General features: G+C 38.1%; 4 protein-coding genes across 20 annotated transcripts; 1 reads left to right on the top strand and 3 right to left on the bottom strand.

The window, feature by feature from the left end:
• Nucleotides 1–18183: 18183 nt before the first annotated feature.
• On the top strand, nt 18184–28322 carry trim47 (tripartite motif containing 47). Its single transcript, XM_046860463.1, has 8 exons — nt 18184–18419; nt 20114–20331; nt 22776–22821; nt 22985–23080; nt 24486–24710; nt 24799–24821; nt 24955–25070; nt 27216–28322. The coding sequence occupies exons 1-8, from the start codon at nt 18234–18236 to the stop codon at nt 27743–27745; spliced, it is 1440 nt and encodes a 479-aa protein (XP_046716419.1). The 5' UTR covers nt 18184–18233; the 3' UTR covers nt 27746–28322.
• A 1230-nt stretch (nt 28323–29552) lies between these two features.
• Nucleotides 29553–73210, bottom strand: trim3b (tripartite motif containing 3b). 6 transcript variants are annotated; one of them, XM_046860461.1, is made up of 14 exons: nt 73077–73210; nt 71481–71548; nt 53688–53869; nt 51576–51816; nt 43302–43453; nt 42877–43057; nt 41066–41798; nt 40787–40887; nt 40169–40336; nt 38633–38801; nt 36819–36878; nt 36456–36526; nt 36200–36340; nt 29553–32090 (listed from the first exon to the last, which is right to left on the bottom strand). In XM_046860461.1, the coding sequence occupies exons 3-14, from the start codon at nt 53831–53833 to the stop codon at nt 31938–31940; spliced, it is 2316 nt and encodes a 771-aa protein (XP_046716417.1). In that variant the 5' UTR covers nt 53834–53869; nt 71481–71548; nt 73077–73210; the 3' UTR covers nt 29553–31937. The 6 variants fall into 6 exon arrangements, with proteins under 6 accessions (XP_046716417.1, XP_046716416.1, XP_046716414.1 ...); XM_046860460.1 differs by lacking the exons at nt 71481–71548; nt 73077–73210 and adding exons at nt 54216–54282; nt 65249–65506; XM_046860458.1 differs by lacking the exons at nt 71481–71548; nt 73077–73210 and adding exons at nt 54216–54282; nt 57268–58007.
• Nucleotides 73211–75940: 2730 nt separating this feature from the next.
• fhdc3 (FH2 domain containing 3) lies at nt 75941–88791 on the bottom strand. 2 transcript variants are annotated; one of them, XM_046860548.1, is made up of 12 exons: nt 88717–88791; nt 87559–88000; nt 83628–83689; nt 82958–83057; nt 80609–80694; nt 80399–80499; nt 80165–80235; nt 78491–78598; nt 78320–78390; nt 78116–78233; nt 77865–78029; nt 75941–77242 (listed from the first exon to the last, which is right to left on the bottom strand). In XM_046860548.1, the coding sequence occupies exons 2-12, from the start codon at nt 87919–87921 to the stop codon at nt 75995–75997; spliced, it is 2493 nt and encodes an 830-aa protein (XP_046716504.1). In that variant the 5' UTR covers nt 87922–88000; nt 88717–88791; the 3' UTR covers nt 75941–75994. The 2 variants fall into 2 exon arrangements, with proteins under 2 accessions (XP_046716504.1, XP_046716505.1); XM_046860549.1 differs by having other exon boundaries at nt 87562–88000.
• Nucleotides 88792–91401: 2610 nt separating this feature from the next.
• arfip2b (ADP-ribosylation factor interacting protein 2b) lies at nt 91402–113532 on the bottom strand. 11 transcript variants are annotated; one of them, XM_046860942.1, is made up of 12 exons: nt 113267–113532; nt 112290–112479; nt 111173–111283; nt 108213–108269; nt 104775–104883; nt 102470–102532; nt 100923–101018; nt 100499–100611; nt 94562–94783; nt 94158–94315; nt 93478–93652; nt 91402–93190 (listed from the first exon to the last, which is right to left on the bottom strand). In XM_046860942.1, exons 3-12 carry the CDS (start codon nt 111269–111271, stop codon nt 93035–93037), a joined length of 1248 nt encoding a protein of 415 aa, XP_046716898.1. In that variant the 5' UTR covers nt 111272–111283; nt 112290–112479; nt 113267–113532; the 3' UTR covers nt 91402–93034. The 11 variants fall into 11 exon arrangements, with proteins under 11 accessions (XP_046716898.1, XP_046716897.1, XP_046716899.1 ...); XM_046860941.1 differs by lacking the exon at nt 112290–112479 and having other exon boundaries at nt 113267–113531; XM_046860943.1 differs by lacking the exon at nt 112290–112479 and having other exon boundaries at nt 108237–108269; nt 113267–113529.
• Between the last annotated feature and the right edge of the window lie 20399 nt (nt 113533–133931).

Genomic DNA, 133931 nt, shown 5'->3' with positions numbered 1-133931 from the left:
ATGCCACAAACTTGTGTTAGTATGCATAACAATGCACCAACTGTTTTAGTGAATTATAATGCACACTAACACAACAAGTTTTCAGCAATTATGTTGCCTGAGCATAAACCACTTTGTGCTTGGCTCTCGACTGCCAAGTAGAGATTAGTGAATCCGGATTCATCCGGGTTAAATAACCCGATCGTTTATATGAGGAGGGATTCATGAAACTCTCTCTTCATTCACTTGGATCACTTGAGTCCTTGGTGACCTTGATAGCTCATAGCGAATGAGCCAGATCCAAGTGCGTGTGTGAGAGAGTGAGATTCATGAGTCCAAGGATTCGGTGGATTCTAAGGATTTAGAAAGCCCCTCTAGTAGAAGGACTCTGGCAAAAGCAGGCAGAAACCCTATCACTCACATTTTTGACTGTTATGTTGTGTCTCATCAGATATTAAATAACATTAATGCAGTTGACTCTTTGCGAGTCTATTTCAGTAATGCATGCTCTTGTGATGGAGTCTTTGTAGAATATCTGTTATGTTGATTGTTGAAAGTTATCAAGTCAAGTCAAGTTAATTTTATTTCTATAGCACTTTTCACAACAGACATTGTCTCAAAGTAGCTTTACAGAATTTAACAGTTAAGGTGAACAATGGTTATTTATCAGGCTATATAACAGTAGTAATGTTATGGTGTGCATTTTTTTATTAATCTGCAGTTCCTGTGATTGCATATGTAAATAATAGACTTTTAATATTCATTTGCACCTTGTATTAGCCAACTCTCCTCATACCATCCTGAAGTGCTGGTGTAACCCCTTTTGGTTCTCATGTCAGATTCTCCCAAAAAAGACCACCTTCACAACATTTTTCGAGTTAATCCATGCGTTGTGTTTACTGAGGGTAAAAATAAAGACACACAGGTTGCGTAAATACAGCTCATCCTGTCACAAAACATTCACTTTAACAGTTCAGCTGGAACTGACTGGTCATAACCAATAAATTGTCACATTTATGAACTCCTAATAATTTTCTGTTTTTATAAACATAATAATAATAATAGTAATAATAATAATAATAATAATAATAATACAGTGGAACCCACTTATCTCGACCTCGGTTAACTTGACAACCCTATTAAGTCGACGTTTTCAATTTGGAACCGCCAAATTCTCGCTTTGTCTGACGTCTACAGAGACGGCAGGAAAAGGAGCAGTGTAGGAGAGTAGAGGTTCAGGTTGGTACTTTAAATGTTGGTGCTATGACGGGTAAAGGGAGAGAGATAGCTGATATGATGGAGAGGAGAAAGGTAGATATGCTGTGTGTTCAGGAGACCAAGTGGAAAGGGAGTAAGGCCAGGAACATTGGAGGTGGATTTAAACTGTTCTATCATGGTGTGGATGGGAAGAGAAATGGTGTAGGGGTGATTCTGAAGGAAGAGTACAGTAAGAGTGTAGTGGAGGTGAAGAAAGTTTCTGATAGTGTGATGATCATGAAGGTGGAAGTTGAAGGGATGATGATAAATGTCATCAGTGCCTATGCTCCACAAGTTGGCTGTGAGATGGAGGAAAAGGAAAGATTCTGGAGTGAATTAGATGACGTGGTAGATGGTGTACCTAGGAAAGAACGATTGGTGATTGGGGCAGACTTTAATGGGCATGTAGGTGAAGGGAACAGAGGTGATGAGGAGGTGATGGGTAGGTATGGTTTTAAGGAGAGGAATGTGGAAGGGCAGATGGTGGTAGATTTTGCTAAAAGGATGGAAATGGCAGTGGTGAACACGTATTTTAAGAAGAAGGAGGATCATAGGGTGACGTATAGGAGTGGAGGAAGGTGCACACAGGTGGACTATGTGCTATGCAGGAGATGCAACCTGAAGGAGATTGGAGACTGTAAGGTGTTGGCGGGGACAGTGTAGCTAGACAGCATCGGATGGTGGTCTGTAGGATGGTTTTGGAGGCGAAGAAGAAGAGGAGGAATGTAAGGATTGAAAGAAGAATAAGATGGTGGAAACTGAAGGAGGAAGAGTGTAGTGTGAGGTTCAGGAAGAGGTCAGACAGGGGCTCGGTGGTGGTGAAGAGGTGCCGGATGATTGGGGAACTACTGCAGGAGTGATGAGGAGGCAGCTAGAAAAGTACTTGGTGTGACATCTGGAAATAGAAAGCAAGACAAGGAGACGTGGTGGTGGAATGAGGAAGTGCAGGAGAGCATTAGGGGAAAGAGGTTGGCAAAACAGAAGTGGGATCGACAGAGTGATGAGAAAAGTAGGCAGGAGTACAAGGAGATGCGGCAGCAGGTAAAAGGGATGTGGCGAAAGCCAAGGAAAAGGCATATGAGGAGCTGTATAAGAGGTTGGACACTAAGGAAGGAGAAAAGGAGTTATACCGATTGGCCAGGCAGAGGGACCGAGCTGGGAAGGATGTACTGCAAGTTAGAGCAATAAAGGATGGAGAGGAAATGTGTTGACTAGTGAGGAGAGTGTGTTGAGAAGGTGGAGGGAGTATTTTGAGCAGCTGATGAATGAGGAAAATCACAGAGAGAGAAGGTTGGAGGATGTGGAGTTGGTGAAGCAGGATGTAGATAGGATTAGTAAGGAGGAAGTGAGAGCAGCGATTAAGAGGATGAAGAATGGAAAGTCGGTTGGACCAGATGACATACCGGTAGAGGCATGGAGATGTTTAGGAGAGATGGCAGTGGAGTTTTTAACCAGATTGTTTAACAGGATTCTGGAAGGGGAGAGGATGCCTGAGGAATGGAGAAGGAGTGTGGTGGTACTGATCTTTAAGCATAAGGGAGATGTGCAGACCTGCAGTAACTACAGAATTAAGTTGATCAGTCACACCATGAAGTTATGGGAAAGAGTAGTGGAAGCCAGGCTGAGAGAAGAGGTGACCATCTGTGAGCAACAGTATGGTTTCATGCCGAGGAAGAGCACCACAGATGCCTTATTTGCTTTGAGGATGTTAATGGAGAAGTATAGAGAAGGACAGAAGGAATTGCATTGTGTATTTGTGGATTTAGAGAAAGCGTACGACAGGGTGCCAAGAGAGGAGTTGTGGTATTGTATGAGGAAGTCAGGTGTGTCAGAGAAGTATGTAAGGGTGGTGCAGGACATGTATGAGGACAGTGTGACGGCAGTAAAGTGTGCAGTAGGTACGACAGACTGGTTCAGAGTGAAGGTTGGACTGCATCAAGGATCCGCCCTGAGCCCTTTCCTGTTTGCAGTGGTGATGGACAGGTTGACGGACGAGGTCAGACAGGAGTCTCCTGGACTATGATGTTTGCAGATGATATTGTGATTTGTGGTGAGAGTAGAGAGCAGGTTGAGAAGAGCCTGGAGAGGTGGAGATATGCGCTGGAGAGAAGGGGAATGAAAGTCAGTAGGAGTAAGACAGAGTACATGTGTGTGAATGAGAGGGAGGGCAGTGGAGTGATGCGGTTGCAGGGAGAAGAGGTGGAGAAGGTGGAGGAGTTCAGGTACCTGGGGTCAACAGTGCAAAGTAATGGAGAGTGTGTTAGAGAAGTAAAGAAAAGAGTGCAGGCAGGGTGGAGTGGGTGGAGAAGAGTGACAGGAGTGATTTGTGATAGTAGGGTATCTGCAAGAATGAAAGGGAAAGTTTATAGGACTGTGGTGAGACCTGTGATGTTGTATGGATTAGAGACAGTGGCATTGAGTAAAAGGCAGGAGGCAGAGCTGGAGGTAGCAGAGCTGAAGATGTTGAGGTTTTCGTTGGGAGTGACGAGGATGGACAAGATTAGAAATGAGTTTATTAGAGGGACAGCACATGTAGGATGTTTTGGTGACAAGGTGAGGGAGGCGAGATTGAGATGGTTTGGACATGTGCAGAGAAGGGACATGAATTATATTGGTAGAAGAATGCTGAAGATGGAGCCACCAGGTAGGAGGAAAAGAGGAAGGCCAAGGAGGAGGTTCATGGATGTGGTGAGGGAAGACATGCAGGTAGTTGGTGTGAAAGAGGCAGATGTAGAGGACAGGGTGGTATGGAGACGGATGATCCGCTGTGGCGACCCCTAATGGGAGCAGCCGAAAGAAGAAGAAGAAGAAATTCTCGCTTTGTCTAAGCATTTTTTAATGGTTATGTCGAATGTTGCCGAACCCTAATATCTCGAGCACAAGGGGGGAAAAATTTGCCATTTAACGTCAGTTATCTCAATCGGCACTGTGCAGCCGCAGAAGAACTCGCGAAAGTGGCGGAAAAATCAAGCCTTACAGATGCTATAGGTGTTGTATTGTATACTGGTGAATCTCTGCTGTTAGTTAGTGCACATATGCCTTTTGTTGTTAAATGTTACGCGATGAACGGGAGGCGAAAGCCGCGCTTGGTAGGAGCGCAGCACGGAACGTGGGATGAGCAGCAAAAGCATAGAATTAACAACGGCAGGATCGGGGGAATCCGCGATGCGCTTTGGGAAGAAAAGCGCAGCCGTTGAGAAAGTGCCGGTGGGAAGGCACGTACCGGGATACGCATGAGCGATAACAACGACTGCCGTGAACCAACATATACCAACAATAACAGACAGTGAGAGTGTGGAAGTTTAAATAGGAGCTGGTAATGATGCTAAACGAGCACTATATGTGCGCGATTGAAGCCGGGCGCTTCAGAGAAAGCGGCCGAGACAGTTAACAAACATGTACTGTATGTACATTTTTATAGCATGCCTTCATCAAACAAATCGCGGCAACGCTGTTGTGTAAAAAAAAACTCCACGTGCATGCACATTCTCATTTATTAACGCACATCATGTACATAAAGGAATTTCAAGCATGTTAATATATTGCCGCCATATTGATTTTCGGTTATCTCTATGCTTTTTGGCAACCCCCTAGGACAGGGGTGTCAAACTCAAATTCACAGTGGGCCAAAATTTAAAACTGGGACGAAATCACGGGCCAAACTCAATATTTATTGAAAAGTTGACTGCAATTGTGCATGTTTTCCTTCTCTCCAGATCTGTAATGTTTAACCTTTTCATATGGAAACAAACTTTAGTTTTGCATAAACATTGAATCTGGAACAACCAAAGTTTAATATTATAAACACATGAGAAATTAGATTTGAAATAAACACACACATCAGTGGTATTCGTTTCTTATTATGTCTCTCTCTCTCTCTCTCTCTCTCTCTCTCTCTCTCTCTCTCTCTCTCTTTCTCTAGACTTTCTAATTCCTTTTTAATGTAAACCTTTTTTCACAGGGGCAACAACAAAACAACCAATAATAATAATAATTTCCTTCAAAAAAAGCAATCATTCAACCATTACCAGTTCATGCCTTAGAGTAGAAAAAGTGCATAAAGACAACATTCATTCGAGCTCAGTTTGCTACACTCTGATTTACTCTGATTGGTTGAAGTCAGATTCCTGCATCTCTTCTTAGATGCAAGTGCATCATGTCTGGGTTTAGGCTCTGAGCTGAGTAAATCCTCAGGATTGAGTGAAGATGTTCATCAGTGAGACTCCAGAGTGGGGTTTTGTTCATCTTCATTAAAGAGAACAGTTACACACAGATATGTGCTGGTGAACACAGAGAGTGTTTGAGCAGCTTGGACACAGAATTGGAGCAGTGTGTCGGGGAAGAAACATGGAAACTGTGCAGCACACACAGAGTCGTACTTTGACTTGAGCGTGTCTCTACACTGGAGTTCAATCAGCTCTATTTGGAGGTTGGTTAGTGCGCTTTCCACGTCAACCACAAACGGATTACTGTGCAGTTCAAATCTGCATCTCTGGGATTCAAAATCGGTAAATCACCGGGTAAATTTAGCGCTGAGTACGCAGAGTTTTTCAGCGCGGAGTTTTCAGCGGTCTCGACTGACGCGCTAACGCGCCAACAAAGCATTCTGGGATTTGTAGTATTAGCTGTGTATGCGCTATACACTGGCGGGCAGCTCTAATACACACTTGATATGATCTCGCGGACCAAAACTAATTACTCCGCGGGTCAGATTTGGGTTCCACTGTAATAATAATGACAACCAAAAAAAATCACAATACACTATACCTGAGGGTAAAAATAAAGACACGCGGTTGCGTAAATACAGCTCATCCGGTCAGAAAACTGTTAAAAATCATACAAAGTAAAGGAAACAAAATAAGCGGTTTGTTCATGATCGTATGTGTTGGTTCATGTCGGTCTGTGTAATCGCGTATACGTATTCCGCTACGTACCCTTCTTCTCGGACTCCGCAATCTCTCAACGGCACCCCGGATTACCCCGATCCTGCTGTTTTCCATGTTCACGCTGTCTGCACCACGTTTATCTGTTGCTGCCCAGCGCTGCGCTTTCCATACCGCGGATCCGTGGATTCTCTACACGAACTGTCTCTGCTTTCACAGACCTTCTTGGACCGCGCTCCCAGAGCGCACCACTGGATATTACTGCTTTGCTACAAGTATTGGTGGATTATCTCCTGAGTCTTCTTCTTCTTCTTCTTTTGGCTGCTCCCATTAGGGGTCGCCACAGCGGATCATCCGTCTCCATACCACCCTGTCCTCTACATTTGCCTCTTTCACACCAACTACCTGCATGTCTTCCCTCACCACATCCATGAACCTCCTCCTTGGCCTTCCTCTTTTCCTCCTACCTGGTGGCTCCATCCTCAGCATTCTTCTACCAATATAATTCATGTCCCTCCTCTGCACATGTCCAAACCATCTCAGTCTCGCCTCCCTCACCTTGGTACCAAAACATCCTACATGTGCTGTCCCTCTAATAAACTCATTTCTAATCTTGTCCATCCTCGTCACTCCCAATGAAAACCTTAACATCTTCAGGTCTGCCACCTCCAGCTCTGCCTCCTGTCTTTTACTCAATGCCACCGTCTCTAATCCATACAATATCGCAGGTCTCACCACAGTCCTATAAACTTTCCCTTTCATTCTTGCAGATACCCTACTATCACAAATCACTCCTGTCACTCTTCTCCACCCACTCCACCCTGCCTGCACTCTTTTCTTTACTTCTCTAACACACTCTCCATTACTTTGCACTGTTGACCCCAGGTACCTGAACTCCTCCACCTTTTCCAGCTCTTCTCCCTGCAACTGCATCACTTCACTGCCCTCCCTCTCATTCACACACATGTACTTGGTCTTACTCCTACTGACTCTCATTCCCCTTCTCTCCAGCGCATATCTCCACCTCTCCAGGCTCCTCTCAACCTGCTCCCTACTCTCACCACAAATCACAATATCATCCGCAAACATCATAGTCCAGGGAGACTCCTGTCTGACCTCGTCCGTCAACCTGTCCATCACCACTGCAAACAGGACTCAGGCTCACTGCAAACAGGACTCAGGGCTCAGGGCCGATCCTTGATGCAGTCCAACCTTCACCCTGAACCAGTCTGTCGTACCTACTGCACACTTCACTGCTGTCACACTGTCCTCATACATGTCCTGCACCACCCTCACATACTTCTCTGACACACCCGACTTCCTTATACAATAAATAATAATAAATACACAAATACACAATGCAATTCCTTCTGTCCTTCTCTATACTTCTCCATCAACATCCTCAAAGCAAATAAGGCATCTGTGGTGCTCTTCCTCGGCATGAAACCATACTGTTACTCACAGATGGTCACCTCTTCTCTCAGCCTGGCTTCCACTACTCTTTCCCATAACTTGTGACTGATCAACTTAATTTCCCTGTAGTTACTGCAAGACTGCACATCTCCTTTATGCTTAAAGATCTGTACCAGCACACTTCTTCTCTATTCCTCAGGCATCTTCTCACCTTCCAAAATCCTGTTAAACATTCTGGTCAAAAACTTCACTGCCATCTCTCCTAAACATCTCCAAGCTTCTACCGGTATGTCATCTGGTCCAACCGACTTTCCACTCTTCATCCTCTTAATCGCTGCTCTCACTTCCTCCTTACTAATCCTATCTACATCCTGCTTCACCAACTCCACATCGTCCAACCTTCTCTCTCTCTGATCCGCATATTTGGCATTGGAGTGGAAGATGCAGTCATCTTCCTCCTAGATCGGGCTATTTTACACCTGGAAAAGGCTGGGAGCACTGTGAGAGTCATGTTTTTTGACTTCTCTAGTGCTTTCAACACCATCCAACCTGCGCTCCTGAGGGATAAGATGGTGTACATGGGAGTAGACCATCATCTGTCTGCCTGGACACTGGACTATCTCACAGACCGACCACAGTATGTGAGGACTCGTGACTGTGAGTCTGACATGATTGTCTGCAATACTGGAGCCCCGCAGGGAACGGTTCTTGCCCCGTTTCTCTTCACCATCTACACTGCAGACTTCATGTTCAGCTCAGAAACCTGTCACCTACAGAAGTTCTCTGATGACTCTGCCATCGTCGGTCTGATCACGAATGATGATGACAGAGAGTACAGAGGACTTATAAAGAACTTTGTGGACTGGTGCCAACGGAGCTGCCTCCAGATAAATGCGGGGAAAACGAAAGAACTGGTGGTGGATTTCCGTAGGAACAAACAAATTCTATCACCAGTGAACATTCAGGAAAGGACATTGTGAGAGTGGACTCTTACAAATACCTGGGTGTTCACCTAAACAACAAACTGGACTGGACAGACAACACTGAGGCAATCTACAAGAAAGGGCAGAGCAGACTCTTTCTGCTGAGGAGACTAAGGTCTTTTGGAGTACAGGGAGAGCTACTGAAGACCTTTTTTGACTCTGTGGTGGCCTCAGCCATATTCTATGGAGTGGTCTGCTGGGGCAGCAGCATATCTACTGCAGACAGGAAGAGACTAGACAAGCTGATCAGGAAGGCCAGCTCTGTCCTGGGGATTCCCCTGGACACTGTACAGGAGGTGGGAGAAAGGAGGATGGTAACAAAACTATCATCATTGCTGGAGAACGCCTCCCACCCCCTGTATGAAACCGTTACATCGCTGAGCAGCTCTTTTAGTAACAGACTAATACATCCCAAGTGTCTGAAGGAGCGATACAGAAGGTCTTTTCTCCCTGCTGCTATTAGACTATACAACCAAAGCTGTTCCCAGTAAAACCAGTCACCAACATACAACACTGCTATTACTTTTTAAGATGTGCAATAACTTTATCTGTGTGAAATATTATTAAACAAATCAGGTACAATATTATGTGCAATATTACCCGCAATTTACATGCAATACTAGCTCAAAACATGACTTAAAAAGCGTACTTTTTTTTTTTTTTTTTCCTATTTGTATTATTACATTGTACTGTATATATACTGGTATTGTAGTATATGTATATTATTTTTTAGATATTTGCATTTATTTTTATTTCTTTGTTGTTATTATTATTGTTATTATTATTTATTTTTATTTCTGTTTTTATTTTTTGTATATTCTTCTTTTTTTATATATATTTGCATCTATTTTTATTTCTTTGTCTTGCTGCTGTAACATAGAAATTTCCCCACTGTGGGACGAATAAAGGTTTATCTTATCTTATCTTATCTTATCTTATTTGATTTGGCACATGTTTTTACGCTGGATGCCCTTCCTAACGCAACCCTCCCCATTTACCCGGGCTTGGGACCGGCACTAAGAGTGCACTAGCTTGTACATCCATAATGGCTGGGTTGATTATCCCCTGAGTATTCTCAATAAACTTTGTTTGCGTTTACTTCGGCTTTCGCTTCCTTATCCGCATTACAGGTTATCTCGATCCGCATGACCAATCGCACAAATCGTGGCAACGCTGTTGTGTAAAAAACCTCCAAAAACACGTGCATGCACATTCTCATTTAAAAACGCACATCATGTACATAAAGAAATTTTAAGCACGTTAATATATTGCCGCCATATTGGTTTTCTTTTGTCTCGATCAACGGTTATCTCAACGCTTTTTGGCGTCCCCTAGGCCGGTGACATAACCAGATTCACTGTAATTAACTATTTCACAGCCAGAAAATTGTTTTGGCACTATTCAAAATAAATCATTTTTCTTTGTTACGTTCTCCCCCACTGAATGTGCCAAAGCCTAACAACCATGAAATCAACAAAGAAACATAACTCCCACAGAGACAAAATCCCAGAATTGCCATTCTTAGCACAATGCAGTTGATCAGAAAAAACTGTTCATCCAAAGAACTGATAAGAAAAAAGTCTGCGCATATCACTTCTCCTTAATGACGACCCAAATAAAGTGCCTTCTACACTTCATCCCGGCAACTCATACCTATATGCACTCCAAAATTGACATAACAACCTAAACTGTGCACTCTAATGTTTTAATCCAAGAACAGAAAAAGACCATTTGCCATGGTTCTGTTGTCCAGTGTTGAGCAGGGTCTGCCGGTTCATAGAAGAAATAAGGCGATTCACCGGTTTCAAGAATCTGCCAAACCTTGATCTATGACCTGACAACTCAGCACCATCCACCGTGCCACTAACAGCACAATTAGGATTGCAGACATTGACCTGACCAGGACATTCCTGATGAACTGAATGGTCCAAAAGAGTATTTCCAGGAATCACACTAGGTGGTGGCTTATTTGCCACTATCACTACCACTATCATCCACAGACCCAGAAACTTCAGGGCTTTCACTCATTGACACCGAATTGTCAAAAGCCAACGAGCCGTCATTGGAAACATCATCACCCACAGAAAACACAGTCTCATTATCAGTAGCCTTTACATCATCACATAAAGAGAGAAAATTCACACAAAGAAGTAGATTTCTGTGCACTACCTTGAGCTGACCTGATACAGGGTGTTTTATCTTGTAAATGTGAGTCCTGGGGTTACAGTCGACCACAGTATATACCAAACCCTCCCACTTATCAGAAAGTTTGCGTTTGCCACGCTCGCTCATATTGGCTAACAGAACCCTGTCATCGACTTCAGTGTTCACGCCCTTATGTCTGCGGTTGTACATCCTGGCCTGGCAAAACTGTTCTCTGCCAGTATTAACCTCAGCAACAGCAAGAGCCTCCTTCAAGTCTCTGTCCAGAGATACTACATACTTGGGAAAAGAGTCACTTAAATCGTCCCTCAATACACTCTTGAAAATTACATCAACTGGCAGTCTTGGCGTACAACCAAACATTAAATAAAATGGAGGAAACCCTGTCGTCTCATGCAGTACAATTGTACAGAAAGGTCAGTGTGTAAAGCATCTGGGGCCAATCATGCTTTGGTCTTGGCTCTAGGGCCCTGATCATATTACTCAGTGTCCGATTAAACCTTTTAACAGAGCCATTACCCATTGGGTGGTATGAGGTCGTCTGTGACTTTTTTATCACACAAAAGTCGAACAAGTGTCTGACGAGCTTGCTAAAAAAATTTGCGCCCTGGTCAGAGTGGATACGTTCTAGGAAGAACAGAAATAGTTATCCCAAAGCTTCTTCGCCACCGATTTAGCAGACTGTTCTGAACAACGAAAAGCGTGTGCAAGCTTCGTAAAATGGTCAGTAACCACCAAAAAGTCAGACCTATTCTGAGAGTCCTCGGCTAACCAAAAATCAATACAAACTAACTCAAGTGGAGCAGAAGTCTTAATATTTTCCAGTAAAGCCCGACCTTCTGTCACTGGTGCCTTTGCAAGCACGCAACGACCACCAACTTTCACATACGGACATCTTGTTCGATCCCAATCCAGTAAAAACGCTGACGAGACAGGTGAAGGGTGCCTTACTTACCTTGGTGCCCAGCCTCATCATGACAACTCCTCAAATATACCACATATTGGAATCTTTTGTGACGTGTTAAAGGGTACGATACAACGACACCATTGGTCAAAGACAGCCTATCCCACTGCTTTAAGAGTTTTAATGTAGCACTGGGTTCACCTGCACGCTCATGTCTCGAGGGCCTGCGTTTAAGGTCAACATAGTGTATCACCCTCTTTAAATGCTCATCATCAAGCTGTCTGTCTCTCAGCTCTTGGTGAGAGTATAAAGGAAGTGTATTAAACCCAACATCAATGAACTGTTGGACAAATCCAGACAGGGGAGTAGCCCACACTTTTGCTCCCTTATCCCAATGAAGATGGTTAGAAAAGACAGCAGCCACTTCTGCACTTAAAAAACTACCACACACATCCACACCCAAATCCTTCTGATCACAGGCACCCGCCGAAACCTTAGCACTGTCAGCTACTCGCTGACTGGCATTTGACAACCGGAAAGCATCTTGCACAGAAGCACAGGTATGGTTCTCCAACTCCGCCATTAACTCGACATAGGGTTCCCTAACTAAGCGATAGCTAACACGACCATCAACAAAAGGTTGCCCACTCAAAGTGTCTGCTATTGTGTTCTTTGGCCCAGAAACATATTTAATGTCGAATTCAAAGGCAGCGAGTTTAGCCACCCACCTTTGTTCACAGGCACCAAGCCTCGGTTTGGTCAAGATGTGCGTCAAGGGGTTATTATCTGTCCAAGCTGTGAATTGGTGCCCTTTAAGCAAATGGCTTAATTTATCACATACAGCCCACTTAAGCGCAAGGAACTCAAGACGATGTGCTGGGTACCTGGTTTGTGCTCTGGAAAGTGATTTACTCGGAAATACAATGGGTCGAGCTTTGCGTTCTCCTGGACGTAGTTGTGAAAGTACAGCACCCAACCCTTCCAATGAAGCATCAGTAGCTAGGATAAAGAGCCTGGAAAAGTCAGGGTGTGCGAGGACTACATTAGAAAGCAGAGCTGTCTTCAAAGCAGACAAAGCCGCCTCACAGGCTGGAGTCCAATCATCAGGAGTAAGTTTCCTGAATGATGTAGCACCTTTGCGACCCCTACCTCTACCTTTCTTCACATCACTAGTTAAAGCGTAGAGTGGTTGTGCAAGGGATAAACAATTCTCAATGAAACATTGGTACCACACAACAAGACCAAGAAAAGACTGAATTTCTTAACTGATGGGGTAACACCATCAGGGCACATCAAATCTGCAGAAGTAATCTTAGCAATCGCTTCAAACTTCCCAGGATCGGTGGCGACACCATCCTCCGAAATCAAATGACCAAGAAACTTCACAGACCGCCTTAAGAAATTACATTTCTTTGGTGACAATTTCAAATTGTGTTTTTTCAACATTCCAAAAACTATTTTAAGCCTTTGCAATGCAATGTTTTCGTCAGGTGCAAAGACCATTATGTTATCCAGGTAGCACAACAATGACAAGAAATTCTGGGCACCAAATATCCTAGTCATCATTCGCATGAACTAGCAGGTGAGTTACAAAGGCCTTGCGGAAGACTATTATATTTGTGCAAACCTATTGGTGTAGTGAAAGCAGTGTACTTTTTGTCGTCTTCATGTAATGGGATATTGTTAAATCCAGAAGTCAAATCCATTGTAGTAAACAATGAATTGCCACCAAGTGCTGCAAGACAGTCTTCTTGATGAGGAAGGGGGTGCACATCTATTACAGTACGTGCGTTAAGCCAACAGAAGTCTGTACATATCCGCAAATCGCCATTCTTTTTCCAACACAGTACCAAAGGAGATGCATATGCGCTAACCGTCTATGAATTATACCTCTCTCCTCCATCTCATTCAGAGCAACACGCAACTACTGGTACTGTGAAGGGGGAACTCATCTAAAGGGTAAACGAAACAAACTGACGTCAAACAAACAGACGTCATCAAACAGACGTATTTTATGTACAAAACCGCTGACTTCACCACAATCAAGAAAAAAAAACTGACTCATATTCAAGAACTAGATCACAGAGCTTCTTCTTCCAGGATCCAGAAACTTCACAGGGCTCGAGATTAATGGTCTCTGAGCCACATTGCCTAAACCCGCTACGTAAATCTTTAGACACATCCGTCTCAACCACTGACATTCGACCGAAGCGAAAACCCACTCTCTGTTTTACCCACATCCTCTAACGCAATGCAAGGATAAGCGTCGGCCACTTTAGAGTTCCGCCTAAGCGTCACTGGTTTGTCGCTAGGATTGATCAGCTTAAGTGGTATACTGCCATCACCCCAAAGCTGAGTGACAACACAACCCACCAGAACTTTCATAGTGGCAGAATGAAGTCTAGTAGGTTCCACCAAAACAGTACTGCCTAGTTGGCTACGGGATTTCACAGGAAGTTTACCCCAAACTAGGTGTTCTTGTCCAGGCAAAAGTGTTACTGCATGGTTAAGCTTTACTGTACCGACAACATCAGGAACTGTCCTACCCTTGTACGCCAGCCAGCATCGACAAGAATTCGTCACACTCTCGATTATGTTCGCTGGGTGCAGAAATCAGTTCCCAATATCTGTCCGAACTTTTAAGTCTATGGACAATATGTTTAATGACATTCGTCCCTTTTCATTCTGTTTCACTGGCGAGGTGATGTATATAAAATAAACATTTGGCATTGATTATTCTTGATTCTCAGTCATTTACACTGTTTAATCAAATTTTTACCACAGGAACACCTGTTCTTTCACTCATGCGACAAGGCAAAGCAATGCCCTGTTAGTCAACTAACCCAAGGAATAAATACAAACTATCAATTATACAACTGAGTTGTTCAAAGTTGTTGTTAGCAAGTAACTGAAGCAACTATTAGTAGCTGACTGAGTTTTTCAGGAAATTTTTCTGCATGGTTAAAAAAACAAAAGACTTAGTTTCACGGGTCCTATACGTGTCCTGGCTGATCTACCTGAACTGTGGGATTCAGCAGACCCGTCAGATTTATAGGATGTAGCGGAAAAGCTGGATCCGAGGGACTTGTGAGCAGGATTTATGAGGCCACAGATTGGGTGAATTCTAAGAATTTGATGAGTGACCTCTAGTGGAATTCCATGGCAAAACATACAGAATCCCCACTTACTCAAGTGGCTCAAGGGGCTCATGAGACTCGGATCCGTTTAGTGAGTGATTCAGAAGGATTTGAATCCATAAATAGATTTGGATTTCTTATCTCTACTGCCAAGTAGCAGACTTTTCCAGAAGCTGATTAAAGGGCTCTAGTGTGGAGAGAAGAGAGTGTTTGAGAGAAACAAGCTGTAAAAGTTTCAAGAATGCCCGGAGTTTAGTTTTATTCCACAGGGGCAAAGATTTTTTGTATAGCTTCCACCTTTTCACGGGTTAGCTTGATGCCATCCACTAAATCCACTCAAAAGCCCAATAAACTCAATACTTTTGTATATTTTTGCAGCCTAGCTTCTGCAAAACATTTTGTTTGGGCCTGTAAACATACAATGTGTTATTCCAATGTTTTGCATTAAATCAGAATGCCATCCAGGCATTGCTGAACTTGTGGAGTTCCAATGAGCAGGGTTTCCATCACTAAGAAGGCAGTTCACACAATAGACTTTATCTGACAAACACAAAAGAGACCTTGATAAGTGTTGATTGTCAGCAAGCCTGATGCTTTTTCATACAATTAGAGTTGCATTTGGAGGTGAAACTCCCCATCTAGATCTAAAAAAGTCCAGATGCTGTGAGTACACTTGCGGTTTAATGCCTGTATTTACAGTTCAGTGGTAATCACCACAAATTCTTAGGCCCCTATCTTTTTTTTACTATGGACACTATGGGTGTTGCCCAATTTGGATGCTGAATAGGTTTAAGGAATCTTTGCATATTCAGTCAAAATCTCCCCCAAAGATTGCAGCATTACATTTTGTATACCTTCCACTGATATCCCAAGGAGATTAAACCCATCTGGTCACAGCAGACTCACACAATGACCCTGGACAACAAAGTGTGTTCCTTTGTACATTACTTGAATGCAAATTTTTCCTCTTACCTCCAAGGTGTGTGTGATAACTGCTAACTGCTATATAACTCCATTGTCTTGATGCATTTCAGGGGGTTGGTAAGACGTGTGATAATTGTGCTCACTAATCAAGGAGCTTCCTGTTATCCACATCCATTGTCTGTGCCTATTTTGTTCAGTGTAACAGTCGCAAGATATTGCAAACTTTGCTTAGGTATATAATGGTAAACAGAACAAACTATCTTTACATAGATCCATACCAAGCACAATCAAAACTTATAAAGAACATATTTACTTTTAATCACCACATTATCTGTGTAAAGCTGCTTTAAGACAATGTTCATTGTTAAAAGCGCTATACAAATAAAAATGAATTGAATTGAATTGATTTGAATCAAACTTCCCTGGCAATCAAATCTATCAATCAATTATTAACCCTGCTTTTCTCTCTCTTTCAGGTGCCTCACCACTGCAACAGTCAATACATTACAAATGATATGTGGTTAAACAAACAGTCTATCGCTTAACTAGCAGTTATTTATTTGCACATTAAACTGAATGTATATATTCCTGATAAAAAACAATGAAACCGTTACAGAAATTCCTAAGGCAAAGGGGGTGATTGTAAGAAGAAAATGACAGACAGAGTAAGATTTAATTGTTGGTCCGTTGTTTATTTTTCATTCCTCTTGTCCTAGCAACTCTGCTCTCACCTACCACCTAGTTTTTAGAAAAATGTGATGTTAAGTATTCAATGCACATTCATTATAACATATTAAAGTGATTAGATAGTATATACATATGTATAAATAGTTCAATCTAACAAGATTTGGATAAGATAAAAAAACAACAATAAAAATAAGTGGACAATGATGTGTAAAATTACAGGATTTCAAAGTTTTATCACTAATAAGAAAATATAATATTGCTGTATTTAGCTATGAATTTTAAAGATGAGTTAATCTCTGTTTGCCTACCCTTGTATTTTATACAACACCAATTCCCAAAAAGTTAAGGATAGCATGTAAAATGTAAATAAAAACAAAAAGCAATGATTTGCAAATCTCATAAACCCAGATTTTATTCATAGTAGAACATAGAAAACATTTTATAAGTTTAAACTGATATGTGTCATTTTAATGGAAAAATAAGTTTCATGACTGCAACATATCTCGAAAAAGATGGGACAGGGCATATTTACCACTGTATAGCCTTTTATCCTTTTTTTTTTTTTTTTACCAACAGTTCATATACAGTACGTCTGGGAAGGAAGGAGACCGGTTGCTAGAGTTTGGGGAAAGAAACAGGATAATAGATGCTCAACTGTCCTGGGCCTTCTTTGTTGTATTTTTGTTCTGGAATGTTGTGGCAAATGTTTTCAAATGATAAAAGGCCTGAACTGCAGGTAGGTCACTTCAGCACCCAGCCTCTTCTACTATGAAGCCATAATGTTGCAATAGATACAATATGAATTTTAGCATTGTCTAGCTGAAATATTCAAGGCCCTCTTTTAACATCTAGATGGAAGCATATGTTGCTCTACAACATATATATATATATATATATATATATATATATATATATATATATATATATATATATATATATATATATAGTACAGACCAAAAGTTTGGACACACCTTCAAAGAGTTTTCTTTATTTTCATGACTATGAAAATTGTAGATTCACACTTTTTTATTACAGAATCATACCTGTTTTTAATGCAGTGCCATCTGAGAGCCTGAAGATTACAAGCATCTTATATTGATGTTCAATATATCCAATATTGATTTTTGCCTTTGTCCCTTTTAATATGTCTTCAGGTTATGTACTGTAGATAGTGAGCTATTCAAAGTCTGCAAATATTTTGAGGAACATCATTCAGAAATTGTTTAGATAAAGTATTTTTTTGCAGATTGGTGAAATTCTGCCCATCTTCAGAGAGACTCTAAAATAAACTTTCTTTTTTTTATACACAATCACGTTACTGACCTCTTGTTTCTTTTGAGTAACATTTACTTTTCCAGCCTTTTATTGTACCTGTATTAACATTTTCAGACTGTTGCAGCCATCAAATTCAAAATGACCTTGTTTTTCTCACATTTGATATGTTTATATGTTCAACTGTGAATAATCGATGAGCTTATGACATTTGAAGATCATTGCACCATATTTTTTTTTTTACACAGCGTCCCAACATTTTACAATTAGGGTTGTAGATTTAGTAACAAAATATGATAATAATAATAATAATAATAATAATAATAATAATAATAATAATAATAATAATAATCATCATCATCATCATCATCATTATCATCATCATCATCATCATCCAGTTACTACTATCATTAACATAGTTAACAGAGTAAACATAATAGAATTTTACTTAATATTAACAAAATTATTATTTATCTTTTATCAATATAAATTCTATAAAAATTTTACTATACTGTGTTCGTTCAACGACTTTCCTGTGTACTACGTCATCAGTTCCTGTGCACTGCCCTCTCGCGTGCGTGCTTGTTCTGTTTGCCAGTCGCACTCTACAGGAAGCTGCTGGAATTGGGACATGGCTGCCGCTGGAGACACAAAGGGGGAATTGCAAAAAGAATTGGTTTGTGCCATTTGCCTGGATTATTTTGACGATCCGGTCATTCTAAAATGCGGCCACAACTTTTGCCGTATGTGCATTTTAATGCATTGGGAGGAAAACGGAGGAGATGACATCGGCTATCAGTGTCCAGAGTGTCGGATGGTGGGGTTTTGTTTTCATGTCTTTTGCTCAGTAGCGTTATTGTAATAAAATATATTTTATTTTTTAAGTTCACTAAGCTGTAACTGTAATGACCAATAATTTTTGGTCCAAAAACATTTACTCCTCCATCATGCACCTAACATTAACTGTCATATTTGTAAAGGTTTATAGGATTTGTAGAGCTTTCTTACTGTTATGGGATAAAGCTACATTTATTCCAAATAAATAATTGATAAAGAATTAATAAAATGGAAATTATAATTATAAAAGGAACTGTTAATCTAAAACATCTTACAACTGCTGCTCGTGTCATGTCTTTTTAAGGCTGTAAATGGGCTTTTTTTCAGCAATGTAACATTTATACACACAGATAATGACCACAATCTCTTGCCATAAGCACAGTCATTTTACACGTATGTCCTAAGAATCTTAGGAGAAAGCACCACCCATATTCCATTCAATTCAAATTTATTTTAATAATGATTGTTAACAATGTAGATTTTTAACCTTAATGAATAAACCAGAGACAGCATTATCCCCATTAACCCATTCCCTTATGGGATCATTTAAATAGTTGGGTTATAAATCATAATTTCTAAGCTGCTGAATACATTATTATTAAACTGCAGTCTTCAGAAAGCTGTGAAAATTATTATATTTTAAATAGGATTGAGCACTGACCACAAGAATTTCAGTATCCAGTTTTTCAGTATCCAAGAAAGATGGTCCAGTTGGGTATAAACTGGTTTTGGGAAGGACAAATGTATTTTGAATCCAAATACGTTTGCGGGACCAGAACCCTCAGCATAAATTTAAGTGTAATAAGTGTAGAGGCGCAAAGAAGAAATTTAAATTCAAGATTCGAGCTGGTTCCGAGTATGAGACGAGCCACAGCAGGATCAGAGATTGGCATCGTGTCAAGCAGAACCGCATTTTTCCAAGGAAGATTGGAAAAATTGCAAACAGGAGATTGCAAGTTTAAGTCCTGACGATGGCGCACTTACACATGGCTGGAAAGAAAGCAAAATTGTCTGTGGCTGGCTGTTAGGGAAACCAAATGCTAATTTTACACATATAACGGTTTTAACAGTCAGTGTACTAGAAACTCAGCAGTAGGTCTTGCTACTACTGGTTGCCATAGTAACGTTTATATGTGGGTGGTACCTTCAACTAGCGTTCCACTTTTATCAACAAATCACTGAGATGCATTAATTGCTCTGCTGTCTTCTTTTCCATTGGTAGTTGCAAATTCAATTCTCTCCATACTATCTATACATGCATAAAGTATGCTTGTCTCAACTTTCTTGTATCACTGGACATAGCAGAGCTCCAGCAGTCACTGACACTTATGTTGATGCCAGCTCTTCAATTTGTTGCTGTATGAGTAAATGTTGATACATTCTCTCTCTGGTCAAGGACATCAAGACTAGCTTATCATGGACACTAAGTTAAGAAGGCGAGAGATAGATGCCCTGTGACACAGCTTGAGCATCAGTTTATAAACCTGCAGTTTTCTGGCTTCACATGTTGTGGAGAAAGCATTGCCTTCACTTGAATGAAGTGTAGCATGTTGCCTATTGTTTTAAAACTTATGTTCGATTGACACGTTTTATTCCATAAACTTTAAATGTCTTGTCCTATAGGATTGTCCAGTCCTATAGAAACCATGCCTATACCCATGCTGTGTTTCACAGGTGTTTGGAAAAATGAGCTTCACGAAGAATTACTTGGTGAAGAACCTGGTGGATAAACTGAGCGAGTTTGAATGTCTGAAGACATGCCGGCCTCCTGCACAAGCCAAACCAGCCAAAACAGATGGCAAATGTGAGAAACACTATGAGGAGCTAAAACTTTACTGTCACACTGACAGAAAGCCCATCTGTGTTGTGTGCAGGGAGTCAAGGGATCACAGGTAAGGAGTGTGAAGCTTTAGTTGTTTACTTTTTTACACCTCTGGAGCTGGAAAGTCAAAGTACAGCAGAGTTTGATGGTTTTTCTAATCCTATACATGCCAAGCCTGTGACTAATGAGTTTCACAGTTAGGAATGGAATATATCTATTTATTTGTTTAGCGAATTTTGACCAGTGTCAACCCCAACCTTAATCCCTCCATACTATCCAACTTCCGCCCTATATCTAACCTGTCATTTCTGTCTATGTTGATGGAGAAGCTTGTTTTCGCCCAGCTTCAGTCTCACCTTTAACTGCACGGCATTGGTGATACATTTCAGTCCGGTTTCAGGTCGAGACATAGCACTGAATCAGCCTTAATGAGGGTCCATAATGACATTCTTTGAGCCCTGGATGGTAAAAGCTCTGTGGTTTTGGTGTTACTGGACCTAACCGCTGCATTTGACACTGTGGATCATGCCATCCTCATCTCTCGTCTTCAACATGATGTTGGTCTACAGGGTGCTGTGCTAAATTGGTTCTCATCATACCTCACTTACAGAACGTTTTCAGTAATGCTTAATGATTATTCTGCCTCGGTTGCTCCTCTGTCATCTGGTGTGCCTCAAAGATCTACTCTTGGTCCTATTCTGTTCTCACTCTATATGCTGCCACTTGGTCAACTCATCTCACACATTTTTGACAAAAGTATGCAATTCGATAAACAGATCAGTGCAGTAGTGAAGGCGAGCTTTTACCAGCTAAGACTACTCAGCAAGGTCAAATCATTCTTGTCCCAAGCTGACCTTGAAAAAGCTATACATGCCTTCATCAGCTCAAAAATAGACGACTGTAATGCTCTCCACACTGGACTTCAATCAATTACTTCTCAATCAGTTCCAATTGGTACAGCACGTCTTCTCTCTAAAACCTCCAAACGCTCACACATCACCCCTGTCCTCCGCTCACTTCACTGGCTTCCGGTGCGGTTCAGGGTGGAGTATAAGGTCCTGCTGTTTGTGATCAAGGCCATCAATGGTCTGGCCCCGGCCTACCTCGCCGAATTAATAACGGTTTACCAACCAGCCAGAACTTTCCGCTCCTCTGGACATACCTCTCTGGTCATTCCCAACTACAAATAGAAAAAGTTTGGAGGCCGGTCATTTGCCGTCCAGGGACCATGCATCACTGTGCTGAGTGTTTTTAAATCGCAGTTGAAAACTAATTTATTCATACAAGCTTTTAAAAACGTACCCCCTGATTCAACTGCTATTTTATGTACATTGTGTTGTTATATTTTATTGTTTATTGTTGTTTTACTGGAAAGCGCCTTGTGCTCCATTTGGTTGTTGTAAGGCGCTCTATAAATAAAATTTGATTGATTGATTGTAGTGTGACAGAGTCCAACACAGAGCCACTGTTTACCGTTTCTCCGAAATGATCAGAAATGAGGGCTAAAGTAGGGTTGAAGGAGATGCAACTCAGGAGGGCAACATACACTATAAAGTAACACACAGAGAATTCTGTTAAATTATAAATGACAGCTTGCAAATGAGCCTTACACATAACTACACTGCTGTAATAGGCATATGCACACATGCAGTGCTGAGATGTTTAAACATTGAATAGGGCAAAGAATAAAAAGAATTCATTTTGCAATCCTCAGTCTGCAAGCCACTTTCTGCTGTTCAGATTCGCTGTGTATCACAGATGTTACTTCAGTGCTGCACCCAGCTACACTGATGATTGCTTCAGTATATTTTATTTTATTTAAGGTGAATGTTTAATTTTTTTATATTTCCTTGTCATTAAAGCCTGTATCACCTCTAGTTACTACTGCAATTTAAATGAAGCTCAAGGGCAGGGGGACGTGGGTGTTAGAGAGGGTGATTTTAAGAGAGAGGGGGTGGGGAGAGCAGTGAAACTGTAATCAGTGCAGTTTCTGTCATACTGAAAAAGGACTGCAATTTTCTTTACACCTGGTATGGCTTGTGCTCATCAAATAGGTAGGGAGTAGAGTCTTTATTTCTACTGATTTAGGAAATTTAACATGACAAATTCGAATCTTCTTCTTTCGGCTTTTCCCATTAGGGGTCGCCGCCATCTCCATACCCCCCCCATCCCCTACATCTGCTTCTTTTAAACCAACTACCAGCATGTCTTCCCTTACCACATCCATAAACCTCCTCCTTGGCCTTCCTCTTTTCCTCCTTCCTGGCGGCTCCATCCTCAGCATTCTCCTACTGATATACCCCATTATTATATTGAATATTACACAAATTATTGTTACAGTGATGATATTTAGTAATAATTGGAGCCAGAATATATTGCTGCAGTAGGACTACAGTTTCACTTTATTATGCTCTGTGGAGTAAAGCTCTTGTAGCCAGGAAGAATATTTCCAAACAGCAGTATGTAATTTTTACAATAAAAATTTGCATTGTTGATGTATTTAATGACTTTCAGGCTCCATGATGTTGCTCCTGTACCTGAGGTTGTTGAGGACATGAAGGTGAGCTGTAACAGGTCCCTCTATCGGACATTGTGTGTTAGTTTGCAATACAGCAATTAAACTTTTTTGAAATTTTTTATTACATAGCAATACTGGTAGTAGTTCTGTGTAGTCTGAGATAGTGAGGCATTTCTGTTGCTAAGCGTAATTTTTTTGTATACAGGGAGGTCTAAAGCTGAGGCTTATCAAACTGAACTGGCAAAAGTCCATGTGTGGCAGAGTCAAAGCGACAGATGAGCAAGCCAAAGCAGATGTCAAAGTATGTAAAAATGAATTATTTTCTGAAGGTGTTTCTGAGCCCATGCAGTGATTTTCATTATAGAATCATACCTGTTTTTAATACATTACCATCTGAGGGATAGAAGATTACAAGCATCTTATATTGATGTTCAAAATAACCAATATTGATCATGCAGCCTTATAACATGGTTTTTCCACATACATACATACATGCATACATACATATTGAACAGCAGAGTGCTTGCTGATAAAGAGGCGTGTCTGTCTACTACAATGTTTTAAATGATCAGGAAATCGTAGATTTATGTAATATATTGACTTTTTTTTACTGTTAGAATTGATCAAAAAGCAATGTTGTTTCAATATTTTAATGTAGATCTAATTCAAAAAATCTTTAAGTTCTTGTTGCAAGTGTCCCACAATCTGGTGTTTATAATAGAGTTGTTAGACTGTACCCACCTTTGAGTAAATGGCATATGATAGGCAATAAACTGGAATCTAAATGTAATGAGCAACATTCTGTTGGTTTGATTGAAAGGAAAAAATAAATATATATATATATATATATATATATATATATATATATATATATATATATATATATATATATATATACTTTAATACATAAATATATTATATATATTATATATTTTATATAATATATAAAATACTTTTTAGGCTTGAAAATATCAGGCCCTGCTTGGTTACTGGAACATGATGGTGGTGACAATGACATGCCATGGGGATGCTTTTCAGAATCAGAAACAACAGCTGTTTTTTTTTGTTTTGTTTTTTTGTAAATTTGCCCGTTTCTTAAATGTTTCTCTTTTATTGGTTAATAGGTGTAAACTGATGGCCAAAAGTGTACTTAATCCTTACATTTGAAGCCTGCTCTGTATCATCCTGTATTACAATATACACTATTATATCCACTATATGGATTACGTATGTATGTTCAAGTGTCCACTTGTGTGAACTTGAACATAATTTTTTTGTATATTCATTTTGAACATCCTATTCCACATTAAGTCTCTGTTTGCTGTTATAATAACTTCCACTCTTCTGGGAAAATGTTCCACTAGATGTAGACACAAGACTTTGGTGATCCTTCACCCACAAGGGCATTAGTAAAATCAGGTACTGATGGGGTGCAGTCAGTTTTCCAATTCATCCCAAAGGTGTTCAGTAGGGTTGAAGACAGAGCCACTCTGTAGCAGACCAGTCAAGATCTTCAGTCCAACTTTATGTAAACCATATCTTCATGGAGTTCACATTATGCACAATGGCATTGCCATGCTGGAACAGGTTTGGGTCTCCTAGTTCAAGTGGAAGGAAAATTTCATTATACCGCATCTGAAGTCATCTTATATAATTTTATGCCTCCAACTATATGATATTAAAATTCTCTTTTCTCTCCCTCACAGTTAAAGAAGCAGGCTCTAAAGGAGAAGATTGAGGACGATGTGGGAGCACTGGTGCAGTTCCTGCTGGATGAGAAGGACAGGCTGTTGGAGAGGCTGGAGGCTGAGGAGGCAGCTACTATAGCCCTGATTGATGAGAATCTTAAGCTGGTGGAAAGCGAGGCAGCTAAAGTGGACAAGGCCATTGCTGAAATTCAGAACCAGCTCAGCGAGGTTGCAAACTTTGAGGTATGTCTGGCATATGTTTTTTTACACCCACACAAAATGTGGTTTTCAGCATTTTTAGTTTCTTATTTCAGTTCTATTCTTTTTTCAGAGCATCAGCAAAGCATATTCGGGGTATGTAGATAACTTTACTGACAGCAGTTTGATTAAAATGATCAATTGAGAAGCATTATCAACAATCGTGTTCAGGAGTGTATTCAGTGTGTAAATGCCGCTGTTGTGTTTTTTTTTTTTTTTTTTATTGTAGCCCAAGTCATGTTAACCTTACAGTACAGGCGGTGAACTGTCCACCTGACTACACAGAATTCACTGGACCATTTCAGCTCATCTTGTGGAAGAAGATGATGCATGTGCTGCATACAAGTAAGTAAAGAGCAATGTCCATGAGTCAGTGCCTGCATTCTGATTTTATTAAATTAGTTCAGAAACAAAACCTCTTAAACAAATACAAAAACTGTTATGCTATATCAACAAAAAAAATCAACAAAATCTTATTTATGCCATCATGAACTTTGGATGATTTTAACATCCTCTGTAACAGACACAGGAGATAAAACCCCAGAAAGAACACAATAGTATTTATCACAATGTGTTTAATTATGCAAATAAGGCAAATGACACTTTAAAAGTAGAGGAGGAGTCCCAGAGAAATATGTAAATGGTCAATGTACAAAAATGTGAGTTTTTTTAGATTGGAATTTGCACTTGCTGGGGTCAGCTGACTTGTGCATTGCGGTTTGGGATGTGCCTTCTGAGAGCTCGTAGATGTGCTGATTGACTGCAATTGAACTGTTTTGCTCCTTCGTCATCAACATGTGAAAGCTTTCTCATTTTGGTAAAGTTACATTTTATGTCAGTTAATTGCAAAGATAATTAAACTAACTTAATAAGTAAACTAACTTTCTACAACTTTTATCATTTGAAATTGTAATTTTTATACTATTTACATAAGAACTAGCTAAACTAAAGCAATACAACAGATCCAAAGCTATAATTCTAAATATCTGGGAAATTAATTTACCAGTAATTTATCATTTGTTGTATACACATTTTGAGCGCCAGAAAAAGGAGTGAAAGCCACCCTGCAATGTGTTCACTCACCGACTTGCAGTGTTAAGTCATTTTATCTTTCCGTGTTAATGCATGCACATTTGTCCTGGTCTGTGTTTTTCATTTGTGTCATATCTTTCTTCCCATCTTTTTATTGGTCCATGTGTTCCTGTGGCTTTTTACCGTTTACAGCTTTTCCCACTGCAACTCTTCACTTTTCAGCATTGTACCGAACCGTTTATGTTCCTCGTTCCATGGTTTCCCGTTTTTTTATTTTATTTATTATTATCCTGCTTTCTATTTTTCTTTGACTTTCTCATTTTGTCAAGTTTATGTTGTTTGCTAAACACCATGAGTCTGTCTCATGCTTTTGACTCTATCTTATAAAATGTACTTACCTAACCATTGCATTTCGCTATTATGCATTCATTCCAATAAATGACAGTATGATAGATGCTCATTATAGTCTAGGGTATGGGTGTCCAAACCACGGCTCGTGGGCAAACTGCGGCCCGCCATCCATTTTTTATTGGCCCATATCAAAGTGTAAAAATATAATGGTCTATGGCCCTCACATAATATTTGCGCTTAAATGTATTGTACTTCTGAGTTTCAACACTAGGTGGAGCTGATGCAGCGCCTCCACAACGCAAGCAATCAGGGTCACCAGAAATGGCGGAACCAAAGACACCAGTCTGAGGCACTGAGAGAATTACCTGCCAACCTTTTTGTAAAAAATAAAATGAAAATCTACTAATGGAGATCTGTGATGGAGGCTTTTCCTTCAAACATGTTCAATTATCAAAAATAATTTACCTGCATTTGATTGATTTCACCAATATTAGTGCACCAATATCAATGAACTAGTTCAAGTGAGGCATTCTACCTCACATCAAATATACCTTATATATGTGGCCCTCAGGGGAAAAAAGTTTGGACACGGTTAAATATAAACTGTATTTTTTTTATTTTTTTTTTATTATGTTGGTTTACAAAGGGGGAAAAAACCCTGAAATCTTTAATCTTATCCCATTTTCTGTTTATGTTAAATGTTTATCTAACACTTATGGAAAGAATCTCAGATATTAGTGCTTTGCCAAGAAGTTTCCAAACAGGGTTAGGGTGTTTAGGAGAGAGATGATTTGCTCTTTACAGATTTTCATTCATATGTCAAGGGTGCAGCTTGGTCTTGAAAAAACTTGAAGGAAAAAAAAACATTATTATGATTATATTACTAATGTAAAATGTGTAACAGTTTACAATTGTTGCTATTATTACATTAAAATGGTAATACAATATAAAAAAATGCACTTTGGGCCATGCGTTTATGTGAAAATAATCCTCATTTTTCTTTAATAGCACGAGTCTACATATATCATGAAAATCATACAAAAAAAAAAATAATAATGAAAGAAATTTAGTTTTTCACTATGTAAAATGATATCTTTTGCCCTGCAGTGCCCCAGAACCTGACGTTGGATCTGGACACAGCACACCCATCTCTGGCTATTAGTGACTTTGACACAAAGGTGGAGGAAGGCCGAGCACGCTCGCATGAGCCTGACTTGCCCAGGCGCTTCACTCGCTTCTTTGGTGTGTTGGCTACTGCGCAGTACTCCAGTGGCCAGCACTACTGGGAGGTAGATGTGAGGGACAAAGGAGTGTGGTACCTGGGTGTGACGACCACACGCAGCAATCGGAAGGGCTTTGTTAGTTTATCACCTTCGGCGGGTTACTGGAGTCTGAGTCTGCACGACCGCCTCTACGCCAATGAAGAGGATGCACGCGTGCCTGTGGCTGATTACTGGAGCTCTCCACGTGTCGGTGTCTTCCTGGACTATGAACGAGGACACGTGGCTTTTTATGACGCAGTCACCATGAAGCGTGTCTACAGCTTTGCTGCGTATTTCGACGAGCCCGTCTCGCCCTTCTTCAGCCCGGGCAAGAATGACCCGGGCAGCCGCCTGCAGATCTGCCACTATTACTAAGAGACAATCACTGCATTTTAATGTCCCGAGAAGTCGTCCATGGCAGGCGAAGCTGACTGTCGCTGGCTGTTTCCTTACTACTGATAAAGGGGCATGGGTTAAATTGAGATGTGGAGAAAATGGCGCGTTGTATTTTGAGAATGTTGTGTGAAGCTCCTGTAATAGAAAACCGCTGCTTTCACTGAGAGCAAAACTGCATTCATTGTTTCTGCAATCAGAAGTTTTCATTCCTACAGTAGGCATTCTTCTCTCAGGAGGTAGGATGCCATGGTGTGGCTCAGATCTGTTCATGATCTGTTCATGTGAATTAGGGAGTGTAATACTCTGCTATGACTGATCTTAAACAAGTCTATACTTATTACTGTTGGTTAATGATGTAGCCCTTGACATTCAGGTCAAGATGCTCTGCAGGTTTTAGCAAATATCAACTTGAGCTGCTTTTAATGTTTTGTTTTACCTCAGTGTTGTTCTGTGTCTCCTTTAGATGTGACCTCTTAATCAGTGGAATTTAGATCAGTAGGTTTTGGACATAGTTTGCTGTAAACCTTTTTTAATAAAAAAAAACAAAAAAACTCGAGGAGTGTGTAAAATTTATTTTATTATTATTCTTTTATTTAATTTCCAATTTCTTTTGAACATATATAATTGGATAGAAGTGTCATTATTCTGTAAGACATTACATTTGAATATTCCAGGTTTTTAAGTTTGCACAGGCTGCTATGCAAGATTTAGGCATTTTTTTCATGGTACCAAAAATTCTTTTTAATCTGCCTGTTTTAAAGCTCAGTGAATGGAATCAAGGAAACTGGGAAACATGGGCATACAAAAACACAAACAGCTTATCTACTTTCTAAGATTTTTTATTTATTTATTTTGTTTCATTTCGATTTCCCTTTTTTATTATTCATAACCATTATTTAAATAGAAAAAATGGTTCAAATGCCCTGGTTTTGCTGCATGGTCTACTGTGCAGATGTGTTTGTTGTATTTATTTATACACTGATTCACACTAAAAGTCTTTGTAAAATCAGTCTGACAGCCTGCGGTCTGTCTTTACTCTGTTTTATACTTTCCCAAAAAAAGCTTTGCCTTCATTTTTCAGTATTTTTAAATGAATTTATGATTACTAGTCAACTGTGCCTCAAATATAAACAGAAAAGCAAGTGAAAGGCATAATTAATAGCTATTATATTATTATTATTATTTTTTTTTAAGAAACTTCTTGTTGTGTGCCTAATTATGTAGTTCAACCTTTGTCTGGATGTGTTTGTTACATATGTAATAAATGTGTCGATATTTCCATCTTCACAATTAATATGGGTTTTATGTTGTTTTGATGTGAAACGTGATTTGATGCTGTATTAATTGTTGCAGATCACAGTGTTTATATTCTTCTGTACCACACAGGAAAGTACAGTAAAATGGGGATGTTCTCGTCCTCAGCTAGAATAACACCAGTGTGATGGTGTTTATATCAGCAGGGGTTCTCACACGTTTTTTGCTGCCAGGAATCCCTTAAACTACACAATATCCACAGACCACCTCAGATTTATTTCATGAGTATTATGAGAACACATGTATTAAAATTGTCATCAGTTTTAAGTTGATGTTATTTATTGTCTATACTTGGCTATAATGACCACAATGTATAATGACATTGTGAGCTTCGGACTCTGGTTTGAGGATCATGGTTCTACACAGACAATCTCCAGTGTTGGTTAAACCAGTACTGAGGCTTTTGTTTTTGTAGATTGTGTGGAGGTGTGTGTGAGAGAGAGAGTTGTCCTGAGCCACAGAGAAACACATAGCTGTTTAAATATCTTTATATTTACAATTTTAATTACACACAGTTCGAATTGCTCAGTGTAGACACTGAAGATTTCATGCGCTGTACATGTCTTTTTTTTATTACTGAAGGATTTTCAGTTAATGATGGATTCTGATTTATGTTCTGGAAGGAGTTAGTGATGATTATTATCCGTGTGTGTGTTTGTGTATGTGCTGGGCATCTCAGAGATAAGGTTCAGCTATTTTGCTCTCTTTTCTCTAACACAGATTTAAGGAAGACAAAAACTATGGATTGACCGTGTTTCTCAAAAAACTAGCTGCTCTATCGCAAATGCTAGAACTTGTATGCAGAGAATTCGAACTAAACTACCGACTACTTCCAGGCTGCTGCAATGCATAGAAGCCATTTCCAAAATGCACTGCTTCAGCGTTGAGAAACGATTAAGAATATCGAGTTGATTTAACACGTGCGGTACATCAGGAAATGAAATGTAAAATTTAGCTACAGTCTCCGCAGCATGTTTAACATCCCTTTGTGTGCTGGGTCAAACTGCATTTTATAATCCCCAAAGTTTTAATGAATTAATGTAAGGAATCAAACAACTCATCACAGACAGAAGGAATGTAATTACTTGAAGCCTGATAAAGATGGAAAGCACAAATGTGGCATTCTTACTACTGAACCACTGCTCTGAGATGTCTGATATAACAGAAATACTCACACAGTCATTTACAGTTATTAGATGTAACAAAACTGATTTGAAGAAAAAGTCCACATTGCGGGAACAGCCTCAACAAGCACGACTTTCCCGGCATTTAACTGCAGTCCAGGAACAGATCTCTTCGGAGTCATTAATCAACAGCTACAAAAAATGATTTTTCTGTGACACTACATTCAACTTGCACAAACTCAATATGACTGTAGTGAGTGTAAATGGTGAAAGAACAAACTTCTATTATGGCCTAAACAGCACCTTGTACCTCAAGACAAATGGATGAGGCTATCAAATTAAAGAAAACCCACAAAAAATCTAAACTAAATATTATTGAAAGCTTTGGCTGGTGAGAATTTTGTGGAGCTCCTCCAAAAACACTTGAAACAACAAAATCTATACAAAACATCAAATAAATTAAAACAACTAAATACTGCTTAAAAAATATGGCCTTCCCACTGCCACAGTAAACACAATGATATATATATTGAAAAAAAGAAAATGATTATTTACAAAGATATTTTGCATATGCAATTCGAGATGTGCAAACACACTGCAATGTGATAAACAAAACAAAACATATCTGAACCCAGTTTTTTTTTTTTTTTTCCCTTCATCACCCAGGGTTTTTTTTTTTTTTATAGGAACTGAAACATCACGTAGCATGACGAAATGGAATAGAAAAATAAATTGGGTCCTTTTTGGCTTCTGCTTGTTGCTGTAAAACACAGCAGTCACTCGTGTGAGCACTTCGCAAGTACGGCTGAAGCAGAACACGTATCAACATATCAGTGACATTACTCAGGATGCTGAGGTGAAACCAAAGTGTGGTACATTTACAGATTACAGATATATTCATATTATATATATATATATATATATATATATATATATATATATATATATATATATATATATATATATGCATATTTACAGACACCTTACGTTTATCACATAGATACAAAAACAAAGGCATCAAAATCCACAACCGGTGAGAGAGAAAGAGAAAGAGAGACAGAGAGAAATTTGAAACTGTCGGTTTTTGGGGGAAAAAACATTTCTGGTAAGAAAAAAACAAATTAGGTTTAAGACACTGGATTTAAAAATGCAAGTATAATAATAATAAGAGATAATTAGTTATCATTTGATAGTGTTAATTATATAACTGATAATGCATCAATATAATGAATTCCCTAATGACATGTAATTTCAGTATTCCCATCAATTCCAATTATAATTGTTACATTTAAAAAAGATTATAATTAATGAATTTAATTTCCAGAAATGTAGCTGCAGGTCTGTACATGTGCTTCTGTAAATGATCTGTGACTAGGTTGGAGTTTAATGCTTACATGTTATCATGGAATTAATTATATAGAAGTAGAAATGTCTGTAGTTAGCAGGTTGCAGAAATGATAACACTTAATGAATGCATGCTTCAAAGTAAGTGCTGTACAACAATTTCTTATCAACCTAAAGGTGAACTGTACAAATTTGTGCTTATTAGAGTCACTCTCCCATTCCCTCTTAACAATCATAAGGTCTGGTTCATCATTATTTAAAATTTAAAAAGATATTCTGCACTGTGACAGAAGAACTGCTTTCGTGCTTTCCACTTGTTCTCTAGAGTTTGGTTAAGAGATTTAATTTCAGCTGAATGTGCAAATCATTAAGGAGAGAGAGCTGCAGCACTACTGCAGGTAGCGATACACTTTAAAGCAGTGGTTCCCCGAATCTGCAACGACCACATGACCTTCAGACGTGAGCGCCAAACCCTGCGGCCCATACAGTGGGTCTGCACTCGTGTTGATGTAGGACAGGAAAGAGCCTGAGCTGTCAAACACCTGAGAAGAGACAGAAAACACATTTTGAAATTGGAGGTAGATACATCATATTTGTTTACCAAACTAATTTATTATTAGTAGTAGCAGTAGTAGAATTATAAGTATTATTATTTAAAACGTTTAAGACTCTAAATGCTGCAAACGGTTTTGCACTTAAGCCTCCATTAGTGATAAAAATATGTCCTAAATGTACATACACTGTATGGTTTGTGGACACCTGACCGAAAGATTTGTATGTGCTTTTTGGACATCATCCTCCACATTTAGTTTCTATTTGCTGTTAATAAGCTTCACTCTCCTTTGAAGATATTCCACTAGATTTTGTGGAATTAGTAATATTAATAAATCATTACTATGGTTTATAAATTGGCACTTACACTTTGTAAATATATATATATATATATATATATATATATATATATATATATATATATATATATATATATATATATATATATATATATATATATATATAAAAGAAGCTCTATTTAACTTAGCTCCTGTTATCACTTGTGTTCTAGCAAATATAAGTAATTTTCTCCCTGGTCTTTACCCTCTTTTTAAGTTATTCAGAAAACGTGCTGTCATGTTGTAAGAAACAACAAATTTTTATTTTTTTTTTAAACTAAAGGTACAGCTTTACCTTTTAATACACTTCTAGCTATGATAAGTCTGGATTTTCAAATGTGATTTATTAAGCATATTTAGTTTTTAAAAAATGTCTGCTGAGCGATATCCCCCTTGGGCACTAGCTTGGCTAGGATTTTAATATGTTGTTTGTGTTTCCTTCTTATAAACACTTGAGAATCCAGACTTACTTTAGCTAGTGCTTCTCTGAGGTGAGTGTAACAGAGTGGTGGTCCATACAGCGATTCTTGCAGTGTGTAAAATGTAAATATCTGCAGTATGTAAGTTATGGATGAATGTAGTTTAAATAGCAACATTGGTGATTGGAGTGTCCCGAGTAATCCTGTCGATCCCAAAGTGGATTACATTGCAGGCCCATTTGTAACTATGCCATGTTCAGTTTATAGATAAGATAATGCTAATGAGACTTTATTCAAATAGTATGAATGTATGTATGTTACTAACAATGCAATCTGAGCTGGATTGTGTTTTATAAAGTGGTTTATCATCCCTTTAAACACAGGTTGAAGCATTAGAAGAGAGATATAAGCTAACTATGGATAGCGCACTTAAAAGGATATTAAGAGATGCCGTGTATGTTAGATTGAAGTCACTGCAGAGTTCCTTCCAGCCTGCTTTACAAACACTAGAAAAGTAAGTGGGAGAAGCAGATTACGAACGTTAGGCCGAGTTGCATGCTAATAATTCCCAAACTAATGGTCATTCCCCAATTCAACTAATTGGGTTAATTGTTAACAGGTCAGCAACATGATTGGGTGTAAAGAGTATCTTATGAAGGCTTTCAGAAGTAAAAATCTGCAGAGGATCACTATCAGAGAGAAACTGTCTACAAATTGTGGAACAATTTCAGAATAATGTTCCGCATCATAAAATTGCAAATAATTGAAATATCTCCTAATCTACAGTACATAATATCATCCAAAGATTTAAGGAATCTAGAAAATGATCTATGCACAAATAAACATGATCTTTGGGCTCTCAGGTGGAACTGCATTAAAAACTGCAATATTCTGTAATAGAAATCACTGTAGGGGCTCACAAACACCTTCAGAATTAATTGCCTGTGAACACAGTTTGCTGTGCCATCCATAAATCCAGGTTAAAGCTCTATAATGGAAAGAAGAAGTCATATGTGTGCAAAATCCAGAAATGGACACTGAATCCTCAAGACTAAAGAGAAGAGGGACCATATGGCTTATTATTTTTAGCACTCGGTTTAAAAGCCTGCATCTCTTATGGCATTGAGGAACATTTACGTCCTATGGAATGGTCATCTTTACATCTGGACAGTAGTAGAGGAGTCTGGGTGCTGAACTGGCCTGCTTGAAGTCCCGACCTTTGGCAAAACATTTGGCACATCATGAAATGTAAAGTACAATGAAGAAGACCTAGAAATTCTAAGCAGCTAAAATCCTGTATCGGACACAAATAGGACAACATTCCACGCCCATAACGCTAGTAACTGGTCTCATCAGTTCCCACACATATCAGGAATGTTGCTAAAAGAAGAGTAGATGCAACAGAGTGGTAAAAAAATGGCCCAGTCCCATCTATTTTAAGATATGTTGCAGCCATTAAATCCAAAATATGTTTTTCCTTAAACTGGTACATTTCCACAGTTTAAACATTTGATATTGGGTTTGTATTAATAATGACTATAACAAAAATGTTATAGGCTCTTACACCCAGCACCATATTATTTATATATATATACAGTGGAACCCGGTTATGTCGATGTCCTAGGGGGTTGCCAAAAAGCATCGAGATAACCGATGATCGAGATAAACGAAAATCAATATGGCGGCAAAATATTAACGTGCTTGAAATTTCTTTATGTACATGATGTGCGTTAATAAATGAGAATGTGCATGCACGTGTTTTTGGAGGGTTTTTTTACACAACAGCGTTGCCGCGATTTGTTTGATGAAGGCATGCTATAAAAATACATACAGTACATGTTTGTTAACTGTCAGGAATCCACCTGCCACGCCCCCTTCGGCCCTCTTCAGCGTGTCAGGTGCTTTCTCGGCCGCTTTATCTGATGCGCCCGGCTTCAATCGCGCACATATGGTGCTCGTTTAGCATCATCACCAGCTCCTATTTAAACTTCCACACTCTCACTGTCCGTTATTGTTGGTATATGTTGGTTCACGGCGGTCATTGTTATCGCTCATGCGTATCCCGGTACGTGCCTTCCCACCGGCACTCTCTCAACGGCTGCTCTTTTCTTCCCATAGCGCATCGCGGATTCCCCCTCCAATCCTGCCGATGTTAATTCTATGCTTCTGCTGCTCATCCCACGTTCCGCACTGCGCTCCTACCGAGTTCTTCTGCGGCTGCACAGTGCCGATCGAGATAACTGACGTTAAATGGCAAATTTTCCCCTCCTTGTGCTCGAGATATCAGGGCTCGGCTTCATAAAAAAGTCGACATAACCGATAAAAAATGCTTAGACAAAGTGAGAATTTGGCGGTTCCACTTCAAAAACGTCGACTTAATAGGGTTGTCGAGTTAACCGAGGTCGACATAACCGGGTTCCACTGTATATATTTTTCTGTTTGGGGGTGGGGGGCGGGATGTCGTTCTATGTAGCATCACCACATATTATTCCTCTTCATTACTTGTTGGTTGGTCAATGCCACACATTGTTTGCCTGTCTTGTATCCTCATCAGCTTTACATGTTTGGACCTGGCTCACAGTATCACAATTTATTCATAGACTTCTGTGCATCAACATGTGCAGCATAATTGACCCCGAAAACTCCATACAATAAATAGAGATCATGCACATAGGAGGGAATATTGTTTCAGCAGTAATATTTTCAGAAGCTATAGACATCACTGGAAAGTGGATTCCATAGCACACAGTTCGGCTCACCATCCTGCTACAGACATTGACTTTTGCAGTGGTTCTCAACTGGTTTGGCCATGTAGTCATTAAGCCACGATGTACACACTTTACTTAACCCACAAATACTACTACTACTACTACTAATAATAATAATAATAATAAACACTACTACTAATGAATAAACATAATTATATAGAAATTTGATTAAATAGAAGTCCAGAACTAGTTTTTGTCACTTCAGGTAAGTTGGTATGAGCCATATGTTTTGACATTCATTTTGTTGCTTTACCAAACCATAGCTAATTTGTATAAGCATGAAAAAAACTTACTTGCTGCCACACCTGAATTTATGGCTCATTATTACTCATATAACCTGTGATCATAAAATACCACAAAAGACTGAATTACACTGTAGAACTGCATGCTGTAGACAATGGGCCACAATTGTGTGTGTTGAAAATACATTATTTGGGTTTGAACTAAATCTTTTAGCCTTGAACATTTACTGTAGAGCACAACTCCTACATGTTTATTCAGTGCTCCATTTTTAGACACAAAAGTCTGAAGCTATTTTGCAACACATGTGTGAGAGGCTGCTGACTGTTATCACCTGTATCCTGCTGTTACCCCAGTCTGCTACGATGATGTTCCCATTTGCATCAACAGCCACTCCTGTCGGGGCATTAAACTGCCCATTTCCTTCACCGTGTGAGCCAAATTTAAACAGGAACTCGCCATCTGCACTGAACACCTGAGCAAAGAGACCAAATCTAACTAACACATCAAAGTACAATCCCCAATACACATAGCAGTTTCCTATAGAAGCTCATTTCCAGAAGGGTACATGTTTTACCCCATAGCCTTACCTTGACCGAGTGGTTATGAAAGTCTGTTACTATTATTTCATTCTTGTTGTTGACAGCCACAAAGTGTGGACCTGAAAAGACAAATTGAATAGGACAATAAGACACTAGACACTGGTGAGGTCATGTGATCTGCCAGGAGAATAAGACAATCAAGATTAAAACTAAATCACAAGCATTATGATTCGTTCAAATGGCTACTTTATATGATTCCACATAGCACACACATAATTTGTGCTGATCTGTATTATGATTTGATTCAAATTAAAGCCAAAAATTAATCATAGATTTCAATTAAGATTTCAGCAGTTGGGGATGAGTGTTAGACGCCACACGACACATTGTCGCAGTGCGCTCCATACTTACTGAACCCAGGGCCAGATTTACTAAGCTTTTGCTCCATTGCAAAGTTTGAACCACTTTTTTCTATAAAGAATAAGGGACAAAACACAAGGGGTCAGAAATAACTAGACAAAAACAAGCAAGCAGAAGGGTGTCAGCCAAAATATGAGAGAGAAAGCTAGCAAAGACCATTAAGCAGCTCAATATTAACACACTAATGGGGTCATTAGGACACATCCACATGCACATTTTGTTAAATAAACTGGATAATAAATAACCCACAAAAAGCACTAGGAAAAGGGTTAGCTAAGGGAACTAAGGTGATGGCAAAATCTTCAGCTTTACATGTTCTCTAAATAACTTGGCAGTCTAGGCAACCCAGAGACAGTCTAATGATTGCGTTTGGCATTATCATGAATATGTTTAAATAAGAGCAAGGAGGACAGAATGGAGGCACTTCAACATTCCTTTACATACTGGAACTGAAGCCTGGGTAAATCTGGCCATTAAAATGCATCTGATATACATTTTTAAATCAGTTAAACTTATTCTGCAACATAAAATGTCCTGGTCCATGCTTGTTAGTTTGTAACAAAAGATTGTCAAGGATTTTTTTTTCAAGGTATACAAAAGTAATGCTTAAAAATGTGCTCTTCACCCCCTTAAACATTTCCACAGCTCAAATTGTTACAACCTGGAACTGAAATGGACACTGGGTATACTGTATATACTGTACACACATATACATACAGTACTGTGCAAGTCTTAAGCCACCATTAGATTTGTAGTTTCAGCAATGGTATAATTAGTACGAGTACATGAGTTTTTCTATGTACCGGTAGTTAGTGGGATAGTGGGAACCTAGATCTTGTAAACCTAAATTTAATGTAATCCTAATTAATGCCATTGCTAATATTTGTCCTACTATTTCATGTGAAAATGACTGTTGTAAGATGAGCCTATTACACCATGTTTGTGCAAGACATGCTTAAGCATTACATACACATGCTGTATGGGTTAAATTTTATTGGAATTGCTTTTTTTTTATTTTATTTTTTTATTTTGTGTACATATTTTCTGTTTGTAGTGAGAAATAAATATGAAAAATAAATCTTACAATTTTGGTAAACAACAAAGCTGGCAGCTTAAGCCTTTTGCAGAGTATTGTATTAAATATAAATCTATATTAAATAATAAATTATTAGTTTAATTTATATTACATATTATATAAAATGTATATAAAAAAAATCCCACAACATCGTACTACCACCAACATGTTTCACTGTGGTGATGGTGTTAAATAACAATGTCAAACTTTTGTTTAGGAAAATCTTCATTATCTGAGAAACAGAATACTACATAATCTATTTAGTAAAAAAATATTTTGTTGTATTTTTACTGCACATTTTTTATATATGCTGTATACACACAGACACATACACACAAGCACATACACACACACACACACACACACACACACACACACACACACACACACACACACACACACACATATACACACAATGTTTTTAATGTGTCTATGTGGCACTTCAGCTAGGATTTAAATAACATTTGCAAGCTTCACAGTCTGTGTAACGCTGCTGTTAACGCCAAACCATTAAGTGAAAACCGTGACTTAGGCTGGTTGTTAGAAAACAGTCATCACAGCACACAGCAACAGTCATTAAAAAAGCTGGTGTAAAATCACACAAACACCTAGTGCCATATTTAATTATACTGAGAACAACGACAACAAACCTCATATTAGACTCTTGCAAAGTACATAATCTGTTATCTTTAAAGTCTGTGAGCTGCTCCTTAATGTTGTGCATTAGTACCTGCAAACTGTCTGTCCAATGAACCCCTTGCCCCAAACCTGGTGACCAATTTCCCGTTGGACTGGAAAATGAAGACACAGCACGCCTTGTTGTCTACAGCGATAATGTGACCGTTTCGATCCACTGCGACACCCTTCGGCCCCATCAGCCTCCCAGCGCCAATTTTATTCTGAGCATAAACACAGTGGGAGGAAAGTCTTGCAATAAGAACATACAGGAAACTTTCCTTCTCAGATATGGTCATTGTTGGTTTTTTTTTTGGTCACTATTTTACTTAGGAAGAAGGTGTGGGCTACTATTCTTTGAATTAAATATCTGATAAAAACTTGAATTGGGAAAGAAATTTTAATGTTTGAAAGAAAAGCCTATAAAGTACTTGGTGGTTAAAGAGGATATTTCCATGCCTACTGATCAGACAAACCCATCTCATCCCACAACAGGACTAAGTAAACCTTTAAGCTTTGTTATTTATTTCAGAAATCCTTGTGATATATTCAGTTTGTGCTGGTCTGACTTTAATAAAATAGTGTTTTAAAATTACTTTGTGTTTAAGTCAGTTTTGTGTTTGTATAGACCATAACGCATAAAAGGGCATTAATGGGAACATTAAAGAAGGTTCTTTAAAAAAATAACTAAAAAGTTACTTTTAACAGTAACGCATTACTTTTTGGTGTAAATAATCAACAAAGTAACTAAGTTACTTTTCAAATGAAGTAACGAGTAACTGTAACTAGTTACTATTTTTTAGTAACTAGCACAACACTGGTTTCTAGTATCTAAAAACATTTAGTTTCTAGTATCTAAAAAGCTTTTTAGGACTGAGCACACACCCAAACTTGTTTCTCTCCATTGTAAATGGCAAGGATAGGGTGGCTATTAATAAAGGAAATAAACTAACAATGCGCCTGTCCGCTGTTCATACTTCAGTTACTATATTTATGCATTGAGTCTAAATACTGTTAGTATAGCAACTTTATCAAATCATATTTCTTAATATCTTATTGCATAGCTTTAATTAAATTTACATATAAATATTGTTTATATTGATTGAATAAAATTTTCATTTCTACAGATACAGTAGTAGTTCATTCACATGCCTTGCATGACAATACTAAAAAGGTGATAATGATCATTACAACAGCTGATACTGTGAAGCTTTCTGTAAGGAGCTGCTTGTTCAATATATATGAAAAAAGAGTCAGTGTTTTGTAATATTGGAAAAACTTCAAAAAATATTACACCCTCAAATGAATTGATAAACATAAAGGAAACATCTCTATGCTGTAAACAGTCTATTCAGTGTAAAACCTAAAGATTTTTTGTACTGCTTATAAGGCATGACACAGCTGAGAGTAGGGAAATGTTAAGGCATTACAATTAATCATGTAACAGAACATCTAATCTCAGGACTTCTAATTCTTTCATTTTTATATGCTATATTCTTGTTAGAAATAAGAAAACGGATACATATATCATATACATTTGCATTTTCTATTATTCCATATGTCCTTGTGAATTTTTCACCCAAGTTCTTACCTTAAACTTGCCTTCTGAGGAGAAGATGCTTATCCATCGGTTATCATAATCAGCTACTATGATGTCTCCGTTCATGTCTACTGTTACTCCTGTGGGTCGCTGCAGCTGCCCTGGTGAGCGGCCCCGCACTCCGAACCTCATCTTAAACTGTCCATCATTAGTAAACACCTACACAGAGGAAACATTGCAAAATTAGGACCCGATGACCTGATGGTTTTAAAATGTACAATGTGTATAGCACCTGGCTTTTGTTGACATCTCTTTATGCGCCACATGTCGTTTAGTTTTAAAGAAGTTTGTAATTAATAACCTTCTTTTATCTGTTAAATGCAGAGCTACAGTATTAAAAAACTGTCATGTACTAGCAATATGAATATTAGTAATCAAAAATATGATTAATATTTATTACATTAACTTTTTATACTAAAAAAAAAACAACAAAAAAAATTTTCACCCTTGATTTCTTCTATTAATTAATGACAAAAGTTACATTTGATTAGCTATACTCTGCATAAAAAACTAAAAAAAAAACTAAAAAAATAAAACTAAAAAAGGGAAATATTGAAGTTCCAGTCAAACTAAAAATATAGTGCAGATTAGCTAATAAACTGGACTCGCCTGTATGCACTGGTTGTTGCTGTCTGCCACTACAACTCTGCCAGTGCAGGTGGAGATGCCTTGAAGATTAGTGAACTCGCCCTTCTCCCTGCCTCTTGTGCCTATAACAGACAGTCAATATGAAAGTGCAGCAGGGACCACTGCTGAGAAATCAATTCTTAACTAAGAGAATATCATTTACAAATGTACTTATTAATATGGCATAAAGAGAGTTTAAATTAAATGAAGTAAACTCCTGAAAAGACTAACCACTAGACGACTAGAACCACTAGGTCTTACCTACTCTGTAGATAAGCTCATCCTCGATAGGATTTTCCTTCTTCTTAGTAGTGCTGTACATACTGGAGGGTCTTCTCACAGCTTTCTGCCTGATGTGTCCTCCGCTTCCACTGGGTGACTTCACCCTCCTCTTCACGTCTTCAGGAGACTGAGGTACATCGCTGGGCTTCACAGCACGCAACCTGAATGGACTCCCTCTTACAGGCTGGCCGTATAGCATCAGTGAGAAAGAATACTCTCCCTCACTCCTCAGTGTGTATCCCACTTCATATGTGCCGTTTTTATTGTCCACCACCTCCACCTCGACTGCTTTGCTTCCTTCTGGCCCTGTGAGATCTGCTTTGAGAAGCGCGTTTCCGCTTCGCACAAGTTCTCCGTCCTTGTCCTTGGTGGTGACAGTAACAGTGCTGTGCTGGCCGATGACAGCATGTCTCAGCCCCTCTCCGGTGGCCACGCTAGTGTGTCCAACAGCACTTGTAGTGATCAGGACACCCAGGTTCTGGATGGAGCGCCGCAGGCCCTCTGTCTCCAGGCAGCACTGCAGGTGTCCGTTTTCATGTGGTCGTTCTGGAAAGGTGTGGCATGCAAGAGCACCTGCACGCTCCCCCATCTGCTTCTGTACAAGCAGCACCTCAGCAGCACCACCATGGCTCAGTGCCTGTTCTGTGAAGCTGCAGCTGCTCTCGATATGTTCTTTTGCCTGCTGTAGGGATGACAGCTGGGACTGCAGCACCTAATACACACATAGGTAAGAGAGGGGTTATGATGTATTTCTCATACAAAAGAGACTAATTTCATGTTGGTCGCAAAAGCATTCTGGGGAAAATATCTATGCATATAGACAATGACACTATATTATTTATTTTGTGTTTTGGTGCCACTATGCAATTTTACATATAACCAGAACTCCCAAGATAAATTACATTATATTTACATTAAATATATACCTATACATGTAATTTAAAATACTTCATAGATGGAACCATGAAATACTGTTGTTTGATTTATTTTATTTTGATTTGATTTGTCAGAAGGTTTATTAACTCTCTAACAGTTGCTCTAACATCAGTCTTAACTGTAATTCTAAAACTGCAATGTAACCATAGGGTGGTTTTGATGCTTCACATAGTGTATGAGTTGTAACAAGTTAAACCTAAAAATATAACAGTAAATGAGTGAGGAATAAACAATTAAAAGTAATATATATATATATATATATATATATATATATATATATATACGTGCTCATTTAATGGTTATGGAAGAAGTCCATGGTTGAAGTCTTCATGGTTGAAGTTAATATGTTTTTTTTGTTTTATATACATATATTTTATTATTAAATCTATGAGAAAAAAGTATTGGTAAATTGGTAAAAAAAATAAAAATAATAATAATAAAAATAAAATTAAAAAAGTGACTTTTTCAATATATGAGGATTCAAGTTGTTTAAATGTTATAAAAAAAACTGAAATTTAAAAGTACTATGTTGTACTATGGCAAATAGCTGTGGTATAAGTAGAATCAAGCACATGTGCTGTTATTGAAAATAAGTAGCAAACACATTTTAAGCAGCACAAACTGTCATGTTAAATTTTTTACTTATATCTAAAATAAAATTATATAATATTTTATTATCATGTACCCATCTGCTGTTGAGCAACTAATTATAATTAAGTATATCACATAGAGCAACTTTACTCGATGACATTCCGGTACAGAGTGTTTCATTTGGCTACATTAACAGGAGTAAGACATTTTCCTGTCTATAGAAAAAAACCCTAGCTTTTTGCTGAGGTAAAACTTTGCCTGACCTTCTGCTTGGAACTGCAGATGTTCTCTAAGTCGGTGATGAGCGCAGTCTTACGTTGGTGCAGAACCCGCTCTAGCTCCTCAAACGTACAGCTTATATCATTCACTGCTTCAGTCTTTCGCTCCATCAGCTGCCTGGAAATTTCATTCACCAATTCTATTGCAACTGTAAGCTGGGGCAACCTAGAGATATATAGAAATAATTTTTAAAATACATGAAGGTGAAATGAAGGATATCTGTTATTTGTATTATTTTGAGAAAACCAGAGAGCTGCGGTTTAACTCTGACACACTAAAGGAAACTTTGAGCTTGACAATATGTAGTCTTTTACATTTAATATTTGTATATATTTAATATGTATTTTTTCAACCTGAAACTGCTATTCTGCTGCTGAGTCTGTGATCTGACTATGAGTTAGTGTATTACCTGTTACGAATGGCATCCAGCTGATTCTTCAGTGCTGCTTTATGCTGTTCCAGAACGTCTCTTAGTGGAACAGTGATATGCTCTCTGTGTTCCCCCTCTGTGCAGTCTAAACACATGGCTGTTTCACACGATTCGCAGTAAAACTCCATCACCTGCCGAGGGAATCAATGAACAATAAACAAGTGTAACAACCTCATCTGATAACCTTGCTGACAATGAACATTCCTTAACATAACTTTTTGTTGAATGTAAGGACACTTTCACTTAACACATTTCCGGTATCGTTGAAGGTATTGCTATCCCCCTTATTTCCCTCATGTGTAATGCATTGTACAGCTACGCTTATATCTTCTGCTATTAATTCAGTATAAGCAGATGGGTAAAGCGGGTTTCTTAAGCCTTATTTATTTACACTGGATGATATTGTTGTAGCACGCCCTCACAGTTGCTAAAAATGGCCTCATGGTGGTGTGTGTCATGAATCCTACAAACCCAGGTATGCAGCTATGAAAGTTCATTCCTATAGGCCAGGACAATGTTTTTGACAGCTCAGGTTCTGTGTCATGGCAGTGTCTCCTGCACTTGTGCTGAAGGTTAATAGTGGGCACCTATCTGATTCTCATCTTTCTGAGATAAAATCACTGCTGCTTCGGTATAGTGACATATTTAGCACTAGTAGCACAGATTATGGTTGGACAGAACTCACCCACAAAATCAATACTAACCATGCAGCCTCAGTTAAAAATAGTCCTACTGTACCTAATCACAAATGCAGGATGTGATTCAATCACAAGTAGATGACATGTTGGCCAAAGGCATAGTTGAAGTCAGTTATAGTCCACATGGGCTGCCCCTGTCGTTATGGTGCATAAAAAAAAAAAAAGATGTCTCTTGCCATTTTTGCATAGATTATAGGGGCCTCAGCTCTGTCACTATCAAAGTTGCGCAGAACTGATCCTTTACCCAGAACTGATGACACCTTAGATGCACTTTGGGAATCCACAATGGATCTGGTTATTGGTAGGTGCTGCTTCATACCAAAGACATAACAAAAACAGCATTCACCACCGGTCGTTCCTTATACCAATTTACATGCCAGTAGGCCTGGTTCCCTTTACCTCCCCTTTATCTATAACATTTTAGAAAAGGTTGTAGCACAGAAGTTGTGCTCATATCCACTTAGGAATAAAATTTCTTAAATGTATGAGTCAGGATTTAGGTCTCGTCATAGCACAGAGACGGCGCTAGTTAAAGTGGTAAATGACCTGTTATTGGCCTCTGATCAGGAATGTCTGATTTGTCTCTTTACTTGTTTTGCTCGACCTTAGTGCATCTTTTGCACCATTGATCATACAATCCTTCTTGCTAGACTAGTGAATGTTGTTGGAATAAAGGGAACAGCTCTCTCCTGGCTTTGGTCTTATCTGAATGATCGCTATCAGATGTTACATAAACAGATGTAAATGTGAGTTCTCCACACTCTCTGAGGTAAAGTTTGGTGTTCCGCAAGTTAGGCTCACTGGTTTTCTCTTTATATATGATGCCTTTGGGTGAAATGATACATAAACATGGTATTCGCTCTAGTTGCTATGCCGATGATACACAGTTGTATATTTTAGCAAAGCCGGATAAGCGAGATCAGATTATAAATGTTGAGGAGTGTGTAAAGGACATTAGACAGTGAATGCTTGATAACTTCCTTAAATGGAAGTATTTTTACTAAAACCACATGCAGCTAGAAGTAAACTTTCTGATTATGTAGCCTCTCTGGATGGTCTTTCTGTCTCAATGCGTACAGCAGTCAAAGAGTAGTTTAATTATTTACCCAAGCCTTTTGGAATAATATTACCAGGATTGCCTTCTTTCACCTTAGAAATATTGCTAAAAGTTAAAAAATATGGTGTCGTTACAGGATGCAGAAAAACTGTTTCAGCTTTTGTAACATCTAGATTAGACTGTGACTGTAAGGCTTTACTGTTTGGGTGTCTGAGTAAGTGTATAAATAAGCTTCAGTTCAGAATGCAGCAGCAAGAGACCCTACTTGAGCTAGAAAATATGACCACATCACTCCCAATCAAATCACACACTGATTATAAAATACTACTACTGACATTTAAAGCACTTATCGGTCTCGCGCCACAGTATCTGAGTGAACTTCTGTACCATTATGAGCCGCCATGTCTACTTAGATCAGAATATACAGGCTATTTGATGGTACCTTAAATAATGAAGACTACAGCAAGGGGCATATCTTTCTCTTATAAAGACCCACAGATATGGAACAGCATTCCAATTAGTGATTGGGACTCAGACACAGTCTCAGTGTTCAAGTCGAGGCTGAAAACATTTATTTAGTCAAGCCTTTTATCAGGCTGGAGGGATCATGAATATAAAGTTCAGTGAACTGGATATTTGAATGCTCTCGTCCCCTCACTCTCTCACGCGTCTGTGTTACCTTCTGGTTCTCCCTTTTAGTTATGCTTCCATTGTGAGTCTTGTCGAAGTCCTTCACTTTTATACAACAAAAAGGACACATAATAATCCATATCCTTCTCTCCCAGTAACCTACTCCCCCCCCCCTCTCTCTCTCTCTCCCTCTCCCTCTCCCTCGCTGTCTCCATGTTCCTGAGTTTGCAGTGACCTGTTCCTGCCCCTCCACTCCTCGGATCTGCCTGCATTGTCCCAGCCAGCCTCTGGATGGTGTTCTCTTCAACTGGAGGCCACTCTGTGCAGCTGTAAATGGTTTCTTATTAACGGCCTGGGGATCCATGAAATTACGGAGTAAGAACATTCTTTAGCACCACATTATCTGTGTAAAGCTGCTTTAAGACAATGTTCATTGTTAAAAGTGCTATACAAATAAAATTGAATTAAATTGAATTTCCTGGAAGACTTGCCTTGTGTATTAGACGATATTATTGTCTATAGTAAGAGTTTTGAAGAACATATGCTGCATTTTAAAGGAAGTCTTTGATCATTTGAGAGCAGCTCACTTGAAGTTGAAACCTTCAAAATATTGTTTTGCCCAACCACAGGTAACATTCTTGGGCCACATATTGTCCTGAGCTGGTTTGCAGCAGGACACAAAAAACATTTAAAAAGTTAGGAATTGGCCTACTCCTGAAAACCCTACTGAAGTCAAACCATTCATAAGCTGGTTTTCTTATAACAGATGTTTTATCTTTATGTTTGTAGAATTGTCACAACAACTGAATGCCCTTTCTCAGAACAGCAAAGTGTTTGTTTGGACTGAAGTAGAGAAGGAAGCTTTTGTTTCAATTTGCCATGCGTTAACCAATGCTCTTATCCTTTCATACCCTGATTTTTCCAAAGAGTTTTTGCTCTTTACTGATGCATCGAACACAGCAATTAGATGTGTTTTGGCCAAGATGAATAATAACAGAGAAAATGTTATTGCGTATGGCAGTCACATTTTAACACCCACTGGGAAACGATGGTCAACCTATGATAGGGAGTTTTGGGCCATTCTTTTCACATTATTACAGACCACAGGCCCTGGCAGATGGTTCCTGATGGTGGTCCCTCAGGCTCTGAAAAATGACTTGTAACATTGGACGATTGAGCACAGACAGTCACAAACATGCAAATGCAGATGCAGAATTTTGTCAATAATGTTCTGATTGACTCTATACCTAAGATTGAATGTGTGAACTTTGTTTCGGCTTGCACTCAGACTGATGTAGCTTATTTACAGCTTACCATGCCTTCACCAGCAAACCAGTTGGCTGACACTGATACCACATCTCAACAGATCTCACCCACTACAGTTTTTAGGCTGAATGCAGAACCACATTCCTTAATCTCTAATTATGTTAACATTTCACTTTTGGATATGGATAGGGAGGATATTGCTCAGGTTAAAAAAGCTGACCCTTTATTAAACACAGTGATTGATTTGGTGTTAGCTAAGTGCAGACCACTATATTCTGAGCTTAAAGTCACCTGACCTTTGGTTAGGCACTTTTGGAAAGAATTTCCCAGGCTTGTCTTGATTGGGTCCATTCTTTGCTGCAAAGTTAGACCCCCACTATGTCATTTTTCAAGTTGTGGTTCCACAGAACCTTAAGGTGTTTGGGAATTTACATGGACGCTCTCTCACTGGTCATTTCAGTGCACAGAAAACCTTACTGCATGTCCAGATCAGATGTTTCTGGCCCTACATGCCTAGAGACATTACAAAAGGGTGTCTGCAGTGTCAGGCTTGTGACGCAAGTGGTCCACAAACACCACAACAGCAGGACCCTATGCAAATCAGAGTTACAAGCATGCGTTTTGAGAAAGTGGCAGCTGATTTGACAGAGTTGCCTGCTACATGAAGAGAAAACTGGTACATTCTCATGGTAATGGATTATTTTCTTCTTCTTCTTCTTTCGGCTTCTCACATTAGGGGTCGCCACAGCGGATCATCCGTCTCCATACCCCCCTGTCATCTACATCTGCTTCTTTCAACCCAACTACCTTGCATGTCTTTTCTCACCACATCCATAAACCTCCTCCTTGGTCTTCCTCTTTTCCTCCTTCCTGGGGGCTCCATCCTCAGCATTCTTCTACCGATATACCCCATGTCCCTTCTCTGAACACGTCCAAAACCATCTCAATCTCGCCTCCCTCACCTTGTCTTTAAAACGTCCTACATGCGCTGTCCCTCTAATAAACTTGTTGTAAATCCTGTCCATCCTTGTCACTCCCAACAAAAACCTCAACATCCTCAGATCACAAAGTCTATATATTATTGGTAAAGGTAATGGATGGTAAAGGATTATATACGTAAGCCGTCATGATATACCCAAAAGTTTGCACATCAGTTTGACTCTGATCTAGTCAAAGAATTGTGCTTTCTACTTGGAGTATGCAAAACACATACCTCACCCTGTAATCCTATGTCTGACAGGGTGGTAGAACGTGCCAACAGATGAACATTTGAGGCAAGTTGAGTTTGCATACATCCACCTTTCTTTTTGCTTCATAGAAGATAAGCTTGTCTCCTTGCTGATTTTCTTCTTGGGGAAACTCCAACACATTCCAAGGCTACGCCTGAAACCCCAAATAAGTAAGCACATTCTATGCTCATTCGATTGTGCAAAGGAGCATGGGGGTTTAGAAAATAATACATTTGGAAAGTATGAGAAAGAAGAGTCGGTGTCCGTGAAAGTTATCAGAGAATTAATCTTGCTTTAATATCCATGCACAACTCTTACACCTGCTTTGTGGCATTTAAGAATATGAAAAGCTTCTTCTTGCCTAATTTTTCTAACCCATCATTTAAACTGGTTCTATGATTCTGGGTACTCATTTATGTGTACACATATGTGTACTTGCTCTAGTTTCGCTCGTGAAGTTTTTCCTTGCCACTTACATTTGTAATCTATTAAATTCTGTGAAACTGCTTTGGGACAATGTCCACTGTTAAAATCACTGTACAAATAATATTGAATTGGAAAGTAAACACAAAGTACTTTCTTACTTCATACAACCAAAGGCATAATCTTCCAGTGTTTTAAATTGGTAGCCAGAAATGTCACTTATCTTGCTAAGAATGGGTCTAGTTCTGCCTTGTTACAGGGGCGTTAGTGTGTTTAGTATACATTGTCTCCATACTGTGCCACTGTATCTTTGTGCATAGATAGAGGAGGGTTCAAAAACATGACAGGACTAAATCAGGGAAGAATAATTGAAAGCTAGTCATATTAAAAGGTGTGTAATCCCACCTCAACCCCTTGGAAAATTTATGAGTATCACCCTCAAACCTACACTAGAACATGGCAAAATGTGGATTTGACTCAAGTGTGTTTTGAGGCTGTCATTTATTAAAATTAATTAAAATTTTGTGCAAATCTTGTATGGATATTCTTTATTCCTTTAATTCTTTTTAATAACACCCACAATGCCACAACCCACAATGTTTTGGGGTTGTTTAAGAGCAGAAAAAAGGTTGAAGACTTGTTCTGGGTAGAAAGTCTACTGAATCAATTCCATCTGGACTGTGGCTAATTAGAACCAATTTCCCCATACAAGACAATGACCCTAAGCGTACATCCAAGCTCTGTAAGTGTTATTTAGAAAACAAGCAGTAAAACAGGACATCCTGAGTACTGATTTGCTCCAGGATGAACTGGATTGCAAGTTAAGAAAAACTAGTGAAGAAAACCTTTGGCAAGGTTTACAAGAGGCATGGCAAAAAAATATTTCAGCTGAATGTTTGGAGAAACTAACTGCCTGGATGCAGAGTGTGTAAAGCTGTACTTTTTTGTATAACATCTGTGCATTTATAAAAAAAAATTATTTTAATTTTAATTTTTTAATTTTAATTAAATTTTAAAACCATTTAAAAACTTAGCTTGAATGTGTCTCTTAAAAGCCGTATAAGACGGCATTTCCAAGCTTTTGGCAGGCACAATATATACACTGGAGATCGAAATTAGAGAACAATTTATAAACAATTGAACAATTCTGAAATAATGTCATCTTTACTGCTCAACAGTTAAAGGAGTTTTTGTCCTGTCTATACCATGCTACCAGAACACCTTTTCCACAAAATAACTAAGGCATTTCCAAAAAAAAAATTTTTTTTTCAGAAAACACACTGATCAAAATTAGAGAACACTTTCAGATACCTCCCAGTTATTGGTGTTAATCTGGCACCTGGTGCTAATTTCCTTGATTATCTGTCAACCCCTATTTAACTGGCAGCCTAACTTCCAGTTTCACTAACTCTGCAAGATGGTGGGCCGTTCTAAAGTGACTAAAGGGACTGAAAGCCCAGCAGGTTGTCCAGATGAAGGCCAAAGGGATGACCCTATCAGCCATAGCAAGACAAGTTGGTCGTTCCAAATCTGTGATTTCAAGAATATTGAATCTTTACAACATCACAAACTCATTCAAGTCTGCCAAAAAGGCTGGTCGTCCACGGAAGACAAATACAAGAGAGGACAGGATACTGCAGAGGATCTCAATGGGCAATCGTTTCCACACTGCAGCTGGAATTGCTCACCAGTTCAGTGCTAAACAGGGTAAGGATCTGTCTTGTCATACAGTGTCTCGACATTTAAGAGCATTTGGATTGAAAGCCCACTCTGCAGTGACCAAACCTCTCATTAGCAGAAAGAATCAAAAGGCTAGACAAAGCTTTGCTGAGAAGCATGTTTTGTGGACAGAGGAGAACTGGTCCAAAGTTCACTTCAGTGATGAAAGCAAGTTTAATCTATTTGGGTCCGATGGGAAACTTTATGTTCGGCGACAAACTGGAGAAAGACTGAACCCAAAGTGTGTAAAGAAGTCAGTGAAAAGTGGAGGAGGAAGTGTCATGGTTTGGGGAATGTTTTCTGCAGCAGGAGTTGGGCCTCTTATACAGCTACATGGCAGAGTGAATGCAAATGTTTATCAGAACCTTCTTCAACAACATATGGTTCCTTCCATGCGTTCATCACCCAATCAGCCCGCAGTGTTCATGCAGGACAACGCTCCATGTCACACAGCAAAACGGAAACCTTGAAACTGAAAACATTGAAATAATGACATGGCCTGCCCAAAGTCCTGATCTCAACCCAATAGAGAACCTCTGGAAAATACGTGGCGACAAAGTTATGGCCAAGAAACCCACTACAGTCACCGAACTGTGGAGGAGACTGGAAGAAGAGTGGACCAAAATCACACCAGAGCAGTGTGAGAGACTAGTGCTGTCCTGTGGCCGCAGATGTGCTGAAGTCATTCAGAGGCCTGTACACTTCCTACTAATTGCTTCAGAAAATTTAGTTGTAATCTTTTTCCATGCTACAGTCATTGTTGTTCTCTAATTTTGATCAGTGTGTTTTCTGCAAAATAATGTTTTTTTGGAAATGCACTAGTTATTTTGTTGAAAAAAACTCCTTCAACTGTTGAGCAGTGAAGATGACATTATTTCAGAATTGTTCAATTGTTTATAAATTGTTCTCTAATTTTGATCTCCAGTGTATATATATATACAATATGATGAAAGGCCTCCCCGGGGTTATATGCTTGCTTGCGTGTGCATGATGTATTTTACATTATTAAAAAAACATTGCTCGTTATAATCATTGCTGGAATGTCAAATGGTGTATGCATGTGTGGAGAGACAAAAAGGCTGCATAAGAGTGATGCTCATGACATAAGAAAAGCTTTGCAAAAAAAATAATAAAAAATGAAATGCCCACACATTCCATTATCAAACTTTTCACTTAACTCGGGGTTGCTATTTCTTTTCATATCAGTTCACTTAATTGATAAGAAGCTTACCTTGCCCTCATGATTTGGGCAGGAAAGAGGCTTTCCAGCAACCGCTGCGCTCACAGACTCAAGCATGTTGCAGGCCTCTGGACGGGAACATTCCGGATCCCTCTGCAACACCTCCATCAGATTGGTGATAAAGAAATTGTTTTGCAGAGCTGCTACGCCTTTTTCAGGCAGGATGGAGGTCTGTCGGCACACTGGGCACGAAAGAGTCAGCGACTGGGGTGGTATATAGTTCTGTAAGCACCTGTAAAAAAAAAAAAAAAAAAAAAGAACAAAGTAAAGAAGTGATATTGAGTGGAAAAAAGATGAACATGGGAAACATGTAAAATAATTAATATTAATTACATGACAAAAGAATGAGTCGGGGTAAAGAAAAAAAAGGGTGTGTGAGATATAAGGAGGAACAATAAATAAAGGATTATATTTATTGAGTCTCTGAATTTTTTTTTTTGTTGTGTCAAAGCATAGAGGCATAGAACATAAACACTAGTAAAAAACACACAGCAGGGAGAGGGTGCTGCACCTTTGTAAAGGCAAAATGAAGGGGAAAATATATATATAAATAAAGAACACACTTTTAGAAAAACTGTCTGAAGCTAATAAGAAACAAGCAGCAAAATCAGAGTTTATTCCAGTTTTAATTATACAAATATACATATATGACCACAATGTATGTGGAGACCTGACCATTATATCTATATGTGCTTGTAGAACATTCCATTGCAAAGTTAGTCCCCCTTTTTTGCAGTAATACACTTCTGGGAAGTTTTTTTTTTTAAGATCTTGGAGCATAGCTGTGGGGATTTGCCCAATCAATCACAAGAACATTAGTGATATCAGGTGAGGAAGGCAGGTGCACAATGTTCCACAATGGTCAGTGCTGTGCAGATCACTTGAGTTCTTCAACATCGTCCTCGGCAAACCATGTCTTCAAGGACTTAGCTTTGTACATAGGAGCACTTTCATGCAGGACCAGGTGATAATAAGTTTTTGTAGACAATGCTGTGCTCGCAATTGTGGCAACATTTTGGGCAAAATACCTACAGTAAAATACCTTTCTAGCCATATGTGTTTTTTTTTTCTCCAAACTGCACAATTGTATAGGATGTCTTTGGATGCTGTAGCATAAAATGTTCCCTTCATCTAAACTACAAAAAAAAGAACCTGACAATGACAATGACAATGTCCCTGTGCACAAAGAAAGCTACATGAAGATATGGTTCACAAGTGTTACAGTGGAGGATTTTAAGTGGACTCTTTTAAAGCTTTGACCTCACATCTATTAAACACCTTGCACTCCATTCCTCCTCAATCTTCATCACTACCGGTCTCAAAAGTCTAATGGAACATTTCCACAAAAGCGTGGAGGATATCATATTAGTAAAAAAACATGAAATGGAATGTCCTAAAGTACATCTTATGGTCAGGTCTTCACAAACCTTTGTCCTTATTGTGTACATTGGTGTAATGGCTGTGATCACATAGCTTTGACTATGCAGTGTGAATTGAGTTAACGAATTCAGTTTAATTTTGGATAATTTACTACAAAACAGAGGAAGTAAATATAAAACAAATGAAAAAAGGAATTCCTGAGTAGCACAAAAGAACAGTTTTTTGACTATTGACAGGAAATCGTGAGTGCAATAAAATGCCGTTTATGTTCAGGAGCCAAAGGAGCAAAATTGGCCATGCTCTGTGTGTGAGAGACTGCATACTGCTGTGGGGGTCTGAAATCATGTATGATGAAGGCAATAGATGGCACAGTGTGTTACGTTGCCAAGTGATGCAGCAGAAGCAACAGCTCAAAATGATGCAGTTGGCTGACTTTGCATGTCTCAGAGGAAGTATGTGTTAGCCTTCACCCTCCTCACATAGCAGCTGTCACATGATAGGGGAGCACTCAGTAATCACTAAAGCATCACTTAATTTTAGAACAAAAACACTGCCGTAAGTTGTACTACTAAGTTGTTTGGGTATCTACACCATGTATTTACAAAGTTTGGTCACAGGGGACCAGTCTAATCAAATATGGGTAACATCTGACTATCCTCTTATGGACTGTTACAAAAAGTGTTTAGAAACACTAGAGCTCTTAGAGTGTGGGGAAAACAGTACCGTTCACAGAAGGTGTGTAAGCAGGGCAGCACTTTGGGGTTGTGGAAGTGATCGAGGCAGATGCTGCAGACCAGGAACTGCTTGTCTATTTGCCGCACCACTGGACTTGGGCTGCCAGTCTCTCGCTTAGCCATGGTGACAGACATTCACAGACACAGCTGGGGGCCAGGACACACCTTAACCTGTCACACACACACACACACACACACACACACACACACACACACACACACACACACAGTAAACATGTGACACATACCCAGACAGAGAGAGGTATGGTTAATCATAAAAAAAATATAAAGAATACTACTAAATGGGCTTTTGAGGCTTGAAGACAATTTAATAATTTCAAAAGTTACCCTGAAAGCAATAGTTTACAAGCATTTATTTTCATCTATATTTTTTATAATTTTTTTTTTTTTTAAAGTTTACAGTGTATCACAATAACCATATTGGATTTACTTTCTAATATTTTCCAATATACAATGTTTCCTGTTTCATATTTTACAGTTCTTATAATTATTATACCTTCCTTCAGTCACACATCTCTCTGGCTTCAGTTTATCCTTCAACAAGCACAAAATCACACCATGAACTATGCAGACAGAAGAAGAAAGAAAATGCATATTTGCTAAAACCACAGCTCTTTACAAAGATGGAACAAAAACACACTCAACTCCTATATACAAGTTTGCAATAGTGTCTATAGCAATACAATATTATCTAAACTGTTTTGGTATTTTGTAAACACCTTCATTAGTTTACATTAAGAATGTCAAATCAAGTAGCTTTTAATGTAATTTTAACCATATACAGCTGATGCAGCACACAGTGAAATGAGAATTCTCCAGGACCCTGGTGCTACATAAAACATAGAGCTAAATCACACAACATGCATACAGAACACAGAGCTAAAGTCTAAAGTAAGTTGTCCTAGCCACATAAAGTGCATTGTGTGCAACAGATTGCAAACAGTGCAAGACAAAAGACAACACAAGACGGTGTAGGACAGATACACAAAACACATAACAGCACTGCCAGTAAACCGTATGTTTTAGTACAATGTGCAAAAGAGAACTGTACACAGGAGTGTACTTGTAAATAAACACAACATGCAAACACAAAAGATTGTGCAAAACAGCAACAGCAGCAGTCAAGTAGATACAGCAGCAGTTAGGTAGATTGAATTGCTTTATATTAAAACCAGTGACACAAGATAGTGTTATGTTGCTACCTGACTTTTAGTGGCACAGAGTTTAACCCCTAATGGGCATTAATGCCTGTTATAAGAACACTACCTGGGTTTTGAAGTAGGAACAGTTAAATACACTCATGAAAATGTTACATCAGGATAATCTGATTTCCATCCACACATGCCACCCAGATGCTTGTTCTTTCCCTTGAAAGTAGACTACTATATTTGTTTTCTACACTTGTTTCAATTTTCCTCACAAGTTCTCCCACACTACTGCATTTGCTGCATCAGATTTAAAACATGTATGCTTATAGGCAAGGCCAAAAAACAAACTAGCCCACCCATCTACCGTTAGGCACTAAGGGTGGATTTAAACCCTGGCTTAAACAGAGCCACCATCCCTCAACATACATGCACTGAATAGTCTTCCTCTATACTGATATCCAAGTAGTGGACTGAACTTCCCCTGACTGTCTGAGCAGCTGAGTCACTACCTTTACCCAGCACTTCTTAACTTCGCATGTCCATTTTTAAAAAATCCCTTGATTTGTTTTCTTTTAATGCCAGACCTTCCCATAACAAGCTTGGTGGCATTCAAAATACCTGATCTAGTCTACTTGCATAAGGATATATTTTTTTACTACAAAGCACTTCAGTGAGTCACTCTAAATAAGGGCATTCTGTAAAGAGGGTTACCCTTTCAGAAAACACACCAAGCTAGACTTCTTTTGGAAATCTAAAGGCAGTTAACATGCAAAGAACACTTGAGAAACTGCTTTTGTCAATTTTAGATTATGTGGAGAAACATCAGTGTCAGTAAGTGATGTCAGCAGTGGCTGTTGGGGAACACACTGTGATAGCCAATAATAACTTTGACCTCTTTACTCCCCACCCTCCAAGACCTGTTCCAAACGAAGGATTCCAGATGTGCAGTTTTAACATAAGCATTAGCATGAGCTGCTGTTAGTCTATTGGAGCAGTTTTCAGTGGGTCATGGGCAGATTAACTTTTAATGCCTCACATCCTTTTTCCTCACACACAAACCTCTGTCAATGGGTCAAATGTGCAACAGGAATTACGACCTTAATTTTAACGTAAGACTTTGTCCAAAACAGGATAGACGTGTGACTAACGAGAGTAGAAACAGGGGGTCTCAAAAAGTACATCTGATATAATCCCTCATTATCACCCCCCTCTTTTTCTCCATCAGTCTGTTTTGATGGGATGATGTAGCAAGACTAAAATAAGACTGGGCTATCACCCGAGAGGACTTAAACAGGGTCAGACACTCCAGTAGATGCCTGGGATTCACAAGATGCCAAGTTGAGCTCTCACAGGCCATGTATACTTTGACGGTTTTCTAGAATAAGCACTGGGATGAGGTGGAAGAGGTGTACACTTTTAAGTTTTCTAACTTCTATAAGTTTAACTACAGTTCTTGCGTTAAAAAATATATATTGTTTTATGCAATTACTTACAGCTCCATCATTTATAAGCTTTGTGGTAACATAAAGGTTCTGTGCTAATATAGATTTAGGACTGACCTGGAAGGAGTGGTAAACCTAAAAAAAAATCTAACTTACTTTTTACAGAAAAAAAAATCTAACTGTTGTGTGACACTATTGTGATTAAATGAAAACCTGTCAGTGTTTATGATCCAAAAACATAACATCAACCAAAAAACAATCACCACTTGACCCAGTATTCCACCCTGTAATGTCACTTGCATGCACTTAGTATTCAATTTGTTTTAGATTAAACCGCAACCAGATGACATGCCCATGAAACCTATTTAAAGGAAAATCATAACTCATAGTTAAGTTGACATTCTTGAGCAAAACAGGATATTCAGGCAGGAAAAAACTTTCAGCTGAACTTTTTTATCCATCAGGATTTACTGGTCTTAGAAAAGTAGGTAAACTGAAACAAATATGAAGTGGGATATAACATGGCATGGTGTGACGTTCACACAGTCAAATGAAATACAGGCAACAAAGTTCATGCCCCTGGTTAAAGCATGAACCTCGCAAAACACAGGGTTATTTACACTACAGTATGTAATCCTAGATGGTTTGCTGAATAAATTGTTGTTAGCCTTTAAAATACCTCAGAACAAACACAGACTTACAAAGACCTCAGAATGTGAATGAGAGTCAGAACTGTTGAAAAGAAGGTTTCATTGACACTGAAGAAAATGCTTGTCATTTGTATCTACAGTGGCAATGGAAACTGAGACTGACTATAAAGCAGCAGCTGTCTCTATGAAAGACCTGCAACAATGACATTCTTCAGAGCCTCAGTCTGACTATAATTGCGCACACACACACACACACACACACACACACACACACACACACACACACACACATATATATACACACTTACAGAAGAGTTGAAGAAATCTCAGGCAGGCTTCATTCCTGTTTCCTGTATTCCTGCTGGGCTCAGTAACAGAACAACAAAATGAGATCCTGTGTCACTGTCCCTGCCTACGCCCCCTAAGCTCAAAACTCTTTACCCTCCCTCTGCTTCTCTTCTTCATTCCATGTCTCTCTCTCCCTCCCTTTCTCAGTCTCTCCAACCCACGCCTGAGTGCACACAGGCTTTCTCCAGGCACCTCATACTGACTGAAGCGCAGCTCTGACGTGAGGCTGGATTCTAAGCCGCAACCCACACAGGCTATTCCATTGGCCGACACTGAACACACACCAAGTCCTCTTCCCGTGGACTCTTCCCTTATTGGTTGGTCAGCATAAGCCTGCCGAAAGCAAGGATTGCCTCACAGGCTAACAATGCCTGCTGACAAACTGGGTGGGGTGAGACAGCATAAGGGAAAAGCACAGAGACAGAGTTTGGCCAAAGAAAAAATGTCTCGTCAGATAAATATTTCATCACAAGCAAAGCTGTTTCTTAGCTGGTAAACAAGAAAAGTGTTATGTAAGGTCCAGTGCAACATTTAAACAGGAGAAGTAAAGGAAATGGAAGAGAATTGGCACTAGTTTAAAGGTCACTGTGCCAGGAAAATAAACATCTCTCCATGACATCATTGGACGGTATCTCAAAACCAGTGAGGCTAAATATGTACCTTTAAACTGAAGTTCAATGAAGTGCACTAAGTTTTCATCAATTCTGCATCATTATCCTCAGCTCTTCCGAATGGGTCTGAGATGATTATGGGACAAATGATAGAGTCTTTGTGGGTTTTTAAAAGAATGCATTCCCATAACATTACAGAATCTCACTGTAATGCATAATAAATAGCATTCACCTTAAAATACATTATACCCAGGTCAATATCAAACTATCAAAGAAGCTGTAACTTCTATAATAAAATTCACTTCAGTGACAATTTAGGAAATTTGACCTGTATGCAGTCAATAAGTCAGTTATATAAACTATGATGTCACTCTCAACAACTGTTGGGTGTCACCGGATCTGGGGATTAAAGATCGAAAGACCTAAGCCTAAGGATTATCAAGCACCATAAAAATATGTTTGCGGTGACAATTAAGACAGATGATCTCTCTTTAAATACAGCCAATTGGATTAGTGTTTTAAAAAAACATTGCTACAAGGGAGAATATATGATCCATGCTTCAAACCATGCTTCAGACTGGAAATCTCTATTGTTGCATGCAATCGTTAGAATAAAAGATACATCTTCAAGCAAGAGTGCAACATTGTAAACTATTACAAGTCATTTTTTATCATGGACAGAATGCGTAATCCTCCTTTGCATAGGCTTTTTTTCTAATGAACTTTAGAATTAGGAGATTATGATCTGTGTGGATACTTGTCACTTCTTGCTAAGTCAATTAAAACATTGTGCAGTCATTGCCTTGTTACTGACATAGTTAAGACACAAGGCCATTCCTCTTTGTACAGACATGTTTTTTTTTTTTTTTACATAAACCTGTCAAAAGATGGTAAAGTGCAAGGCAAGTGACTGAACATGCCAGTCTCAGGACAGACAAGAGAGAGAGAGAGAGAGAGAGAGAGAGAGAGAATGGCCTGGAGAGAAGTGAAGCTGACCTTGGAGGAATGTTAATCTAAAACACATCTGAACTTGTTGCCTTTTATGAATCATCTTCATTTCGTATTAGAGGTCACTAAAAGGATGATAACATTTTAAACATTAAAACATGTATTTTGTCAGTGTGGGAGATTCCAGCATGAAACAGGAACAGAATACCTTATGAGATGCAAAAACAAATTCATACAGCAATCTTTTACAAAAGACAAAAGACACGTCACTGTTTCTCAGCACAAGAGCACTGCATATGGCTCATATTGTGACTAAAAATTTTGACAAAACCTTTCACTTAGCATATGCACATATGATGGACAGAATTTATTTTTGTGTGTATACATGTCTTCTAATTAGTTAATGACTATGCTGTTGCTTGTTCTCCCTCTCTACTGTGAGAAAATTTCTCGATGATTTGAGCCAGAAATAATTTGAGAACATAATGTATGTGTGTGTATGCGAATGTATATACACACACACATAAATAAATATATAAAACCACTGCCTTGCTTTGGGCTCACTCTTGATCATGTGCATCCTGAAGCCAAAGGCAGTTTTGCATGTCTACAAAAAAATGAATTTTTTTCCATCTCATAAAAAAAAAATCCACGTGAGCTGGCTGTCTTTTTACCAGTGGGCATGTTGAGTCACCATGCAGATGGCAGGCCAGCTGATGGTGTGCTGGGACAAAGCTCTAGCAAAGCTGCCAGGTTCGAATATTAATTATGCATAGCAGACCTCATTCTAAAATTCAGGAGTGGGTGATTGACAAATTTGTTTTATTCACATTTTTATGGAGATGGAAGAAAAAAGCAGAGTTTGAGCTAAAGAAGATTTTTAAAAATCCACCATCAGAACTAACAGATGTTTGATATTATTCAGTAAACAGTGAGGAGGCAGAATGAGAAATAAATATAGATGGCAAAAAAAAAAATCTGAAAAGCAGGGTGAGCTACACAAGTGGCACAGAGCACAGACTGTCATGTGGTTCTAGGGTAACCTAATAAATTAATATTATGCCAAATAAAGTTTAAATAAATTAAAAAGTGAGTTTTCTAATAATATTTGGATGGTAGAAATTAATTAGCTATGGAAAATAATCATGCTCCATTAGTGATGCGTACATTGAACCCATTTGGAGCGTTCATGACCTTTCTTCTGCTCTCTCTTTCCAATAATTGAGATACTGACAAAACATCCTAACATGCACACAATTGTAGCTGGTGGAAAAAGCACCTCTAATAATATGGGTGACTGCAAAAAAAATAAAAAATCCTTGTACGAATTCTGCTTTAAGATATATTGCAAACATTGTGATGAAAAGGGATTTTTGGAATGGATCATTTACAGATTGAGAAAATTGTGTCCTCCTTACTTAAAGTCGGAATTTAATGCCAGAGTCTAACCTTCTGTGGACAAATTCAAATGTGCAAGCTTTATATACTGGTGGTTTTTTTTATTATTTATTTCATGCAGTGGAGATCCCAGTCCTGATCACTAATAGTCTCATCACAGACCTTTTGCCTCATCATAGGATAAAAAATGTTCACTTAAGTTTAGACATCTGTATGTGTACATTATATCTGTCAAAGTAAATGTAAACATTGTTAGTGCATGTGATCAACACGGCCACACGACATTTTATGATATAATCACAAACTTTTATGTTCATGGACGAATTTCCCTATTTTTTAGTGTCACTCAGACTTCTTCCATAATGGCTCCGTCTCCATAGCAACGGAAATGACTAAGGTAATCTTTTTCCTTTATTTTTATCAGAGAATAAGGTAGAAAATAAGTAAGAGTAATACTGTAATAAATGTGTGTCTCTATTTAATGCAGTGTTCTTAATCAACTGGGGAAATATGTTTACTGTATTTTGACTAGAAGGAAGCACTAACAATGGCTTATAATAGCCAGTAGCTGACCGAATATAAAGCAATAAAAAAGAAAAGTCTACTGCTTAAATGTTGAGTAATAATGTTTGAAGATAAAAAAAAACCATATCAATAACAAACGAGAAAAAAAAGCAATACAGCATTTGTGGCATCCAGTGGCAGCATGAAGAAATACATTACATTACCTCAGTGACACAAAAAAAAGAAAGGGAAATTCAGATCTATGAACACGAATCAGTAGATGCCATGAGACTGGGCTGATGTGACTCACGGTTATCATTCATTAATCTCCTTAACAGGTTCATTAATATGATCCATATAAAAATTAATTGTAAAAAGATGCACCTCACAGAATACACTTGCTGAAAAATGATTGGATATGTGAATTGTTACACTGTCTTGCATTTTCCTGCTTTGTTTTACTTCCATGAGTGTGTACATGGTTAAAATTATACTGCAATCAACTGCTAGGGGGCACTAAAGACAATTTAGTTTTTTAGTAATTTACTTTTTAAATGCAGCCACCTCATATTAAATGTCTCAGACACTAATGGATGCACTAAAGTAACATATGTGTCACTGAGTGTATTGTACCCATTGTAACAGTATAGTGTAAATATACTGCAGAGTAAATTTGGATAAATGACAAATAGCGTGGCATGAATTTTGTAGGGGTGCAGATGTTTAACAACCAACGTTTTGCAGAAATGCTGTTTTTATTCTAAAATGCAAGTGTGATTGTCAAAGAGAGGAGAGCTTCCATGAGGCTAGACAGTAAGAGCTATAAAAGACAACTGACATTTAGCTTTAGCAGGAAGACTGGCATCATATTCTTTGGTAGGCACAGAGAAAAAGGGGGAGAAAAAGGGGGCAAGATGAGAATGGGGAAAAAAGAGGAAAAACAGTGTGAGCTTAGCAAGTGGCACAGATTGTCATATCGTGCTGGGATAACCTAATGAATTAATTAAGATAGTAAGTAGGGTTAGAAAAATGATTTGGGCATTTGAAACAAATTAGCCATGAAAAATGATCATGCTCTATCAGCTATGCATATGTTAAAGCCATAAGCTGTGCTTGGAGCACAGTACTTGATGAAGCATGTCAATTAATGAGAAATCTATCTATCAATCTAAGAAATCTCTTTGGAATGACTAACATGCAATTATGGAAACAGGACAAAATGACACAAGTAAATGACAAGATCTGATGTCCTCACACGCATCTTTAGTTATATTTAGTACAGTTGAATTGATCTTCTTGAAACAGTATAGCAGGATAAAATCTAAACAAAATAGACACCACCACATACACATTGCACACCATGGTCACATGGTCACCACTTTGTTCTTGTTTTATCAAAAACGTTTTTTTAAATGTTCAAAAGAGATGTTCAGGCAGGAGGATAAAACTCAAGCCAGTAGCAAATAGTGTTAATCAAGCATTTCCAAATCAAAATATTTCTTAATGAATGCAGAATTGGCATCTAATACCATATTGTACATAGACTACATAAACTAAAGAATTTAGTCTATTCCAGTCATATATGTTTTTCCCAAAGTGTTACCACAAAGTTAGAGACACAGAATTGTATAATTCTCTTTGGATTTTTTCCTTTACTTGAACTGGGAGATCCAAGCTGATTGAAGATATGGTTTGGGTTGGCGTGGAAGATCTCGGAGTGGACCGCTATAGAGCGTTGACCTCAACCCTACTTTGCTAAACTGACCCTTGTTTTATTGTATGAATTTGAAGGAGTGTACTTCCATAAGAGTACACTTCTTTCTACATGTTATTGGTTAATTAAGCATGACCTTCAGGGTAAATACTTGCTTGTAATCTCTTTAACCACAGGAGAGACACTGTTCATTCTTCAAAACTCTAGTCCTTTATTCATTCTTTTAAATCAGTCACATTCAGCTACTAGCGGTTCTTGAGTTCCTTAAACATAGTAAAACTGGTCAAATCCACTTCCCTGCAATTGCTAAACTCCTCAGTCACCAGCTGTGGCAGGTTCAGGCATTTCCCTATTTATATTTGCACCATGGAAATTTGGTAAAGGGTGGAGGCTTAACCTCTAACATCTACACACTGTGGGATAAACCTATGAAAATTCAGGGCAAATTAGATTTAGAATTGACTTTAATAAGAAAATTAATAACTCATGCTACAGGGTTCATAGAAGGTTCAACAAGAGAGATTTAAATGTCATTTGGGTTTTTGAACATATTTAACAGGCAGTAACGGTATGGATTAATAGAAACACACACACACAAACAGAATAATGAAAATCTGAAGATCATGCTTTTACACTTTAAATATTCAGTCTCCAGACTTTAGCAATAGACTAGTCCATGTCAACAGACCAGTGGTCATGAGTTCATGAGCTCTGTACACACTCATACACCGCACACATCAAAAAACTAAAACAGCATGCAGATGACTCAGAGTAATGCAGCTCCTGAGGTATTTTACAGTGTTAAAGCTCTTCTATTAGCGTCTACTACTGTTGTTTTTATCACATTGTCACAATCAGGGCCGTGCACAGCGGGGTGGCCTGGTGGCTAGAGCCACTGCATCTCTTCCCCAATCACTGAATTACAGTCAGTGGTTGATCCACTGAATTAATCATCTCTGTCGGTAATGATTTGCTCTTGGTTGTACAATTTTGTACTTGTACAAGATATCCATGTACTTAGAAATAATGTGTAATTGTGAATCATAAAGGATGAGGTTATCAAAATATTTCAGGACATAGTTTCAAATAAAAAAGTTTTCTGTAAAAGGAACAGGTAAATTAAAAAATGTAAAGCAGTAAAAGTTTTTGTTATTATTAGCAATGTGTAATTGTGAAGTTCCATCAAAACATCTACAGTTAAGTCTAAAATTATTACAGTGTGTATTGTCTTCTATTTTAATTGTATATTTGTAACAACTGGATAATTTGTATTATAGGTCGTCCACGACTCTGGTCACAATGCCTGAACAGCAAAACCATGTACATCCTTAATAATACAAAATCAGACAACATAAAGTTTAGTGAAGCTGTGAAGCAGATACCTTGCCCTTATATGTCATCCCTCAAATGTTGAAAAGGTCATTAATGCAATATTAAAAAAAATAAATAAAAAAAAGAGCTAAAGATTTCAAGGAACTTATTTTCCTCTGTCATTTCGGAACATTTAGTTACCAAGTATCATGATTTTATGAGCTACAGCTTCATCAGCTCATCAAACACACCTAAATAAAATAACAACAAATAACCTCTATATGTATGTATATGCATCATCAGTGTTATGTGGTTAGGAATCTGTCAGCCCACATCCAGTAGTTTTGATGTTGGCACCTTATTTACGTACAAGACAGAGAGGCTGCACTACACAATAGTTTATATACACAGCTTGCACACCTATGTTGTGTAAGTCCTTCAGCAAATAAAGAAGGTATGTGCCAGTTTTCTGTCATTCTGAAGAACTTCATCCTCTCAGCACTGAAACAGCAGTTGCTAAAAAGGTTTATTATGCCTGAATCAGCTCTGCTACCTGACAGGTTTTAGAAAGTCACAAACTTCTAGACCGGATGATCTGGCCAAAGTGACTAATTTAGGATTATTACTTAAGGTGTATATACAGTATGTCACAAAAAATGAAATAAACAAGAATGATCTTTCAGAGAAAATAAATGGTATTGGCAAAGAAAATAAATAACATTTCATGCATGCTTCGCTACATGTCAAACAACAGATTTGACCTGAAGCAATAACAGGAGACAGACAGTTCCCTATACACAATGCTGTGTTGGACAGTACTGAATCACATGCACACATGTATATCACTCATGCACATCAGATAAAGAGTGCATTACAAAATATAATGTAAACCCACGTACATGGAAATTGAAATAGCCTGTGATTGAACTGGCAGAGAATGATGAAAACCAGGCATTTCAAGCTCAGAGAAAATGTTGCCTCAGTAAACTGATGTCAGTGATGATGACATGGCAGCATCCACAGGCAGTATTTTTCTCTCTCTCACACACACACACACACACACACACACACACACACACACACACACACACACACACACACCCTACATTCATGATTGAAGCAGGAGCCAGAGGAGTGTATTGTGTTTTCAGGCTGAACACTGCCACATATACACACACCCTACTGTTCTGCCTCCACTTTCGCTGATGTCTTACATAAGTGGATTTTGGTTTTTGTATTTTACGCTGTGTGTTACGCCTTTGTTTTAGGAAAGCATACTGATTGTAAGCTTAGAAGCCAGACACTTGTGTAAATTATTTATCTTAATCCAATATAGGTAAAATAAATTAAACAAAAGACTGAAGGAATAGATGAGAGGAAAAAAAGCAGAGATTGATAACTGCAAAGTGGTACAATATATGAGAAATCAGGGTAGCTCCCCAGTGCAGGACTCACGTGAGCGTTTGCAGAAAGACAGCGAGGAAGAAGATAGAGGGGGTAAAAAAAAGAAAAGAAAGAGAGATCAGGGCAGCATCAGCACAGGCTTCCAAACATGAATGGAGTTTTGTCCATCCTTACACATCCACATCCCAGGAAACATTGAAAAAACCTAATCAAAATAGCAAGAAAAAAAGGAGAGGAAAAAGAGCTGCAAGAACAGGAGCAGAGAGAGAAGCAAGCGAAAGGGTGTGAGCCAGCATGAGCATGTGAGAGGAGGAGAGAGAATGAGAGAGAGAGAGAGAGAGAGAAAGAGAGAGACAAGGCGGGAGGATGCATTAGCAATTGTGCGAGCGTACTGGCTCTGAGGAAGTGAGGAGGGGTTGTGGACAGCAGGCACAAGGTGCAGAAAAAGCCATAGAAAAAGAAAAAAAAGAAAGAAAGAGAGAGAGAGAGAGAGAGAGAGAGAGAGAGAGAGAGAGAGAGAGAGAGAGAGAGAGAAAGCTCATCATCTATTAACCAACATTACAGCACTATAAAGTACTCTGCTAAAACACAAGCAGCCAAATGTTTACTAGCAAGAGATAAAGGAAAGTCAGGTATGAGCGATTTAGACTTAGGAAATCCAAAAAAGTCACACTTCCATGGCACTAACCCATTCCCTGGTAAATCAAAGTCTTTCCTTGTATGATGAAGGCTGACTGCACTGAAAATCATGTGAGCCATGATTGTGAAAGACTCTTTTGTTTGCAGCAGGCCTTGAAGGGGGTGGCTCGCTTATTAGCATGCATACTTCAACTGCGAGGGATGGATCTGGATTAGGCAGAAAGAAACAGAGGGATCACAGGAAGATAAGGAGGGTTACTAGTGTGAGAACTGCAAAAGATAAAGAGATCATACAAGGTACGCAAGCATCAACATGCATCTGAGATGAAACACTGAATAAAAATATCATCAACTGTAGAAAGATTTGAAAGTTCTGTAGAGATAATATCTGGAAATAAGCAGAGATGAAGCAAACAGACAGAGTTACAAGGCTTTGCCAATGAAGAGGAAGAATGGAAGATGGTGTGGAGATAGAAAAAGTGGGTGGGGCATAGACTTATGCCTGAATTTGATTGCATGAGCAAAGTATGTTGCCATAGAGACTGCATCCAGTGCAGCAGAGCTAAAATGGCTGCTTGTCCTGTGTCCCTCCTCTTTTACCCCTCCCTTCCGGTTGCTTTACAGTCGGGAGATATATCATGCTAGAAGAGCACAGACTTGCTACACTGGAATGTTATACAGGAATCGTACAGAACCCAATGATTGACTAAGAATGTTCTGTTGTGACACCACGAGACAATTTGACAACATTACCTCCTTTAGACTTCTCAAGGAATCAACAAAATGCCACAAAACAGAAGTCATCGATTCATTTTAAGCTAGGTTCATTCTGTTTTAATAGAGTTTTATTTATTCTAGGATATATCCTGTCATGCACATCAGGGTGTCGTCAAGTTTAGAAATAGTCATGAAAAAAGTCAATAACTACATTTTGGTGGCACTCATCAGTTTGTGATAGTAACGTCCACATTTTTAGATTCAATATCTGGCACCCAAGCACACATCAACTAATAGTATGCATCCCAAGTATCGTCTCTAGATTACCTATGTAACCCTAGTTCCCTGAGGGAATGAGACGCTGTGTCTAAACGCTTTGGGAATGGCCCGCGTTGTCCACGCTTTGAATCACGCGTAAAATCCGGCCAATCAGCAAGTCGCGACGTCATCGGCAGGTGACGTCACGTAAACCAGGAAGCTACAAAATGGCTGAGCGATGGTAACGACATTAGCTTCTGAGAAAAGAGAAGGTAAGTGCTTACAGGGATGCAGGGAGTATGGCCCAAAGGTTCAAAAGGGGGCTCAGATAAAGCCGCCAACACAATGGTCAAATCCCACACAGGCCAAAGTGTCACGAGAAGGTGTTTTCCTAGCGAGGTGCAATAAGCCACGATAGCGGACACGTAAACCTTCAGGGTGGACAGGGCCAACCCTGTGGCAAACTGTTCCTGCAAGAACTCCAGAACTGACTCAACCGGGCAGTTGGCTGGGTCTAACCAGTGGTGCTTACACCTCGTGGAGAACAGCTGCCATCTAGTGGCATATGACCTCCTCGTGGCTGGAGCTCTGGAATGGAGGATGGACTCAACTACCTCAGTAGAGAGACTAGCTGCTTAAAACTGTGTCCCCTCAGGGGCCATAGCCTCCATAACTCGGTGGGGGATCCTTGGCCATGTCTGCACCAGGCTGGGTAAGAGAGAGAACCAGCAGGGACAGTGCAAGGTCTCCCAAGTCGCAAACAGATCTACCTGGGCTCTGTAACATCTCTGCCATATCTGCTCCACCACCTCGGGGATTCCCCAGGCCTCAGCCCTTGCCGTCAGTGATCCGCTGTCCTTCTTCAGAACAATGAAGTATTGGCTGTAGTAACCTGACTCTCTAACCAAGGGGGGTCTTCCCGATCCACAGCGATCTCTCAGGCGGAAATGGACGGAGACACCCACTGGAGGGAGGTTGTGCCTCAAGGCAAGTCCTGTGGCAGGGCTAACAACCTGGCCTCTCGAGCCAAGACACCTGATTGGGGAACCAACCTTTCGAGGCTGGTTACTGACCCTCTCAGAATGGCTGGAGCAGTGCCTGCACAAGGTGTAGGCCATCCCCCATAAAGAAGGGTGCTCTGGTTGTCAGGGCCGCTTCACCACTGCCTGTTTGTTGGAGGAGAGGACCACCCTCAGGTTGGCCGCCTCCTTTTAACTGGGAGTTTTCTCTAGTGCTAAAACGCACTGTTTTCGGGCTTCGTGCTGCTTGGCCATTCCGGGCTGGGGCTGAGAGCTGTGAGGGAGGAACCGCTTAAACGCTGCTGACTGTTTTGCTGACTCCTGAAATCAGAAAAGATGCCTTTCTGTGGTTACTAAGGCTGCCATCGACCGACCCATGGCCAATGCCTTGTCCCTGGTTAAGTCAGCAGCACAACATAACTCCTTAACATCATCAGCCCCAGAGCTGAAACCCTCGTCCAACTCTCAGAGCAGGTCGGCCTGGTATGCCTGCAACACACTCAGTGTGGTCTGCATGTCGGGAAAAAAAAAGTAGGCCCCGGCGCGGAGGGTGTGATGTGGGATGCAGGAAGTGCACATCCAGATTGCTGGGAACGCGTTGCTTCTGCTTCTAACCCTAGCTTGGACATGGCTCGCGTCACTACATCCAGAAGCTCCTCGAACAGCATAGGCTGTGAGGAGTCCGTGAGCTTGCTAGCTTCCAAGATTTCTTCCTTCTCGGAGGAAAAGACCCGGAGCTCTGCGTCACACGCACCGGGAGAAAACAACGCCGGAGCGAATGCCTTCCTCGGGGAACAAGAGTTTGACCCAGCAGGGGAGGTTGGAGAGGACTCATCCATCTCCATGCCTTCTACTAGATCGGCCTGCAAACCCTACGACCTTTGGCGCCACTTCGCCTCGGCGAGAGTGGGACCTGAGCCGAGAGCCTATAAAATCTTTATTTCATCTACATCAGAAATTAGCAGACATTAATTTGCTAAATTACAGCATTTTGCCAAATGTTGATAGCACAGGATGTAAGTATTGGTAGCCACAACTCAGCCATGTTTTATTTAGGGTACACTATTTGGACGAAAGTTCATGAACACTTGACCATTAAATCACAAGGGGTTTTTGAACATCCCATGCCACATCTAGTCCCCATTAGACTCCAGTCTTCTGCAAAGGAGTTCCATTAGATTTTGGATTGTAAGTGTGGAGATTTGTGCTTATTCAGCCACAAGGGCTGAAGATGTGTGGCCCTAAGAACAGCAAGGGCCAAAGTGTCCCGGGCCATCAGAGAGGCAAAGGGTGCACACACAGAGAATCCACAACAAAGAGAGCAGAGAACATAGTGCATGTAGAAGGGCATCAATCCATCAACAATTACAGAACATCATTACCCACCTAGAACAGCGATTGCTTCCTTCCAGATGTGTTGAACATTTACTACGTTTGTTTTGAAATGCAGAACTTCAATGTGACAGCGAGGAAGACCACCCCTCCTCCTAACACAGAGGTACTGTGTCTTACCATAGCTAATGTGAGGGAAGCTCTAAGCATAGTCAACCCAAAGAAGGATCCATGACCTGACAGCATTCCTGGTAGACTCCTCAGAGAATGTGCAGACAAGCTGGCAGATGCTTTTACCAACATCTTTAATATGTTTTGAGGCAACCACTATTGTGAGGTCTTCCTGCTTCAACGACTACCATCCCATTGCACCTAGAGTAATCATGAAGAGTATCAAGTGGATAGTCATAAAGCACATAAAGACCTTACTGCCCCTCTCACTGAACTGGCTGCAGTTTACATATCGTCCTAACTGCTCCACAATTGTTGCCATCTCCACCACACTTCATTTTTTTTGTTTTTTTTTTTGCATTTATCACATTTAAATTATTTAGATCAAACAAGTGTATGCTGAAATGCTGTTCATAGGCTTCAGCTCAGCATTCAACACCACCGTCATTCCTCAGCATCTGATTGGGAAGTTGAGCATGTTGAGTCTGAACAATCCCATCTCTATCTGGATCTTGGACTTTTTGACAGTGAGACCTCAGTCAGTCTGGACGGGTTCAGTCTGCAGGGGTTCTTAATCTTTATGCGGCCGGGACAGAACATTTTCCAACGATCCCCTTTTAATTATAGCAAAAATATTTTCATAAATTTTATTTTGGAGTGAAGTGATGCATTACAAATTGTTGTGATATGCCATTATAGCACAGATTTGTTTGTATATTTCTGGATTTATGATTTAATATAAATTTATGTTCAGAAACATTGGATATCCAAATAAGTCTTACATTACATTAAAATTACATTGTTAATCAAATAAAAATATAATAAATCTGCGTTTTTTTTTCTTTTTTAGCAAACTGTGCTGCACAACAGAGGCTGTTCAAATTCAAACATGTAAATAACAAAATAAAATTGTGTGATAATGAAATACAATTATTGATTAAGTATAAAAAAAATATTATTAGAATTTTAATATAATTATTTTATACAATTGCACAGTCACACAATATATTGTATGATCTTTGAGCTACAGGTCACAGATCCCTAACTGTACTGTATATGTGTAAAATGCCTTGATTTGTACTGATGTAGGGTGAGGAGGCCTGGGGTGAAGACACAAGGTTTTTCAGTAGGGTTGAGGTTGGAGCTCTATAGCAGCTACTCATGATCTTTCACTCCAACCAATACAATTGTGTGCCCACAACTTGGTAGGTAACATTTTGGGGAAAACCAATACTTTTATTTATATAGTCCGTGTTATTTTGCCAGTGAATAATAATCATTAATAGATTAATTTTATTTTATACAAAAATAAGAATGTATAAAGTTTGTCCAGGACTGTTTTCTTTTAAGAAAAATAGGGTATAATATAATTAATTAAAATGATCAAAGCTTATTGAAAATATATTTTTTATTTAGCTCAAGATCAAAATTAAGGCCAAAGTTCTCAACTAAATTCAACTAATTAAGTTCAGCAGTAAACTATTCCAGTTGCATTGTAACAAATATATTTTTTCCACAGAGTCAAGATGTAAACTTTGCACTTGCTAACAAACAGAAAATTATATCTTTTATCCAGTACAACTTGAAATTGCTCTTACATTCTCAATTGCTTCCATATTCATTTCAGATTTATCTCTACAGGTTAAGTCTGGCTTTGGTGAAGAATCATGCAGTGAAGCTACTTATAAAAAATTACATCACTACCTAATTACTTTGTAGCTCTATTAATACTTCAAACATTGTGTTTCTTTAGCTAAATGATCATTCAAAATTCAGTAGGTCCATTAGCCCACATCTTGAGAAATGCATAGATAAACAGATTGTTAATCCCTCATTCATATTTAATCGTTTAATTCTAATCAGGGTCCTTGTGGATGATCTGAGGTCTTTCCCAGAATGCACAGGAAAACAATCTGAATGCAATGCAAGTACACAGCATTTAAGCATTCTCAGTAGATTTGGATAGTGGGAGAAAAATTGAAAGAGCTAGAGGACATAGTGAACACTCAGCACAGACAGTACAGAGCTGAGGATCAAACACTGGAGCCTGGAGCAATGAAGAGAAAATACTAATACTCTATATTAGCCCCCCAGACAGCATTTTAAATGTTAATTTCACCAAGTTCATTTTTTAAATGCAAACTTACCAAACCATTTTGTTTTCTCAGTCAATATTCAGATCTTTAAAGTGAACTTTGGTAGCTTCTGCAGTGACCTATGTAGAATAGATAGGATTAGACATAATGAACAATTACATTATGACAAGCTGTATTGATGCATTACATTTTCCCAAAAAGTATTGCACTACAATAATTTATATCATGATAACATTTGCTGAAAATAGTTTTTATTGTTGAAATGTGCATCACTGCAAAGTAAAAACAAATTGATTTATTATTAAAAAAAAAAAAAAAAAGGAGAAATATTTGCATGCTGACCTGCATACACACATCTAACATTGCTGTGACTGAATTCTGGCAAACAAACAAATAAGAGACAAAAAAACCCAAATACATGAATGGTTGCACTTAGTACATCTGGTTTGGGCCCAAAATGTTAGTTTTATACCTCGAACATATTTTCACTCGATTATATTCAAAAGCATTTTTCAAAAACAAAAAATTTATAAATACTATAATAACAATAGTTTGTAGACACCTGACCCTAAACAGCCCATTCCTCATTTACTGTTATAATAAACTCCACTCTTCTTCAAAGGTGTTCCAATAGATTTTGGAGTATACTTGTGGAGCCAAGGAGAACCAACCTGTTTCAGCATGATAGTTCTCCTGTGCACAAAGCCAGATCCAAAAAGACATGATTTACATGGGTTGGAGTGGAAAATCTTAAATGGCCTGAACCTCAACCCCTCTGAACACCTTTGTGATGAATTGGAACAGTGACCTTCCCCCACTTGCCTAAATTTGAAATGGGATGTCCAGAAAGCACAAATCTTATAGTCAGGAGTCCATCAACTATTGTCCATATAGTGTGCCTCTATAGTTATCACATTTCTATTTTTTTTTTTTTTTGCACATAACTGTACAGATGCCCTACCTGGTTTAAATTCACATCAGCTTTATTTGTATAGTGCTTTTTTTGTCCCTACTGTACACCAATTTCTCTTTTCTAGTTAGTCTATTATTAGTTGCCATCTTCCATACATGTTCAAATTATTTTTGTTCTTTTTTTGCTAAATCTTGAACCTGTTTACTTCTTAAAATATTTGTATATTTTATTTATTTCTCCTCACATTTTAGCAGTTCTCGAGCAGTACATCGACCCCAAGTCCAGAAGAAACAAATAACGTGCAGCACTAACACAAAGAGTCAGTACAGTGACACATCTCTGCTTTCCAAGTAGGTCAGTTATGGTCCAGTGACTCAAAACGCTCCTTTCTTATGACAAGTAGTCAGGTGCTGTAGTCTCCACAGTGTACGTGAATGTGTTTTGAGTGGAACTGAAGGGAGGGACTGCATTTGCTTGGAATTTGAGTTTCAAAAAAAGCCCAAGAAGCCAATCACCATTTTAGGCAGAATAAATGTCAAATAAGTCGATATCATAAAAAAAGTTATGTAATATTTCTACAAAAAAAATACTTTTTTATTTCTATACAATATGTGATATGCATGCATTACAGTTCTGAATTACACCCACTTCTGTAGTCGATCATCCTTTACAACACTTCATAACAATTATGGCAGAAATGTCAGGATGTACTAAAAAACATGTATTTTACTCACCTTTATTTACAGCAGGCAAAGCAATGAAACATTCAATTAACAGACTCTAGTAGATCTTCCTTAAGAGTCCTCCGAGTCACCTTTTCAAAGCGATTCCCGTCTCAAGTTCGTTCCTCTCTGATGTAGCTCAAGTTTCTCATGTCTGCCTCCACCCCCTGACGCAAGTGCACGCAGAAAAACAGAGACACACAGGAGTTTCAAAAGGTCACAACAAAAGCTGGAAAATATCACAGTCATTCCACTGCGTAGATAACACAGTCATGACCATGGCTTTTCAAGACAATTGTCATAAAATTAAGATAAGCATTTTTACATAAAAGTACTCTGTGTTAATAGAGAAGGATTCTATATAAAAAATAATCATGGAGTCCATCTTTAAAACTGCACTAGTCTGTGGCTAGTATAGGCACTGAACTCTAAAGAAAAAAAAGAGTCTCTGTGTGGCCACTTCTTTCTAAACGGGTATTATTTCACTGTACCTCCAGCCGAATGAGATCACGCTGTAAACATCTTTGTCACCAAGGCGACGAGACAAAAGCACCATTTTTCAACCTCACAACAGCAACCTTACAGCTGTGTAAAAAATGTTAGAATTCTATGGTTTGACAGATCAGAACACAAAAAAAACGAATGTGCTCCTTAGCAAGTCCTAGAATTAGCTAAATGCATGCACATATGCACATAGGAACACCACCACGACATTATGTCATCATTATATATATATATATATATATATATATATATATATATATATATATATATATATATATTTTTTTTTTTTTTTTTTTTTCAATCAAGCTAAAATGGAGAAACCATATATTAATATGTAAAGAATATGATTCAATAGCATTTAGAACCATGTTCAGCAGCAATAACCTGTTGTAATTATGTTCTGTATGACTATCAGTCTTATAATTTTTGAGAAATTATGGCTCACTTTTCTTTTAAACGTCATTTCAGTTCATTAAAGTTTACAGGCATTTGTTTTTGCGCAGCTCTCTTAAGGTTCCACCACAGCATTTTAGACATATGAATTTACACCAGGTCATTATATATATATATATATATATATATATATATATATATATATATATGTATGTATGTATGTATGTATGTATGTATGTGACCACCTCTTTAAAAGGCCCAAGTGTTTGCTGGTCTGGAGCATTCACAATGCCAAAAATATGAAGATATCAGTAATGATCTTAAAGATGCAATTTTTGCTGGCCATCTATCTGGGAAGGCCATATCCAAACAATTTAAACATCACTATTCTTTAGTGAGAAGGATTATTCGCAAGTGGAAAATGTTTAAAAAATTGTTGCCAAACTTCCCTGGAGTATACGTCCCAGCAAATTTACCCCAAGGTCAGACTGTGCAATGCTCAGAGAAATTGCAAAAAACCCCCACAAATGTTAGACCGCAGACACTCTAGGCCTAAGTTAGCAAAAGATAACTGGAACAATGTTCTTTAAAGACAAGAGACCAAAGCGAGCTGTTTGGCCATTATCCACAGAATGTTTTTGTAAAAAACAAACATCATCACAAACACCTCATAACTGTCAAGCATTATGGTGACGGGATGATAGATTATGCTTGTTTTGCTGCCATAGGACCTGGCCAAAATATTCTATAGTCAAATGTAAGGCCATTTGTGAGACAGCTAAAACTTGGACAAAACTGGGTCATGCAAGTGGATAATTGTTCCAATTACAACAGCAAATTTACAACAGAATAGCTGAAAAAGAACAGAATCGATGTGTTGCAATGGCCCATAGTACAGAAATGCTATGGCAGGACCTTAAGAGAACGGTGCATAAACAATTGTCTGCAAACCTCAATGAACTACAGCAGAACTGTAAAGATAAGTAAGCCAAAATTCCTCCACAATAATGTGAGACACTACAGAACATGTTAGTTATTGCTGCTATAGGTGAATTTTTAATCCCCCCCTCCCCTCAATTGGACTTTCGTAAAAAATAATAAAAATAAATAAATAAAAAAATCCCCTCGAGGGGGGAAAAATGAAAACACACACACACACACACACACACACACACACACACACACACTTACTTTAATATGTCATGTGTTGCTGTTCATCCAAGGTTGTATTTACCTAATTCTAAGTTCTGCTAAGCACCATATGATATGTTCTGATACATAAAACTATAGAATTCAAAGAGGGCACATTTTTAATTCACACAACTGTATTAACAAGTCACAGCAAGGACCACACAACAGGACACTATTCAAATCAAAATACTAATTAGACCAAGTAAAGAGAAAAGACAAATAAATCACACACAACTATTAAGCAGTACTAAGACTTGGGTAAATGATCACTAATGTATTTAGGAGGACAAAGTCCATGTTCCTAAATAAAAATAAATGTCAGCATGTGGCAAAAAAAATTTTTTTTAAGTGATTTGGACACTTTTTGATACCATACATGACATTCCAAAAAAGTAAAATATGCAGGTAAGACAGATGTGTGAAAAATATACTTTCAAATATTAAGGTGGAATTCCACACTTTATTTTTATAAAAATGTACACAATAAACAGGAAATAAAAGCAAAAACTTTAAAGTGCATTAAATCCTCAGAGCTAAAAACATCAGGAATAGGTTAAAATCAATTAAATACAAATAAATTATCACTTTTGTGGTTAGGATCCATTTAAGGTCACAATGAGCACACTCCAAAACAAGTCCATATTTGTCTTGGGTTATAAAGTTCATTGTGAAATGCAGATGAGTACACAAAGCTTAAGCTAAAAAAAAAAAAAAGAAAAAAAAAAAAAAAAAGTATAATTATAATAATAATAATAATAATAATAATAATAATAATAAAAAAAGGTGTGTGGGTGTGTGGGTGTGTGTGTGGGGGGTGGGTGGGATGGAACAGCAAAAAAAATTCAAGAATCCACTCTGTATGAGTCTCCTATAGAAGCAGGCCTTCCTTTCTCCCCAAATCGCTGAAAGAAGGACATCAGTGTTGACGGTTCGTGTCTTTTGGTTTCTCGTACATGGCGTCTTGGAAAGAAAGCACTGAAACGAAAGCTAGATATGGATTCAGGGTTTTCACCCACTGATGCAGACCTTAAAAGAGTTCCTGGTGTTGATGTGCCTTTTAATGGAGAATCTCTAATGCCCACATGGCTAATCACAGAGGTAGACAAGCTGTGCTCATATGACCTGCACATGTGTGCCAGTAAAGGGCCCTTGGAGGGTGTGTCAGGCAGTGCCCACACTCCATCCTCTGAGTCTTCATCTTTAATTGAACCAAAGGAATGTCTGCGGCGCCGCATGCATGAGGGTGAGACATTTGGACTGAGAACAGTCCAAGGCGATCCAAAGCCATTCTTATGGGCCAAATCCACCTCTTGTTTTCCTCTGTGATGAGGTGAGGAGACATTCTGAAGATTTAACCGCTGTGCAGCATCTGAAACGGAGCACCTAACCCGGCATGGCTCCTTCTGGGAATCCTCCTTCGCTTGATCAGTCTCTTCCTTCCTCCCTTGCTCATCATTCACTCCACCATGTTGTTTGACAAGTATGCTCCTGCGCCGGGTTGCTTTGCAGCTTTTTGGAGTTGATTTGTCTTCTATGCATGGTGCTCTTTTTGGGGCTGATGGTGTACACTGTACATTCCCATCGCAACAGATTTTTTCCGTGTTTAAGCATTCCTCTTCTTGCTTTTCTTCATGACAGGCATCAATCGGTACCTTTTCAGGACTCTCCTGGGCCATCGGACAGCTCTTGGCCTGCTCCTCATTGAGCAAAATTACATTTTGTTCTGTCTTGGCAGGAGTTTCCAGGGTTTTCTGGACGCTCAGAGTCCGCTCTTGAAGTGAAATATTGATATCCTTTTTGTCCATATTAACAGAGTTATCTAAAGCTATGGGAGACTTTTCTGCCAGTAGGTTGTTTTTAGTAGGTAGATTGTTTTTCTCCAGCGTTTCTGTTTCTCTGTTGGATGAGGGCTGTCTTCTGCGGGTAGGACGAGTGCTGAGGAAACTGGTAAGAATGGACTCCAGGGCCTCATGTTCTGAGCTTTGCCTAGAGCAGGCGGCGATTGTACGACGCTTGGGTAGTCGGCTAAGTGTCTCTTTCTCCCTCTGCTGCCTTCGGTGCCTCTCCACTGCCTCTCGTTCTGCATTTTCCTGTTCAAACAAGTTTATTGAGTCATTTGAAGTTATTAATATTCTAATGCATGGTGTTGAATGCAATTATCTTTTATTTTTAATTTGAACTATTTAATGTAAATAACACTATATTCTATTGTGAATAAAATATGGGTTCATAAGATTTCCCAATCACTACATTCTGTTTTTCTTTACATTTTACTGTGTCCCAAATGTTTTTGTATTTGCGTATCTAAAAAAAAAAATAATAATAATAACAAAAACAAACAAACAAAAAAAAAAAGATATACTTCATCCATGCAAGTGAATCGTTCCTGATAAGTAAAATCCTGTGTGTGGTTGGCTGACAGATGGTGGGTAGGTGATGTGCTATAGGTTGACTAATGTTGCAAGTTATAAAGAACTGGTTAAGAACAAAGTTATTAGCTAGTTTTATGAATGGAAACAATTAATGAGGACCACTAGTCTAAATTCTGAAGAAAAAAAAAAGACAAACTAAAATAACAAAGCCTCAGTACTGGTCCAAGGTGCCCCAACCAAGGGTATCCCAATTTCCAATAACATTTCTTTCCCATTAATAAAACTGATCCTGACCATTGAGTTTATATCAACAGAGTTGTAAACTAAGTACAAGACTTACCAATACAGCTCTGTCAAACTTCTTACAGAAAGAGTGGAAAATTGAGCAGCATTCCTCCAGCTTAAAGGAAGCAGGGTCTTCACAGAAAAACTCAGCCACTGAGTGACTGATTGAATCCAGCTCCCTTAAAGAGGCTTCCATGTCTGCAAGCTGACATATCGCCATCTACACAAAAGACAAGATAAAGCCAATCACCACAATGATCTCAGATTTTACATCAGTCTCCTAAAGTAAATATGTTGCAGACTCACTTGAAGAAACTCATCCATTTGATGTTGCAGATCAGGCTGTTTGCTGGCATAGGCTTTTGCTTCTTTAGTTTTTGCCAATTCTCTATTAATGTCTTTTTCTACTTCTTGTTTCTGAATTCTGAGAAACAAAACATAAAACATGTAAAGTGTTCAGCATCCCAGCTTATTTTTGAGTATATAAATTGTAATGCCTATTACAGTCACCTTGATGCTTCACCGATGTGTTGAAGCTGTTCTGTAAACCTTAATAAAGCACCATCAATCTGCTGAGCTTGCTGCGGTGAAGAGATTTTCCAAGATAAAAAGGTAAACAAAAAACTAGCTGAAGTTTATTTATATATATATATATACACATACATATAAAAATTATATTACCATAGCCACGTAGTGCATAAGATTCATGCCAGGTTTGTTAGCTTTGGTGTCCACAAGCCTCAGGAGAGAAGTCATTCTGAAACCTATTGCTCGACCAGCGTAGCCACCCTGAACAAGTCCACACAAAAACATAGTGGCATATTAACTGACATTTTATTGCAACACCTTTACTATCATCCAGAATTTATAACCAGTTTGACACAGTCATTATTTATTTTACAAAAATGAAGCAAAGATGGAGATGCCATTTGTGAAAAACTAAGTGCGCCTTATGATTCGGTATCTTGCAGAGCCACCTTCAGCAGTGATAACTTATCATATAATATAATCGTATTCTGTATGACTATCAGTCTAATCATTGTGGTGGAATTCTGGCCCACTCTTCTTTAATGTTTCAGTTCACTGAAGTTTGTGGGCATTTGTTTATGCACAGCTTTCTTAAGATCCTGCCACAGCATTTCAGTTGGGTTGAGGACTGGACTGACTGGGCCACATCAACACCTTGATTCTGTTCTTCTTCAGCCAGTCTGTTATAGAGATGCTGTGTTCTTAAGATCATTGTCCTGTTGCATGACTCAATTTCAGGCAAACTTTAGCTGTTCAACGGATGGCCTAACATTTGACTCAAATACTTTTGTCTACAGAGGAGTTTAATGTAGCCTCAATGACTGCAAGTTGCCCAGGTCCTGTTGCTGCAAAACAAGCCTAAATCATCACCCCTTTACCACAGTGTTGACAGTTGGAATGAGGTGTTTTTGCTGATATGCTGTTTGGTTTTCACCAAATGTGGTGCTGTGCATTATGGCCAAAAATGTCCATTTTGGTCTTCCCTGTATGAGCCCTGTTGAGAATTCGATGCAAAACTCTGAGCATTGCATGGTCTGGCTTTCAAGAGAATTTGCTAGGACACCCACTCATAGAAAGATTGGAAACTGTCTTGAATGTTTTCCACTTGTGCATAATCTTCCTCATTGTAGAATGAGGAGCTTTAAATTGTTAGGAAATTATAACCCTTCCCAGATTGATGTCAGCATTGTTCTTTGAGAAGCAATTGTTGCTGTCCTTCTTCCCTCCTCGGCATGGTGTAAACACACACTTGAATGCTCCAGGCCAGAAAACTGCTAAAACGTGGGCTTTTAAATAGGTGGTTACACTTGCGAATGATAATCAAGGGCATTTATTTAGTAGCACCTGGCTGCTACGTGGCCTCTTAATTCCTAACGGTATACTTTTATTTTTTATTTTTTATTAAATAATAGCATGGTGGTGGTGTTCATCTGAGCTTGTATTTGCCTAATTTTAAGACCTAATAAGAACCAGAGGATTTTTTATGATGTCCTGATAACTTAGAGATGTGATTAGATTAGTTAGGAGGTGTATGCAGTTGTTGACCTGGGCTTTTCACTCAGAACCCCTGCCAGTTTTTCAGGAATGTATCACAAAGCAGAAAACCAAAAAGCTTTTAACAGCTGGTGGTTCAGAGGAGTTACCTGTGTGTAAGTAAGCTAAGTGAGCTACACTCACTTAGCTTACTTACAGAATGTGTGCAGAATGTCATCTCAGAATACACCAATTATTTTAAAAATAAAGTTGATCCACATAAACTAGTGAAATTACAAATATACGAAAAAAAAAAAAACAACAACAACAAAAAAAAAAAAAAAAAAAACTTACAGCATTCATGTAGTTTCCAGCTTTAAGCACCAGTCTGATTATAGAATGTAGATCATCACACTCCAGCAGCTCTGTGAGAGTAAGGAAGTTTTGTAAATCATTTAGCTGATAAGAAATTATCCAGTAAAAATTAAATATATTTTTGTGGCAAAAAAGTTTAATAATTTGGAGAACTAAACATGAAGAAAAATGTATAAATAATATGTAAATGAATAAACAAACAAATCGCAATACCATTAGCTGCTGCAGTCATGATGGAAATAGATTTTTTCATTTCCTCTATAAAGGGCAATAACTCCTCTCTGAGAAGCAGGCTTTTTAATCTTTCTTCATATCTGTGAGCACAGAATACATCAACAATTCAAACCTCTGGGTGGCTGCTGTGTAAACTTTTAAACAGTAATAATTCTGGTTTTATTTCTTTCCCAGAGCCATTAAACTCACCCGGGAACTTTAACCAACATAAGGAAGAAGCGGTCTGCCTCCGCAAGCTGAGATTCATCACCATTGAATGATAGCAGCTTCTTCACCTGTAAAATTCAGTTCATTTCTTAGCAATCCACGGGACAGTGAGACACCCAGAGCATCAGTTTTAAATGTCAAGCAAATACAACTGCATATTAAAAATGATTTAAACGAATAAACACATCTTTATCTTAAATATTATTAAGAATAAGCAATGATCGTTATATGTCAGAGGCTTTTTTTTTTACTTATTACTTTCTATTTCTTATTATTTTCTTTTTACTTATTACTTTCTATTTATTACTTCCTTTTAGGTTCAGAGATATTACACAAACTACAGGATTCAAGAGTTTGTCATATGTACAGGAAACAGTCTGTTACACAATACAGTGAAACCATCAAATTACAATTAAATTAGCAAAGTTATTATTTATGTTAAAAAAAACAGGTGAAATATGTGCATGTATGAAGTGAGCAGTGTTCAGTGTAATCCTCATACAAAGACATGTGCAAAGTCCTGGCAAGGTAGATTGGGTCCATTGGGTATATGTTAGTTTTCCCACTGTAAGGGGCTAAATTTGTTTATGCAAAAATATGCAAGGTCATCTCTAGTCAATTTTGACATTTGCATTGTGGGTGTGTGTGTTTGTAGAAATGATGGGGTCTACAATGATTGGGGGTAAGCCAATGGATGAGTGTTCTTTACATGCCTCATGGACTGTGGGTTAAAAACCATTTTCCAGCCTTGAAGTTCGATCTTTAACACTCCTGTAGAGTCTGCCTGACTGTATGCGGTGACTTTTGTCTTTATGATAATTGCTCTTCTGATGAATCTGGCCTGGTGGTGGCTCTCTAGTGTTGTTAAGGCTGTTCGATGGTTTGAGCAGCTCTCACCAGCTGCTGTATAGCCTTACAATTTGCTGTGCAGCTTCCAAACCAGATTGTTACGGAGCTGGTGAGCATGCTCTCAATAGCACATCTATAGAAACTATCAATTAGGCGTAAGGTGTGTTACTTCTGGCTCCTCCGATTAACATTCATCTCCTTTGTTTTGCTGACATTTAGAGAGATCGTTGTCCTTGGCACCACTTTACTAGTTCAGCCACTTCCCTCCTGAATGCTGACTCATCAAATTCTGTAATCAGTCCAATGACTGTTGTCTCATCAGCAAACTTGATCATGCTGAAATTGTTCTGGTAGGGGACACCATCATAAGTGAAGAGTGTGTAGAGCACGGGTGCACACATTTTTTCAGCATGTGAGCTACTTATAAAATGACCAAGTCAAAATTATCCACCTACTATAAAAGTGCATAAATAAATAAAAATACCAAATACAAAATATCTACCTACACTACTTTTGCGATCGACCGGTAGATCGCAATCGATGTATTGGGCACCCCTGGTGTAGAGCGTGGGGCTCTACACGCTTATAGCCCTGCGGAGCTCCTGTGTTTAGGATTATTGCCCTGGATAGGTGGTTTCCAGTTCTAACAGTCTGGGTTAGAAATTCCAGAACTAGTCAGTAGTAGTATGAAGTAGTAGTATGAAGCGCTAGTCTCTAGTCTTTGTATTCCCAACAGCTCTTTGAAAATCATACTTGAAGAGAGGTCTGTACGCAGTGTAAAAAACACACATGTTGTTGTCTGATTGGCCGAAGTGGGGGTGAGGCACAGTCTTGTATATACCCTTACTGTATACCTAGCCCAAGATGTTTTAACATGCACATTTGATGCATAGATTACTGTGGTTAAAATCACCTGCCACAATAAACACAGTCCAAATGTGTGCTTTCTTGTGCATTTATCGGTCATACAGGGTCATACAGAATCCAGAGTGATGAAGTGAAGTTCACGTGTGGCAGAATAAAAAGCCAGGTGAAATACAATGAGAATTCCCTTGATGGATAAAATTACCTGCATTTCACTACTAAAGGTTTCAAATCCTTTTTACAGTGTTTACTGACAGACTGTCCATCAGAGCATCACCAGTTGTTAATGGAAACACACATTCCTCCACCTTTATGTTTTCCAGATGCCACTGCACAGTCGAAAGTGGCATGTCAAAATGATTAATTGTGTTGTTACACATTTTGTAGACATTTTCCATAGGTTCATTTTACCCAAGATGCAAATGGAATAAGGGCAGTAATTCGCAAACAAATGCCCTAAAATTGGAATAAACTGGATAAAAATAAAAGATTCTCCATTTTGTTCAGCTTAGGTGTATGCTAAGTAGACTGTAAAGATCGTAACATGCACGTTATTTGTGTTGTGTAAACATTACTCGTTTTCATACTTTTCACAATTCTACAAGTCGTACAATGTACCTCCTCATCATCAGGCAGCAGCTTGTTCAGTGCTCTCAGTCTGCCTGCAGCAAATCGCATGTTTCCCTTCATGATGTCCTCAACAATGTCCCGAATTGGTCTGCGGAGGGAGCCAAAGAACAAATATAACATCTCTATAAAAGGATATAGTCTCTTGTAGTACTGACTAGACAAGAATCCTCAAATCCTATGACTACAAACCACACATGATTTCACTGATTTATTTTTTTATTTTTGTGGTAACTGAAATTGTGGAACATACAGAAACTGAATTTTTTTTTCAAATATCTACATGACAAGTTTCTATGGACAACATAGTTTCACATCCATTAACTCGCATAAGAAAATATTTTGTCATAGCTTTTACAGTTATTTATGCCACCTTTTAATAAATAATGTTTGATGATAATGCTCACGCAGCAGAGTTAATATTTCAGCTTCAGACAATGTGGTGTGGCAGTGTGATATAATTTGGTTTTCTCCGAGAATATTAGGTGCTTGTATTTACAGTAAAAAAAAAAAAGAAAATTGGGGCGGTAACAACTCGAGGGTATTGCCCAATTTCAATTACAATTCCCCAATGCTTGAGGGCCTGTGTATGACATGAATTCTGCTCATCCTGTAAATGATTGCTAAGCAAGAAATTACCAACCTCTGTCAAAAACCTCACCGTTTAAACTGCTTCAGGAGAATCCCAAGATTCATACTTTTCTTTGAGTTAAGGATTGAGACCTGTCAAATAGAAGTTGTTAAAAATATGTAAGAATGAATGAAGAAAAAAAAAAAACCTGCATGTTTTAACAACTCATTTACATATTCATAAAAGTTTGCACCAAACGAAAAATCATCAACAAAAAATAGGAAATTTTTAGATCACTATCAGAAGGTTAATACAATAAAGTAGGAACATAGCAAAAGCAAGGCAAATACATTGCATTGTGTAGCAACACACACCTCCACACTTCCTATTCATCTCAATATTAATCATCCTAAACTACTTCTGCTTGCAGCCAGAACTGTTCCCTATACACTGGCAAACACAATTATTCAACCTTTCAATTTCTTGGTAATCCGTTAAATACATGTACTGTAAGAAATATAGCTTGCCGCATACAGTATCTGAGAAAAGTAAGTGCACCGCTCACAAACTTTTTTTATGATATGTTCCCAAGGGACAATACTATAGAAATGAATATTGGATATACTTTAGAGTATTCAATGTGCAGCCTGTGTACAGTACAATATAATAGATTTATTGTCCTCTTTTTAAAAAAAAAAAAAAAAAAAAAAAAACCATACAGCCATTATTGTCTAAATAACTGGCAACAAAAGTGAGTGCATCCTAAGTGAACATGTCAAATCTGTTTCAATTATGTCAATTTTTTATGTGAGCAAAATTGTTATCTAGCACTACCTTAATCCTCCAGGGCATGAAATTGTTGATGCACAGGTTGTTGCTGGGATCCTCTTTCAGTTCTCCACAATAACATCACAGAGATGCTGGATATTAGACACATGGTGCTTCTCCCCCAGTCACTTGAGGATGCCCCACAGGGGCTCAATAGTGTCCAGGTATGGAAACATACTTGGCCACTTAGTCACCTTCACATTCCTCAGCAGGGCAGTTGTCATCTTGCCAGTGTGTTTGGGGTCTTCAGAAGGGGCTTTCCTTCTGGGATGACAGCCATGCAAACAGACTTGTTACAGTGTGCAGCTTATGGTCTGAGCACTGACAAGTGGACTTACTTTCTTGCTTCTCCAACCTATAAAGCAATGCTGGCAGCACTCGGGTGTCTTTTTTTTTTTAAACCCAGCTTCTGCACCTGACGCACAACACGAGGACTTCTTCACCCTTGTGAGACCCCTTGCCTCTGTATGACCCTGGCCACTGTACTGTAACTCAGTTTCAGGGTGTTACTGATGATCTTACAGCCTAGGCCATCTTTGTGGAGAGCAACAATACTAATTCTCAAATCCTCAGAGAGTTCTTGGCCATGAGGTGGCCTGTTGAAAATCCAGTGGTCAGTGTGAGAGAAGTGTACTCAAAGCACCAAATTTGACAAAGATTACTGCTCTAATACAAGATAAACAAATTTCTATGCTCCTGTCAAGCAGACAAAAACAAACATGATGAATAGGAATTGTGGCTTTGCATGATTAAACGTTATCACTTGTGTCCTCACTTTTGTTTCCAGTTATTTTGGAAATAATGGATATGTTCTTTTTAGAGGACAGTAAATCTATACTGCTGTACAAGCTGCACATTGACTACTCGAGAATATACCCAAGTTTTGTTTCTATAGTATTGTCCCTTGAGAAGATATAATAAAATGGTTGCTGAATTGTGAGGGGTATACTCACTTTTGAGAGATACTGTATATGTACACACTTTTCCCCCCCTTTCTTTTCCAGGATTGATGGACCACAGGGAAGGCTATTACCGTGATTTGATTATTTTTCAATAACTTTGTATACTGTAGTGTTTTACTGATCTTTTGGGAGCAGATTGCTGAAGCTTTTTTCTGAATGTATTAAATAACATCATATAATTTACTTCCACTTATTGCTGCGTTTAATATTAAGGGAAATCTGTGAAACTAGTTCGTTTTTAATCACTTAGTTATTCCCCCACCAGACCCTCATTTTTTCCTGCTTGACCAAGAAATGCTATTTATCTTATTACGGAGAAAGCTCAAAGTTCCCTGTCCTGATCACCATTAGCTAGGACTAAATAAACTCTGACTAAATGTTAAATAATCTTTACCCCATCAATAATTACATCAGCAGCATCTGTGAAACACTAAAGTAGTTGTTTTCACAGAATTGATAATGCAGCAAAACCAGCACAATAATATAAACCAATGTGATTATCACATTTACGCTATGAGCGCTCAATCATCCAACAGAAAAAAATATCAACACACATTAACCCAATTGTATTATTATATCACAGCAGAGCTGCCTTCTTAATTCTGATTGGTCAGAATGTGTTAAGGTGATCAATTTAATATGATAGCAACTCTGATATAACATCCAGCTGCAAAGCAGCGCTTTGAATTAGTTCGGTTTTTGGGGCCTGCTTATAACTGCATTACTTCAAATGATGACTTGATTTACTGATTTGAGTTATGCATCATTAATATATAAAAATTATCTTCGTTTGCAAATGCTGTTGTGATACAGAAAGAATAAGGATGAGCTTTTATAAGAAAATAATTAACTTGTGTGGATGTGTAGCATCCAGTGACTACAAACCATTGATTATTTTCAATACAACAGTGTCTTCTATTTGTATTTCACATGGTTCTGTGATACTAACACTTCAAAGGGCAACAATGTGATAATTAAGAAACAGTGTATTGGGCAGCCCTAGTGTGAATGTTGATCAGCACTCTAGCAGATCCCTGAAATTATAAATTTAACAGTGTTTAATGTGACATTTCAAACGCAAGATATTTTAGTGATCTGAATAAAAAAAAAAAAATGCTGAGAAAATCAAGATCTAGTGCCCATAAAACAAACTGTAGTGATAGACGTAGTGTGCTCTTTAGACTCAACCACGATCTGGGATACAACAATTCATATACCTTCAATTTACTAGGGTCACCTGTACATCGAATATATTTGTGTGCAATGCTAAAATATATGATTCAGGTTAGGAGCTTCACTTGTTCACCTCAAACATGTGTAATCTCTGTGATTTGATTCCAACACAGTTGCTGGCATCAGATTGGACGGCTTGAGTACATCATTAACTGCTGATCACCTTGGAATTTCACACACAGTATCTGGAGTTTACATAGAATGTTGGGAACTCTTTACAACTGTGGTGAGCAAAAAAGCATCTCATAACACTGTACACATCAAATCTTGAGGCCAATAAGCTAAAAATAAAAGCAGTGTAATGCATCAATGTCAATTCCTATCACCCGAGAACAAGAATCCGAGGCAGCAATGGGCACAGACTCATCTAAACTGGAAGGTTGATGGCTGGAGAAAAAAAAGGTGGTTGCCTCTGAAACTGTCCTGTTCCAGTGGGCATTTCAGAGACACCTTGATTCTTGTTCTTTGTAGACATGTGTGAAAGTGCTCTTCTGCTGGTGTAGCCCACCAACCTCAAACGTTAAAGTTTGTGCTAAAACAATTTTCTGCTCACCATGTCAAAATTGAAGTGTTTTTCTTTTGTTTATATATTTTTCCCAGCAGCTCAAAATTGACTTGTCCTCAGCCCTTTTTAACAACAAAAGCATTACTCACAAATCAGTCACTCAGTGTTTTTTTTGTTTTGTGTTCTGACACCACTCTGTGTTAAATATAAAGACTGTTGTGTCCCAAGAGAGCAGCAAGTTCTAAAAAACTCAAAACTGTTTTTGAAAAATGTTTGATGCATGATTTTATACATTGTGCTACAGCTACAAAATTGACTAAATAAATGCATGAAGGTAAAGGTGCACCTAATAAAGTGGATTGTAGGTGTATACTGAAAACACTAATAAGGTACTGTAACACAGCACCACACCATCAATACAGCTATTTGCCTGCAGCAATCTCCAGCTGACATGTTCCATCTGCCTGAGAAAACTGAAACACACAATACTCACAACCTCTGACAAAGGAGTGGTAGACTGCAGGCCCCACACATTCTTCTTGACTGTGCCATGCCTGGGTGCCATCTGCATGCATTCGGTGTGGCTGAAGAGCTCCTCTATGCATTCGGTGTCCAATGGAAGATCCTCCAGCTTCTTGTTTGATGTCCAGACATTCCGCTTCCCGACCACGCTATGCCTTGGAATGGTGTCCCAGTTGAAGTTGCGCATCTTGGAGCGGCGGTGAACACTGCGAGAGATTAGTGCACTTCCTGCTACAGGAGGTGGAGGAGGAAGAGGAGGTGGAGGAGGAAGAGGAGGGGGAGGAGGAGGAGGAGGAATAGGAGATGGTCCGACGGACATGGCAATGCCATCCATGGGAAATTTGTGGTATGGATACCCAAAGTAGACCCACTTCAGCTCCAAAGGTGTGGATGATTCGCAGGATCCAGAATAGCTAATTCAACAGAACAAGACACAAAAAACATTTTTTTTCCATCATGCCTTTTGAAAACTATGGCAGAACAGAGAAGAACTAAAATACAGTGGGTCAGACTAGCCAGATAATATATACATAATATAGGCTAAACAAATCAAAAGTTTCTGCTGATTGATCACTGACCGTACAAAATAAATTAGCAGTCATATCATTCATATAAAAGTAAGAAATAACACATTTAGAAAAATTGCTTTTACTAGGGAGTGTATTTTGTTTGTTTCTTGGTTTGTTTTAATATCCCAAACTATTACACTGGGTTTCTCCCTCCTGTACCACAGCCAGTAATCTAAACCTTATGTAATATCCATTAATAGGAAATAACGGTTGCTGAATACAATGTACAGAAAAAATACAAATATATATATATATATATATATATATATATATATATATATATATATATAATAATTTACATTTCTGTAAAGAGCAGAAATAGTACAAGGTGAAGTATATACTACTAAAGTTCTACCAAAAGGTTTAAAGCTTTAAAAGTGACCAGTCTGACATTCATTTCTTTTGTTATATAATTGGGACGCTAAAGACCAATGAGTTAGTAATAAAAAAAAATAATTCTGAACACTAAAGCACACGGAGCAGGCCAAACACAGACACATGCATACCTACACGAAATATATCTCAATACACCAAGGTTAATTCTGATAAATCAAATCTACCTGAACTGGAACAATCCACTGTTGTCTTAGAGCCGAAAACCCGTTTAAATGATAGGCATTGCAGCGGAACAGCAGCAAACCAACGCAACGCCTGCATGCAAATAAAGAAGGCACTTTATCAATTCGCTAAACCACGCCCACTTTGATCCGACGGTCACTCACCTGTGAACAAAGCCCCGCCCACTGTGTGAGAAAAGCGCGCACTGAAGCCTGAGAGCAGTCACGGTGTGAGATACTTCTGCCAGGGTGGTGTGGGAGTAAATCAGAACTTTGCTGCACACCCCATGTGGCTATACTAACACACACACACACACACACACACACACACACACTCCTTTTATTACTGTAACCACAAGGAATTTGCATCTACCATGGGGTATCCAGATCCTATCCTGGAAACACTTGGCAGAAAGTATGAATGCAGCCAGGGTCAATTCAAAATAGCTCATCCACTTACTGCCATGTTTTTGGGACAAACTGGACACTTCCAGAGGTAAACAAACTTGGCAGACAGCAACCCAGTGCCAGGATACAGACAGACACTGGAGCTGTGAACTCTTCCCACTGTGCAACCTATAGTGGGTTCAGTTAACCCATGTTATTTTTTATTTTATTTCTTCCTATTATTAGCTTATGTGCTAGTTTATGTGCTGCTGGAAATGTAAAATATAACCCCAGTGTGTCAATGTATGAACACAAAAATAAGCTTTAACAGGAACACCTGTACACCTGGTTATTTATACAGCTTCAGTACTACATACAAGAACTTCAGTTAGTGTTTGCATAAAACATCAGAAACAAGAAAATGCTCTCAGAGATTGTAGCTGTGGTATTTTTACACAATGCAATCTCTGGAGTTTGCACAGCGTGGTGCAAAAAAAATAAAATAATAAAAATTGAAGTTAAAGAGCGTCATTTCTGTTGAAAAAATTGTTTCGATTTGCTCAAGCATTCGGAAAGCTACATGTAGTAACTTATATAACCACAACCACAGAAAACTGAGTGACTCATGGGCACAAATGTACCCAACCTAGACTTACATATTTTAAAAGGAATAAATCACCTGGGTGTTTTCCAGGCATTTTCAGTTTTTGTCAATAATAGCCTCAGATTGTTTTTTTTTATCTTAGCTGACAGGAGCAGAACCTGATGTAATCTACTGTTGTAGCCTATCCACCTCAAGGTTCAGTGTTCTGTGGAAGCTGGGATGCTTTTCTGCTCACCAGTTAAAAGCCTACAGAACCCTTTTATTCAAATATTTATGGTTTTCCAGACCATTCTGATGTTTAATGTTAACGAAGACTAGGGTCAACCGAAGCTCCTGATCTGTATCTGCATTATTTTATGCATTGTGCTGCTGCAACATGATTGACTGAATAATAATCTAAGTGTGTGTGTGTGTGTGTGTGTGTGTGTGTGTATATATATAAGATATTTTCTTTCAAGTGGAAGGTAAGTGAATATAAATAAAAATATTTTGAAGTGGAGAATATTTGAGTTTTGAACACAGCTTTAAGATAGTTCTAGTAGTATGAATGGGTGCATCCAAATCAGGAACAGGAAACGTGCACCTACAGTGACATTCATGATATAAAATCATAAGCACACAATGTATGTACAATATAATGAGTGGCTCCTGAAAACTAGCTTTAAGATGGAAGTGCCACACAACGTTTCAACCATCACTCAAAGAACGTTACTTCAATAAAAATCCACAAGTCAGTTTTTTTTTGCAAACATTTCATATTTTATCTTGTGGGCTTTAGTATATCATTTTCATATTCCAGAGGGTTTGGTCAGACTTAGGGATAAAGGCAAACATCATTCATACACTACTGTATCGCAGAGCAGTCTAAAATACCAATTATACACAATAATGTACTTCATACACACGTGGTCCCTCAGAATGAGGAGAGACTCACATTAGTAATAAACCCTTCTGATAGCATCATACCGAAATAAAAAGGACATCATGTTGTTTAAAAAACAATTAAGTTAGAGCATAACATTTGGTCTGGTTCATAATTTATATCCTACTTTCAACAATCGACCTTCATGTATTTCTTCTCGCTATACCACTATTCTGACAATTGTCTAATGACTAAGAAAAAAGGATGAGGTACAAAAACACTTTTGCCACATACACAGAAACATCGAACGCATTAGTCTAGCAAAAAATCAAATAAAAGAGGAAAGTGGAAGAAACAAGGGAACAGGAATAATTTGGAAAACATGTGACCAGTTACAATGGGATTGATTCAGTATTTCTCCTACATTAGATCATCACTGGGGCGCAGCACTTCTAGCACATGAACCCAACACAACTGAAAATTTACAACTGAGGTTATTGGAAAAGCCATGCAAAATATTCAAACGAGGCACAGCCAATATCAAAATACTATATATTTATATATTTTAGAAACCTCTTTAGTATTGCTTCTCTCCAGGCTCAACCTCACAACGTTGTATTAAAAAGTTTGGCCATGATTATATATAGTATATATTTTCAATTCACTTTAAATAGTACATCTCAGTGTTTGGTCTTTAATAAGACTTGAATAACTCTGAGTGTGTATCATAGCTTGTGTAACTTTATGTAGCATATGAAGGCAAAACTTTCATGGGTTCTTCTTGGCAAGAAAACAAAAGAATCATAAACTAGTTAAACGGCAAAATGTGCAAAGATAAAGTAACCTTCATTTTTAATCAAGAATAAGCTTATGGGGAAAAAAATAAATAAAGAAAAAAGAAAAACAGAAAATTGACAGACCCTATAGTGTATGATAATCAATGGCAGCTCTATAATATAGACAAATATATTAATGAAAATTATACAGACTACACTAGACTAGATTTCCTGGATTAAACATTCATTGTTATTTAAAGCAACAGATATACAGACAAAATACAAAAAAAAAAAAAAAAACCCACAAATTAGTACATAGCACAGTATTTAATCACAACTGTCTCGTATTACACGCCCACAGACTGGCACGTGTCCTGAGAGTTTAGTGTGGTTCAAGTGCTGAGAATGAACAATATGCCACAAATGATCTGAACACTTAATTTTCCTCTCTAGATGGTAGATATATAACAAAGCTGAATTGTATTTCAGAGCATGTTGGTGTTTCTTAAGCCTGGCTGAGAACTGGAGTTTTTCCTCCACCAACTACTCTGGTTAAACCTAGTTCAGACATGTTACTTAGCTGATGACTCGAATCATGTGAGTTAAAATGCGGAGAATTGCGAAAAAATGCCACCATGTGAATGGTGGTGTGTGTTTGTGTATTTGTGTGTGTGCTACAGTAAGGGGATGAAGTATATGCTAGTTGTACAAGCCAATACCATGGTTGTCTGCTTTCAGTCTGCAATTTGCATCGTGGCTAAAATGACAGAACACTGCAAAGACAGTGATAACCGAGTTATTTGGATGTGCACTAAAAATGATAGTTCACTGCCTTAAAAATAAATAGTAGACCATAAGATCAACATTCCTGTATCAGAATACATAGTCATACTGGGTTTTCAGTTACACCTTAACTGTAATTTTTTGTTAACGGAATCTGATGAGAAGAAGGGTACACACATGTACACTAGGTGTTCTAACCTATAAAAAAAAAATAAACTAAAAACAAAAAAACAGTACGTGAAATAAAAATAATTCACTTCAAATAAATAAATAAAAATCTAATCATTTTGCCATTTTGCTAATCATCTTGTTGCCATTCTGTATCAAATGAATCACAATTATTATGATGGTTACATTTCCCAGGTCATTTCTGAAATAATCACCACATCATTTACACCCCGACTGGTAATTCATTCTTTGAAAAAATGTAGGACTGAGAGTTCTTAGTCATTTACAAGTCCAGGTCCAGGAGTCGAATGTGGAGAAAAGTTGGTGGGAAAAAGAGTTGTTTTGTGGTCAGTAGGGTTGACTATATAGCAGAGAGAAAGAAAAAGACAGAGAGCAAAAACAGCTGGAAGTCTACTAAAGTTCTGATTGACACAATATTTCCAGGAGGATTTGGTCAATTGTCACTAAGCTTTTGTTCAAACAAAAACTTTAACAGCCTTTAGAGTGAAGTAGATACAAGTAGTGCGTATTCTCAGGGTCAAACACAATTTTAGCAACGAGACAGACAGGCAGAGGAAAAAAAGAAGGAAAGAATGGAGAGGGGGGGGAAGGGGGTTTGGCTCCTACAACAGCTACAGGATGGTAAGCCTTCCGCTGCCCTGATCCCACGGTGGCTAGGCTGCGTCTGTCTCATTACTCTATTGATAACCTGCAGAAGGACAAAAGGCGCTGTGAGCACTTTCACTGCTCCTCTAACCAGGAGGGCTTGTCGGCTCCAGGAGGTTTGAGCTTTATGTTGAACTGCTTTAGGGTCTGTTCCAGTTGCTGCTGGTTGCCGGCAAAGTAGGCAGAGATTGCGTTGTGGAAAAGGAGAAGCTGTTTGTGCATCACTTTCACCTGAGACAGAAAAAAGCCACAAAGCAGAAAAAGGGGAAAATTCAAGCATGTGTCAAGATCATGTCAAATGGTCACGTAAACATCAGAACACACTCACTACCAGCCCAGTTTTATGTAACCATGTATAAAAAAAAAAAGAAATTCTGCATATAACAGATTCAATAATATATTATTTTAAAAAATGTGACAAAGTATGTAACTGTAGAATAAGAGGACAAAATATAAAACACATCAATTATAGAATAATTTAGCTTGTAAAAATAATAGGGGGAGTAAAATATAAACACCTTGTTTTCCTCCAGGAACTTGAGTTTGATTGTAACGTCACTGCGCAGTCGCTCATATTTGTCCTTGTGGATCTGATACTGTTCCTGCGCACTGTCGATGCGAGCCATGGTCACGGCGTCCCGGGGCCCCATGTTCAGTTCTTCCAGATCGGCTCTGTATGCGTCAAACTCCAACCTGCAGGATGAAGGGAAACAAAAGGACAGCAAAGAAGGAGAGGAGAAAAAAAGGAAGCATTGTAGTCATTAATGTATATTATTTATTAAAGAACAACAGATGTTTTAGCACAGAATGGGGGGGAGGTTAGGGTTTGAAATTCTCACAATGTTGTGCGCCAGTCTAAAAATATCACAGTTTCGGATTGTTCGTTAACCGTTTGAAAACAAAAGGATGAGCGATGATGAACATTAAAGAAAAACTTCATTACGAAATCTCTGTGCGAACACGTCTTTGCACATCCTTGTGTATATAACAAAATCAAAAGCAAACAAAAAAGATCAAATCTCCTACATTCCCCATTCTTCTTCCTTATATTGACATACTGTACTGATACTATTCATCATGTTGTCTTTATAATCTAAAAGAGAGAATAGCTGAGAAAAAAGGTGCCACTAGGACAAAAGAAATAAAAAAAAAAACAAAGATATCGATATTATGATAAATTTCGACAACACTAGTGTACCTTGCGTTCTCATACATCTTGATGGTCATGAGTGTGTCCTCCATGGTCTTGTTGACGAGTGTGTTGATGCTGGATACAAAAAAGTTGATGGCGCCCAGCAGAGTTTCTCCGTTCTTACACAACAGTTTTTGAGTTTCTGCATTGTAGCCAAATTCGTCCTGGAAGAAACACAAGAAACACAGCGATCGAACAGCAAATAACACACAAATAACCTCCATAACGTTAACATGATCACGTATACCGATTCACACTTTATACCAAGAATAGAATCATCTGGAATTACAATGTTTATATAAATCATAATTGGATTCTAAAGTGACTGATCGCCTCTAAACCTTATTGTGTATTTACATAATAAAATGAGTGGGTAGTGAAATAGCCTGCTGGTAGTGAATGCAGCTCACCCGCAGCTCCGGCGATTTTTGGCTGAGGTCAGCGAACGTGTCTCCGAGTGCATGCTGTGTCTGCACCATGCTGTAGAAGTGATTAGTGAGCGCCCGGGCCAGGCGCAGCACGTTCTCATACTTGCGCTTGGTGTCTCGCAGAACCTCGATCTGAGCCTCCAGCTCCAGATCTACAGTGCGAGAGCCACGGCCGAATCGCTCCGAGATCATCTGTTTAGTGCACTGGAAAAGAGAGACAGGGACAAAGGAAAAACATCAATATCAATTCTGAATAACATGGAACATTCCACATACTTGATTTCTACAAAACATGCTTTTGGTGCCAATAAATAAGACACTTAAAAGAACAGTATTAGGACATAATTAGAAATATTTTCAGGTTACAGCACAAAGATGTTGCAGCAAATTGAACTGCTTCCCTCAATGAAATGAAAGCTGAGCTGAATGTTTAACTTCCTCTTCCATCTTATACTGCACTGATTTCATTGTGTAGTGGGTGTGGATATGATGACCACAACATTTGTCATGTCAGGTTCAACAACCTGACTGGCCGACACACTACGATATTCACTTATGTTTAGAAATGTGTACTATTTGTAGAAATTTGTGTAAACTAAATTTAAAGATATTTAGGGTACACCAACATTACTACTCATTTTTAAAGAATCAAGTTTACAATGGGAAACAATTCACTTTGATTATATGCATCATCCACATCAATCACCATCTCAACACCTGGAGTCACACCATTTAATAACACATACCTCATAAACTGTGTTTAATCGACTGACCTTTGTTATTGCACAACCATCGCTGATTGAAGCAGTCAGGTCAGTTCCACTGACTAAATTATTATCGGATTATTATTGTTATTAGGTCATATAACGTAAAAGCCTATATGTACAGATTGTGTAGGGTTCTAAGTTTTATCCTGAGACCCAAATTGACTGCTGCTGGCATGAGGATAAGTTTGATAGAAACTAAAAGTACTTTTTAAAGTCATGATGAGTCATGAATGTAAATCTGTACACTGATTACAAGAAAACACACGTTTTAGCAAGATATACACATGTCGCATGATTTTAATTCATTGGAAGCATACTAATTGCGCCATCTTTCACCATCACATTATTCTATTTAAAATGCCAAAGATCATAAAATTTGTCAGACAGAAAAATCATACTTTTGCATCAGCAAGGCAACGCTCGAAGAGAAATCAAGCAAACAAACTGTATATTTAAGATATGGTATTTAAGGTGTTTTGAATATTAATGAGAGGTCATGAATAAAGAAAGGACTGGAAGGCAAAGAAAACTTTTCAAATCAAGTTTTTCAGCTTTTTTTTTTTTTTGTTTTGTTTGAGAGACCAGAAAAAGTCCAGCAAGGATCTGGCTCACCATCTGGCAGCTTCTTTGGGTGCAAAGAAGTTCGATCAGGAATGGTCTTTGTGGAAGAGTGAGGAATACAACTTTAAAATTCGTAGGTCCAATCTTTAACAATATGTAAGACGAGACAGATTGAAGAATGAGTGCTTGCGACCTTCAGTGAAGCATGGTGAAGGATTTGTTTTGGTTTGTGGCTGCATTTCCGCCCATGTTGTTGACGATTGATTAATCACCATAATAAATCATTCCATTCCTTCTGGATAATAGCATGATAACAGCACACTGCTAATGTAGTGAAATCATATTTGGAGAGGAAAAACTGGTGTTAAAACACTGACACTCATGGACTGGAATCTACAAGGTCCAGACCTTAATATAAAAGAGGAATCACTTGAACAGAGAAATAAATAAAAGACAACCTCTTGGAGTCATATATAATATATACCGTAATTTACGGACTATTAAGCGCACCCAAATATAAGCCGCACCCACTGAATTTTACAAAGATTTTTATTTTGAACATAAATAAGCCGCACCTGTCTATAAGCCTGTCTACACTGAAACTAATGAACTTTACACAGGCTTTAATGAAAGACAGTGTCTGTTACACGGTTGAAATATGTTGTGGCTCCTTTAAGAGCAGAGCGGCATTTTGGGAATAGCCTTTTTTCGGTATTACTGTGTGCAAGGCCGAGGAATATGTCCTTATTATTTTCTGATGCTCATTTCTAAGTTTCTTTGACTAACCCGTAACGCTGTTGCCAAGAAAAATAAAAAAGCACGAGTTTTGGAAACCTGTCTGTGCTTATATGATTTCTGTTGCAACTAGAGTTAGCGAGCTATCCCATGACCCAGACTCAAAACGTTACAACGGCTTGTATCTAAACAGTAGCCTACCAAGAAAGTCATTGTTCACTGTCTTCCTCCTTCCTTTCACAACTATTTATCTCGAGAGTTTTTCTTTTGGCATCGTTGTGCGTTTAAAAATCACCATCGATGAAGCTTTTCTCCCGATGCCGTGCAGCTCAGAACACAGGTGAAGTGCGTTTTTTTATGCCCGGTTGTTTTCAGCGTGATTAATAATTCACATTTCCTGTTGACAGTCCGAGTGAGCGGCAGGTCAAATGTCAGAGGAACATCATCCATATTCATGATGTGGTGCATCCCCGATTCAGTGGGAGTGCACGCGATTTAATATAAAGAGTTTTAATCGGTTCACCTGACCCCGTTTGGCAATTTCATTGGTCTAATGTTATGGGGCTCAGTTTTTTGGCTTGAATCTTGTGAAACCGGGAAAAACCCAGGAAAAATCTATAAATAAGCTGCTTCGTTTAAGACGCGGGGTTCAAAGCGTGGGAAAAAAGTAGCGGCTTATTTGCTCGGGTTTTAAGCTATGTAACTATTGTACATGCCTTTGTGGTGTTTAAGTTCTAAATCCGCTTTGTACTGTTGAAGCAACCTTAGCAAGGCAGGTTTTGCCCAAGGTTTTGCTGAGCCGCAGCATCTTTTTAAAAGCCAAAATAGTCCAACACAATGTACCGTTCCTTTTTGACAGTAAAGTTTCCGCAATGTCAGGTTCTGTCAAGCCTGAGGTCATTGTACAACTAAAAAAGGTGCAGTGTAGCAACTTAATGCTTCCTCTGCAGACTGCTTTACTCTCGCGTGTCACATGAGAGAATTTAATCGCTCTGCATTGAAAAATCTCATTTTTCCATATTCGGAACAACAATTAATCGTCTGGATAGTTAAGGGACACACACGCACACTAAAATATCTAAAAACATTGAACTGAAATATCTACTCCAATTGTCAATATTAATTTGAAACAACTTAACCATACAACAAGGCAATACATTGAAGCATACTTTCAAGTTTTGTGAGCGTATTTAAAAAAAAAAATCAAACAGTTGCCTGGTGTATTATCTATCATGGAATGCCCTTTTAAGTCACTACATCTAAATACCAGTTAACTGCAATATCCATGAAAGCAATATCCAACTAGTGAAGCATGGCAAAGCACAGCAAAGCTGGATGTTTGGAAAATAGGGACTGTCTGGATGCCAGGGGTGTGTAAAGCTGTTTATACTAAGAGGGAATTATATTGAATGAAAAGAAGTTTACGATCTGTATGTTTATATATTTGTTTGGTTTGCAAATAACCAAAACGAATATGCACAGGTCTCTCGTGTGTTGCCAAAAATGTTGTGTATTTTGTATAATTTACGTACATTTTAAATATCATTTCAGCAATGGATATTTTAGTTATATGCATATTTAATTTACACCTTTATTGAGTAGTTAGTCACTGAATATTGAGTAAGATTTACTATCTATTCGTACGGTAAATTATCATTTTCCACCTCTGTTAAAAAATGTTTGGCAGAGAGCTTTCAAGTGTCAAGTGGCACAAAGGCAATCTTTCAAGTACTAACATGAATTTCTCTGGAAGAGAACCTATTATTTTGTATCGCTATTTGAAAAGAGTTGATAGAGGTGGCATGAATGATGGGGGGGGGGTGGGAGAGACAACTGATGACAAAACATACACGTAACACCATCTTACCTTTGAGCATTTATAAAACACTTTACTTTTTATGACAATCTGTATAAATGACTATACATAGATATAGACATTTTCTAATCATAATTTACAACCGTGCTGCTTCATAACACAGTGCTTATAAATAGCGCCATCATGCTTAGTTTTAGATCGTGATGTAGTTTGATTAGTGTTAAAATGTCTGCAAATCCCATAAAGAGTCTTGACATTGTTAAAGAAAAAAAAAGAAATGCAATTTCTGATTTAAAATAAAAATTTGCCACTTTGAAGGCTATTTTAAGAATTTTTAAAAGATTGTGCTATGACTCAGTGACCCATGTCTGATCACATCCACTTCCTCTATGGAAGCATAAAATATTTTTTTAAAACAAGATCATTCACATCTATTACCGAAGGTTGTATAGAGAGATCATTTCCAAGAAAATTTATCAAAAGCATAAGCCATTTTTTTTCCAGTTCAGGACTGGGATTATTCTCACGCTTGAGTGTGGGTGTGTGTATTCTTGAGTAACAGCATATAAGCATTTTGCACATTTACTTGTAGCAGATTATTTAGTTATACCTACCTGCTCTTTTTTGGGGGGAAATTATTATTTATATTTAATAATTATTAGGTACTAAAACCATAAAGGAATTTGATAACATCAACTGCAATCATTGTATTGCTCTCTATGAAATGCTTGTTTTCACTCAAATGATTATTCCTTTAAATTACTTTTATTTTATTTTTTTACATTTTAATTTCAGATTCTCTCAAAGACAAAACAAACAGAATAAGGATTACAGACAAAGAAATCAATTTATTCACTCTGTCAGAGTGAGAGTGCCCCCTGCAGGTTACAATGCTATGCCTTGCCACTCAAGTGTACTGTATTTTGTTCACCTTACACTAAATACTGCATTAAAACATGGAGAGACATACAAAACTGTCTAGGGGAGGATTAAACAATAGTGTATACGATGTTAAAGGACATGTACCTTTTCTTACAAAATGTGATCTCTTCCTGAGTATGTTTACATTTCATAACCATTTATCATTAGGGGTGTAACGGTACGCGTATTCAAAATCTTCCGTTACAGGGCTTTCGATCCGGTACATGTGTACCGAATGCAATCCTTTTCGCTTGCGGAACATAACTAAGTGTCAGACAGCACTTTTGTTTAGTCTCCCCCTTGAACTTTAAGTGCATTTTTTTATTATTATTTATTACTAAACTTAAAAACATACACAGAATCAGGGATATAAAAAAAGAAACTGTGGTTAGCAAAGTGTCACTTTGGCTACTCACACTGTATTAGAAATAAAATTTGTTTCGTCTATGCATGAAAACGCTAAAGCTAGCATGGCGCTAGCGTTAGCCGCTAACCAGGACTTCAAGACCAGCTACAATAATTTATCTTTTAAATCCTGGCAATTCCACATATCAAAGGAGTGAATGAATGAAGAATAGAAGGAACGAAGATATTTGTTAAAGTATGCTGAAATAATTTGAACAGTTAAGTAGAATATATCTTTAGAAAATGTAATATTAAATGTAAAAACACATGCACGCACATACACACTTACATGCATGGGTATGACCCAAATAGGGTCTAACAGATGTAAAAGTATTTCATTTAGTTTTTTCATTTATTTAATTTGAGTTGATTACTCAATTTAATCAATATAATACAAAAAAGTGTATTGCATTTATTTAATTTTTCATTTTATTTGTACAAAATAAAATGTTGTATTATTTATTTAATCAGGCATTTTTTTAAAATTGTTTAAAAATGTAAACTGTTCAAATGTTGATGTTCACAAATGTTAATAATAATCATCCGAGTTAATAAAAACGACAAGCAATTTTATGTTTTGCATTTCTTCTACTGAACCTTACCGAAAACGGTGACTTAAAAACCGAGGTGCAGTATGTACCGAACTGTTTCATTCTGTGTACAGTTACACTCCGATTGATCATTATTAAAAATTGGCTAAAGAATGGCTTATACCTTATAAGTGTTCAAGCTCCATTTCTTCATCATGTCAAACTTCTCTACAGCGACACCTCTCGTGGCCTCCTCCGCCATCATGGTCGAACTGTTGCTGTGGTGCATGCTGGGCCCTATGACACAAAGAAGCAAAGCAATGCTCAAGCTCTATCTTGAATTTGACCCATCATCATGTCATACTTTAGGTCAGTCTCACAAACCTTTCACTCAATCAAAAGACATAAAAACTAAGTAGTCCTATTTAAAAGTAGCCAGCAGTGCAGCAGAGAGAAAGCACTGATCGGTTCAGTTCAGGCTACAGAATATCGGTAGGTGAAAGAAAAGAAGGAAGCAAGTGAATGAAAGTGTGATGAAAGTGTGTAATGAAAGAATGAAAGTGTGATGGCTTGCCAGAGATCACAATAAAGGAAAAATCCCGGGGTACCTGGGATACCGGGGAAGTCGTCTGATTGGTTGGCTATCCGGATGGCAGCAGTGTGGTTTGGGCCAATGCTAACCGCCCTGCACTTCATTCGCAGGTCTGGCGGGGGGACCGTAGTGAGGGGTTGGGAAAGGGTGGGGTGTGGGGGTACATAATTAAAAAAATAGAAAGTGATTGCATGTTTGAGGTGATGAAGGGATAGGATTCATAGTTACATTTATAAATATGTAACATGGTTTCATAAGTGATATAAAGGGCATGAGAAGGTCATGGGTGTGTGAGAGGATGATGATGGAAACAAAGAGGAAGAACAAAGACAAAAAGGATGGGGACAAAATTATCACAGAGAAGATGCATGGCTATGAAAAAGTGAATGCAGGTTTAAGTTAAACATGGCAAGATGTCACTGATTATGCAGTAATAGCAACCTTTACAGCATTATCTATATAATACCATGTGTTTAAGTGACAAGTGCATGTCACAATAGTGGCCCATTGTGTGTGTTAGTATAAAGTAAAAAACAGTACACGACCACAGCTATATAGACTGTGTATTACCTTACTGAGTACACCGACCAGGCGTAAGATGATGACATCAGAACATTTTTTTTAAATAGAGGCGAAAGTTTGACAAGGGCCAAATTGTGATTGCTAGACGACTCGGTCAGAGAACCTCTAAAACCACAGCTCTTTTGGGATGTTCCCGGTCTGCAGTGGTCATTATCTATCAAAAGTGGTCCAAGGAAGGAACAGTGATGAAACCAACGACAGGGTCATGGGCAGCCAAAGCTTGTGGAAAGCCAAGAGATGAGATACAGAGAAGAGCTATTGTATTATGCAGGTGGTCATAATATTATGCCTGATCGGTGGCCATAATGTTATTCTTAGTTGGTGTATTATACTGTAATATTTGTATGCTCACTCCAATCTAGTCCTTAGCAATATAACTTTAGTATCCATACAACAGGGTCTCAGCACAAGTACATATTTATTCATCACTTTAGTCAAAACAGTTTGTAAGGGGATATCTCTAACCAGGAAAAAGGGCATATTAAAAAAAGCCAGCATAGAACTTGTCACATAATAATTATATGAATTTTCCCCTCATAGCTTAGCAGAAAAGAGTTGAGAAAAATGTTATTAGTGGCAATGACTGAACAACACATGCATAATCTTCAATAGTCTTCAAGTATCTTGTACAACTGCTGCTTTAATAGTCAAATATCTTATATATGTGATGTTTTAAAGGTTGACAGGATTGATTGCTTAATACTGCTGTCTTGTAGATAGTCCTTGGCAAAGAAATAGAAAAGGAACAGTTGATTCCAAGCAGACTCTAGAACCTAAAGGAAACAATAAAAAGAAAAGCGAATCCATCTGTGCAGAATTCCCAAGCTTTGGAAAAGAGAAGTGAATTATTAAAAAAAAAAAATATTACGCTCAGGTCAGAAATCCCAGAAGAATGTGATAGAAAACAAGACAGAGTAAGTGAGAGAGTAAGTGAGAGAGAGAGAGAGAGAGAGAGAGAGAGAGAGAGAGAGAATCTGTAACCTTGTCCATTCACTGGGATGCGTCTGTTGCCGATAAAGTCAGTGTTGAGCTGAATAGCAGGGCCTGAGAGAAAAGAGAGACAGAACGCGCTGACAAACTAAGCCAGCAGAGGGCGCAAGAAGCTGCTATCATAAGTTAATCATTTTCATGTCAGTATTTCGGCGCAATACTACTACATCAGCATATATGCTAGCTTTCTGCCAGGCATGTTTGACCAAAAAAAAAAAAAAACAATGTTAAAGGTGACATGCAATGCCTTTATCTGGATCTGTTAATGCTCCAAATATTTATATCTGAATAAAATGTTTTATTCCAAACCTAAATAGAGAAGGACCGCAATTGCCACAATCAATTTGTGGGGGGTAATTTTTTCACAAATTTTTTTCACAAACTAGAAATGTAGAAAACAAAGAACCCCTGAACAGCCGCAGTTCTCGAGTTACAGAACTGTACGAAACAAAACACCATTCTAATGATTCTGCATAAGCTGGGGATCAAAACTTGCATTCCAACCAACAAAGTCTTCCCCAAAAAACTGTCAACTTTTGTTTGCAGTCCAAATCTAAATCCAACCCAGAGAGACTATATGTCTAAAAGTATGCAGACACCTGTCCTTCACACCCATTCTGTATGTAAGCTTTCCCAAACTGTTGACACAAACAGAAATTTAAAATCACAACAGTGGTACACAATAGGATGTCGCTGTATGTTGTAGTTCCATTCACTCTTAAAAAAATACAATTATAAATAAATAACTGATACAACACTACTGCAATATATGAACCAAAGTATTTGGACACATGAATTTCCAGCTAAACGTGTTTTCAAACTGCTTCCATAATGCTTGGGGCATACATTGTCTTTGGACATGATAGCATTACATTTTCCCTTCCCTTGAACTAGGAGACCCAATAGGGCTGCAATAGATCTTGAAACTTAACTCTATTGAACACCTATGGGATGAACTGGTACACCGTCTACATACCTGACTTTGCTAATGCCTTTTGTGCATTTTCCTTTTTTTTTTTTTTTTAAAGCCACAATCGCCACAAACACACTCCAAAATCTAGTGGAACATCTTTCCAGAAGAGTGGAGGTTATTATATTAGCAGATTGGGATAAATGTGGAATGAGGTGTTCAAAAAACACATAAAATCAGGGGCCATATAGTGAATAATAAGTGCTAATAAATGTATTTATCTTTTATAGGTCACACATCTTCAAGTGATATGAAGTCACAAATCAAATTCCACTTGAATCTTGAACTCTGAAGCCTGAGCTTATGTTTCCAGTCTCCACTGTTCGCATACATTTAATCATTGTGAGTCAATGGAACCAAAAGTGTATTGTGACCACATCTAAAAAGTCCAAACCTGTCCCAGCATGGCAATAAGCACAAAGGAAACTCCATAATGACATTTGCCAAGACTGTAGTGTATTAATCGAGTGGCCTGCACTGTGTTGAGCTCTGACCCTAACCCTGACACTGAACACATCTGGGATTGACATACGGCTGAGTGCCAGGCCTCCTCATCCAACATTAGTGCCTGACTAGATGAATGAGTTCAAATATCAATAGCCATGCTCCAAAATCTAGTGGAAACCCGAAAAAAGAGTGGCTATAATAACAGCAAAGAATCAAAGAACCATTTAGAAGTCATTATCTGTTCATTCTGAAAATATATGCAGTCACTTATATCTTTAACCCCGCTAGAACAGACCTACACCCACAACAACCTAAAGACATGTTATACTAACAACCTGGTCACCTTCCCTTACAAAAGACAAGGATAGAAAATGTGGTAAAGTTGACAATTCTTCACATGCGAGTGAGGCGAAACAGTGCACTCTTATTTGCTGTGACAGATTATCTCTTTACCTAAGAATGACCAATCTTTTCATTAAATAATGACTTGGTAAAGAGAGTCATACAAAGGACAGTCCTGCTGGGAAAATGATGATGTTCCACATAGTAAGAGTAAGAAAGAGTGAGTGAGTGAGTGAGTGAGTGAGAGAGAGTGAGAGTGAGTGAGAGAGAGAGAGAGAGAGAGAGAGAACGCAGTATAAAGAGACCTTCGGGAGAAAATCTAGCTTGTCATGTCTTCAGCGCCAGCTGATGAGCTAGAAAATATGCATTTGGAACACATAATGCAAGACATGATTCATGTTCAGCACACAGAACAGCCTCGCCTCGAGTCTGAGGCTCCACAAACAGAACACGACAACCATGCGGTGTGTGAGAATGAGTGAAGACGTGAGAGAACGGGTGAAGGAGAGACAGAAAGAGAGAAAAGGAGAGTGATACCTTTGATAGAGCTAGTAGGGATGATGCCTTCTGCAGTACCTCCATAGCCACCTGATACAATGCTGGTCTCGTTTAGGTTAGGCCCGGATACCATTACCTGCTGCAAATCCTACACACACACACGGGGAGAGAGAGAGAGAAAGAGAGAGAGAGATAGAGAGAGAGATAGAGAGATAGACAAAAAAGATTATCTTGTCTGCATCGTCAATGCTTCTAAAAAGAAACCGTGACCCATATTAGCCTTCAATGCACAGAGACAATACATTCATATTAGTTAGATGTTAGGAAACCAATTATAAAGGAATTTGCACTCTAATGTCATGTAATTGACTTCTAAACATACTTCTAAACTATAATATACAAATGTTTCTACACTAAAAACACTACACAAAAAGCATCTCATCTGTGACTGTAAATAGTGAAAAATAAGATATGATTTATGCTCCGTTCACATCAGCAGTGCAATAATGTGTATCTGATGCAAAAAAAACAAAAAAAGCCTCATACAGAGCAGGCCAATCATCTCCTCGACTTAAACAAAGGCGTGTGAACACGACTGTTGAGACACGCAGCAGTAACATACAGCATGCAGCCACTTCACTTCCTCATCAGAGAAAAGCATGTTGTATTTTACTGCTGGACTGAGGCCAAACATTCTCTTTGAAATAATCAAATGTACGCTCGCTGCTTTGTCATTCTGCCAAAGACACTCGGTTAGTAATGTGCATTAGTCGTTATACAGACACACAAGGTTACGGGGACCAAAAATCCATTGGAACTATCAGTATGTCCTGGACATAACATAATAGATCCAACGAGATTTTCTTTTTTCAATGTTAACAGAAGTAACATTATCTCTAAAGTTTTCCTATTGGTTAAAGCTGCTGTAAGCATGTTTTAGCATCTAACCTAATTCATTAGCATTGTTAACTTAAACAGCTAAACAAGTCTTGGTGATGATTTTGGATTGTGATCTTTAACTGAGCTGAATGAATCAAATTTACAGATCTTAAATAATGTTTCTTTAAAAAGAAAAAAGAAAATTGGTGTGTGCTTTGCTTCTGTATAACAATTACTTGTTTCTTTGCCTATGTTGGCTGGGGCGGACATATACAGTGTCTCACAAGGGCGAGTACACCCCTCAGATATCTTGAGTATCTAGTAATCTTCTCAAGGGACAATACTATAGAAATGAAACTTTGATATATTTTTGAGTAATCAATGTGCAGCTTGTATAGCAGTATAAAATTTACTGTCCTCTGAAAATTTCTCAACATACAGCCATTATTTTCAAAATAACTGGCAACAAAAGTGAGTACACCCTAAGTGATTACAGCTGTATGTCCTTCAATCATGCAAAGCCACTTGTTCTATTCATGCTCTTTTTGTCTGCTTGACAGAACCACACAAATTTGTGTATCTTGTATTAGAGCATTTAAAACAATTCTCTCATACTGACTACTGGATGTTCACCATGGCACCTCATAGCAAAGACGGTGGCCAGGATCATACAGAGGTTTTCCAAGATGGGTTCCAGTCGAAACAGATAAAATTGAGTCCTCGTGCTGTGTGTCAGGTGCAGAAGTTGGCTTCAAAAAACAGAAGCATAAGTGCTGCCATCATTGCTTTAGAGGTTGCAGAAGCGGAAGGTCCTCTTGTCAGTGCTCAGACCATACGCCGCCCACTACAAAAAGTCGGTTTGCATGGCCGTCATCCCAGAAGGAAGCCTCTTCTAAAGCTGGCTCACAAGAAAGCCTGCAAACAGTTTGCTAAATACAACCTGTCCAAGAGTATAAATTACTGGAACCATGTCCTATGGTCTGAAGACCAAAATAAACTTGTTAGGCTCAGATGGTGTTCAGCATGTGTGGCGACACCTCGGTGAGGAGCACCAACAAAATTGTCTCTTGCCTACAGTAAAGCATGGTGGTGGTAGCATCATGGTCTGGGGCTGCATGAGTGCTGCTGGTACTGGGGAGCTGCGGTATATTGACGAAAACATGGATTTCAACATGTACTGTGACATTTTGAAGCAGAACATGATGCCCTCCCTTCAGAAACTGGGCTAAACTGCAATTTACCAATATAATAATGACCCCAAAAACACCTTGCTGAGAAAGGTCAAGGTGATGGAGTGGCCGTGTGTCTCCAGACCTAAACCATATTAATCCACTGTGGGGCATCCTCAAGCAGAAGGTGTAGAAGCACCATGTTTCTAACATCCAGCAGCTCAGTGATGTCAATATTGAGGAGTAGAGGAGGATCCCAGTAACAATCTGTGCAGCTCTGGTGAGGATTAAGGCAATATTGAAACTTTGGACACAGTTATGAAAATGTGTTAATTCAGGGTGTACTCCCTTTTGTTGCCAGTTATTTGGACAATAATGGCTGTATGTAGAGTTATCTTCTGAGGACAGTAAATCTGTTCTGCTATACATTATATTAACTACTCTAAAATATATCCAAGTTTCATTCTTATGTGAGATACTGTACATTAGCAAGTGGTATTCTTGCTTCTTCTCTTATGTATGAGATATTCATGTGTTTGGAGGAACAGTGTTAGCATGCAGGATCCTCATAAGATAATTCTAGAGTCATAGTTTGTACTGCAAACATTGTTTATAGCAGCTTTAATACATAAGACAGGTTTATTAGCAGGATGCTTTTCAAAACATACAAATGGAATACACTTGATTTAGTAGAACATTATTCAGAGAAGATTAGATGATCACACTAAATTGGTATCCATTTCTATTTACACCATTTTTTATAAAAAAAAAATGTACGTCCTAGATTTACTTTTTGTTGACATACGAATTTGACAAAAAAAAGTACTGGGACGCATGACTTTTCCAACCATATGTGGTTCTTCCCCAAACTGTTACCACAAAGTTGGAGGCACAAAATCATATAGGATGTCTTTGGATGTGGTAGCATTAGATTTTTAAATTACTATTTACTATTTACTAACTAGAAGATCCAAACTTGTTCCAGCATGACCACTTCAGAGTGAAACTGAGCATTGGTGCTATAACATAAATGAAATAAATAACTAATTTGTTTTCGAGACCTACAAAAACAATAGATTTCAATAGTGTTGTTCTCTTTTCATAGTTTAAAAACTAAGAGTCTAGGAAGAAAAAAAACTTTTATGAAGGTTTTATGCAATAGAACACCTAAGAGACCGATCATCTAATCTTTTCTGTACCTTGCTGGGGTTTTTCCAATATTCAGTCTTCTGTCATAAAACATTTTAAGAATTTTGAAAGGCATCCTGTGACTACAGATGAAATTAGGGGGCCAAGCAGTAATATAGGACCACACACACACACACACACACACACACACACACACACACACACACACACACACACACACACACACACACACACAGAGAGCCGCTGAGGACTTAGACCCCTCCACCAGTGTGCTCCTCACCCTTTGGCCTGAAGGATGCCCTACCTTCTCATTTAGGCCCCACTGTACCTTTGGAGCCTGCAGACATGAGTGGATGACAGAAGACATACAGAAAAGAAAATGAACAATGCAGAAACAAAAACAAGTGGCCATAAAAAAGGGAAAAAAAAGCAAGTGGTATGAAATATGATTAAATAATCTCAGATGAAATTAACAGAAAACTAAGAGATAAAAGTAATACAATTTATAACTGATTCAAACATTCCACAAACGCAGGGCTAAAGCAACAGTCATTTCCAGCAGAATTGGGAGACAAAAGAAAATAATGTCAACATAAGCAACATCCTACTGATGAGAATGGATCATTTCATGATCATTTGAGTTTGTGGATTTTAGTAAAAAAAATTGTTTGCATGATCCATCCAAAGTAGTCAAGCAAATCCAAACAAGAAATCATAAAAGATGGGAAATGATTACATTTTTTACAAACTATTTCAATTCAATACGATTCCAATCAATCGGAAGTTTAATACTACTACAGCTACTACAACTACTAAAACAACTACAACTACTTCTCTTATAATAACGAAACAACTACTGCTATAACAAATACTAAACTACTACTACAAATACTATAATACAACTACTAAAACAACTACTACTATAATTAGTTTTGCCAGTATAAGAAACATAACTACTACTTCAACTATAACAATACAACTACTAATAAAATTCTATGTAATATAACTATTAGAAATACAACTATTAGTACAACTACTTTAACAAGTACTAGTTCAACTACTACTACAAAAACAATTACTATAATAAATCCAAAAACTACTACAAATATGAAAACTACAAATTCTATAAGTACTACTTCATTTTGCCAATACAATCATTACAACTACTACATCTACAACTAAAACATCTATATAATATATTAGCAATACAACTATTAATACAACTACTATAACAATTACTAATTCAACTACTAAAACAACTACAACTACCATTACTATAATAAATCCAAAAACTACTACAAATATTAAAACAACAAATACTATAACTACTACTTCATTTTGCCAATACAATAATTACAACTACTACATCAACTACTAAAACGTCTATATAATATTGTACTAGTAGTAGTATTTGCGTTAATCACATCTACTAATTCAACAACTAAAACAAATTCTACAAGTACTAATGACAAATACTAAAACAACAATGAATAATCCAACAACTACTAATACTCCAGTATAACAATTACAACTATCACTTCTATTACTACTAATACAACTTCTATATAATATACCTATAACAAATACTAATACTATTACATCTACTATAACAAGAACTAATGCATATACTACTACTACTATGACAACACCTACTACTTCCACTATAACAACTACTATTTCAGCAAATACTACCACAAATATTAACAACTGGTTAATTAACAAATTAATCGATTTAACAAATTTACATCCAAAGAAACTATAAGGCATTAATATGTGACATTTATTCATTTTCAGTACGAGCTTTATCCTGGTCAGATTCGTGATGGGTCCTGGAGTGTGTGCACTCTGGACGACTATAGAATAGAAGTCACCATTTACACATTTATTCACACCTAGGAGCGGTTTAGCATATCCAATCAACTTGCCATGTTTTGTAAAAGCGGGAGGAAACTGGAAAACCCAGACGGAGAACATGTGAGCTCAGAATTTATTTTCAGACTTGAAGCTACTGTATGCACTATATGAAATGAGTGATATTTAATACAGCAGATGGTTGAGCTGTAACTAACTGGTTTGTGTTTTGTTGAGTGTGCGCGCGTGACATAACGTGGGAACATCATATAAATAGTAGCATGGTGTCACATCCAATCTTGCAACAATGTGCAGAAAACATGGTTCTCATTTCTTAATTCTGAACAGTAAAAAGATGTCTTCCTCGTTCATCAAGTCATCCAAGGGCCCATCATTTACACACTGGTTATATTTTCCTCATCTCCCATCCCTCTGTCTAAATCAGCCAAGCATCTTTAACATGCGGATTTACAGCCAACAAGACAACACTATTATATTTCTTAAAGCCCCCCAAAGGGTAATCAGCATTGTTTGTCAACCAATTAAGACTTCATACGTGCCGTTTGTGTAGTGCAAACTGTGAAAACGTGCAGAAATACACTGCAGTCCTAACGAACTTCATGATTATAAACTGGTCTAAAGAGCTTCTGTGTAGAAAAAAAAAAAACACACAATAAAGAGACATTAAAACACTGGCACTAAGGAACACATGAAATTGAGATTAATTAAGTCAGAGCATGGGACTTTAACTAGCTACAAAAGTAAACCCCATCGTTCTTTAAGCAAACATGGTTCTATTTACCCAGAGTTCCTCTACCCGGATCTAAAAGGTCTGCACACTCAGGTGTGTCTTTAGACAAAGCATACACTTCACCCTTTGTTTGCTAAGGGCCATTTCCCCCTGTCCCATCCATCAGCATATTCATATTCAACTACCTGAGCAAAAAAATTATCTTTTAAATTTTAAAAAAAAAAATTAAAATTTTAAAATGTTTAAAAAAATAAGAAATCCTACTATTAGAATGTTTACTTCTTTATCGACATTGTTACTGACATTGTCTATAATCTTGCCTGATACTGAATACTAACATTCCAACAAGTCCCTCATGCATGCACAAGGCATGCAAACACACACACACACACACACACACACACACACACACACACAGGTGGAAGTAAATGTTTGATCCACCTGCTTGCTAGCACTTTTTCTCAAGGTGAAATTGCACAAGGACACATGGCCTTGCTCTCACACCCTGATACAGACATTTTAACCACCGCAAACTTATCACTTGTCACTTGGCTGTTTTTCCAAAAGTGTTATATCATTCGAGACGTTTCAATTGAACTGACGAGACAAATAGGAGCATGAACCAGAGTGTCCCTCACCTGTTCAAAGCCATCATCCTCGCCCAGAGTCCTGCTGTCCCCGTTACTGTTGATAGGGATCTCCATTGTGGCCGCTTTGCTCATGATACTGTCTGTCATGCTGGAGTGTCACTGAAGGACAGGGAACGACAGGCACAAAGAAAAAAAAAACCCCACATACATTAGGGAATAAGGAAGGAAGGAAGGAAGAAGGAAGACAGAGACATGGGAGAGAGCAAATCCTAGGGCTAAGACCAGTGATGTTAATGTTTCAGCACTGGCTAAATCAATAGACCCACATTGCATGTTCCTTTAACCAGTAATAAACATTAAACATGGTCAAAGAGCATTTCACCTTTATTTCTCTTCGTCTTAGCATTCCTGAAGCCATACATTATCCTGATAATTAAAGGCTCCGTCCAACCACTCTCAAAGTTAACAAACCAGTTCATAAAAACCTTACTCATGTCATAAGCCTTTCAGAAACCTCCCCAGGCACCTATTATTGCCACGACAGCTGTGCCTTATTATAAGGCGTCTAAAGGTTGTATGCCACAATTCGTTTTGCATAAATCCGTAAATTGTTTATCGGACTCTGATTTTAAGGTTACCTTGAGGTAATTTACATTCAAGCTGAACACATCGCCAACACTACAATGTTCACGGAGGCAAATTATAGGACACTTAAGCTCAAACCTGCATGCCATGTACTCATCTACAAGAAGAGCATTTAGGTGAAGGAACCGTGTCTGATTTAAATGTGACTAGAAACTTCATGAGGCGCAATTTCATCAAGAATTGCTGGTAAGTAAGTAATGACTCTTCCAAATGAAGCTCTACATCACCAATCAGGACTGTACAAGACTTTCAGAAAAACATTACGAGAATGTCCTCGTCCTCAGTTTTCAGAATCTCGGTTCATAACAATCACATCCAGAGATCTGGATAATAGACGATGCACTAAAGTGTTTGTCAGCAAAAACGCTGGGCAGATCAAACGACCTTTAATGAATTCGCACTCTCTGAGACGATGATGAGGGTGGCGCAGGGAACAAGAGCTCTTTAGCGAAAGGGGAAAGTAGGGTCGGCTTGCAGGAAAAAAAATAGTGCTTATGTAGGCCACGTCTTTCATAGTTACCATTTGCTACTGTTCACAGGGTGCCAGGTGTCATGGCCTCACAGCCTTTCAGCTTTAAGTATTTGGCTGTTTATGTAAATAAAAAGATACTCCTGTAAGTCATGGGGCAACCAAATCCACTCTTAAAAAGCCTCTTGACTTCAGTGTTGACACTCAGATGTCGTTTTGGTCCACAATCAGGATTCCGCTTCTGTGAATACAGGGATTAGGAAGGGATAAGCTACTGGAAAAGGTTTGCTCACGCCCTTTACACAAGGCCGCAACTATGACTACAGGTTAACCTCCCTTTGGGCAAACACCATTAACATAAGGAACCATGATCTGACCCAACCTTGAGTAAAGCCTACACAAGGGCATGTTTGGAGCAAAGTCTTGATCATGATGAAAAAGGAAAGAAGCACAGATCAACAGATCCATGGAGCAGGTGCGACAGGTGCGCGTGCGCACACCCACATTGAGAGTTCTAATTTTGCCCAAGACACCTAACCTGTATTACCAACTGTTGCATGTGACACAAAAGCTCCGTCCTAAACTGAAACTACACACTGACCTCCTGGTTTGATGGACTTCATCTAAACCGCTACTTACTACACAGGAAAGTGGTTTAAATTCTGGACCCAAACACCTGATAGTATTTTTGATTACGGATTCCAAAGAATACGCTTGTTGTTTCTGTACACATCCGCAGACAGTTGAAGTTATAGACTGTGAGATCATACTTCATTATTTGGTTAACAAATGTGATTTGTTGTGCACAGGACAGCGTGTCGAACTGTCTCTCGAGCCTAGGGCCCTGAGTGTCTCTCGGAGTCTGTGCATGGAAAGCAGCTAAGATTTCCACCAGAAAGCACCAGGAGGAACGGAGCAAGGTGGCAAGGATCACACCTTTAATTCTTGACCATGATACAGAAATTAAGGTTTAAATCCCATCGTATTTGCTTTGTAATGCACGGTAAGAGATAACAGTGAGGTCCTACCTGATCGTTTCCAATAGTGAGGATTTGCAGTAATCTAGTTCACACCAAATCATGCGCGAGCCGACGCTGGCAGTCCACAATAAAGCAGGAAATTTATAAACTACTGCATGAGGAAGTGCTACGCTGTTTTTCTTAATAATATTATTATTTGTAATCAGTGATTTCTCATCTTCAGCGAGCTCTGCTGTTTCCCCAGCGGCTTGTTTCTTGCTCTCATTCGGAAACGCAAACCTCCACCTCCTTCTCCTCCCTCCCGTCCTTTCAGTGGCCCACAATGCATCTCGGAGCTGACGCCGACCGACCGTCGTCTCATCCCAAATAGCGCCCTACTCCCTATATACGTTCACTGCGTAGGGCGTATAGTAATGCCCTCGGCAAGTCAATGTTACGTACGAGCGGTAAGGGATTCAGCATTTCCCTTTGACAGCGTGGAAGGAATGCGCTCATGGGCTAAATCCGAGGCCATTTTGGGAAGGTCGTGTTTTTTTTTACGTTTGTACCGTACACGTAAATGAGTGAAGGTTTCCGTTTGACACCATCTGATTTGCGACGTTACGTAACCTTCACGGTGCTCTGGCTACAGAAAAAACACAACAGCAAAGTGTCTTTGAGGTGTGACGCCAGAGATTAGCCCAGTACAAACAACATTTCGGTCTAAACCTTCATGCACACATTGGACATTAATATTGATGACATCCAACATATAAAAGAACACATTTGTAGTAAACAAAAATATGTTAAACAACCCAGAATCTGTTTAAGATTTTCCAAAACAGCTATATTTAGTCATTCTTTTTTTTATGACAGCTTGGCAAACTCGTGTCAAGAAATACTCAGTTTAATCCAAAGACTGTCCATCATTACTTTAAGAAATGAAAGTCAGTCAATCTGAAAAAAATCTCAAAAACTTTACATGTATTCCCAAATCCGGTCTTCAAAAACCTCAAAAGTTATGATGAAATAGTTTTTAATACAGGTCATCCCAAAAAAGGAAGACCAAGAGCTACCTCTGCTGCAGAAGATACGTTTATTAGCATTACCAGCTTCAGAAACTGTCAATTTACATAAATGCTTCTCAGAGTTGAAGTGGCAGACATATTTCGACTTCACTGTTCAGAGGAGATTGCATAAGTCAGGCCTTCATGGTCAAATTGCAGCAAAAAAAAAAAATAAAAGCAATTACTTCATATAACAATTTTTTTCTGCTTGGGCCAAGAAACACAAGGAATAGACATTAGATCAGTGGAAAATTGACCTTTGGTCTGATAAGTCCAAATTTTAGATTTTTGGTTCCAACCACTATGTCTTTGATAGATGTACAGAGGGTGAACGGACTGTTCCTGAATGTGTGGTTCCCACTGTAAAGCATTTAAGAGGAGGTGAGTTGATGTGGGGGGCTTTGCTAGTGACACTGTTATTGATTTAGTCAAAATTGAGGGCACACTAGCATTTTGCAGTGACATGCCATTCCATCTGGTTAGCACTTAGTCTGACGATAGTTTGTTTTCCAACAGGACAATGACCCTAAACATACCTCTCAGTTATGTAAGAGCTATTTGTTTAAGAAGGAGAGTGATGGAGTGCTGCATCAGATGGCCTGCAAAATCAGTCAGTCTATATATACAGCATATATCCAAAGTTTGTAGACACCTGAGTCAAATGTGCTTTTGGGGGGCATCTCATTCCACATTTAATCCCTATTTGCTGTTATAATAACCTCCATTCTTTTGTTAAAATGGTCCACTAGAATTTGGAGTGTGCTTGTGGAAATGTGTACTTGTTCAGCCACAAGGACATTAGTAAATTCTGGTACTAATGTAGGTAATGTGAGAAGCAGTGCAGTAACGTTCCAACTCATCCCAAAGGTGTTCAAGAGGGTTGAGGTCAGAGCTCAATATTTGGCCAATTAAGATCTTCCACTCTTAAATGGACTATGTAAAAATCCACGTAAGCCATATCATCATGGAGCTCGCTTTATGCACAGGGGCATCGTGATGTTGGAACAGGTTTGGGTCTCCTAGTTCAAGTCAAGGGAACATAACTGCATCCAAAGACTTCCTACAGTATACAACAGTGTGCCTCCAGTTTCTTTGTGGAAACTGTTTAGAGAAGATTCCCATGTGGCTTGAAAAGTTTAGTGTGCCAATAATTATGTCCATTTGTGTATGTTTTAAGGCTAAATCAACAAAAGGAGACAATTGCCGTAACTGCTTTATCCTGATGAACACTGTAGATCCAGTAAGTAAACTCAGGAATACTGGGTGTGAAGTAAGAACACACCCTCGGCTAGACCATGCGCGTAGACACACACACCCACGCACACACACATTTACACACATCCACATATTAAGGTAACTTGGATTGACTCTTCACTACTATGTTTTGGGAGACAGGAGGAAACCATAGAAAGAAAGAGGGAAAACTACATGGGCACCGGAAGAATGTGTAAAACACCACACAGACACTCACACTATCTGAGGACTAAACGGCATACTTTATAGATCTGATGAATTACTGCTCCCCACTGCGTCATTGTTAGAATGATCACAATATTTTTATTTATTATTTGTTTCCAAGTTATCAAAGTTCAGAGAGATATTTCATGATACCTGTAAGCATTTCTGTATTTGGTTTTTTTCATGTGCCACTGGAAACTACTTGATACCCTTTCAATATACTGTACATTTAGGTTTCACTTATTCCTAAAAAGTAATTATTGATTGATGCACATTCATGGAATGCAATTTACTTAAATTTACTTAAACGTACTTAAACTTAATATTTAAACTTACAACTGAGTGAAGGATTCATGAGATATACATTCTCCCATTCTACCCCTGAGAATACATTTGTGTTACTAGGACCACAATTTTTCTTGAGTTTCAACGTTTAACCTTGTAGTTTTCTGATCAGTAGGTGGCAGTACAAATTCATAAGTAAAGTAAAAAGTTTGAATGCTTTTTTACTCCTTTAGATTTGTATTTAATGCAAGATTATTTACTTGAGATACTTTGTGTAGTTTAACTTTTAAAATTCACATCCAAAATATGTACAAACATGCAACCAAAATACATTAATAATACATTATAATATGTTAAAATTCAGTAGCCTTGAACTCTGACAAGGATATCATAGAATATTCTCCTCTTTGCACAAGATGAAAAAGAGTTTAACTATTATTTATTATCTAGCCTTGAATCTCTGTAGTGAATAGAATATGAACAACATGTCTCAAATAAAATTTAAAGTATAAATGGTTAACATCTGTCTTGACTATAATATGTGTTTACTTGTAAGTATAATAGCACAGACAAATTCCTCTGTAATATAAAAAACCTGATTTCAAAATATTTGATGTTCAGCTTGTCCAACTTTTCATTGTCCTCAATCTTATTTTTGTGTGTGTATTTTGTGTATGCTTTTACACTACATAAGCCTGAGAAGAGCATGTATCTGGAGAAAGAGCTTCCAATGTCACATTGCATTGAATTTCTATGAGCAAGCTGAAAAAGTGCTGAAAAAGCGAAATTTAATCTGTAATCTGTTTTAACTGGCTTCCTTTTTCTTACTTTGGATTAAGACAGTGATCCAACAAAAGTCGTTCTCTTTGTCATAAACCACAAATGGATTATTTAATGCCCAAAAAAGAATATGCAGCCATTGTCCTGCAATTCACAATCACTGACTCTCACTGACTCATGCATTTCCAGTAACTTGCTCAAAATGTGTTTCATACTCACAAGTGGAGAAGAACAAACAACATGTCAGTTTATACCTGATATAAAATGCACGATTTGTTTCAAAGTTGAAAACAAAATGCTCAGAGCAATAATATTTTAGTCATGTAAGCAAAAAAGTACTCCCTCTTAGAATTCTATGGTTTTACATATCAGGAAATAATTAAACTTATCTGGTCCTTATCAGGTCTTAAGTAAATACAACCTCAAATGAACAACAAAACATGACATATAATACTGTGTCATTATTTCTTTTTTACCAAAATGAAGCCCGAAATAGAGAAACCCTGTGTTTGTAACTACAGCTTATGATTCAATAGTTTGTAGAACCACCTTTACAGCAATAAACTTGAAATCATGTAAAGCAAGTTATTTATCAGTAATTTTGTCCAATAATTATTTTATAGCCTTGCTATAGTTCAGGTTTGCAGGTTTGCACAGTGTTTCAATTAGGGTGAGGTTTGGATTTTGACTCTGCTATTGCAACACACTGATTCTGTCTGTTTCAGGCATTCTGCTGTAGATTTGCTGGTGTGCTTGGGATCTTTGTCTTGTTGCATGAGCTAATTTTACAAATTTAATTTTGTGCTAATATACTGTGTTTGTTTTATGCCAAACGTGGCTCTGTGCATTATGGCCAAACATTTTGTCTTTGCTCTCGTCCATTCAAAAGACATTGTTCCAGAAGTCTTATGCTTTATGAAGAGAAGAGGCTTCCACCTTGCAACACTTCCAAACAAACCATACTTGTTAAGTCCTTTTCTAATTGTACTGTAATGAACATTAACAATGAACATGTTAACTGAGAGTATGAGATGTGTTGTTTTTTTTCTTTCCAATTTCTCTGAGCATTGCATGGTCTGAGCTTAGGGGGAAATCTGCCATTCACCATTCACCATTCCAGGAAAGACTGTTTTGAATGTTTTTCCATCAACATTTTTCTACAAGTTTCATATAAATCTATCAAATGTCAGAATTATGATGATGATGAAATTTCAAAACAATTCAAAAATGGTAGTTCATTGTAAAGGCATTGGAGTAATGCTAAAACTAGTTTTATACATGTTTATCTTCCTATTGCTACATTTTGCACAAGTTGCAATGCATTTGTAGTACAATTTCAAATCCAAAAAAAGGTGGGGCACTGTGTAAAATGTAAATGAAAACAGAATGCAATGATTTAGCAAATCTCATAAACCTATATTTTGCAAAAACTATTCCGACAACCAAACAACACATCCAGACAAAAAAGTTGGGACAGGGCCATGTTTACCACTGAGTAGTATACGCTAAAGATATGGGAAGAATCCATATACATCTGGGAAATCAGGAGACCAATTGCTGGCATTTTGGGAGAGGAATGTTGTGCATTAATACATTAGTACATTAGTGTCTGATACAGACTTTTAGCTAAACAATAATCTTGGGTCTGCTTTATCATTTTTCTCCTTATGATGTGACAAATGTTTTCAATTGTTGAAAGGTCTGGACTGCAGGCAGGCAAAGTCAGCACCTGGAGTCTTTTACTACAGAGTGGACTCTTTTACAACCATGCTGTTGTAATAGATGCGGTATGCAGTTAGCATTGTCTTGCTGAAATGCACAAGACCTTTCCCAAATAAGATGTTGTCTGGATAGAGGCATATGTTGTAAAACATGTATTTACCTTTCAGCATTGATGGCGCCTTTCCAGATGTGCAAGGTGCCAATTTTATAGGCACTAATATACACTTATTCCATCAAAGATGTATCTTTTGAACTGAGTGCTGATAACATGATGGTAACCCTAACCCTAACCCAAAAGGTCCCTCTATTATAGTCCGGAGGATGAGGCGTCCATGGTTTCCAAAAATAACTTAATTTCGTTTTGTCTTACACAGAACAATTTTTCACTTTGCCTTAGTTCATTTTAAATGAGCTTTGGCTTTTTCTTCTTTGCATAACAGCGCTTAAAACTGCATTTGTGGATATCATAGCAAACTATGTTCATAGTGATTTCTGGATGTCTTTCTGAGCCTGAGTTTGAGTGTTTGAGTGTTATACTCTTATTCCAGGGACCAAAGGTATGGGATGATAGGGTTATAGGAATGATAGAAATATATCCTAGGTGCAAGGCTCAACAGGAATTTTTTAAATATAAAAAACAAGAAAAACTATATCATTTTAAAACTAAGGTTGAAGTTAGAGTTATGTGTAAATGTATTATTACTTTGATACATGAATGCACAAGTCAGTGGACACGCCTTATAAAGAGAGCATTAAAATATACGTGTGTGTGTGTGTGTGTGTGTGTGTGTGTGTGTGTGTGTGTGTGTGTGTGTGTGTGTGTATATCATGGATGAACTGAGAGTATTTGGTGTTTGTGATAGCATGCAGATTTTATCCGTCCTAACCTCCACTCCATCTTTCGGTCCTCTGTAGCTTCCTGTACTCTTTCATCTCTTCCCAGCCCTGACTACATTTCCTCTCTACCCTTGGACTTTGCCACTGATGCTTTCCTCTCCATAAAGACTTGACTGCCTTCTACAAGGAAAAGCTCAAGGCCTCTGCACATGATCCTCATAAGCTCCACAACAATACACAGCCAGCCCTATTCCTTCATTGTCAAGCTTCTCAACCATAGCAGAATATAAGATACTTCAAGTCATCCAATCTTATAATCTCACCACCTGCCCACTGAATTCAATCCCTTAAACTATGCTTCAGACCATCTCACAAGACCTCCTCCTGTTCACGATCTCCACAATCACCAATGCATCCTTAAAATCTGGCTATGTGCCAACTACCTTTAAGCGAGTGAGGGTTATTCTCATCTTGAAAAAACTGCTCTGGATCCATCAGACATCAACAACTACAGACCGGTATCACTTCTCTAATTTCTTTCTAAATCTCTGGAACCCACTGCTTTTACCCAACTGTATGTCTATTTCTCACAGAACAACCTGCATGATCCAAACCAGTTTGGCTTCAAAACGGCACATTCCGGACATCCCTTTTGGCTGTCTCTGAGAAACTACATACTGCTCAATCAGTCTGTAATCCGTACCCATCCTCTTTGACTTTTCAGCAGCATTCAACACAGTCAACCACAAAACTTTGGGTTGACAAGAGCTTTGGTATCCACATCTGTCCCAGACATATTTTTTACTGGTGTCCCACAGGGCTCAGTATTTGGTCCCCTCCTTTTCTCCCTCTATACCCACTCTATTGGTGAAGTCATATCCTCACATAGGTTTTCTTACCACTGCTATGCTGATGACACTCAACTCATTTTTTGTTTCCTCCCTAGATACCACAGCTTCCGTTTAGATCTCAGCATACCTAGCGGACATATCTTCATGAATGAGTGCTCATCAACTAAAACTCCCAGCAAAACAGAACTGCTGGTCATCCCAGGTGATTCATCTCCACGTCAAGATCTCTTCATAACTCTCTGCTCTTCCCTTGAGCCACTGCTCACAACCTTGGGGTAACTATGGACAATCAACTGTCCTTCTCCTCACATGTTGCTAATGTGGCTCGTTCTTGTCGAATTCTTCTTTAAACCATTTAAAGGATTCTACCATTTCTGTCTATGCAGGCTGTTCAGGTGCTTGTTCAGTTTTTTGCCATTTCAAGACTGGACTACTGCAATTCTCTGCTGGCAGGTCTACCTCTGAACACTATTCAGCCCCTGCAAATGATCTAAAATGCAGCTTCATGACTTGGGCTCAACCTGCCCAAGTTTTCCCACACCACCACACTGCTGCATTCCCTCCACTGGGTTTCAGTAGCTGCACGTATCAGATTCAAAACACTGATGCTTGCTTACAATGACAAAAATTGACCAGCACCCTTTTACCTCAGAGACCTCATCACACCTTGCACTGCACCACAATGCCTGAGATCCTCCAGCACTGCTCGACTGGTACCACCTTCTCTTTGGATAACAGGTAAGTATACTTCAAGGCTCTTATCTGTTTTGGCACTGAGGTGGTAGAATAAACTTCCCCTAGATGCCCGAACAGTGGAGTCTTTGGCTATCTTCAAGCAATGGATGAAGACCTTCTTCTTCCTGAAACGAACACTTTCCAAGTTTGCTTTGTTAAAAAAAAACTCTCAACAGAGTTGTAGGCTGATTTATCTCAATTTGTAATTAAGAAGACTATACAGTTGTTCTGAAGATTTTGTGCATTGGTGATAAGCATTCCATTCCTGTGCATTAATAAATACATTTTCAGGACTGAGGAGTGAATAGTGGTACACTTCAGTAGTAAGCAGTCAGACAATACTTCAATGTATGTATACAATATATAAAATTATATTAGTAAAATTCTTCAATTATCCAACATGTTAAAAAAAGGTTATTGGTTAATGGTTGTCATGTCTAAATATGGATCTTAAAATATTTCAATATACATGTCATTGTCCTAAATTTAGATAAATATTTACAACTTAATAATAAATAAATGCCCCACCCATTACCCAAAATTATTGCTGTGTGATTCATACAAATATACAAACTACAGACTAATTAACAGACTAATAAATTCTCTACATATTAAATACTCGATGTAATAACAATACTGTACCATTTTGTAAAGTATATTAGTTAAAGTCATAGTTTGGTCAATGGGTCATCTGGAACTAGATATAAGCAAGATTAAACCACCACATCCTGTGATTGTGCTTGTTCCAGTAAGAAAACCCTGCCTGTAACAATCATCAATATCCTGAATGGATCACACATGGTCTTAATTCAGAGGTTAACCTCAGGTACAATTGTTGAAGTATATGCACATTTAAAAGACTGCATCATCCTCCACCTAAAATAAGATTAAATCTTTTGATCCGAGCAAAATGGTGACACATCACAACACCACAGCTACAGGGTTACTGTCCGTGCACCTCCCAAAAAGCATTTCAGTTGGTGGATTATACTGAGAATTTATTAGGAATCAACTGAGAAATTAAGTGAATGTGTCAAAATCATGCTTAATTAAAATACAGTGGAACCCGGTTATGTCGATGTCCTAGGGGGTTGCCAAAAAGCATCGAGGTAACCGATGATCGAGATAAATGAAAATCAAAATGGCGGCAATATATTAACGTGCTTGAAATTTCTTTATGTACATGATGTGCGTTAATAAATGAGAATGTGCATGCACGTGTTTTGTATATGTTGGTATATGTTGGTTCACGGCGGACATAAAAAAGTCGACATAACCGATAAAAAATGCGAGAATTTGGAGGTCCCACTTCAAAAACGTCGACTTAATAGGGTTGTCGAGGTAACCGAGGGCGAGATAAGCGGGTTCCACTGTATATATAGAAATCTACTACTATCTAGAGAAGGAAAAAACAATTGGCACTTACTTATTTAAAAAAGTTTTGAAAGTTTTTCTGATTAAATAAAGTACAGTATATTTATTTAAAATTACTGAAAGAAATGTTTATGGGTTCAGGCCATTTTGCTTGATCACATAATTCATCTCTGAAACACTAAATAGTGTCTCAAATGCTACATAATTTGCTTAAAATATTTAGTAAATACAATTTGGTAAAGTAAATTATGTGTTTGTCTTGCTCTCTAGTCAATTTATGTATGTTCATTACTGGAATCGTTGCTGGTTTACCCTAGCATTAGCACATATACGTATCTCGTTATCTGCTGTTACCTTATTCTATACAGCGTTGTTCATGTTATTTGTGTATAAAAAGAGGGTTTGCCACTGGACTTTAGTGTGAATCTTCTCCTTGCCTCCATAGAAGACACAAGGAGGTACGTTTTGCTAATCTGCAATTTGCTATTTAGGCTATTTTCTGTGCTGATGACAGATCCGACTAGCATTGATTCATGTAGTGAACATGATCAGCAGGCAGAAAGTCAAATTCCAGCTAATTGTAAATATTGCACTTACAGATATTAAATGGTATTCTGAGGCAAAACCGTACAGTTGCATAATTTAGTTACATTTAAAACTTAACACACTTAACACCTTTAACATTATAGTTACTACTTGCACTTGAGTACACTACCTCAGGAGGAACACTTTTTATACTATCTATTTTGTTTGAAATGGACTGCAATTATATGTGAGTTTTATAACACTTAATGAACATTTATTAATTGTAGTTTTGCATGGAGTCTAATTTTTTCTAGGTGAGAATGTAATCAGAATTGCAAAGATTAGAGGGAACAGTTATGTTAACTACAGGTAGCATGAGAAGCTCATTACAGATAAAGGATCAGCACAGTTTTTTTTTTTACAATAATGAAGTTGGATACTAACCTAAATATATCTGGTATCTAAACTGCGTTCATTCAATTAATTTCGTATATAATAATTCTCCGGATGAGAGGGGACGGGATTGTATGTGTATGACATGGGATTGTATGTGTATGCACTGATATTGACACAAGGATAGGTTCCTGGAATTGGCTCTGGAATCACCATGACACTGACCATGTTACTTCGACTGCTGAAGATAAATAAATGAATCCTTTGACTCAGCCATTAATACATTTTTAGCTCCTGCAAAAATACAATGTGCATTTTAATGTGAAAAAATAATTATGTCTACTGATAAAAATCCATGTACATTTAAAATGATGCAGCTAATATAGCCAAGACTAATGGAAAACAGCACTCTTTTATTGCTCTTTTATATAATCCCCAGAGTTTTGATGAATTTGTGGGCTCTTTTTCATCCCTTTGATATTCAAAACATGTCCATTCATACATACATAATAGCAGTAGCACAACTGAATAATAATTGCATGCAGGCTTCTCTGTTATATGTGCAAAGGGGGTGTGGTGGGGGGCCCATCACTGAGGATTATTGGAGAGGCACTCACATCAAATCAAAACGCTGGACTAAATATGCCCCCCCAACACACACACACACACACACACACACACACACACACACACACACACACATCGTCGTCATCATCATATATACACACACACATACTTGCAGTCAAAGTCAAGTCAAGTTAAATCATTAAGCTTTTACTGTCATTTCTACCACATATACGTAGCTGATGCAGTACACAGTGAAAGGACACAATGTTCTTCTAGAACAATGGTGCTACATTAAACAACATAGAGCTACATAACAGAACACAGAGCAACATCGCACAACAAAGAGCTAGATAAAAAGTAAGTGTCCTCGCCACATAAAGTGTGAAACCTAGTGCAAACACTGCGAACAAAAAACAGTGCAGACAGACAACACAAGACAGTGTGAGACAGATATACAAAACACAAAATACAAAATAGCGTCAACCAGTAAACCTATTGTATAATATTTTATACAGTAATGTTAAATCCAGTAGTTGTTTCTTCCAATCGTATGAGAAATTGCTTGACCTAGTGGTAAATGCCATATTTTGACCATTTATACATTTAGATTCCAATAACATTTTATACCATATGTTCACTTTGGAGGGATGTTTAGAATTGTTGTCCTGCTGGATATTTTCACTTTCTAGATGATGTCTTGACATTTCTTCAGTATGATTTCTATTATTTTAGGTAATCCTACTTTATCATAATATCATCTATTATTTTAAGTTGCACAATCTCTTTTTTCTAGCAAAACACTGCCACAACACAGTGATAAAATAAATGGCCATTCAGTGCCACCACCTGGTTCCTCTCAGGGCTTCTTCCTCATGTCATCCCAGGAAGTCTTTCCTTGCCACCGTCACCACTGACTTGCTCATTAGAGACAAATTTACAATTATATGTAACAAACCTATACATCCTTTATTACTGCTTTATCTGTATAAAGCTGCTTTGAAACAATGTATATTGTCTATATAAATAAAAACTGATTAAATTGAATTGAATTAAATTGATGCCACCCCAATGCATTACAGTTGGGTTGGTGTTCTTTAAATTAAATCATCACTATTTTTGCTTCATACCTAGCACATATTATAACAAACAGAGAAGTAAATTTTTTCTTCCAAACGCTTAGGTCTTCATCCTGGTAATCACCTGCAAATTTCAGTCTGGCTATTTACAACAGCTTCTTCCTGGCATGAGAGCATTTTGAGCAATGGTGATGTAAATCTCTCTTAATTGTGGATGTAAATATTTAGTGCCTGCTGCCTCCAACACAACAGCCCCTTTGTTCTTGTCTTTGGGTTCAGTTGAACCTTTTCAGACCATCCTGTTGTGCATCCCTGAGAGTTGTCTTTATGTGGTCCCAAAAGGTATTTTTTTAAACATGTTTTTTGGTATGTAAGTGATTGAAATTGTTTTTAAAATAATGGACATCTGTATTTTCACAATTCTTTCCCCCAAAATCTTTGTTGAGTTGTTCGGATTTTCCCACGGAATTAAAGGCCAATTTGGCATGAAATACAACTAAAGGTGTATTCACAAATAACTTATTATCCTACTTTTTAGAGTCAATAAATCAGACTGTTTATATCAGATTTAAACAGTCTGATTTAAACAGTCATCAAATCAGACTGTTTAAATGTGATATAGAAATTATATCTGACAAAAGTTGTAGAAAAAATCTGAATATTGTATATCTTTGGTCTAAGTACTGTATTATTTAATTAATTTGTTTATTTATTTGAATAACCAAACTGCTTATAATAATTGATTCAAAGTATCCCCATCAAAGTACCCATTACCCATTTTTCCCTCTCTAATTAAAACCAGAATCAAATCTTCAGTCAATCATATGCTAATTAAAAACTGAACTGAACGTCATTTTTTTTTTTTTTTAAGAATACAAGAACAGCACTCATATAAACAATATATAACACTATAAAAGGTTTTTCAGACTTTCTATTGGACAACATTTTATGTTGGACAACATTTCTTTTGGATTAAACACAGTTCTACTCAAGATATTCACAAATCATTTTGACAAGATATTAGCATTAAATCAATATATCTAGACTAGAAAAAAAATCATATCAAAATACATAAAAAGGTAAGACTAAATAAAATTCAGTCACAGGAAATAATATTGAAAATGCCCAGAATAAGCAATTCTCCAAGGATAGAAGTGGAATAAACATTACTCCACCATCAACCAGCGATGTAGAGGAGCTTCTTGCAAGATTTCTGAACAGGGATCAAGATCAGGGAGTCAGAATGTTAGTCAGAAGAGTAGACCACGAGCCAAGGACTCTTCAGAAAGGGCATGTACAGTACATTGTGTGCAGCCATGGCTCCCTTTTATCACTCATTGCGAATTCCCACACTTTTATATCACTCAATAACAACTAATCTAGTTTACTAGGTTTAATCACAGGTTTTATCGAAGTACAAATACTGTACTTCATTACTTGACTTAAGTAAATTTTTCTGGTATTAATACTTTACTTCACTATGTATTTTTTGGACAAATTTTTGCTTTCATTCATTACATTTTTTACACAAATATCTGTACTTTCTACTTTTACATTTTCAATCCAGGCTCGTTACTTCAGTTTTATTCTATTTGGTGACATGATAAATATTTTTTCTTCTCATTGCATGCTGCTTTCAGCCCATCAACCTATTTATTTCATTGCGTGGCTTTTTAAATCTACTATTGGTGTATAATTTCCTGGCTATAACACACCACAGACGTAGGCATAGCCTACAAAGCAAAGAAGAACAAGCAAAGAAGAACGCAACAAGAAGTATGGGGCTAACATAGATGAGACAGAGGGAGTCAGCGATGTAAACATGAGAACAGAGATGTTTCTGATTTTTTTTAGGCTCACGTGAATAATATTACCAGGATCGCTTTGTTTCACCTTAGAAATATTGCTAAAATAAGAAATATAATGTCGTTACAGGATGCAGAAAAACTAGTTCATGCTTTTGTTACATCTAGATTAGACTACTGTAACGCTTTACTGTTTGGGTGTTCGAGTAAGTGCATAAATAAGCTTTAGTTAGTTCAGAATGCAGCAGCAAGAGTCCTTACTAAATCTAGAAAATATGACCACATCACTCCTGTTTTAATCAGTCTACACTGGCTCCCAATCAAATCTCGCATTGATTATAAAATATTACTACTGACGTATAAAGCACTTAACGGTCTCGCACCGCAGTATCTGAGTGAACTTCTGTACCAGTATGATCCTCCACGCCTACTTAGATCAAAAGGTGCAGGCTATTTGTTGGTACCTCAAATAATGAAGACTACAGCAGGGGGTAGATCTTTCTCTTATAAAGCCCCACAGTTATGAAACCATTCTTCCAATCAGTGTTCGGGACTCAGACACAGTCTCAGTGTTCAAGTCAAGGTTAAAAATGTATTTATTTAGTCAAGTCTTTTATCAGTAGATTTTTCTTAGGTAACGGAGCAGATCTGGAGGGATCATGGATATAGAGTGTTTGCTGAACTGGGATATTTGTATACTATTTTAGCAGGAACTTTATCGTACTCAATACTGAAAATGAAATTTGCTTGAGGTTAACACACAGTAAATGTATAATGCAGTTTAAACCCTAAAGTAAAAACCAGACAGCATATTACAGTCATTAACGAAGGTGAGGTTGTTTTCTTTACCAATGAGATGTGAATATAATTTATTTATTTTTTGTTGCATGCATGTGGGAGAATCTTACCATATGTGCCATACCTATCTGGAGTGTTTTTTTTTTTAAAAGATTCTCTTTGACAAGGCATTTTTGTCAAAACATTTTACTTGCTCCTGTTTTTCCATGCTTTTTCCCTGGATGGAGATGAGTAATGTGGAGTTTGCACGTGATCTTTCTTTTTTTTTTTTTTTTTGGATCCACATGCACGTACAGACCACAGACCACATGCACGTACAGTCAGTGTAGTAAAATGTTCACACGCACAAGCTAACCTGCGCAAAAACACATGTAAAGGCTCACACATAAGCCTTTTTAAAACAACTGCAGGTTAAAGTCTCAACTTTTTTCTCAGAGCTCTACAAAGTCATGAATAATCTATATTCAACACCTGTTACCTATGTTACCAACAAATGTTACCTAAATTAAAAAGTGAGTAATCTGTACAAATGAATATTATTTCTCTTTTTAATCTAGGTAACATTTCTATACCTAAATAAGGTGTTGAATATAGATTATTCATCAACATCAACTGTTTTTGATTGTGTACTGTATAATGTTTTATTTTCTTGCCATAAACTAAACTGAATATACTGTATATTTGGCACACATGCAAATAATAATTGTGTTCATGTGTGCCAAATATACTGTATATTTAGTGTAGTAATATTGTTATTCCACTAAATATACTGTATATTTGGCACACATGCACATAATAATTGTGTGGGTTTCTGAGGGATCTACAGAAGACAGAGGTTGATTTATTTATTTTTTGTCTTATGCAATGCCAGAACAAATATGGCTAGAAAATGGACAGTTCATCTATACAGGACTTGAATAGTAAAATAAATAAATAAATAAATAAAATAATAATTTTTTAACAATTATTAAATTGTTATAAGGCACACAAAAATTTAACAAAAACCAAACAGGGCTGAATATGTGTGGAAAAACAGAGTGCATACTGGATATACAACATTTTCAGGAGACACAAAGTACGACTAGTAGAGTTTCTAATTATTTAAATAATTGCAATAACCTAAATCAATCTTTCCTTGGTTTGTCTGATTTTCTTATGAATGCACAGATTTATTCTAGAGCAGTCCATTTACCACTTGGTGGGGCTATAACCTCTTAGCCAAATTTCCTTGCCCCTTTGCATGAATATATGCAATAGACATTAAAGCTAACCTATTGCTCAAAATGCAAACATGTTAAAGTACAGTATACTAAACAAATATGTTTAATATATGAAACATCTCTCAGAAATTGAAATTAAAACAACTTAGTCATTCTAATGCTTGATGAATAATGCACAGGTAATTAGAAAGAAATAACTTTTTTTTTTTTACTTACTCCTACTCCCAAACTAAGGTGTTATAATGCTCAAATACTAAACTGGAATACAATACACTTGAGTCTTAGAAATTGCACCATAATAGCAACACAGGGTGTGTAGGGTTGTGAGCATGTAGTCAGGAGTTAATGCTGAAATTGTTCACTTTGGTATTCAGACTTTATGTACAGACTTAAGTGTTACTCTTTCTTTCTTTCTTTCTTTCTTTCTTTCTTTCTTTCTTTCTTTCTTTCTTTCTTTCTTTCTTTCTTTCTTTCTTTTTTTCTTGCTTTCTTTCTTGCTTTCTCGCTTTCTTGCTTGCTTGCTTGCTTCCTTACTTTTGATGTTGACTTATATGTCAGAGAGATGCTGTACTTATGTTACTTCCAGCACACTAAATACATTTACCTACTCAGCACACACAACTAAAAACCATACAATTCACACAGCCCTAACTGAATGAAACCCCAATAGATGCCATGGCAGTCACTTCCCAGGGTTCCTTCATTGAGTGTGCAGAGAGAAAGATGGATAGTCTTCCTTACCCAGGTCATTAAGCGGGTGAACAAATATTCCCCGAGCCATTTTTAAAACGACAAGCCTCTCCCATGCGGAGCGAGCAAGGGGACAATGAGATAAACAACTTTTTCAGAAAACCTCTTTTCCATGATCTCATCTATACATTTAACCTCAAATTTGGAAACTAGAGTTCAAAAGTTAAACTGGTGTGTAGAAAGACAGGGAGTTTTACGTTTTATTTCATTGGTAAAAACATCATTCTACACAGAGTTCTCTCAGGAGAGCAAATAGAAGTAAAGAATAAGAAGAGAAATAGAAATCCACAAGAGTTTTAAATTCAATCTATTTTTCTGTTTCCCTAAAGTTTTTTTTTTTTTTGTTAAAATCTTTCTGTAACAAGTTATTATTATATACTTATATACACATACACACACAAGCCTTTTCTTTGCACTAAGATGCAGGATTTATTTTCTAACAAAGGCATACAGAAAATATATTCCTCTAACATAGAACATAGAATAGAATTAACAGAGTTAATAAATTCATAACATCATTACATTTTAATTTGAATTACAATAAAAAATTACATTCTAAAATGCTATGAAAGGTGCACAACAGTTTTTCATAATTATTTTAATTAACTGTTATTATTACCATTATTTAATTTTCATAGATTTTACTGTTAAACATGCTGCTGCTGCTGCTGCTGCTGCTGATGATGATTATTATTATTATTATTATTGTTGTTGTTTTTGTTGTTGTTGTTGTTGTTGTTATCATCATGGTTGGGCAAAGATACATTGAAATGTATTTTAAAATAAAATACCAAATACCTTAACTTTAATGTACTACAAAATACAGCAGCCACTGTATTTTTGTATTTTTGTATTTAAAATATAATCAAAAAAATATTTATTTATTTTTTACAAGTGAGCATTAAATTTCTTCACAAACCTTCCATCATCAAATCAAATCAAATTTTATTCATCACATACACATACATACAGAGTACGGGGTATATACAGGGTATGCTTATGACACAGGTATGCTTATGATACAAGGTATGCTTATGACACAGGTATGCTTATGATACAAGGTATGCTTATGACACATGTGGTATAAAGTGCACTGTGCAGTGCAAGTCCACAGTTAAAGTGACTGTCCAGGGTTTAAAGTGTTGTAGTGCGAGAAAAAAATAAAAATAAAAATATATGCAGAAGTGTGATGATGGAGAGAGAGTGACCAGCTTTTAGATCGAGTTTTTAGATCCTGGGTGTTTCCTGGTTTAAACTCCGAATGGCCTGCGGGTAGAAGCTCCTCCTCATTCTCTCTGAGGAGACGCTGCCGGGCCTTCTTCACCAGGGTGTTGGTATGACAGGACTAAGATAGGTCCTGTGTGATGTGAACACCTAGGTACCGGAAACTGTCCACTCTCTCCACTGATGTTTAGCGGTTGGTATGACCGCTCCTGCTATATGCTGAAGTCCACGATCAACTCCTTAGTCTTACTGACGTTCAGGAGAAGGTTGTTCTCCTGGCACCATCTCTCTAGGTTTTTAACCTCCTGTAGGTAGGCTGTCTCATCGTTGTTGGAGATCAGACCCACCATAACAGTGTCGTCAGCAAACTTGATGATGGTGGTGGAGTTGGAAGTGGCCACACAGTCGTATGTGTACAGTGAGTACAGCAGAGGGCTCAGAACACAACCCTGGGGAGCTCCAGTGCTGAGGGTGAGGGTGGATGAGGTGTGTTTTCCCACCCCTACGGCTTGTGGTCTGTCAGTCAGGAAGTTAGAGATCCATTGACACAGCGGCAGGCTGAGTCCCAGAACCTCCAACTTAGAGGTGAGTGTGGAGGGAATTATGGAGTTAAATGCTGAACTGTAGTCAACAAACAGCAACTTTGTATAATTCCCATTTCTTTGGTCCAGGTGGCTGATTGTAGTGTGGAGGAGATGAAAAATGGCGTCCTCAGTAGAACGGTTCTGACGGTACGCAAACTGTAGTGGGTCCAGTGTGTCTGGTAGTGATGCAGTGATAAAGTCTTTAACCAGTCTCTCAAAGCGCTTCATCACTACTGCGGTCAAGGCTACAGGGCGATAGTATTAAGGCAGACGGGCTGGGGTTTCTTCGGGACAGGAACAATGGTGGACTGTTTGAAACATGAGGGGACAACAGACTGTTCCAGTGAGAGGTTGAATATCTCAGTGAACACCGGTGCTAGCTGGTCGCAGGCTTTCAGAACTCGACCTGTGATGCCATCTGGTCCTGCTGCCTTCCTGGTATTTACTCTCTTGAATGCCCTCCTCACGTCATGCTCCGAGATGGTGAACGTGTTTACCTTTCCAGCTCTCTCGGCGTGCACGCTGGTTGTGCTGCTAGCACCGCTAGTGTGGTTGGCTGCAGCCTCGAAACGAGCGTAAAAGGTGTTTAGCTCGTCTGCCAGAGAAGCGTCCGCCTTCACCATTTTAGAAGATGGTGTTTTATAGTCCGTTATTGTCCTTAGTCCCTGCCACAGGCTCCTAGAGCCACCATGTTGGAACTGTGACACTAGTTTCCTCCCATAGCACCGCTATGCATCCTTCACTGCTCTGCGAACACTGTAAGACGCAGCCTTGTACTCCTCCATGTCCCCGGTGTCGAGCCCCGTGTTGTAGGCAGCGGAGCGGGATCTCAGAGCGTCGCGGATGGTTTTATCTACCCACGGCTTCTGGTTGGGAAACGTTCTGATAGTGTTTTTTTGCACCGTATCATCATTTGGCCTATTTGATCTGTTCCTTCATCATTACCAGCTCAAATAGTTACATTCATATCCCAGTGATCTCCCAGATGAAGTTAGTTAGGTTAGTTTAAAAGTAACCAACACTTAAATGTTTATCAGTTTGCGAATTACTCATAATTGTATACTAATTTAGTTACTTGTTTGGTAATAAATGAAACTAGTTGCTATGAAAACAGGTGCTATCAGTTGTCTTCTTATGAATGACTTTGAGTCATATTACTCAATGTCATTGAGTAATACAATTTGAATTTAAATTTGAAGGGCAACACTGATTTAATGACAAACAAGTCTGTAATAAGAAGACAACTGATGGCACCTGTATTCATAGCAACTAGTTTCTCACTAATTAATCATTTGATTGTTAATCATAAATATAATTCTATATTATGTTTTAGGCAGTCATTCATGCCATGGTATGCAAAATCATGATTCTGCAAAACAGTTTACAGGTTACAATATTTGGACACGTATTTGAAAGCTGGCAGCCTGCACATTTCTTATACCTTGCCCTCCTTTTTGATACATTTTTCTGTTCTAATCTCAACAATTCTGGGCAAACTACTGAGTAGGGACCAACCAGAGGCTGCATACAAAATATGAAGCCATTTTCATCAACCCTGTCAAATACAAATGACAAAATCCTATTTTCTATTTGAAATGCATGCATCATAAATACTGCCCATTCCTGATTATTATTATTATTTGCATTTCGCATAGGTAGTCCTTAGAACAGAAAAAGTCATACATATAACTTGAAAGTATAAGGAACAGATGACTGTTACACCTAGGCTTTATTCATTGTTGTTTTTTTCCAAGCAAGCTAATTCTTGCTTCAATGGAATGTTTTGCTGTTATTTAATGCTTCTTTTATGTATCTGGCCAGTCAATTAGCTTCTCGATTATTAGACTTTTCCCCACAAAATAATTGAGTATACCCTGTTTTTATTGTTAATTCGAATTCATCTTCCTCGTCCTAGCCTGATTCTGTTTTCACCCCTTTTTCTTAAAAATGCCTGCCATATTTTAGTATGTAATTATAAAAAAATGTATGCTTTTGTTTAAAAACAGACAAGGCTCACAAAATTATAAATATCTTTCTCCAGCTGGGTATTTGATGGCTTTGTTATACATGTTATTCAATTTAGTTTAATTCAATTCAATTCATTTTTATTTGTATAGCGCTTTTAACAATATACATTGTCTCAAAGCATCTTTACACAGATAATGTGATGATAAAAATATATATGTTTTTTATTAGTGCAACTTTGTCCCTGATGAGCAAGCCGGTGGCGACTGTGGCAAAGAAAAACTTCCCGAGATGGCATAAGGAAGAAAAATTGAGAGGAATGAGACTCAAGAGGGAACCCATCCTTATCTGGGTTACACCGAATGTCCATTTATAGCAGATATACGAGGTTGCGGGGTACAGTGAGGATGATCAGAAGCAAACTGTAGTCCTAAATCAATCTAGCAGACTGTTGACATTAACTACAGTACAAATCCATCCTCAAAGCTCCCGTTCTTACTCTGGAATTTCATGGAACCACCCAAGGCATTGATGAGAAACCGTCCCAAGTTGCACAGAGTGGCCTCCAGTCGAAGAGAACACTATCCAGAGGCAGGCCTGGATGAAGTGGGAAGATCCACGGAGGGAAGAGGGGCAGGAACAGTGGTCACTGGAACCTCAGGAGCATGTTTATCTTGACCGAGAGAGAGAGAGAGAGAGAGAGAGAGAGAGAGAGAGA

Source organism: Silurus meridionalis, chromosome 11 (genome assembly GCF_014805685.1).
Source record: "Silurus meridionalis isolate SWU-2019-XX chromosome 11, ASM1480568v1, whole genome shotgun sequence".
Lineage (NCBI taxonomy): Eukaryota > Metazoa > Chordata > Actinopteri > Siluriformes > Siluridae > Silurus > Silurus meridionalis.
Note: the sequence above shows the minus strand (reverse complement) of the source record. Positions and strands in the feature narration are given on the sequence as shown.

What these genes read in the sequence shown, in the direction of transcription:
- trim47 (XM_046860463.1), top strand. Translation starts at nt 18,234, where the DNA reads ATGGCTGCCGCTGGAGACACAAAGGGGGAATTGCAAAAAGAATTGGTT. An exon ending in GCGAGGTTGCAAACTTTGAG is followed by an intron (nt 24,711 to 24,798) that starts GTATGTCTGGCA and finishes TTCTTTTTTCAG; the next exon opens with AGCATCAGCAAAGCATATTC. An exon ending in ATCAGCAAAGCATATTCGGG is followed by an intron (nt 24,822 to 24,954) that starts GTATGTAGATAA and finishes TTTTTATTGTAG; the next exon opens with CCCAAGTCATGTTAACCTTA.
- trim3b (XM_046860461.1), bottom strand. Translation starts at nt 53,833, where the DNA reads ATGTCTGTCACCATGGCTAAGCGAGAGACTGGCAGCCCAAGTCCAGTG. An exon ending in TTACACACCTTCTGTGAACG is followed by an intron (nt 51,817 to 53,687) that starts GTACTGTTTTCC and finishes TTTTTTTTACAG; the next exon opens with GTGCTTACAGAACTATATAC. An exon ending in ATTGGACAGACAGTTTGCAG is followed by an intron (nt 36,879 to 38,632) that starts GTACTAATGCAC and finishes TATTCTTTATAG; the next exon opens with AAAAAAGTGGTTCAAACTTT.
- fhdc3 (XM_046860548.1), bottom strand. Translation starts at nt 87,921, where the DNA reads ATGGATGGCATTGCCATGTCCGTCGGACCATCTCCTATTCCTCCTCCT. An exon ending in ATGTTGGTTAAAGTTCCCGG is followed by an intron (nt 80,500 to 80,608) that starts GTGAGTTTAATG and finishes CTGTGCTCACAG; the next exon opens with ATATGAAGAAAGATTAAAAA. An exon ending in AAATGGATGAGTTTCTTCAA is followed by an intron (nt 78,030 to 78,115) that starts GTGAGTCTGCAA and finishes TCTTTTGTGTAG; the next exon opens with ATGGCGATATGTCAGCTTGC.
- arfip2b (XM_046860942.1), bottom strand. Translation starts at nt 111,271, where the DNA reads ATGACAGACAGTATCATGAGCAAAGCGGCCACAATGGAGATCCCTATC. An exon ending in GGCATCCTTCAGGCCAAAGG is followed by an intron (nt 104,884 to 108,212) that starts GTGAGGAGCACA and finishes GTGTGTGTGTAG; the next exon opens with GATTTGCAGCAGGTAATGGT. An exon ending in CCCTACTAGCTCTATCAAAG is followed by an intron (nt 102,533 to 104,774) that starts GTATCACTCTCC and finishes CTTTTCTCTCAG; the next exon opens with GCCCTGCTATTCAGCTCAAC.